Below are 144,179 nucleotides of genomic sequence, written 5' to 3'. Positions count from 1 at the left end.
ACTCCAATTACTTCATACACAGTAACTCAGAGGCATACATACAAAATGTAAATTGAACTAGAGCTGTTTGAACTGCAGTATTTAGTTATAAGGGTAATATGTAGAAATAAAAGGACTTATGTTGTTGTTTGAAGGCAGAGCTTATTGTACAACCTCTAATGGGTTGCCAGCTGTAGCATTTTTGAATCACATGTCAAATATAAAATGTGACCCTTCTCCTCCCATTTCCCACAATGCTTATGCTTATCAGGAGCTGTTCATAATCCATTTAGTATCTATGCTTGAGTCTCTTAAAGATTTCTATTAAATCTCTTTGACTTGTCACATAGGCTTCTCTCATTGGCTTTTCCTGTCTTGCTTTATCTATCTTTCTTTATTCCTGACAATTAAATGCTAATGACAGAATAAACAATGAACTTGAGAAATGGTCATGCCAATAAAACATAATAAACATGCAAAAGGAAAATACTGTATGTGTATTTAAGGGAGCCATAAAATTGGAGAAAGTCAGAGGTTGTACAGTCCTCATTTGCTATGATATTGGGATGATGTGAGACATTGTAAATATTTAATGTGGTCACTCATCCATTAGAGCGCTGATAAACAGAACCAACGCAGCTGATAGATTGACTATCCATGAAGAGAGAGAAAGAGAGAGATGGAGCAGAGACAAGAGGGGGTGGATGGGAGCATTCTAGCTGTTTGTTTTGCTCACTCTCTTTTTCTCTACAGGGGTTAAAAGTGGAATTGCATACTGAATATTTCAATATGTTTATATCTTGTAGAGGACTAACCAGGAGTAGCAAAATAGTTTGACAAGAGTTGTTGTATATGGGTATTTGTATATATAAATACATAACTCCACTGAGTAGGAGGAGTGTGTGCTTTTTGCAGGCAGCTCCGCACTGGATACGTGACTTCCGGTGTGTTGTAATTGACATTTTTTATGAGTGTCAGTGTGTGTGTGTGTGTGTGTTAGGAGCGTGGGGGATCTCTGACTCATTCCCTTGGTATAAAAAAAAAAAAAGGATCTGATCCCTCAAGAAGAATTAATGAGAGTTTTGAGGACAAAAGGTTGGAGGAGAAAAGAAGGCAAAAACATGAGCGCTGAGGAGATGCGAAAAAGAAAGCAGAAAAGCCCTGGCAGGTGAGCTGGCAGTGTGGCATGCCGTGGATCAGTGGAAATGCTCTCAGTCACGCATCGAACACACGCAGAGTCTCTTCACATACAGAGAGAGGGAGGTGTGTGGGTGTCATAATTTCTGCACAGTCATGATTGCAGTCTGTCTGCTCTGCCTCTCATCATTCCACTGAGAAAATCCTTTAGCATCAACCTTCATTTAAAGCTCTACGTGTGCTCTATCTCGACTTAATGACACTTTGTATAGGTCTTACAATCAAGTGCAATGCACATTAAAGATTAGGCAGTATATTCTTTGCTGGGGAGAAAAAAAAACAGCTTAAACAAGCCTTAGCTGGTTTGCTGGTCTTAGCTGGTTTAAGCCAGATTCCCAGCCTGGTCAAGCCAGTCTAGTTGGTCTCCGGGCATGCACAAGCTGGTGCTCAACTGGTTAAGCTGGGAAGCCAGCTAGTCTCCCATCCTGATCAGCTGAAAAGAGCCCAAAACCCCTCTAAAACCAGCCAACAGACCAGTCTGGGAGACCAGCCAAGAACAGCAAACCAGCACTTCAATACACATTACTCTGCTCAAGGATCTTGGCTGAAGAACCAATGACAGAAGAGCAGGCTGCAGCAGAACGAGGCAAGCAAACGATTAGCCTGTGCTCTTCTGAGCTCTCCATTTTTCTGTTTTTCATAGGAAACCAAAGTGGAAAGGATTGACTTATCGATACTCCAAAACTAAGATGTAATATAAATCTTGATTGTATTTCTTCTTTGTATTACTGTGGTCTGCTGTTGGTCACATGGATTTTAATTACAAAGACTTAAGGCCATACTGTGTATGAACCTTCATAGCATTAAGTCACATGACATTAGAAAGTTCTGTACCTAAGAAGACTTTCATTAAAAATGCTGCATTTACTTTCACCACAACCCTAGATTCTTTAATCCATTCCTTTATAAGTTCTTCAATTGTATTATAAAGCAAATACATGGCCTTACAATACTGTTTTAGTTGAAGAACATATGAAGAATGTATATTCTATACTGTATATTCTTACTAAAGCTCAGGTTGACTTCCTGAGCTTGCAGTTCTCATACAATCGTCATGTACAGCTGGAAAAAGGAGGTACTCCATAAAAGGCAACAATGTAACAAAGACAGCTCACATGAGACTATGAGCTCTGCTTTATCTGTCTAGGGTATTTGCCATGGTTTGATTAGCAGTGGAAAGACAACCTTTCACTGAAACACTCAAACTGAGGCATTCCTTTTTTCCCCAAAAGAACAGATTTATGCATCTTTTTGTCATCTTGACAAAAGAACTCAGGCATGCTTGTAATAATCATACTAATTAAAGAAAATGAGATGCATGGAACAGTTCCCGGTCCCACTGTCCATATGCAAATTTAATTGGCATGCAGTACGCTGTAAACTCCTTCATGCTTAAAACTCTGTGATAGAAGGGTCAAAACAAGAGCTTCCCAAATGGAGCTCTATACCAAGTACTTACACAAATTTTAATGAAGAGTAATGATAACCTAATTTTGAAAACCTGTACAAAATTACATAGTGTTTGACAACTTTTTTTCTTGTACTGTACACATCACAGTGATGTATGCAATCGCAGTAATGACTGTCCAAACCACTAATAACAGTTTGGTAGGTCTGGTGCAATTAGCATTGTTATGAAGCAACCAGGTGTTTTGTGTACACCAGGTGCTTACAGAGATGTAACTGTTCGTCTCTAGGTGTCTGAGTTGATGGTATTACATGTAGATGTACGTAATGTAGGCAAACCAAACAGTTTACAAGAACATGATCTCAGTGTTTGTTTATCCACTTAGTCCTTGATTAGTGTTTTTTACTTTTGCCTAGTCATGCTGAGATGACTACTTTATTTTCAGGGACACCAATGACTATTTTACTAGCTGTCGAAATTAATGCGTTAACGCATGCAATTAATTTAAATGGTTTAACGCATTTACCAATTTTAATTTTTAATGACATTTTATTCAGCTCTGTGTTAGTGCTTAAACACTGGTTGGAGGCCATGTCTAGAAGGTAACCTCCCATTTACTCCCAAGTCTCACGAGAGCTACATGTGTTTATTTGGAGTTCTCCAGAAACTCTACACCTACCCCTAAACCTAACCCTAACCATACCCTACCACCCCTTACAAAAATCAAGAGGTTAGATACTGATCATTTTCACATGCAAATTAGTTTTGCGGCAAACTTGCAGCAAATTGTCCATTGTTGCCAAAGGTTTGCTACAGGTTCACCACTACCTGTGAAGAGCTGCAAACTTCTGCGGCGAATCTTAAGCTCATTTGCATGTGAAAATAATGAGTGGGAAATTTGCTGCAAATTTTTGGCAAGTTTGCGGCTAGTTTCCCAGAACTCTAGATTTTTTATAAGGGACTAAATCTAACCCTAAACCTAACCTTACTAACAGGATATGTGACTCTCACGTGACTTTAATATCTGGATGGTTACCTTTTAGACACAGCCCTGGTTGGAACAGGGTTAAACCTTTACGCGGTGTCTGGGGTCATGACACTGATTTACACGCCTGAAACACACACAATGATCAATGATCAAGTGATGGAGAAAGGACCTCTTAACCGTAATATTTTGTACAAAACCCAGATGGGACTTGTGAGAAGCTGCATTCACACAACCCATTGGAGTAAAGCATCAGCATTTCCCTGACATCATGTTCCAGACTATTCGGATGAAGTATCATTACGTGGACAGTGCCAGCTCTTTTATTAAAAAAAAAAAAAAAAAAAAAAAAAAAAGGAGAAGAGATGTTCTCTGAAGATGTTCTCTGAAAAGCACTTTTAATGTCGAGTTCAAAGCGGCAAATCATGTAATTGCAGCAAAATCTGTGATCGCGATTAACTATGAAAAACTCATCCGAGTAATCGCAATTAAATATTTTATTCAAATGACAGGACTAATAATTTATCAATCCCATGATATTGTTTTAGTTGGAATCGTTCAAATTCTTCAATAGGTCCTATACACTGATGAGCCAAAACATTATGTCCAATCACAGTTGAAGCGAATAACATTGATCATCTCCTAACAAGGCCACATGTCAAGGTCTGGGTAGATTAGATGGTAAGCAGACAATCAGTTCTCGTAGTCAACTTGTTGAATGCAGAAGAGATGGGCAAGAGTAAAGACCTGAGTGACTTTGACAAGGGCCAAATTGTTATGGCCAGATGACTGGGTCAGAGCATCTCTGAAATGGCAAGGCTTGTGGGGTGCTCCTGGTCAGCAGTGGTGAGTACCTACAAACCGGCAACAGGGTGTTATTAAACCCAAGGCTCATCGATGCGCGAGTGAAACGAAGGCTATCCCATCTGGTCCGAACTGACAGAAGGTCTACTGTGGCACAAGCTAAAGAACATTTTAATGATGGTTACGGGAGGAATATGTCACAACACACAGTGCATCGCACCCTGCTGAGTATTGCGCTGTGTAGCGGCAGACCGGTCAGTGTGCCCATGATGAACCATGTCCACCATCAAAAACACCTGCAATGGCCACGTAAGCATTGGAACGGGACCTTGGAGCAGTGTAAGAAGGTCGCCTGTTCCAATGAGTTCCATTTTATTTTAAATCACGTGGATGGCCGTGTAAATGTGTGCCGTTTACCTGGGGAAGTGATGGCACCAGGATGTACTGTTGGAAGATGACAAGCCGGTGGAGGGAGTGTGATGCTCTGGGCAATGTTCTGTTGGGAAACCCTGGGTCCGGCCATTCATGTGGACGTCAATTTGACACGTGCCACCTATCTAATCATCGTTACAGACCAGGTACACCCCTTCATGACAATGGTATCCCCTGATGGCAGTGGCCTCATTCAGCAGGATAATGGGTCCTGCCACACTACACATATTGTTCAGAAATGGATTGAGGAACATGATGAAGAGTTCAAGGTGTTGCCCTGGCCTCCAAATTCCCCAGATCTCAATCTGATTGAGCATCTGTCGGATGTGCTGGACCAACAAGTCTGATCCACGGCGGCTCCAACTCGCAACTTACAGAACTTGAAGGATCTACGGATAATGTCTTGGTGCCAGATACCACAGAATACTTTCAGGGGTCTTGTAGAGTCCATGCCTTGGCAGGTCGGCGCTGTTTTGGCGGCACGCGGATGACCAACAGCATATTAGGTGGTCATAATGTTTTGGTTCAGTGTATTTTGAGCAATGTACAACTTTAAGTTCATTAGCAAATATTTTTTATTTTTATTTTTTACAAAGGTCAGTTTAATGGACAGAGAACTTTTGCAAGTTCATACTGAATTCAATGGTACCAGTGTGACAGAGATGAAAGACTGATGAAAAGGAGACTAGTGAAGCTCATAAAATAACATGAAATGAAGTCACTGACAGGTGAGCTGAAATCAGGTTCTAACCTCCACCAAGAACAGCAAATGTATGTGACAATGCTAGAGAAGAGGTATTGTCTTTATTTCAAGTATTGCTGTATTCAAACCAAGTATTTTGTGATTAATAAATCTAAATCAAGTCAAAAGATCCACCATATAACCAAAATATGTGACAAAACCCACACACACACACACACACACACACACACTTAGACCAACAGGGATCTGTTAAATATTTTAAAGCTAATTCAATTAGTAAAATTAATTGCACAGGAAGAATGACACAGACTCACTCACACCTATTAATTTACTCAATATATTCACGCATAATCTGTGTGCAAAACAATTTGTCCCATTTACAACCACAAAACTCTTATAGCTGTAAATATAAAATTCTTATTTAAGCATGTAAACACACAAAAGACAGTGCCACGGTAACTGATATGTGTTAGACAGTGGAAAAACCCTTGTGATTAGTCAATCATTTGAGTAAATGTAAAGTTGCAGTCAGGACACACACACAAACACACTCAGCTCACATTAAATTCTCCCCACAAATTCAAACGTGTCCACAATTGCTTTGGATCAGTTGCCATCCATGTTTTTTATTTTTACATCAAACACAGTTGTCTACACAACAAGTCTATAGCTGAGATATTTTTGAAAACAGCAATAATTAGTCCGATGTAAAATAACTTAAGCTTCTGAAGCACTATTTTGTTACAAGCACATTGCTACTGTATGTAAGTTATGCGCCAAACTAAACTCTAAAAGATAAAATCAAATGGACATAAAAAAAAAGAGCCAATTATAACTTTAGATCACAAGTATAGTCTAGTCTAGACTGGTTTTCTCTTCAAGTGTCTACTCACACCTAGTTCGTTTGAGCACTCAAAGCGCACTCAGAGCGGTATAACGTGTATATGTGAACAACCCAAATGGTCTCAGACCCCCCTAAAAAGACCCAGAAGCAAACCGTACTCAGACCACCTCAGGAGGGGAGTATGGTTCGTTTGTGGGTCCTTTTGTGGTTCGACTGATTTGTGCGATGTGAAAGCGAAGAGGTACCAGTCCGCTTTGCATTTTGTGACGCAAGTACCACGTGGCTTGTCATAGCTGAGTTAAATACTTCATATTCCAGTCACAATTTACTGTCCACATCAGGCCCGGCTTCTGACAGCTATGCTAGGGTGGGCTGGGGGATATCATAGGTGGGCATTTGGGATGGGCGTGGGGTTACTCAGACTACTAATTTAATGTCTTTAATTGGCATAACATGGCATAATTGTCAAGATCATAAAGACCCAATATAACTGTATTTTACACTTTTTCCCCATATTAAAAAATATATTAAAATAAATAAACTGATACCTCTAATAGTTCTAAAGATAACTAATATTGGCATTATATTCATTCATTTTCTGTTATAGCATAATTTAATGTACATCTGCTTTGAAACAACGGCTGTTGTGAAAAGCGCTATACAAATAAATTTGACTTGACTCATAAGATTGAAGTAATGGAGGTAGTATACCAAGTAAGTATTACTAAGAAACAAAATAAAGCAATACACTTTTAGATCAATTACAGCCTTAAAGCAAATTACAAAGACAAATTAGAGTCCCCACGAATGCAAGGATGGAGTGGAGAGAAATAATATCAAGGAGGAAAATAAGGATGGATTGAAAGGAAGTATATTAGATGGAGAGATCAATAATATATGATTAAGATCCTAAAATCTGACACAGATGGGAACTGCTTAAAGAAGTAATTATATAATATTAAATGATGACAATTCTTTCTGTTTGACTGAAATGTAATAAGCAATGATACTGCCCCACAAAGGCAAAATGCAAAAATGAGTTGACTGAAACAGGTCTCTTATGATTTGTACAGTGACAGATGAGTTTGTCTCATATGCTGAAATTCAGAGTAACCATTGTGAGAAAATGCAGTAACAACAAATTCCACATCAAAATAATTCGAGCCATTTTTCTCCATTTCAGTGTTAGTTAATGAGTATAACCTTTGTAGGACAGCAAAGGGTATTGATATTTTTTACCAGTGAAACTATGTGTAAAGTAATTTAGGAAACACAGGAATTTGGATGGAAAGTAATGCCATGTAAGCACCAAAGGCTATTTTCATGGCAAAAATAGAGTAGTTTAAAAAGCAATGACAATCAATAAACAAAGAACTATCACAGCACTGTAAAAAGATGTATAAGAGATGTAAGATACATGGAGACAGACAGCATCTCTCATCCACACCGAATTAACAGGGAAAACAGAAGCACACATCCCTCAACAGTGCGGTGCAGGACAAGTTTTGATTGCTGAGTGCAGGTGCGGACGGGATGATGTGTGCGTGGAAACGAGAGAAAGAAATGTCCCATGTGACTCCCGCAAAATACAAATCTATTTAAAAAATAAAACAGATTATTTCATGTATTTAAGGTACAGAGTGTTATTTGTGCTCCATGCAGCGGAAAGTTTCTTAGTGCTATGGATGTAAATGCTTTATTAAAGAAAGGTACAAACAAAACTTTGAACCCAGCCAAAGTTCAGTCAGATATTTGGCAATGTTAGAGTGATAACAAAACCTGTTTTTTGTTTTTTTTCTCTCACTCTACCTGTTTTTTTTTTTTTTTTGCTTTTGTTTTCTCAGATTGGGAATTGGAATAAAAATAGCCTATGATACCAGAGCGGGACAGAATCTTACAGGAGTGGGTCTGAAAAATCCATCCCGCGTAGACCTCTACTTTATAATTCATGTCCAGTATTTCACGAACACCTGCAGTGCGATTTTTGGGTAGCTGATGTGGAGGGAGATATCTGATAAGAGGGAATCTGTGATATATTAACAGCAGCCACATGGTCACAGCACACTGAGACAGCACCAGGCTTCTTTATGGGCATTAAAAACCTACACATTACACAAAAATATCTCTTATTACCATTCTCGATCGCGTAATGACTCGGACTCTCTGGATTGCAGCAGCCGCTTCTTGAGTGTGTCGTTGCTTTTGGCCAATGACAAAAATAGAAAAACACTTCTGGTGCTGTTTTGTGATTGGTTGGGCAGTCTACAGCCCACCCTCAATGTTTGCACCACACAGCCCACCCCCATATTGTTTTTAACCAATGCACAAATTGGAAGAAAAAAAAAAATAATAATAATAATATATATATATATATATATATATATATATATATATATATATATATATATACACACACACACATACACATACATACAGGTGCATCTCAATAAATTAGAATGTCATGGAAAAGTTCATTTATTTCAGTAATTCAACTCAAATTGTGAAACTCGTGTATTAAATCAATTCAATGCACACAGACTGAAGTAGTTTAAGTCTTTGGTTCTTTTAATTGTGATGATTTTGGCTCACATTTAACAAAAACCCACCAATTCACTATCTCAAATTAGAATATGGTGACATGCCAATCAGCTAATCAACTCAAAACACCTGCAAAGGTTTCCTGAGCCTTCAAAATGGTCTCTCAGTTTGGTTCACTAGGCTACACAATCATGGGGAAGACTGCTGATCTGACAGTTGTCCAGAAGACAATCATTGACACCCTTCACAAGGAGGGTAAGCCACAAACATTCATTGCCAAAGAAGCTGGCTGTTCACAGAGTGCTGTATCCAAGCATGTTAACAGAAAGTTGAGTGGAAGGAAAAAGTGTGGAAGAAAAAGATGCACAACCAACCGAGAGAACCGCAGCCTTATGATTGTCAAGCAAAATCGATTCAAGAATTTGGGTGAACTTCACAAGGAATGGACTGAGGCTGGGGTCAAGGCATCAAGAGCCACCACACACAGACATGTCAAGGAATTTGGCTACAGTTGTCGTATTCCTCTTGTTAAGCCACTCCTGAAACACAGACAATGTCAGAGGCATCTTACCTGGGTTAAGGAGAAGAACTGGACTGTTGCCCAGTGGTCCAAAGTCAGATGAGAGCAAGTTTTGTATTTCATTTGGAAACCAAGGTCCTAGAGTCTGGAGGAAGGGTGGAGAAGCTCATAGCCCAAGTTGCTTGAAGTCCAGTGTTAAGTTTCCTCAGTCTGTGATGATTTGGGGTGCAATGTCATCTGCTGGTGTTGGTCCATTGTGTTTTTTGAAAACCAAAGTCACTGCACCCGTTTACCAAGAAATTTTGGAGCACTTCATGCTTCCTTCTGCTGACCAGCTTTTTAAAGATGCTGATTTCGTTTTCCAGCAGGATTTGGCACCTGCCCACACTGCCAAAAGCACCAAAAGTTGGTTAAATGACCATGGTGTTGGTGTGCTTGACTGGCCAGCAAACTCACCAGACCTGAACCCCATAGAGAATCTATGGGGTATTGTCAAGAGGAAAAATGAAAAACAAGAGACCAAAAAATGCAGATGAGCTGAAGGACACTGTCAAAGAAACCTGGGCTTCCATACCACCTCAGCAGTGCCACAAACTGATCATCTCCATGCCACGCCGAACTGAGGCAGTAATTAAAGCAAAAGGAGCCCCTACCAAGCATTGAGTACATATACAGTAAATGAACATACTTTCCAGAAGGCCAACAATTCACTAAAAATGTTTTTTTTATTGGTCTTATGATGTATTCTAATTTTGAGATAGTGAATTGGTGGGTTTTTGTTAAATGTGAGCCAAAATCATCACAATTAAAAGAACCAAAGACTTAAACTACTTCAGTCTGTGTGCATTGAATTTATTTAATACACGAGTTTCACAATTTGATTTGAATTACTGAAATAAATGAACTTTTCCACAACATTCTAATTTATTGAGATGCACCTGTGTGTGTGTGTGTGTATATATATATATATATATATATTTTTTTATTTAAAACCATGTTTCCCAAATGTCTGATTGGGAGGGCTCAGCCCACCCCTGCCCATGCCTACAGCTGGCCCTGGTCCATATATGGGAATTTAAGTGAATATAGATATACCATGATGTGATTTTGTGTCTTTTATTCCGTTCTTGTATTATTTGAGCACCTAAAATGAACGGACCAGTCACATTCAGAGCAGCGCATTAAGATGAACCGCTTTAAAGATGGGCGTGCCGTCTACAGAGGTTCCTGCCAAACTCCCACGAAAATACAAGTGAGGATTTTTATAATTTCACTTTAATTTTATTTGTGCAATGGCAAATGTTCTTGGCTCATACACACAATGTAAATGACATGCAGGAGACGTATGCTTGCTCCATTACTCTTGAGATGATAAAGAAACATCCTAGCTAACCTAACAGCCCTAGCTGCAATGGGGTCCGAGTTATTAAGGAGCTGTGGTAGGGTCTGAGACCACATTAATGTGAAGAGGACCAAAAAAAAAGAAAAAAAAAAAAAGAAACTGTGTCCTCTTTTAAATCCGAACACCAAAAGCACTGAGGTCATTTGCGGCTGGTTCCGTTTCTGGTTCACTTAAACCGAACTGGGTTTGGTTAACTTAAAACATACTATATGTGAAACCACCCAAATGACAACTTAACTATGTATTTGGTATGTTTATGTTTGTGTCAATGTATGTTGTAGCAATAAGAGCATTGGGACAGACACAGTGGGTGTGGCGTCAAGCCTCGGAGAGGCATGTATGGGAAATATTAATAATAAACATTAATTGTTCATAAAAGGAGAAAATAAAGTGTCCAGGGGGTAATGGTGCCCAATGCTCCCTTCATGGGTCCGCGGTGCATGGGGCGGCGGCATTATTGGCGGCCTGTCTTCCCAGGCCCGCGGCAGGTGAGAGGGGAAAGCGGCCCGGCCTCTAGCCCGTCGGCCGTGACGCGTGCTGTTCTCCCCCGGCGACACATCTAACTCGCGCCGGGGGTCCAAGGAGCGGGTCCGGCGACGCATGTAATTCGGCCAAACCCTCCCAACTCTGGTCCTGGGCGTGCGAGGATGCCAGTGTGTGCACACATGGAGATTTGAAGCTGGTTCCCCGATAAGATGTGCACTCTGCGTTTTAAAGACAGTGGTGATGAAGCATTATTCACACCAGGTGTGCTTCGTCCACCACTGCCACTTACCCTTTGCTGCGGCTTGGAGGCCGTCCTCGTGTTTTCTTCATCCCACTCCAGGCTTTCCATCTAACCACCGAACAAGAGTAAGAGTGACGTCACGGTTGGTGCCCAACTGCGCCGTCTCTGCCCACAAAAGTGCCCGCAGATTTTAAGTTGGCTCCCCGAGAAGAGGTGCGCTCTGCGTTTTAAAGACAGCGGTGATGAAGGCATTATTCACACTAGGTGTGCGTCATCCACCACTGTCAGAACGAGGCTTATTAACCATGAACCTCTTCTCGCTCTCCTGCCCAACTCACGTCGTGTGCCTGGCTGAAGGACGACCCTAAGAGGCGGGGCGACGATGATGAGAGGGAGGGGCGGGTCGTTCCGCCACAGTATCTTTATGAAATTATTATAATGAGAAAAAAAAAAAAAAAAAAAATTGCAAGAAAATATTTGCATGTGCAGAGCATGCTTTTGTGAAAGTGTAATGCAAATCTTTTTGACTATAATTTACCTTCGTTTCACTCTATGAAATTAAATAAACTTTTGGGTTTGTCCCTGTGAATGTTTCACAGTATTTATAGATGGAACTGGAGGATGCACCTTTTGTCACTTTTGGTTTTCCATATTTTCAAATGTCTAGACTAATGATTTCTATCAATGTGTATACTTAATGAAAAATAACTAAAGATGTATATGGTATAATGTGTATGAACATTTGTGTGTGTGTTCATTATTAAATTCTTAAATAAAGACAAATTAGTGACAAAAAATGATTGCAAGTGCAGAATATGATTTAGGGGGTGTTGTAAAACTGCTCTCATATGAAAGTTCCTCTTCAAAAAGTAACTATGGAGGAGACAAAATGAGACAACTGACCTTGCTGAAATGACCAGCATACACCAGCTTGAATGTCCATGCAGGGTCAGGCTGATTTATGCTGGTTGCTGGTTTAGCTGGTGGACCAGCATAGTCATGTTGTTTACCAGCATGCTCTTTCTTGTGAAGATGGTTGACCACAGAAATTTTGCTGGTTAAGCTAGATAAAATCAGTGTCATAAGGTTGAATGATTTGTCTGCTAAAATCAGTCTGTTCTTTCCAAATTTCCAAATACCAGAGCCCGAAGTTGGAACTACAGTCATGCACACGAGAAGCAGGCTGTCCTCTCCATAAACTTCATGTTAAACATTAACCATTGTGACATCAATTACTACATGCTTCATTATATGACAGAATCCACATGAAATCAGTAAAAGAAGCTGTTCTAACTCGTTGGTGATTAATTAATTAATTAATTTTATTTATCACACATTATACATTTGCACATATACAGTGAAATTCTTTTTTTCCCACATATCCCAGCTAAGCTGGGGTCAGAGTGCAGGGTCATTAAAAGTTCTGGAGAATTTGGAAGCTAGGGCAAAACCTTGAACTCTTCATCATGTTCCTCAAATCATTCCCGAACAAAATGTGCAAGTGTGGCAGGGTGCATTATCCTGCTAAAAAAGATTCCACTGCCATCAGGGAATACCATTGTCATGAAGGGGTGTACCTGGTCTGCAACGATGTTTAGGTTGGTGGCACGTGTCAAATTGACATCCACATGAATGGCCAGACCCAGGGTTTCTCAGCAGAACATTGCCCAGAGCTTCACACTCCCTCCACCAGCTTGTCATCTTCCCGCAGTGCATCCTGGTGCCATCACTTCCCCAGGTACAGTAAATGGTGCATACATACATGGCCATTCATGTGATGTAAAAGAAAATGGGACTCATTGGACCAGGTGATCTTCTTCCATTGCTCCAAGGTCCAGTTCCGATGCTTGCATGCCTATTGTTGGCGCTTTTGATGGTGGACAGGGGTCATCATGGGCACTCTGACCGGTCTGTGGCTACACAACAGGCTGCAATGCTCTGTGTGTTGTGACAAATTCCTCTCGTTACCATCATTAAAATTTTCTGTGACTTGTGCCACAGTAGACCCTCTGTGGTTCGGACCAGATGGGTTAGCCCTCGTTGCCCTCACGCATCGATGAGCCTTAGGCACCCAACACCCTGTTGCCAGGTTGTGGTTTGACCATCCTCAGACCACTGTCCGTAGGTCCTCACCACTGCTGACCGGGAGCACACCACAAGCCTTGCCATTTCAGAGATGCTCTGACCCAGTCATCTGGCCATAACAATTTGGCCTTTGTTAAAGTTACTCAGGTCTTTACTCTTGCCCAATTCTCCTGCATTCAACACGCTGTCTACGAGAACTGATTGCTCTCTTACCATCTAATCTACCTGGACCTTGATTTGTAGCCTTGTTATATACTGTATATATAGTAGATAATGTAATTTTTATGTTTACATTCTGCATTCATAGCGTTAATGCTAATGTTAACACATTATACAGTACGTGACCAAAATATACAATGGTTACCATCTGTTATTGAATTTTATAGATGTTTGTAGACTTAATATAACAGAAGTTACATGACTTAGTCTTGGAAATTGTCTCTACGCAATTGTTCAGATCTAGTTAAGTTTGCACCAGCATGGTAACTCTGCACTCCAGTGTGTTCATCTCGACTGAGTGAAGAAATCCACCACAAATGATGTTGGTTTCAAAGAAGATGGAGCACTGATACATCCACTGATGACGTGGACCAATAACAGTAACACCCTGTCTACACCAGACCTGGGCGATGTCGTGTCACAACACGTTGAGGCTGTCTACACTGGATGCATCAAAGCAAACGTTCAAAACAGTTTATTTGTCTTGTTGGCAGGAGTAGCACCAGCGCGTACAGTGCAAATAAAACAAAAAAACAGGGCATCTGTTTACTATCGCCGCGACAAGGTAAGACACGACAGACGCATTCAGTGTAGACAGCATCATTGATTAAAATAGGAGCCATTTGCTTTTGTCGCATCACACTGCTCCATTCGCATCTGGTGTAGACAGGGTATGAGAAGGTGTTAAACAGCCGGTAAAAAGTTTCCCTGAAAGTTTGCGGTGGTAAGCTGTTTTGAACCACTGCAAAACCCCTTATTTTTGGCCAGATTTGGTTTGAAATTACATCACACTCATTCTTTCTTCGATTTCGCTAGAAGTATATTGGTACCTTAATAGTACTGAGACCAGAACTGCTTTCTTTCATGTACTTCTTTGCAAATGTAGTATCTCGCTAGTCAAAAATCAAAAGGGATGTGATGTCAAAGGCACAGCGAGGGGGATTTTCAGAAACATTTGAGCAATAATTAAACTTATATACTCCTAAATCTAAACCAAACCCTAACCATAACAAAACTGAGACAAAAATGCTTTCTTTCACTAACTTCTTTAAATGTATATGATATCACATAAAAAGCACAGTGTGTCTGATTTTGGAAACCTTTGAGTAGTAATTGCATTGATATACTCATAACCTAAAGCCTAAACCTAACCCTTAACATTACTGCAACCAAAACAGCATTCATTCACCTACTGGCTAGCCGATTCCGAACATTCACTGCATGGTAGCACTTGCCCAGAATTCGACACATCGTGTCCGAATCTGAATGGGGGAAAAAAAATGTAAACTATAACATAGATTTCCCATGTGATCATGTTGTTGAAAAGTCAGATAAGGACACCAGCATCTCATGTTGCCGACTTGCAGCCAAAAAACAAAATTTTTACTTGTAAAAGTCACTAAATGTCGTGTGAACAGGACCCATTGGAATATACCGGTAAATAAGTTATGGCAATTTCCCTGAATGAGAAGTTGTAACATTACCTGAAAAGTTTATTTTTTACGGAGGTCCTAATTTTTTTTCTTCTTCGGACTGCGGTGAAAACTGACTGACCAATGCGATAAGAGCTTTTTGTCATTTTTTACAGAGTTGCTGCAGCTGCTCAATTCAGTGTGTTTGTGGTGCTAATCAACTGGCAAATAGGCATTGACATGCAGCTGATACACACCTAGAAAATGTTGTACTTAGAAATAAATAGTTTCATGAACCCTTTGTACTGCAAACATAAACCCATTCTGTTTTTGAAAGTCTGCTTTTTTTTTTTTTTTTTTTTTTTGGTCTAGATTTGTTGCATGCAATGTTTTAGACAAACGAATTGCAGAACCACACTGCTATTTTTTTGATTGCAAGGAAAATATAATGAAGTATTGCAATAATTTAAGTAAAGAAAACACTGTGAGCAGTGTATTCTTATATCTTATTTTTAATATATGCATCCTGTTTTACTATACTGATATTCTTAATGCACATTATTCCACATGTATTTATATCACTGAACCTTGTGTAATATTATCCAGGCATTATGAAAAGAGAAATTGGGTTAAGGAGTCTTTTTGAATATTCTTGTGTAGCCAGTTGTGTAGTAGTGTCTGATGAGGTGGGCATACTGTGAATTTATGAATTTATGCATAAAACATGCACCCGGTCTTTAAAATTCATATATTTACATTTATGTACAGTACATAGGCTATGTAAAATGTGTAATATATATATATACACTACCGGTCAAAAGTTTTGAAACACTTACTCATTCTACATGAGTTTTTTTTTTCTTCACATTTTAGAATAATAGTAAACTCATCAAAACTATGGAATAACATAAATGGAACTATGGGAATTATGTTGTGACTAAACAAAATCCAAAATAATTCAAAACTGTGTTATATTTTATATTCAAAGTATTCACCCTTCGCCTAGAATTTGCAGACATGTACTCTTGACATTTTCTCAACCAACTTCATGAGGTATCACCCTGGGATGCTTTTTAAACAGTATTGAAGGAGTTCCCATCTATGTTGGGCACTTATTGGCTGCTTTTCTTTATTATTTGGTCCAAGTCATCAATTTCAAAAACATTTTTTTTTTTTTTATTAAATTTTAGTTTTGTAATGAAATACATTAATATGGTGGCACAATCATATTTTTGTCTTCAAAACTAATTTCAAACATTTAAGAATACGCCTTCAGATCAAAAGATTTTTAAGATCATGAGAAACATTTCAGTCAAGTGTTTCAAAACTTTTTCAAAACTTATATATATATATATATATATATATATATATATATATATATATATATATATATATATATATATATATATATATTCATTAATAATATTGTAATAATACCAGTAATAATAATATTGGCTGTTGTAATTACAGTCCCACATGAACATGAAAATGTATATCAGGGTAAGTTTCTTGCTGGCATGGTGTAGAGTACACTGGTAAGAACCATGGTATGGTAACTTGATGTTAAATATGTATTTAAATTAATAGGTGTCATTAATGTTCCTTTCATTAGGCTACTATGAAAATTATTAATACTTTATAATTACTCTAATTAATAAATGAATACATACTTAATAGGCAATAAACTGTTAAGCATTGTATAGCTAATATAAGTGTAGTAATGTTCATGTTAACACACTATCTAGAATTACCATATATAGCTTACATAAGAATGAATGGTTATTTGTTTTATATGTGCACTAATGTGCTTTTCTGTGTATAATGAAATTGTTTGCCTGTTTAGAAATAACTTTGAAATGATTTGATATCACACAAAAAAAGCACCTCTGACAGCAGTAAAAGGCAAAAAAAGAAAATAAAAAAAGAAATTTTATATAATTAAGGGACACAGTTGTTCAGCATAAAAACTAGCACTTGTGCAAAAGCATGCAGTATTTTCAACAAAGTTTAATTGCATAAGTTACATTTAAATGTATATTACATTTAGCAGGGAAATAAAATTACAGCGCAAATTATGGTTACTCCAGGTATGCTTTGCATCTGAAAATGTCCCACCCTTACTGAAACGGAAAATATTATTGGTCAACAAATATCCAATCGTGTCTGAAATGAACGTTCTGATTGGTGGATCAGCTTAGACGAACCGTCTGTCTTGCCAGTGCCGTCAGTTGCGCTCCCGCCTACCACAGCTCTGTGCGGGTTAAGAGAATCACTGTACACTTTTTAAAATAAAATTAAAAACACAATTCACTCACTAGTGCTGTGGCATTGCATTAGTAGATTACAAGTTAGTAGATTACCCTATTCACCTTATTTTTCAGCGAAACTTGGGCGTCACCATTATCAACCTTGAATGTGGGCCACTTCCGGTATAAGCCACTTCCAGCTATTTTAGCGATACAAAAATACTACATTATGGCATTATACGTCATCATATTATTATCATTAATTATGATTTTCATAAACGTATTAGTTTTGAACGCATATAGTTTTACCGTATATCACATTTTGCAATCGTTTTATCACACTGTTGCACAGGCAGAATGAATGAGAGATCAGGAGCTGACACAGACAGTCCTCCACGCCATCTGACACATCTCCACAAATTTTACACAATCAGCAGAGAGCAGAAAGCTGCTGGGCAAATGCTGCTTTAACTTTCTTTGCACCAAAATTGCATCTTGTTTCATCTTGGCAAATGAATAAATGCATTTTACTCTTCGTTCTTGTCAGAGAGCATTCTCTCTTTCTTAGCGGTGCACAGTAAACTGATTCACAGATCTCACATTCAGCATGGCTTATGAAACATAGCCTTTGGTAATAAACAAATAAAGTCATCATTGGAGGTTATGCAGGTACATATAAATGGAGGTTTACATGGAGACAAGAAACACTGCATCGTCACGATCTCGATAAAGTAAGAAGCAGATTTTATTACCGTCTCTTCAATACAACAACACATAGCAACAAGTGAATGATTCACTTTCTCTTTTACTATAAACGCTTAAGTTAGAAAATTATCCGACATTAGGCCATCATTCTGCTGTACATCCTGTGGTTGTGTGATAGTTTATAAACTTATATCACTAAATTCTGGTATTATTATCCTTCTATTTATTTACAATGTGGTCAGTAACTGTGGAACTTTTACACATTCGCCGGAAATGCAGCCGCTGCTTACTTCCACGTTGCAAAATAAGGTGGACAGTGTGTGATCCTCCCAGTTTTTGTATGTAACCATTTCCATAGTCGGTAAATGTATGCAGGGTTGGGGAGTAACGGAATACATGTAACGGGATTACGTATTTAAAATACAATATATAAGTAACTGTATTCCACTACAGGTACAATTTAAATCATTGGTAATTAGAATACAGTTACATTCAAAAAGTATTTTGATTACTGAAGAGATTACTTTGCATTTTATTGTCATTTGTTTCATTTAATATTTAGTTCTTTCAGATGGAAAACATTTATACATATAAATTATGCGATCCAAAGTGCATTTGAACAGTGGTGAAACACTTTGTTATGATGTGTTACCTTCATACAAGCAGACAGAGAAGTAAGTTTGGAGCACAAGAAATAGAGATAAATCCTAGGAAAGTTGTCAGCTTTACATAAAGCTAAAATGCTATTTCTAGCCATTTTACATGCAAGTTACCAGGCAAGATCATAATTTTTTATCAAGAAAATTCACGTTGGATCATAATTTCTTCATTTCTAGTAAGTCCTTTGATATTAGGGCAAAAATCTTATTCTTGATGATTATATTTTTTATTGTTTTCCTGTAAAAATATCTAAAAATCCTTAAAACAAGATCAGTTTGATTTATCTTGTTTTAGAAACAACACTGCATAAGATATTTAGGTTTTTTAGAGAATGTATTTTTAACGTGTATTTTGTCTTACTGTACTGGCAGAGTTTTTATAGTCAAAACAAGTGAAAAAATCTACTAGTGCTGAAGAAGTAATCCATAGTATTTAGAATATGTTACTGACCTTGAGTAATCTGACGGAATATGTTACAAATTACATTTTACAGCATGTATTCTGTAATCTGTAGTGGAGCATATTTCAAAAGTAGCCCTCCCAACCCTGAGTGTATGATCCCTTTTCTTTTTTAATCTGTTCAGATTTTACAAGTTGTTTAGTGTAAAAAAAATATAGACTAAATGATGTTTTTTGGAAAATGCAGAAAGTTTTATATGAGGGTTAGGTTTAGGGGTAGGGTTAGGGTAAGGGGATAGAATCTATAGTTCATACAGTATAAAAATCATTATGTCTATGGAGAGTCCTCATAAGGATACCTGCACCAACGTGTGTGTGTGTGTGTGTGTGTGTGTGTGTGTTTGGGTGTGGGTCAGGTTTTACCCTCAATGATAGTAAAACCTGAAATCAGCTTCATTGTGGGGAGCAGCCAACGTTCTCCATGAGGAATGTAGCCTAATAAGCATACTAAACAGTGTTTTAATTAATATCTAACAAATGCGAAAAGTTTTCTGTGAGGGTTAGGTTTAGGATGAGGGTATAGAAAATATCATTAGCTCAGTATAAAAACAATAGAAGTCAATGGAAAGTCCCCACCAAGATACAAAAACAAACATGTGTGTGTTTATATTTGTATATTTGCATGTGAAGTTACAGGTTCTGTCAGGAGAGGAAGATACGTCATAATGTCATAGTGACCATCTGCAGAGATGGCCCTGGCACTCCACCACGATGACAGCTTCTTCCTGTAGAGTTGCCACAACAATGCCTCACACTCCCCTTTCTGAAGCCTCTACATGGCCAACCCTCACAAATTCTCTCTCACACACTCATATAAATATCATATTCATATCATAGCATACAAATACACTCTACACAAGGGCGCCTCCATCCTCCCCCCCGGAATCTACGCCCCTGACTCTACATATGATACTGTCTTATTTTACTAAAATATCAGACTCAAGCAGGGACCATGTATGTACAGTACAGTGAGTGTAGCATGTGTGATTGATGATCCACTGTAAATAGGATATTCTCAGTCTGGGACTAGATTCACCATAAATCCAATTTTTAAAGGGATAGTTCACCCATCTGTCATCGATTACTCACCATCATGTTGTTACAAACCCATATTACTTTCTTTCTTTAGTGCAAAGCTGGTCTCAAAATAATGTAATGTGACTTTTAATACAGATATGTTTGAAGCGGTGCCAGTATAATTAAGCTAAACACATTATAAATCTAAATAGACAGTGATGTCAGATCACTCTCTCTCTAATCCTCTCTGTCCTACTTTTTTACCATCAGTAAAAATGTAGTAGGAGTCATTTGAGGAGATATCAGGCAGGTGCAATTCATTGGAGATTTTATGATGGCAGAAAATCACCAAGCTATATTTATGTTCTGAGAGATTTAGGGAACTTAAACTTATCTGACAAATAACTGACCTTTTGTGCATGTGTATGTATCATTGTGTAAGAAAACAGGCCATTTACGGATATTAAATTATTTTCTCTGAAACTTCTGTTAAACATCTTGAGGGATTTCTTGCACTACACAGAAAGGAAGTGATTTGGAGTATGTCTTCAGTGTATTAGTGGCAGATTTAGACCATTTTAACTGGGGTTGGGGGGACAGAGGAGTGTTGTGTTTGTATGGGGCATCTGCATTATGACTTAAATCTCCTCTGTACAAGTATAAAACAACATTTGCTGTTTTTTTATTAGCCCAGAAACTCTAAGCCATCTTGCCATGTTGTTCTTTTGAATAACAAATATGGTAAAAATTATTGCGTAAAATTAAATACTAATATTTGGTTAGAATTTATGTGGCATATGAAACGTGTACATGTCTTGCAAATGGTTACTGTTTCTTTTCAAATTGTCCCCATTTTTAAACATTTTAAAATTCACTAGATCAATTTAAGGTCTTGCAGTGTAACAAATGAATTTATAAACATACAAATAGTATTTAATGTAGAATCTCAATTTCTATGAGTTCATAAAAGCTGTATGCATAATATAATTATACAAAAATTTGTTGTTTAAAAGGTTTTAGAGGGAGTATTGTATGTCACACCACAGGACATGCTAACTTCTGAAAAGTATTCTGTGTCAGAAAAATTTCTAAAAATATAATATTAACATTATTCTATACACTCTTAAGAAAAATGGTTTTAAATAGTACCAAATAAGGGTTCTTTGGCTTGTAACAATAGCAGAACCCTTTTTGGTGCTAAATAGAATCCCTTTTTAAAGGTTCCATAAAGAACCTTCCTTTGATAGTGCTACAGTATATAGAACCTCAATAGCGCTATAAAGAACCTTTTTGATGCTCTAAAATTTCTGCTCCTATAAAACATTGTAGCCTCAATTATGGTTTTACATAAAATATAAACAAACAAACAAATAAATAAATAAAAGCAGGGCATGTGTGGCAATTAAAAGTTGCAGAAAAATAACAATGCTTTTACAGTAATCATTAGCTGAATTCATTAATAAATGATTGTTATTAAATAATTCCAAATGCATAAATCACTCACATTAATAAATATATCACCAAATACATAACATGAAAGAGTCAATAAATGCATATGCAAATGAAATAGCAGACCCCTACATTGCTCCACACATTAAAAAACCTGTACATTATTTTATCTTTTATATAGATAGTATTTTTCTTCCATACTGACAACAAATCATTCAAGGGAGAGCAAAGTTCCATTGAAACACAAAATAGATGTAATAAAGGCTACATTTCACTAAAATATCTGCACAATCCTCTATGATGTCTTCACCATCCATCACTGTGTATTTTGGTGTATTTGAGTGGCTGTCCCTCTCTGCAGGTAATGAGGTTGTGGAGTCCAACAGCGTCTGTTTGAGTAGAAATACACAGTTAGGTTTAGAGTCAGAGTTTCAGTATATGTAGACAATAAATGTGAGCCCTTCACAAAGTGAAAAAGAAAAAGTGAAATAAAGTGTATATGCGTGCATATGGGAATATGTGTATTTTAGGTGCTGTGACAAGTATATAAACCAGTGTAAATAGCCTGTATCTTGTGAGCACAATTTTCAAACTTAACAAAACTTTGTACACATAGACAAGAGAACACTCTGAGGTAGCATGCCGAGTTTCGTTCATTTTTTATGCCAGGGGGCGCTATAACTTAAGAAAATCCTAATTGTGCAACAGTGCTCAAAGCAGTTAAATTAACTCCAGAACCATTTAGGATAAAAAATATAGATATTTTTTTTATTTCTGTGAATCCATCAGTGCCTCCAAATCATGTGGTCACATGAATTTCCATTTCCGCAAAAAACTTTTCAACCATTTAGATTCCTTTTTTGGAAAAACCGAATTTTTCGAGCAATGAGCCCTCATTGAAATGTAATGGGGCAGAAATGAGTCTGCCCATAATGAAGTATCAAACTAAAGGTAACTTTATTATTAGTGTGTGCCAGCAGTCTTACAGATTGAATACTGTACATGGTGACCGATATTGATAAACGTGTGTAACGGCATGTCTTTTCTATTGCAAATTCAGTCAAATTGGCCATCAAACAACTTGGCCCTGACAAGCCAGACATAAAAATCAAAAGACAAGGGCAGGTGATAAGACATTGTTTTGTTTTATTCTATAAACTACTGACAACGTTCCTCCCAAATTCCAAATAAAAATATTGTCATTTAGAGCATTTATTTGCAGAAAATGACAACTGGTCAAAATATCAAAAAAGATGCTGTGTTTTCAGACCTCGAATAATGCAAAGAAAACAAGTACATATTAATTTATAAACAACACAATACTAATGTTTTAACTTAGGAAATCAGTATTTGGTGGAATAACCTTGATTTTCAATCACAGTTTTCATGCATCTTTGCACGTGAAACTAGGATGATCTGCGCATGTTCTGTACTGACGTATTAATGACGTGATGATGTTTCACGCGAACATCACAGTGGCCATATTTGTGACCAGCAGCGTAAACAAGCAACAGCGGTGAATGGAGAAACATCCATGAAACGACGTCATTAAAAGCATCCAAATGTTGCTTTTGATGCATGACAAGTGCCAGGAAAAGTATGTACAGGTCTAAAGTCAGCAGAAATGTTGCCAGATTTGACTTTCGTGGAAATGTAAATATTTTATTCACGATTAATCTCCGTATTTGAGTCTGAAGTGTGACCAGCGAGCACACACACCCAGCGGGATATATAACCGTATATATCTCTCATCCAGGAGTTTCAAATGTTTGTGCTGTTTTCTGGTCTGACTGTGTCACAATATTACAAAACGTCTGTGATGATCCCACCTGTATGAATGTAAGATCTGCTTTTAGCTCAACAAGAGAACACAGAAAGCAACCGAGGCAAACAAATTTATGCAAATATACATGGAGTTTAATTACTAGCGTGCTTTATTTATGTTGTCATGCATGTGTTGTCTCTTTTGTAGCATGTTTAATTAAAAAATATATATCCAGCCTTTATCATATAAACTTGCTGTGTAAATATTTTTACATTGTATTCTGTTGCCGTGAACAAATTCTGTGCTTCAAAATCTTATGTGTTGTTTAATGACCAGTGTTTGTATACTGTATAGCCTACACATTACATATATACCGTATAATGATGTTAATGTGCTTTTATACAATGTGTTACAATCATCACACATCTTACACAGTCGTGGTAGTATCAATTTAAGTGTTTAATCACTGCTCTCCCCTTCATCACTGGTTGACTTGGTGATTTTGTCTCTGGTAAGTAAATAGCAGTATTACTTTATTAAGCTTTATAAATAGAAATACAAGTTTTGCCAACTTTTGTCGCATCCCACAGCGTAGCACACAGAAGGTATGTGGAGTTGGTCCTATACTGTACTGTATATGGCAGCAAGGTCATTTAACCTCTTAATGGTGGGTGGGTCAAAAATGACCCACTTGCATATTTATTTACATTTAGTTTATGTTTAATGCATGTTTAAACTGTGAAATTGTAAACTAATATTGACATCCAATATATAATTTGAAAGATCTGGGTCTCAAGATTTGATATTTTAAAGAGATTTTGACGATCGCAAAGTTACAACAATAAGATTTTATTAAACGTGTCAAGAGTGAAAATCAAAACTGGAAGTTCTGACATTTACTGTCTTCCAGCCAAACACAGATGAGCACAATCCTCCAAACTTCAGTATGCTTTTCATTGCAAGAGTCCAATAAATAAAATCCATTAGATAGATTTTAGTTCAAAAATTTACAAATGTGAAGAAATATTGATCAATCTGTCTTTGTTTAGGTTTTACATATTCAACACTTTATCATTCATGGCCATATCATTCATGTCCTCTGCTAAATCTTGCACTCTGTGTAGTTTCTCAAAATATGATATTTGGGAGGGTCTTACGAACAAAATTTTCTGTGCAGTTGTGATTGGATAGTCATTCAAAATAGCCAAACAGGACAGTCGACATGAGTGACGTAAAGATTTGCATCATCCATGTTTGTCTCTGGATAAAGCCGGCCAATGAATAGCTAGATCATTTTTGACTGATGGCCGTGTAGCTAATGAAAAGATGAAAACAATGATATGAGGGTTGTATATATCCCTGATATTGATTCGCGAAGGTTAAGAGTGGAAAACCGTGGACTGTGCAGTTATAGCGTGTTACTGCCGTACTGTCGACAAAGATCTCTGCTTTTAGACCCGTGATCTGATCCACCCTCCTTGGCTTCAGTCACCATCACTGAGGGTTTAGAGAACACATGCTCCTGACTGCATTTTTTTCATCAAACCCCTGGTTCAACTGCACATCCAGGGGACTCGGACATGTCATTCAAGTCGAGATGAGCCACCCTCCCCGGCTTCGCTCACATTGAGTTAGACCCTGGAGCACACACGCTCCCAATACATAGAAGTTTTCACTAAATTTTTTCACTGCTTTTGCTTTGTCATTCACCCAGGGCCTTTAGCCTCTGCCTCAAGCCGAGAGGCGCCACCCTCTTCGGCTTCAGTCACCATCCCCAAGGGCCTGGAGGAACTGCTCCTCCTGACTGCATTTTCACTCAAAACCCCTGTTCAACTGCACATCCAGGGGGCTTAGGTATGCCATTAAACCCAAGGGGAGCCAACCTTCTCGGCTTCAGTCACCATTACTGAGGGCCTGGAGGAACAGCTCCTGCCGACTGCATTTTTTCATCAAACCCCCTGATCAACTGCAATTCCAAGGGGCTCTTGCATGTCATTCAAGCCAAGATGAGCCACGCTCCCCGGCTTCACTCACCGTGAATTAGACCCTGGAGCACACGCGCACCCAATGCACTGACTTAGTCATTTTTTTCCAGTGCTCCAGGCTTCACTGACGGTGATCGAAGCAAGGGAGAGCGAGGCTCCCCGGCATGAGGCAGTGGCTAAAGACCTTGGGTGAATGGCATTTGTATGGGGAAAAAATTCATAGAACCATCTTTATTGTATGTATACGTTTATTTCCATTGCAACATTTCAAATTGCAATGTTCTTTTCACATTGTTTATAAAATGCATAAATATATATGGAATGCATTATAATATATTCCCAAATAATATAAAAAAATTATATCTTCATGTATATTTCGGTTTGTGTGTTACAACAAAGTTACTACAAGTGGTCGCTACAAGTGAGTTACTACAAGTGGTCTACTGGCGCCTCCAAGTGGCCTTTTTTTTTGGAAGTACACTTAAATCATTACGGAACAAAGAGTTTGGTCATATCGACTTCGAAATTGTGTCAGACCTTCATCAGACATGTGGCTTTGTATCAGATGTGTTTTTGGGGCTCTGCGCAGTCTTAAAAAAAAGTATTTTATAAATAATATTTGCAGTCACTATTCAAAATATTTGAATAGCTCTAACAAATTTTTTTATACTACACTGATAAATTTTTACTCTTGAATAACAAATGTCTAAGTGTCTACTTTCAAACGAGCCCAAGTTTGTGTTTGTTGACCAAAGGGTTCAAGAACTGGAAGAGTTTTACTTTGGGTATGTCATTTTCAAGCTCATGCACAAAAAGAGGCTGGATGTTTAGAGGTTAATGATGTCACATGAAACAGGTAAATAGAACTGACCTCTTGGCAAAATTCATAGGTGGTATATTTTAAAGCTGAATATTTTTATTGTTGCTGGAAAATTAGTAGATAGTATATTTTTTTTGTTATTTGTGATGTATTGATTATTAAAACCACAATCCATCGCACGTAACATCATATCCTCATTTGTAGAGAAGTCCGAAATAATTTTGTGTGCTCATAGTCAAGTGTGAACACCCTTTCAAACGGCAAGGGAATGCTGTATAATCGTGCAGTGTACACACGTCACAATAGTAATTCCGATCTGATGCTTGATACATATAAATTCTCATGTTAATCCGAACTTTGACTATGTTCACACAGGTAGAAAAAATCGGATTTTTTGGATGCCATCACTCAAATCCGTTTAGATTTTTGTAGTCTGAACAGGACAAAAACACATTAAATCCAATGTTTACAGGCCTTATCCAAACCACATTCATAGGTGGTTTGGAATCCGATTAAAATCTGATTTTTCTCAATGCATCTCAGTCTGAACGGTCAGATCGGATTTCATGTGGGTTTTTTTCGTCATTTGCTGTGCGTGATGGCTGTTATACGTCAGGTTTTGCGATGAGAAAACATACTGCACTCCGAACGGCATAATTAATACCTTCACAGGGCACTTAGAATTTAATACAATAATGATGGCCACACAGTAGGATCGTTACAAACAGAATGTTCAATAAAAATGACTTCAAAAGTAAGTTCAGCCTGTTTTATTACACATTTCAGCCCTACAAAACTCTCACAGTGGAAAGTAAACAGGGCATAGAGATAATCACTTCTGAATGAAACACACCCATACGCCATTTATATGTTACAGGGCACACAAAGCACTGCAAACCTCTTATAACAATACAGACATTGGCTTAAATTACCCAAAGAGATGCGCTAAGGTGCAGTAATCCATACCGGTTGCAAGAAACCACAATGTGATAAAGTATTGAATGTCACCGGGACCGGGACAAAATCACGGATATTTTTCAGTTAACGATACTCCTGGACCCACCTATATCTGTCAGGAGCTGCAGTACATCAATTAATGTGTTGCTTAAAGTACAAGCAAAAACAAGACATTTCTTGTCTTGTGGCTCTCTTTGGTGGACAAACAGTAAAACAGCCTGTCTTTCTCCACATTTTTAAAAATGCAGTTGTAAAAATAGCTATTTCTTCTGTTACAGCTCTGCCAAATTTATGTAATTTTTCAAGTGACCTCAGAATGTTCCGTTTTTCCATGGTTTTTTAAAGTTTTGCTAGGTTTGACAATTGTGCTCACAAGATGCAAGGCCAATTAGTTATTATGGGCCACAGCACAAAACATATTTGATTATATCTTCAGAAGGATTTGAAATATAAAAATTATTTTGATATCTTTTTGTCTGGAGGGTCTTTATATGATATATAAAATTTTTTGTGTGAATCGAAAAACGGCCTAGGACGTGTTTGAAAAAGTAGGTTTTTCAAAAAAATATTTGTGATAAAAAAACTTTTCTTGTGGAAATGGAAATCCTTATGGCCATATCATTAGTGTAATGATGGATTTAGAGAAGCTAATTTCTTTTTATTGTAGTCTATACGGTTCCGGAGTTATGAGCAAAAATGCAAATTAGCTAATTATACTGCCACCGCGTGGCCGATTGTCACAAAATTTGATATGAGGCTTCGAGATGACACCCTGCTTGTGTATAGTCATTTCCATAACCCTCAGCCATTCCTAATATGAGTTATAAGGGGCTGAAATTTGATTGGCCATTGGCAGCCATTTTTGTTAATTAAAATAAAAAAATGTAAGAATATGTTATCATTTGAACCAAAGAAGATGCATATTTAATTTCAACTTTGTCGCTCAAACGGCTGTAAAGTTATGACAGTTTTTTAGTTGTAGCACCCCCTAGGGATGGAATTGTACGAAACTTTGCTGGCATCTTCTAAAAATCCTGTTGACTATGTGCACCGAGTTTGGTTACATTTGTAGTTTGTGATGAGTAGATATTGATTAATTACTCAAATTGCATTAAACTTAAGGAATTGTATCATTAATATCTTCAGAACAATTTCACGTATCGAAATTCTTTTGATAACATTTTTGTCAGAAGGGTCTGTAGATGATGTATACCAAATTGCATGCTGATCGGACTAACGGTCTAGGAGTTCGAAAAAGTAGGTTTTTAAAAAAATTCACAATGGCAGGAAAAAAATATAGACGGAAATTAAATCAGTGATACAGAGATATTTTGGTGTAGTTTAGCAACATTGAATTGAAAGTTTTTCAGATTAACAATTTTTATTGATTCTCATAAATGAACACAGAAAAACAAAACATATATACACAGAATCAATTTTAACCCCCACTATTACCCCTCCCAATCCCCAAACCCACCCTGGCCCCAACAATATCTCAGTGGTCACAAATTATATAGACACACAGACACAAAATACCTTTGCAGCCATCCTTAGTATCTATTCTCAGTTTGGCCGGAAATATCAGTGCAAAAGTGATCTTCCATTGATGTAAGTGTTTCTTGCATTCCTTGAATCAATCACATTTCTCTCTTGTCGAATTCGCAAAGTCTGGGAACAAGAAAATGTTGTGATTCTTCCAAGAATCTTTCCTTTGCTCCTCGCCTCATGTAACACAAGATCTTTATCGGATGATCTCAGAAATTTGGCCAGAATTGATCGGGGCCTGTCTCCCTCAGCAGATCTGCGAGCCGGGACTCTGTGAGCTTGCTCGATTTCCAGCTTATGGCCTGTTATGATGAGCAGACTAGGGAAGAGCTCGTCTAGGAATCTCACCATATCTCTGCATCTCTGCAAGTTAAAACTTTTTTTGATAATTATTAATAATGGAACTCCAGAGAATCTTTCTTCACTGGTTTGGTTCCGATCGGGTGAACGGACTAGGACTAGTTCAAATAGCTGCTAAAAGATGATTTTGTTGATGGCGGCCATGTTTTTCAAGGTATGCGACTGTCCTCATAGACCTTGATGGCACCTTAGACACAGACACCGCATGCAAAATTTCAAGGTAAATGGCACAAACATTCCAGAGTTAGATCCACTTGAACCTTTTTTACTATTATAGTGCCAACAAGAGGTGGAGATGCACAATTTGGTGACAATATCTGATTCTGTTTGAGAGTTATAGCCATTTTAGTAAAAGTGGCCATGGCCATTACGAACGTTTTGCTGTACTGTTTGACGATAAATAAAAATTTCAAAATTCCTTTGATTACTTTTCATTTTGGGACTCTAGAGAATCTTTCTGCACTGGTTTGGTTCCGATCAGGCGAACGGCCTAGGACTATTTGAAAAAGTAATCTTTTAAAAGTATTTATTGAACGTTTTGTTTCACACCAATGGTACTTAAGGCAAAGTTGTTCCGATTGAGGAGATCTACAATATGGTATGATTAACGTGTTTCTTTGTGAAACACAGCGGTATATACATTGATTTAAATGTATGTAAAACGCGATAACGCCTCCTGGTGGCCTATTTTTTTCAAATTATGCACAGACCTCTTGGGCCAAGTGACAAATAGGCCTACCAAGTTTAGTTCCGATCGGCCTTATTTAACCCTATATAAAAGCAGCTGAAAGCTGATTGGTCGATGGCGGTCTTGTTATTAAAGATATGCGACTGTCCTCAAAGACCTTGATGGCACCTTGGATGAAGACACTGCATGCAAAATTTAAAGTCGATCAGACCATAGTTATTGTTTTTCTTTATTATAGCGCCCCCAAGAGGCAGAGGCAATTTTTTTTTATGTGAGCTCAGAATGTCCCCATATATAAGTGTACCAAATCTGGTGATAATATCTCAATCCGTTCAAAATAATTATAACCGATTTAGTAAAATGGCCACTTCCAATACGTTTTGGGGTACCATTTCATGCTAAATAAAAATGTCAAAATTCCTTTGATAACTTTCATATTGGGACTGTGCTGAATCTGGTCTGGTTCCGATCAGGCGAACGGCCAAGGATGAGTTTGTTTAAAAAAAAAATCAAACAATCCAAATTAGCGGGAAAACGAAGGGGCGGAGCAAAAATCTGACAAGGGACAAAACTCTTTGGCATAGTGCAAGGAATCACTGTAAAAAAAAACCAATAGGTGCCTACGCACCTTCGGTGCGTGCGTCTCTCTCTCTCTCTCCTCCGGTGGTCTGGACTGCCCTTTTATCCCCCTCCAGCTCTCGCTGCAACACAGAACAGCTGTTAGAGATAATTTCCCACAGGTGTCAATCCTTACCGCTCTTCCTCTCCCGCCTTGCTCTCTACAGACATCGCTAAGCCGCGCCTGATCACCACAAATAGGGCCTCCGCACTTTGAGTGCTTGGGCCCTAATATTCCTCAGAAGAACAATAGGACTTCTGCACTTTCAGTGCCTGGGCCCTAATTATTCAATGTGTAGAAAACATTATTATTATTTTAAAAAATTATTTTACGCAATTAGTCACGTAAATTCTTAAAATAGTAGTGTAAGGAGGTTCGAGTGAAAGGAGAACACAGGGAAGTGGGTTTTCCAGGCTCAGGTAAGACTTTTAATCAGATACTTCAGTGCTTTACAACTTCACAAACTTATCAGCTTCACAGGCACGTAGTAACTTCAACTCATTAGCTTCACAAACATAACAGAATAAATGTAACCGCTTCAGGTGCACCGTGGCCTTCCTTGTGCCAGACTCTCTCTCTCCCTTCTGCTGGTGGCGTGGCTGCTTATATGCCACTCTCCCCATGCTCACTGGAATTAGAAACAGGTGTTAAACATAACCTAGCCCAGGTGCAAGCACCCTTACCGCTTTCTCTCTCTCCAGACGGACGCTTGACCACGCCCCCGCTGCCACAAGTAACAACTTGGGGAAAGTTTCGCCATACAGGTTACTGTATATTCGTCTTGAATTTTGATGACCTGAATGAGTTGAGAAAATGCGATTATATGCAGTTATATTCAAAAACCAAAAGGGTGGGAGTAAAGAACCTCTAATACGCAACACAAAGAACCATTTCAGTGCAAAACAGTTCTTCAGGAAGATATGGTTCTAAATAGAACTATTAAGGTCAGTAAAGAACCTTTCAAGAACCATCTTCTTTTTGAATGTATATGTTGTTTCATAAAAGAAAACCCGACAAACGTACATAAACAAAAAAATAACCTCCTTCCAATGAATGCTTGCCAACATAACTAGCTTAAGCATTCAGTCGGGCAGGAAAATGTGGGTAATTACACTCGGTCACTAAATGAGTTATTGCTGATCGGATTTCTATCTAATCATAAAAAACCAAGTGTAAATACCCTTTTGCCATCCCAGATGTGAATGACTTTTGTTCTTCTACTGAAAAAAACTTTTTTTAGAAGAATATTTCAGCTCTGTAGGTCCATGCAATGTAAGTGAATGGTGGACAGAATTTTAAACGTCCAAAAAGGACATAAAGACAACATAAAAGTCATCTATAAGACTCCAGTGGTTAAATCCATATCTTCAGAAGCGATATGATAGGTTTCTTCTTCTTTTGTTTTTGGCAATTCACATTCTTCGTGCATATCGCCACCTATTGGGCAGGGAGGAGAATTTATCATAAAAAAGGACTTAAATATTGATCTGTTTCTCACCCACACTTATCATATCGCTTCTGAAGATATAGATTAAACCACTGGAGTAATATGGATTACTTTATGCTGCCTTTATATGCTTTTTGCAGCTTAGAGCCATGTATCGAGTGTGGTTCTATTGCATTGTTTTGCAGTGCAGGCAGATTGAACCTCTGCTGGATGTCACACTTCAAAACACTGGAGCCAGGTTCACTGCCTCCACTCCCCCTGGCTTGGTGACCAAAATGTGGGCACAGGGACACCTTCACTCCCTGATCTGCCCAACAGTCTGGATGCTCTATGTTAGTATGTTATTGTTAGTATTGTGACTTGCAATTTCCATCGACAGATAGGTGGATCAGTAAGTCTTGGCAGGGAGAGAGAGAAAGAATTGCTGTTAAAAAGAAAACAGTATGCATACAACTTACTACGGGGCCCTTTCAAGGACAGGGAGGGAATTTATTTTCTAAAATAGTTTTGCATTCCCTCACAAAAATGGTTGCATTCCCTCTTATTTATTTTAGATTCCCTCGTACTAGCTTTATCCATCCCTTAAGAAGCTTACACATGGTTTTACTACAGTAATCATATTTTAATCATTGAATTTGAGGTAAAACCATAGTAAAAACCAAAACTAAAGTGTTTTTTTTAAAGGTGAAGTTTGACATTTCTGTCCCTCTAGTGACACAAAATGTTATTGCAGTGATAATGCTTGTTTCCAAACAGGATTCCAGAGTGAACACTCAACTTGTTCCATTGGTTTTGCTGGTAAAAAGCATGGCTGAGCTTGTCCAACAGCTAGACCTGCATTAAACCAGCATTAACCAGCATGCTAACCTATGCTGGTCTTTTCAGTAGAGCTGACTGCTGTTTTCAAGTAAATTAACCTAACTGAGCCGATAGATTCAAAACTGTTTTCACATTATTTCTGGCTGTTAAGGGAAAGATCCAGTTGCACCACATGCTTACTAGCACAGTTCATTACTGATCCTGCACCAGTAAAAAAAACAAAAAAACATGAATTCTCATTGCTCTACTGATTCCTAAACCCAGAGCTGATCTTGGATCTGCAGAGGGCTGATTGTTGCTGGTGCTTATGCACAGTGCAGATGGGTTGAGCCTCTTTTACAAGCATCAAGAGAGCCACTGCCAACCGTGGGCATCTGTTAACTCTGCGGTCTGAAAGGAATGGGAGAGAAAATGAGAGTGAAAAAGAGATTGCCTATATATCTCCATTAGTGTTTATGCTTCAGTCTGCTCCTCTGTCACTTTTTTGGCATTTTCTATCCGTCAAACTCTTTTTTCTTGTCAATACAGTATCACTGTATTCCTTCCATCTCTTTGATTTTTTGGAGTTCAAATCAGCTTAGGAAGACATCTCTGTCACAGTCCTGTCATTCTGTCAGTCTGGGGTTTTTTTGTGGCAGGATCGTGACATCATTGTTCTGTGTCTGTCTTGTGTTCTGTCTTCTGTCTTGTGAGCGCACAGCTTTGATTGTGGTTTTCCTGTCATGCGCTTTTCGGTCAGTCTTGTTTCATGTCTGGTTCGGTTTCGGTTTGTGTTGGGATCCGGATACTCATGCTCCATGTTCTGTCTGTTATTGGCATGAGTGCATTGGGCTTATGTCATCTTGGTGGCATGCACTCACGTCAGTTGTTTATGTCTATCTCTCGCGACCACGGATACGCTTCGCGTTGGGTGCCCGGGTCGCAATCTGTCTTCATGTTGTGCAGAGGTTCGGTCTGAGGTGTCGGGTTTATTTGTGGCCGAACTCTCGCACAGGTGTCCTGTCTCGTCTTGTCGCCTGTTGCCTGCATCGCATGGTGTTTGCCTCGGGATGTATGCTCAGGCTTTGTCTGGTGTGAGAATGCATGGCATTGCTTTGTTGGCATTGCCGTGCATTCTCTCGTCTTATCTGTCGGTTGGCATTAGTATATGTTGCTTTTTTGTCTTGGCAATATGCACTCGTGCCATTCGGGTATCTGTGTCTTGTGAGAGAACGAGGCTTTGTTTTGTTTCTGTATTGCCACGTGTCTCTCAGCCCTGCGTTATACCCCGCCACCTTGTTTGCTTATTATTAGTTCATTAGTCACACCTGCCCTGTCCATTAACCTGTTTGATTTATCTCCCTATTTCAGTCTCCTCGTGTGTGCTGTCCAGTGCTAGTTCATCTTGTTTCATGTTCATGTCGGTCTTGTCTCTGGTTCCCGTCCCTAGTCAGTCCAATTGGTCCTGCTTCCCATACGTCTGCCCCAGCCCAGCTTCAGTCAGCTTTCAGCACTGGACTTTATGTTTGTCCCCTTCGTGGTAGTTTATGTTGGTTTTTGTTTATTTCTGTATTAATAAATACTTTTGTTTTTTTACTCTGCGTTTGGCTCCTGCCTCTGCTTCAACCGGTGACAATCTCAAGCTGTATCATTCTCTGATTTCGTTCATGTTCTTTACTCATTAATACATTTGTTTTTCTGCTTTTCATCTGAAACACATCTACATCTTTGTTTGTGTGAGTTAAGATTGTGTAAGGATTTGATAAGTGCTAAGCTAGTGCATAGGTGGCCTGGGTAGCTCAGCAAGTAAAGTCACTGACTACCACACCTGGAGTCACAAGTTCGAATCCAGGGCGTGCTGAGTGACTCCAGTTAGGCTTCCTAAGCTACCAAACTGGCCCAGTTGCTAGGGTGGGTAGAGTCACGTTGGGTTAACCTCCTCATGGTCACTATAATGTGGTTCTCACTCTCAGTGGGGCACTGAATTGTGCGTGGATGCCGTGGAGAATAGCATGAAGCCTCCACACGTGCTAGGTCTCTGCGGTAACACGCTCAACAAGCCACGTGATAATATGCACGGATTGACTGTCTCAGATGTGGAGGCAACTGAGATTCATCCTACACCACCCGGATTGAGGCGAGTCACTACGCCACCACAAAGACTTAGAGTGCGTTGGGAATTGGGCATGCCAAACTGGGGAGAAAAAGGGGTGAAAAAAAAAGATGCAAAAAGTTTTTTTTTTTTTTTTTTTTTAAATAAATAAAAAGCAAGATCTTGGCAATTAAAAGAGATCCACCATTTACACATTTGCAGGAATGGTGTATTGTTCACTTGCATGAAAATAATCAAAGGTACAGTCTGAAACTGGACCACAGAAACTAGTTTTTTATTCATAAACAATGAATAAAGGGAGTCTGTGTCTATGTCCAGTCTGGGAGTGCCACTGGTGTGTATTTAAAAGTGTTTAACAGCATACTAGTTCTGCAAATAGATTACATGCTGTATTTTACATGCTGTAACTGCTAAGACCTTTCGTTAGATTTTTAGGCCTATTATTCTATATTTTATACCTAACTATTTATACCATATTTCTGATTAATTATATAGTAATTGTAGTTAATGTTTATGCTATAAAATGTATTTATTAATCAAAACATTGCTTGTTTAATAGACACTAATTTAAAAGCACTCAAAAATAGCATAATTCACAGAATTAATAGGCTGTATGTTTATTTATTTTGACAAGCATTACATCCAGGGCGGTAGCTAGTGGGGTGAAAGGTGGAAACGATTCTAGGGGCCCAAAGGTCCCGGGGCCCTACAACAAATTCGAAACTGTATTTTTTGATAGGTAAGTGGCCCAGAGCAATATACAGTCAGGGGTCCAAAATTCCTTGATATGGCCCTGATTACATGTATATTTCACTAGCACAGCAAGAGACCAACACTGATGACTTGAAAACACACTATCAATTCCTCATTTAATTTATGATGGCCTTTAACCACTAGGTGGCCCTCCGCACATACTTGTCAGATAATTTTCAAAGCCTTGTTGACAGCAGACTGACTTAACCCAGAAAATGGTGATTTCGCACAGAGGATCCTTACCAAGAAATACACATATATTAATAGATATATTTAACATTTATTTCAAACAACTTTATTTCATGCCATATACTTTCATAATACAACATTAAACAGTACAATTTATAAAAATGTTAAGCAGGACATTTAAACAGGTTTTTCTCTGTTAAATCCTTTAGATAATTCCTTAAATAGTCCTTTAATATTTTAATAAATCATATTATATATACTATATACATATATGCATATTTAATAATATAATTATCATATAACTATTAAATAATATTATATCATATTTACACTATTTATAGTCTTATTAATAATTGTATTGTATCACATATAATAATATTATAATTAGTATTATTTTTATTATTATAAATGAATATTCATTTATTATAATAATAACAATAATAATAATAATAATAATTTTGTTTTGCTTCATTCTTTGGCATTTTTACAGTGTACTGGACTGTCAATCAGAGATGCATTGTGCAGGATGGGAAATGGCCTTTTCTTCCTTTAATTGTCCTTTTAAGTCTTTTTCGGCAATACTTTACAATAAGGTTCCATTCGTTAACATTAGTTAATGCATTAGGTATCACAAACTAACAATGAACGATATATTTACAGTCTTTTTACTGTATCGAAGCATTAATACAAAATTAATTTACAATCTCATTAAAGCTTAAACTGTGTGTAGGTGTTTTTCTCTCACTAAGAGTGGCCCAGCATTAAAATGTACATATACATTGTTTTGTCATTTCAAATTCATTTCATATACAGCTTTGTTTATTTGCCTGATTAAAAAAAAAAAAAAAAAAAAAAAAAAATGCTTGTGAAACCAGAATACAAATAAATTAATAAAGATACAAATAAGATATACAGTAGATAATATGCTTAAATTCATTACATGTGAAGTGTTTACCAGAGGCGTCTGTGTTTAACCATATTAGTATCAGAAACTTGCCTGTCAACATTTTCTTATACCTTCAGCTTAAAATGAAACAGAAGAATGAAAGCATCTATAGTGACAATTAAAGCTTTCGATAGGTTCTTTTTGGTGACTAATACTCTGGTCTATTTTCACAACACTGATCAAAGTGCAAACCAATTAAGACAGTGTAGTTAAGGCACTGCCATTGGTTCTTTTTTTTGTGAGGACATCAGACACTTCCTTTAGTTAATGTGTCACACTGTAGCACAGATGAAATAAGGCAGATGGTGTGAGAAAGAAAGGTAATCTGAGAAAGAGAACAAGTGAACTTTGGATCTCTTGACAGGCGTTGCCCTAAGACTGCTCCTGCATTGTCACCCGAGTTGCCACACAGGTCTGGTTGGTATCCGTGGTGATGGTGAATAATTGAGAGAGTAAAGCCAGACAAATGCAGAGCATTACAGGAAGAGTTAGACAGAGAGAAAGAAAGAGAAATCTACCTTCATAGAGACATTAAACGAAATTGTTCAACATATTAAGCTTGTTACCACCCATACAGACACATTTACACACACTCGGTCATGGAGGGTGATGTGGATGAAGATGACGGGACTTTTATTAACATATCACTGGCTGATGATTCAGGTAAGACACCTGCACGGCTTGCACCGACCAGTTGGAACCAGTTTTATTTGTTTTCTTTCTTTTGAGGAACTAATCCAGTAAATTAATTGACATTGGGTCAGTAGTGCAGGGAATATTTGTGTGCCTGCAGCCTACCTAAAAGCGCACAGGTGCATAAAGTGCACACATTTACAATCTTAAAACAATTCTTGTCCTAATAGAGGAATGAATGGAGAAGCAAATCTAGTGTGCCATAGGGGGCTGTGAGTGCATACACTTGTGTATAGGGACTGTATAGAGCCAGATTCACACATGTGTATGTTTGAAAGTAAGTACTATAAGAGCAGTAAGCATAACAAAGGCTGCATATTTCAGATGACGCATGCCTGTGACCATGGCTAATATGTAAACACTTATATCCCAGACCATACAAGTGAAGAAAGCAAGGCTGCTCTTTTAACAGCATGAAAAATGATTTAATGTCGGTCAAGTGTGGACAGTCACCAACAGGTTTGCATGCAGCAAACCACGAATTATGCCAGTCAAAACTGACAATTAGAGTACATAGACCTTTTGGACTCTGGACTACTAATAACAGGGATGACATGCCCTGAAACAATCCACTCATTACTTAAAGGTGCAATCCGTAATTTATCCTCATTAAAAAAGTTTAATTCCTAAAGAAATAAATAGTATTTTTGAAACATATGTATAAAATCATGACCACTCATATGAAATGAAGACTCACTGTCATATCAGTAACCTTATAAAAGCTGTTTTATTCTACATGAGGGTCCCTTTATGGGGGCAGCCATTTTAGAATCGCATGGCCAGCCAAATACTACTTAATCTATGTAACTGCCCTATCAGACATTTTTACTCATACATTAAAACAATCATGGCTGACTATGAATAGTAAATTTCTACAATGGCAACTAAAAAAAAACCTTTTTTTTTTACATTTTAAATTTGAATGATGCTACATCCTTGCCCCTAGGTGACAGTGTAAGTCCAAGATGACATAAACAAAACAAAAAACTACTGAGTGCACCTTTAATTTTGTTCATTTGCAGACTGCATAGACAAATAAACTTACAAAAAGTACTCTGGAAGCATCATGATGGTATGATGTGATGGCAACAAATGGAAATACTATAGTACTGAGTGATTGCTATAGACCATTTCAAGAATGTAAACAAAAACAAAGGAATCAGAGGTCCAGAAGTTTTTCTGGATCCTTTCAACAAAGTCTCTTTTTCAAGGTAAATCAGTCCACTCGGTGGCTGTTTTTGGAACGTACTTAGGCAGTTTTGGCAGCTATTTTTCTATGTAAACCTGTGGCATGAAAGCGCAGCTACTTTCTACTTGAACTGGAAAAGACCGAAATCTCCAAAACGGTTAGTCAAGATTACGATAAAAGAACATATTTCAAATAAGCAGTAAAATCGGACAACATTGTACGGCTTCACTCGAGCGGTCAGCGCTCTTTTCCTGGACCTGTAAAGATGCCAGCAGGTAGAGACCGGTCTCCTGAGGAGAGGTGTGCTCTTTGTTTAAAATCAGCGGTGATGAGGCTCTTCATTGGGACAACGCAATCCCTATTACACGAGGCGGGATGACGGTGCCAACTATTTCTCATGGGAAGTCGCCAAAGGCTGATGAAATGTCGCTAAAAGTAGCTAAATCACGTGATGACGTCTAGGGGTGCTAGAACACTGAGAAAAATTAGACATCATTCTTGACAGAGCTGATGTTTTTTGTGTCGCCAGATGTGGAAGAATGTCGCAAAATCAGACTACAAAAGTCGCTAAAATTGTAGCTAGTCAATAGATGGCTCTTTTACTCGCTAAGGGGGTCAAAACTTTGGCAACACTGCTGACAATGATCCACAGGAAGGACATGTTGTTCTGTCACAATGGGTATAATAAATTGTTTCTTTACCTAAGATTACATTATGAAAGCAATTATACTGTCTTGAATAGCTAATGAGCATGCGTGTTCTCGTGTTGATTGACAGGCTATTTCTGCATCTAAAGGGTGATTGGCTATTTTACCTGTAAGGAGGGTTGACCACTGGCTGCCATTGGGCATTCCAATTTCTCCCATTCATTTTAATAGGAGTGGCCGTCTCTGTTTTGACAAGCAGGAAATGTTCATGGAACAATGACGTCACATGACGTTAATGATGAACATTCCTTGAAATAGTCTATATACTATAGCGTTTGCATTGTACACCAAGATATTTTAAAGAATGCCATGGAAGATGTTTAAAAACATGGTATTACCATATCTCCATGTCCAAAAAAGCATGGTACTTTTTGTAGTGTTAAACGTTCTGTCCTTCTCTTTCACATATTAAAGGGATATTTCTCCAAAAAAATTAAAATTCTCTCATCATTTACTCAACCTCATGCCATCCCAGATGTGTATGACTTTCTTTCTTCTGCAGAACACAAACAAAGATTTTTAGAAGAACATCTTAGCTCTGTTGGTTCTCACAACGCAAGTGAATGATGGCCAGACATTTGAAGCTCCAAAAATCTCATAAAGGCCACATAAAAATAATCCATTAAACTCCAGTAGTTGAATCCATATCTTCAGAAGCTATTTGATAGGTGTGAGTGATAAACGGATAACCTTCATTTGTGTTCTGCAGAAGAAGGAAAGTCAAGTGATTAAATGATGAGAAAATTTGGGGCCTGGGTAGCACAGTGGTAAGACACTGGCTACCACCTCTGGAGTTCGCTAGTTCAAATCCCAGGGTGTGCTGAGTGACTCCAGCAGGGTCTCCTAAGCAACCAAATTGGCTTGGTTGCTAGGGAGGGTAGAGTCACACAGGGTGATCACTATAATGTGGTTCACTCTCAGTGGGGCGCATGGTGAGTTGTGCATGGATGCCACAGTGGATGGTGTGAAGCCTCCACACGCGATATATCCCCGTGGTAATGTGCTCAACAAGATCAAATTTTACAAGATAAAATTGCTGTGTTATAAGAGAACATCCGGACAATTTTGCGGCAGGTATGTGTCAGTTTACAGCTCTCACAATTCATTTGTATGGTATTCGCAAATGGCGACTTACTGTCGTAACATGCTAGTTGGAGCAAAGTGAACTCAAGATGGCGGCGAGTATGGCTGCTGCGTTGCGAGCTCCGACACAACATAGTAGTGTTTTGTTTGTTTTGTTCACAATTCTTATGTTTTTTGTCTTGGATGTTGTCTGCCTTATTGTCTATGACAGACAAACACTTTTGGACATTGGTTCAGCAATTTCACACCCTAAACCGGACTTCAAATTTCTCAATGCCGACCCGCTGTTTACAAACACGCAAGCGGAGCCCTTTGTCTGGGCAGCACGGCCGTGGAAACGCAAAAGGAAAAGAGGAAACAGAGCCGGCGTTCTCATCAGAGTAAGACGCCGCGCAAATCGACCCCCGCTACCCACTATTCTACCGGCAAATGTTCAGTCTCTGGATAACAAGCTCTGCGAGCTGAAAGCACGGATCTCTTTCCAACGAGATACAAGGGACTACTGCATTATCTGCCTTACGGAAACTTGGATGTCTGCGGAGATTCCAGACTCAGCCATTGAACCCGCTGGGTTCTCCGTGCACCGAGCGGACAGAGCGAAAGACCACTCAGGTAAAAGCAGAGGAGGTGGTGTATGTTTTATGATCAACAAATCCTGGTATGATCAGAGGAACGTACATTCTATCAAGTCTATCTGCTCTTCTGATCTGGAATTTCTTATGCTTCTGTGTCGACCATTCTGGCTACCGAGGGAATTCACAGCGGTCATTATCACAGCTGTGTACATCCCGCCTCAAGCCGACACAGACTGGGCACTCAAGGAACTGTATGGGAGTATAAGTGAGCAGGAAACCGCGCACCCTGAGGCCACGTTCATTGTGACCGGGGACTTTAATAAAGCCAGTTTAAAATCAGTCGCACCAAAATACCACCAACACATTAGTTTCATCACATGAGGGGACCGGGTTTTGGACCATTGCTACTCTCCCTTCCGGGATGGCTACAAATCCCTCCCCCGCCCACCATTTGGCAAATCGGACCACTCTTCCATTCTGCTTCTGCCCGCTTACAGGCAGAAACTGAAACAGGAAACACCCACCATCAGAACGATCCAGTGCTGGTCGGACCAATCAGATTCTACGCTACAAGACTGTTTTTATCACACAACTGGGAGATGTCCACCTCTGATGACGACATCGAGCTTTACGTTGATAGCATAATGTGTTTCATCAGAACGTGCGTAGAGGACGTGGTTCCGACCAGAACAATACGGATCTATCCGAATCAGAAACCATGGATAAATAACGATGTTCGCGCGGCACTTAATGTGCGGACCTCTGCTTTTAATTCCGGGAACGCGGAGGAGCATAAACAAGCCAGTACTCAGTAATCAGAACTGCAAAACGCCAGTACAGGAACAAGATTGAAGGACAGTTTAACACCACCAACTCTAGAAGCATGTGGCAGGGAATTAACATCATCACGGACTTTAAAGGGAATAAAAACTCCGCCATGAACACTGCTGCCTCTCTCCCGGATGAGCTAAATACTTTTTATGCTCATTTCGAGGGAAATAACACCGCCCTCGCGGAGAGAGCTCTCGCGGCTGAAGCTACAGAGGTTAGTTCACTCTCCGTCTCTATAGCGGATGTAACCCGATCCTTCCGATGGGTGAATATCCGCAAAGCCGTGGGCCCAGACGGCATTCCGGGCCGTGTCATCAGAGCGTGCGTGAACCAGCTGGCTGGTGTTTTTACGGACATTTTCAACCTTTCCCTCTCTTTGTCTGTAGTCCCTACATGCTTTAAAACATCCACCATTGTGCCTGTTCCAAAACAATCAAAAATAACTTGCTTAAATGACTGGCGTCCTGTTGCTCTGACCCCCATCATCAGCAAATGCTTTGAGAGACTAATCAGAGATTACATCTGCTCTGTGCTGCCTCTCTCTCTTGACCCGCTGCAGTTTGCTTACCGCAACAACCGCTCCACTGATGATGCCATTGCATTTACAATACACACTGCTCTCTCCCACCTGGAAAAAAAGAACACTTATGTGAGAATGCTGTTTGTAGACTACAGCATTCAACACCATAGTGCCCTCCAAGCTAGATGAGAAACTCTGGGCTCTGGGCTTAAACAGCTCGCTGTGCAGCTGGATCCTGGACTTCCTGTCAAGCAGATGCCAGGTGGTTAGAATAGGCAGCAACATCTCCTCATCACTGACCCTCAACACTGGAGCCCCGCAGGGCTGTGTTCTCAGCCCACTACTGTATTCCTTGTACACACATGACTGTGTGGCAACACATAGCTCCAATGCCATCATTAAGTTTGTTGATGATACGACGGTGGTAGGTCTGATCACTGACAATGATGAAACAGCCTACAGAGAGGAGGTGCACACTCTGACACACTGGTGTCAGGAGCACAGCCTCTCCCTCAACGTCAGTAAGACAAAGGAGCTTGTGGTGGACTTCAGAAGAAAAGACAGAGAACACAGTCCCATCACCATCAATGGAGCACCGGTGGAGAGAGTCAGCAGCTTCAAGTTCCTAGGTGTCCACATCACTGAGGAACTCACATGGTCCATCCACACTGAAGTCGTTGTGAAGAACTGAAGACACACTGAAGTCTTCTTCCTGAGACGGCTGAGGAAGTTTGGAATGAACCGCCACATCCTCACACGGTTCTACACCTGCACTGTAGAGAGCATCCTGACTGGCTGCATCTCCACCTGGTACGGCAATAGCACCACCCACAACCGCAAAGCACAGCAAAGGGTGGTGCGAACTGCCAGGAAAAATATACAAGGCGGTGTGTGAAAAAAGCTCGGAGGATCATCAGAGACTCCAGCCACCCGAGCCATGGGCTGTTCTCACTGCTACCATCAGGTAGGCGGTATCGCAGCATCAGGACCCGCACCAGCCGACTCCATGATAGCTTCTTCCCCCAAGCAATCAGACTTCTGAACTCTTGTTCTCCCACGATCAAAATACATCAGCACTGCACTTTATATCTCACACCGGACTGTCATAAATTATATTATTATTATATTATATTCTCTCTTAACAACTGACTATCAACCGACAGCCTGAATGTCAATACAGTACAATACTGTACATTCTATATATACTATATATACTTTTTTATATATTTTAATTTTTATTTTTACTGAATAATGTGTATCTATATAGTGCGTATTGTATACTGTACAGTGTATGTTATTATTTGTATATTGTTGAGTGTAATTATGTGTATATCAGATGTTTAAATTGTGCTGTGTTAATTTGATGTTATTGTAAATTGGTATATGTCTCATCACTGTCACGACTGCTATGTTGATCGGAACTGCACCCAAGAATTTCACACACCATTGCACTTGTGTATATGGCTGTGTGACAATAAAGTGATTTGATTTGATTTGATTGATTTGATAGTTAACTGATCTATACAGATATAACAATAGGTTACTATTCCTAACCCCGGTTCTCTGAAGCATCGAGTGGAGAGATCCACCTATGGGAAGGGCATCCGTACCTGACCTCTGCAGAAGCGTCCAATTGCACCAAGATGAAGAGCTGATTGCTCTTCCGAAAAGTACTAGTCCTATCCATGTACATCTGAAGGGCACGCACAGGACACAGAGCATTCAGCCTCTGATCCTCTGCAGAGGAGAAAGGAGGACGGTGAAAAGCAGAAAGCTTCATTACCTCACAGGTGAATGCTGGGAAGCAATTAGGCATGAAGTCTGGGATGGGCCTAAGAAAAACCTTATCCCCACTAAGAGAGAATTTAGTGCACAAGGAATGAACAGAGAGTGCATGCAAATCACTGACACATTAGCAGATGCCAAGGCCAGGAGCAAAGCTGTCTTAAAAGACAGCAGATTTAGGGAAATGCTTCCCAGGGGCTCAAAAGACTGTTGAGATAGAGCCTCCAGCACCATGGAGAAGTCCCACTCAGGAACAGTTCTCCTAGTAACTGGGAGTGAACGGCAGATGCCCATCATAAATCTACGAAGGTAGACCTGAATAGTGGAAAAAGACTTGCCCACACAAAATATCAGAGACTGAACACCGATATGATGTGGAACGGCACCCATCACACCAACCTTCAAACACTCGCCACTTACAGTCATATAGGGACTGTGTGGAGGAGGCCCTAGCATTCTGTATAGTGGCAACCACACGTGGGGGGGAGCCCCATCGTGCTCAAGTTTGCCCTCTCATTGGCCAAGCTCAGAGAGCCACCCAGTCGCGGTGAGGGTGGTAAATCTCCCCATTCGCTTGAGACAGGAGGTCTGTACATAATGGGAGGGGCCACAGCTGGGCATGCAAAAGAGGAATTATCTTTGCCAGCTACGGAGCCTTGGGCCACCTGGGTGCTATCAAAATGAGGGACAGGCTCTGTTCGCTCACCTTGGCCATGGTGGGAGCTATCAGGCACAGGGGAGGAAATGCATAGAGCAGCACTTTGGGCCATGGATGGGCTATTGCGTCCATGCCGAGGGGTGCGTCCTCGTCCTTTAGTGAGAAGAACATAGGACAATGGGTGTTTTTGTGTGAAGCGAAGAGATCTACGGTTGCCTGACCGAATCTTTCCCACAGCATGCCCACTATCTGAGGGTGGAGGCGCCAGTCTCCACAGAGTGGGTTCCCCTTTGACAGAAGGTCCGCGCCCATGTTAAAAATGCCTGGAATATGGGTCATGTGTAACGACAGGAAGTGCCGCCTGCTCCACACTAAAAGCCTATGAGCTAGAGCGTGAAGCTTGGGAGAGCGCATGCCTCCTTGGCAATTGATATGTGCCACCGCTGTGGTGTTGTCGCAGTAGATGGGCACATGACGCCCATGCAACCTAGGAAACACTTATAGCTGCGTTTGTGCCCGGTTTGCTAATTTGTGATGCAATGGCACCATCTAGTGGACAACTTAGGGGTGACGTGGGGTTGCCGAGAGATGTTCTCTCTCAGTAATGAATTCATTTGATTCGTTTGATTTTTTGGATTTATTTCTGTTTTGGGAAACACTGGGCCCGAAGCTTTTATTGAATGAGTGAGAAAAATGTGATGGGGGCGTTGCGGTGGCAATGCTTGTATACTTTTTCTCACAATAACCCCCTCCAGCGCGGGGAGGCTTCACAACATGAGATGGATGGGGGAATTTGACATTGAAAACACAGGTGGGCACCCACTGGTGGGCGGGGGGGTGGGGGGTGGGGTGGGGGGTGCGGTTTGGACTGAACTAGGAGGGCAGAACTGGAGTCTGGAGGGCTGGACTCAAAGCCCCCTGTAGCTGTGCATCATGCCGGCCATTTCCGTTTGGAGTCAGAGGGGGTAGTGGGGGATTTCTTGGCTGCGGCCGTGGTGAAAGACGTTCTCCCCCAGGGCTTGGCAGAGGGTAGGTTACTCTGCTGAGGAGGCAGTTTGCTACAGGCTTTTGCCTTGCCTGAATGTTGGAAATGACAGCCTGTGGCAGGGGGGTTGGGTGGTCACACGGGGGGGGGGGGTTCCTGGCACAGCAGGCATAATTTGAAGGCTTCATACTCCTTTTTCTTATTGTCACAGCGCTGTTACATCAAAGCGACAGCAGGGCTAAAAAGAGCTTGACCGGTCTCTACCGGGGCACCCGCAATGTGTCGCTTCTCGCTGTCAGGGAGGCGTGACAGATTAAGCCAGATTGTACATTCTCCAACCACAAAAAGAGCCATAGAACGCCCACAGGCTTGGATGGCCTGATGGGCATTATGGAGGACGATGTCATTCACCATTACAATCTCCTTCCATAGAGAGGGCGAGGGAGACCCTTTCTCTAATTGATGCCCCATGTTGACCAGGAGTTCAGCCTGGTATGCAGAGAGGAGGGAGGAGACGTTGACGGCCCTGACTTTTACAAGAGGCCTGGTGAATGGAGGTGGAAAAACCTTCCATTTTACTGTCTGGCAATCGAGGGCTCGATGGCAGGGGGATCACCCATGCCGAGAGCCACCATATCTTTAACTTCGAGGCCTCATGTGCTTTGCACATGCAGGAAGGAGAGGGAGGAGTTGTTTCCTCAAGCCGGGAGGGGGTCCCAGGAGTTTCCCATTGTATAAGTCCCTCTCTTGGTCAGTGGCATTTTGTAAGGCCGGCCATTCGATATTAAGGCGAGCGGCCGCTCGCTCACAAAATTTTATGAGGATGGACTGGGGTAAAGCCGCGGGGGTGCTAGCCTGGGGAGTCAGGGAAGACAGGATGGCCTCCTCATCCTTCAAACCCTCGAGAAGGCCCACATCATCCTGGTCACCTGAACTGGCTGGCTCATTGGCGAATGAGAGATTGCCTGTAAAAATGACCTCGGGGAACGCAGGGTAGCTTTGTTCAGCCCAGCTGAGAGAGGCTGTGCCCAGGGAAGCCCCCGGGAACACGTCGTCATCACCATTTCCCCCATCAGAGTCAGAAAGTTTGAGGTCGGTGCACTAGGTAGCGGCCACCTTGAGCCTCTGGCACCAGAGTTTTTTGGGGAGTGCCAGGCAGTGGATAAAATTTTTGGGAAATTCTAGAGCCTCCTCCACGTATTTGAGTCCCATGCAAATGACACAGAAAGGATGAGGGTCTCTGGCGGTGATGAGGGTGCTGCATGCGGCCGGGCAGGCATGCGACTTGTTGTCCCCGGGGGTAGCCGTGGGTTTAGAAATTGGCATAGTTGAGAAAAACTCAATAAAATCTGTGGCGGGCTGCCATGGAGCAGGGAAAAAAGGTGAGGGAGAAAGACGGGCAACCTGAGTAGTAGAAAGCGAACATGGGTGGCTTGCAGCAAATAAAACACAGCTAACCTGGCTGAAGCAAGACAGTCATGTCTGGCAGAGGTTGATCTTAACAATGTGTCCTCCTGTAGACAAAAAGTAAAAGTCTAATAATCCAACCGAGCTGAGAGTGAAAAACAGAGGTCGTGAGCCATGTGACACCATGCGAAGGTACTTGCGGACTTTGAGGATCTCGCTGTAATACGGCAATCGATTACGGTGATGGAAAAAAATGATCTGAGTTAGTCACGAGAGTGACAGATGTTTAGAAACAAATCGATTATTTGGAGTCATTGGAGAGGGAATTAGCCGCTAATCTGCCCATGACCAAAGTTGATTTGGAACGTGTTCTTGAAAAGCTTGAAGTTCTTGAGAATAGAAGCCGCATGAATAACATTAGAATTGTTGGAATTCCTGAGCATGAGGAGGGCAGAGATATGGTGAAATTCCTTTACGAGCTTTTCCCGAATCTGCTCGACATAACAGGCCACAAGCTGGAAATTGAGCGAGCTCACATTGTCCCAGCTCACAGATCTGCTGAGGGAGAAAGGCCCAGATCGATTCTGGCCAAATTTTTTAGATCTCGTGTTGCGCCAGGCGAGGAGCAAAGGAAAGCTTTCTTGGAAGAATTACAATATTTTCTTGTTCCCGGACTTTGCGAACTCGACAAGAGAGAAACGCTTTCGGTTTAAGGAATGCAAGAAGCTCTTACATCAGCGGAAGATCACTTTTGCTCTGATGTTTCCAGCCAGACTGAGAATAAACACCAAGGACGGCAGCGAAGTATTTACATGTCCCAATCAAGCAATGTCTTTTATTGAAACAATGGGTGAAAACCATTGGGTGTTTTTCTTGTGAGTGGATTGACTCACTGTACATACTCTGGCTTTCGGAGGAAGCTGGGCATCATTTTTGTTTCTTTTTGCGTTGGCTCCACCGAGCGGCTGGAGTTTGTTTTGTGGATTAACACTTTTCCTTAAAGAAACTTTTGCATTGATGGAAGATCACTTTTTCCTGGGAAGTTCCTGGGCAGATTGAGAATAGAGACTACGGATGACCGCAAAATATCTACATGCCCACACAAAGGATGTCTTTTATAAAGTTGGCGGACTGTGTAAATCATGAGATATACTTTTATGCGGCCTCCAAGTGAATTGACTCTTGACCATCCGAGGACCTGGGATGCGTGTTTCGTTTCCTTTTTTGCTGGTTCTGCCTAGCGGTTGGAGCTTGTTTTGTTAAATAACACTACTTCGGACAGTTATGGATGAATCTGTCAGTTCCTTGTGCTTATGCATCCTGTTGGCTGGAGTATGATTTGTGGAGTATTTTCGTGAGACATTGGAATGAATACGTCATCTGCTGCACTCATCAGCTGGCTCACTGAAGATTCGTTTGTCTGTCTGAGGAAAATGAACGGCTTTATATCGGCTGGAATTTGTTTTGTGAAGGAACACACCTTCGAGACAGTTCTGTGAATGAGTCTACATGGTCTTTGTGTTTATTCTGCCTATTGGCTGGGGTTTGTTTTACAAAATATTTGATGTTATGTAATTTTGTCAAAACTTTTGGCAAACCAATTAAGTAAGGTTATGACATCTCTTATACATATAGATCAGGTGGGGTTTATTTTGGGCCACAGCTCTTCTGATAACATCAGGTGTCTCATCAATATCATGTGGTCAGTAGCGAATGATCAGTCTCCGGTCGCTGCCATCTCACTTGACGCCGAAAAGTTTGATATGGTAGAATGGGATTATCTTTTTAAGATTTTGGAAATGTATGGGTTCGGGAGTTCATTTATTGGTTGGATTAAGTTACTTTATAGACACCCTGTAGCAGCGGTACAAACAAATGGATTAATTTCAGATTATTTTACTCTGGATAGGGGCACTCGACAGGGTTGCCCTCTTTCCTCTTGCCCTGGAACCATTAGCAGCCGCGATAAGAAAGGAGGATGATTTTCCAGGGGTGGTGGCGGGAGGTGTGGCGCATAAGCTTCTGCTTTACGCAGAGGATATTTTATTATTTGTCTCTGAACCTACTAGATCTATGGCTTGCCTCCACAGAATTATTAATTCCTTTCCCAAGTTCTCAGGATACAAAGTCAATCGGTCTAAATCTGAAGCTTTGGCTCTGACAGCGTACTGTACAGTAACGGCTTTCCAGCCAGCGCCTTCCACAGGCCCAAACAGGGCATTGAGTATTTGGGGATTTTATTCCCAGCAAATTTGTCTGATTTAGTTAGTGTTAATTTTGACCCTTTAATAAAAAGGTTTTCGAGCGATGTGGGCATGTGAGCTTCATTATATTTATCGATGATTGGGAAGGTTAATGTTAATAAAATGAATTGTATTCCAAAATTTAACTACCTGCTACAGTCTCTCCCTGTAGATGTCCCCCTCTCTTATTTCAAGCAATTTGATAGCATAGAGAAGTCCTTCATTTGGAATGGTAAACATCCCATATTGCATTTTAATAAGTTACATAGGCCGATAGACAAAGGTGGGCTAGGCCTACCCAAGATTAAGTTTTATTACTATGCATTCAGTCTCAGACATTTGGCTCATTGGTCACTTTCACCTGAGAGAGCCCCTCCCTGGTTTGTTATTGAACAGGCAGTTCTTGCCCCTATTTCGCCATTACAAAGCATCTCTATCAAACTAATCGGAAAAGTTAAGTTACACCCCGTTATTTCGCATTTATACTCGGTATGGACTAAAGTGTCCAGATTGTTTAAATTGTACACTTATTTAAATGTTGCCTCGAGCATATGGCAGAACACAAGACTGTGTATTGGCAAGTCCCCTTTTTGCTGGCCAGAGTGGATTGTGAGAGGGGTTGGTACACTCGGTAACCTATATGAAAGTGGAGTGTTGAGATCTTTTGAAAACTTGGTCCAACATTTTGGGATCACCAGACCTAAGTTTTATAGGTATTTACAACTGCGCCACCTGCTTTGTACTGTTTTTGGGAGTAGCACACACCCCCCTAAGGAGGCAGATGCTTTGGGAGAGGTGATTGCGGCTTTTGGAAAAGGTCATGAGGCATCAGTGTACTACTCCCTGTTAATTCAGAGTCTGGGGGATGGAGCCTTAAATTCTCTCAAGAGAGTATGGAAGAAAGATTTCAACTTGGCATTGGAGGAAGGAGTGTGGGCTAAGATTCTTAAAAACTTTAAGTCTGCATCTAGAGATGCAAGGGTGCATCTTATACAGTTCAAAATTTTGCATAGATTTTATTGGACCCCCTCTAGACTGTATAGGCTTGGTCTTAAAGACACACCCATATGCTGGAGATGCCAATCGGAGGATGGAGACATGGCCCATGTTTTTTAGTGGTGTATCGAGATCCAGAAATTCTGGTCGAAGGTTCAGAATTTTGTGTGCGACGTGGTGGGCACTCATTTTGCCCCAGAATCTGTGTTCTGGGCGATGGGGCGGTCATCGATGTGGGGGATGGCCATATGGAGAACTGGGTTCTGACCTGTGTGATGATCGCCAGGCAGGTTATTTTGAGGGGCTGGAGGTCAGCTGGTACGCCCCCATATCTGGAGTGTTGCACGGAGATGGGGAGGGTAGCGGCTTATGAGGAGGTGTCATTGGGAAGACGGGGTGATTTAGATTTGTTTGTCTGGAAATGGGGCAGGTATTTGGAATTTTTGGGGGGCTCTCGGGTGGGGTGTGTATAGTGTATATATATATATATATATATATATATATATATATATATATATATATATATATATATATATATGTGTGTGTGTGTGTGTGTTTCTTGTTATTATAAGATTTAATAAAAAAAATTAATTAAAATGTTTTAAAAAAGAGGTCGCGAGAAGCGAATGTCAACCGAGGAACAGCAGAGCATGCAGGTCCTTATATGTACCCAGGTAAGTGGCATACCTTACCTGTCATAGGACACGTGCTACTGTCTGTCTAGCCAGACTTGGTGCAATTGGATGCTTCTGCAGAGGTCAGGTACGGATGCCCTTCCCATAGGTGGATCTCGAACATGAGATGATGAAAGAGAACCATATATCTATGCAAGGATGTAACCACATTTTCAGGATTGGGGGGACCAAATGTAATAATTTAATAATCAACCATGAAAAACTCCATATCAGTAGACCACTATTATGAATATAGTGGTTACAGCCCTGTATTTATGGATATAACAACTTTCGCGTTAAGCCGTTGTAGAGAGCGTAACGTCAAATAGTGTGTTACGGTATTTGCGGATACCATACAAATGAATGGGGAGAGCCATAAACTGACACCTACCTGTAGCAAAATTGTCAGTGTCTTCTCTTATAAAACAGCAATTGTATCATTGGAAACTCCACACTTAGTTAATTCCAAAAGGATTTTTTGTGTAAAGCATGTTGAAGATTAGTGGGCATATGGATATAAGTAGGAATGGATGTATTGAATATTGCACATGGTTGTCAGTTTTAACTGTTCATGTGGTGGATGACCTGAGGGAAAAAACTGTTCTTGTGCCTGACTGTTCTGGTGCTCAGTGCTCTGTAGCACTGGCCAGATGGCAACAGTTTGAAAAGGAAGTGGGTGAATGGGGTCCAGAGTGATTTTACCAGTCCTTTTCATCACTCTGGATGTTTACAGTTATAGCAGGGTGGGTAGGGGTGTGCCAATAATCCTCTCAGCAGTCAGAACTATCCTTTGAAGTCTTCTGATGTCTGACTTGGTAGCTGAACCAAACCAGACAGTTATAGAAGTGCAAAGTACAGACTCAATGACTGCTGAGTAGAACTGTATCAGCAGCGCCTGTGGCAGGTTGAACTTCCTCAGCTGGCGAAGGAAGTACAACCTCTACAGGGCCTCTCTCCGTGTAAACAAAAAGGCTCTCTCCAGGTATTTTATAGCTCCATGGCTTTGTCTCCCTCTATCGGCGTTAGTGGGAGTGAGTGAGTGAGTGTTTGTTTATGTGTGTGTGTGTTTGAGAGAGGGAAAGAGAAGTGATGAGGTAGCGGGCAATCTGTATCATTACCTGGAGAACTGCATTCATCGTTTGATCATCTTTAATAACAGCGAGAGGTTTATCATATATCAGGTAAGGCAGTTTGACCGTATCAGAATGTTGGTGTTTAGTTAATCTCTCCACTATTGGATTCGATTATGTTTAAAGCGTTTCGGGGTGTGTGTATGCGCTAATGGCCTTTATCCTAGTATTTTGGGGTACTTAATTGACACACATAAACCTAAATGTACTTTCAAGTATAATTTAAACCTGCTTTTCTCATGTATTAACATCACACAGGCTGCTGCGGCCTGTCATGCATGAAAACGAATGGAGACCTAGTTTGGACCTTCTTAAAACCAGATAGATAATGTGAGCGAAGTTCCGAGTCCAAATAGCTATCAAATTAAGTTTTAGGCATTTAATGTAATTAATAGTGATATTGTATAGTAAATTTATGTCAGGCTGTGTTTTTTTGTGTTAGCCAGTGGCTAGCTTAGCCAACAGTTAATTTCAACAGTTAAATATATGTATTTGGGAAAACTTTTCAAAACAAGAGTTAATCTCGCTGGTTTTGCATTTCTTTTTGTCTTTAAATCTTTTTAAATGTTGTGCCCAAAGTCTCTCTTTCACTTTTACTTGAAAGAGCCATGGATGAGATTAGTTATGTATCTTCACCACCCTCTGATATGCTGTTGCTCTTACAAAAAAGTACTATATTGATATCAGATGGTAATAAAATGGTATTGAATGATTACCATATTAATTATGTAATGGTATTTACATGGTAGTCCTAGGTACTGAATATACCAATTAAATTTCAATGGTACATGCCCAGAAACCATGGTAATAACAACCCCACATATTCGATGAAGTACTGTACAGTATATCCTTAATCATGTCGTTTCAATCTAGTAACGTTTGAAAACACCTCTTACAGCTGAAGGGGAACGGACAGCCCTGCGCTCCAGACCAGAGGACCAGTACAGCACCATGAACTGTAACATTGATGGTAAATATAACACAATTTGGTTGGACAAAGGGATATTTTAGTCTATGGACTGCTTTGGAGCTGTTTCAGTTATGTTTTTGTTGACTTTTCAGGAGATATGGAGAATCAAGTTGAACAAGAGGAGAGGACAAGACTCATAAACCAAGTGCTGGAGCTTCAGCACACACTTGAGGGTATAATTCGAGTCTTTCTCATTATAAAAGCTATGCATTCTTATAAAACTCTATAATCATGTTTACACTTACATCTTTTCTGTGTCTTGCCCCACTGGTTTCTTGATTCTGTTTTGTTTTACCCTGTAATTGCACTGCAACACCCATCATGTTGCTGTTACTCATGTTTCTTCTGTGATCCACTCAAGCTCTTAATGGCTGCCTGGAAAAGCTATGTAATGCACTCTAATGCATTCTGCCTCTCTCTCTCTCTCTCTCTTTCCATTAGATCTTTCTGCACGTGTGGATGCGGTGAAGGAAGAGAACCTCAAGCTCAAATCGGAGAACCAGGTTCTTGGGCAATACATCGAGAACCTCATGTCCGCCTCCAGTGTCTTCCAGACCACCGACACCAAAAGCAAACGAAAATAAGTGACCATGTGGATCATGGCTGCATAGTCTGTCATCTCTTCCCAACATTCAAACTAATATCCAGTACATCTAAGCTGCTGTTTGTTTTGTCTGTTTATTTTTTTATTTTGTTTTACAGTATACTGATGCATCTATCAGCATGGTATGGGTAATACTTGAATGGACTTGAATGGAACTGTGTTATGAGGTGTGTAGGGATGCATGATGCGTTTTGTGATCAGAAGTAGAGTACTACCACAAGGTGTGATGTATTACTGGTATTTTAGCAAGTACATACATTAGCAACTTAACTGACTTATAATATTCAACCTTTTCAAATACGACAGAGACAGAGTCTGGTTTTGAGAAGTATTATAAAGGATTAATACGCTGATATATTTTTTTCAGCTGTGCTTTTTGCTGTTCATTACAAAAAGCAAGACACTAAAGCACAGACTCATGCAATTTGCATTATGTTGTACACCAATATGTTCCCAGATATGACAACATGTGATATCCCATGATTTTTTTATTTTTTTTTTAAAGACAAGTGCATGACTCTGAGCTATGTCAATAAGAAGGATGGTTCTCTAAATGACAGTGCCAATAATCTAAACTAGTGTCTAACATGGCCCATTCATCATTTAACTTGTTTTAAATCATACTGCCTCAGAAAATTGTTACATTTTAAAGGAATATCCAGGTTCAGTACAATATGCTCTATCCATGCTTTTGATCACCACAGAAAATAATTTGATACAAAAATGTGTTGACAGTTATGGACTTACAGTGGAAGTCTATGAGGCAACTGATGTACACTTGCCCCATAGCCGTCCATTAGAAGTGAAAAACTTGTGTTTAATGGAAGGTTCAATACAAGTTAAGCTCAACTGACAGCATTTGTGGCATAATGTTGATTACCACAAAAAATAATTTGAACTCATCCCACGTTTATTTTAAAAACCTCTAAAATCGAGGTTATAAGTTACATTGGAAGTGAATGGGGCTAGTCGATAAACATTAAAATACACCGTTTCAAAAGTATAAATGCAAAACAAAAATAATATGTTATAAAAACATTTTGTAACGTGTTAAAATTGCTTTTACCATATTTTTGTAAAATCATGACTCATTTTACAATTTAGTTGTCATGACAACGAAACCCTATAATCCCAGGATTGGATAAAACTTTACACAGAAGAGGTAAGTGGATTTATCACACTAAAATCATGTTAACATGTATAATGTTTACATATTGTGGCTATACTTTTAAAATGTTGTGTATTTTTACATTTATGGACCAGCTCCATTGACTTCCATTATAAGTGCCTTACTGTAACTGCGATTTTGTTTTGTTTTTTCTTTAAGAAATGAAGGGTTAGTCGATTTTTTTTTTTTTTTTTTTGGTAATCAACATTATACCACAAATGCTGTCAATTAAGCTTAACTTGTACTGAACCCTGAACATTCCTTTAACCCAGAACTTTCCTTTTAAAAGTCTGCAGAATCTGCATTCTTGGATGTTCTAAGATTTTCTGACTAGTGCACAAATCTGACTGGCATCTTTTGATTTGGATCAATAGATTGAAATCGCACACAGTGTAAACTGCTGTGTTGTTTTCGAGTTTACTCTTCATGGTTTAATCCTTTGGATGGAGGGACTTAAAATGGACAAAGAAATGGACCATCCGGCTTCTATGTTTTTAAAAAAGAAGGAAAGTGAGTTGGGACTGCTGAGTGTAATTGATCTGTGCTCTGAAGTGATCTGGAAGCCTTCTGCTGGTTGAGTGACATTTATGAGTACAAATGCTCTGCTTTTTGCTTGGATTTTGCTGATGTCAGTCTTCACTCCGTATGAATAATATAACACAGGGTTAATGGAAAACCTGAAAATATCAGTGAGTTTTCAAAATTGTGATTTCCAGGCCTGGAAAAGTCATGGAAATTAGTAAAATCATAAGGGATGTTCCGGGATACAAGTTAAGCTCAATTGACAGCATTTGTTGCATAATGTTGATTGCCACAAAAAATAATTTTGACTCTTTTCTGATTCGAAAAAAAGAAAAAGAAACTGGTTACAGAAAGGCGTTTACAATGGAAGATAATGAGGCCAGTCCATAAACATTAAAATGCACATTGTTTCAAATTGTTAACATTTTACGTTGACATGATTTTTGTGTGATTAAAACTGTTAACTAACCTTATCTGTGTTAGTTATATCCAATATTGCTTTATTGCCATTACAATGCAATGCCGATAAACCCTGTAAGCAATTTTAAGACACTAAAATCGTGTAGAACAGAATTTTTTTTCACTAAAATCATGTTTACACATAATGTTCACGTCTTGTGGCAATACCTTTGAAACAATGTGACTGGCCCATTCACTTCCATTGTATGTGCTAAGTATTAAGCATTGTAATCAAGACATGTTTTTATTGATTCTAGTTTTTATTAGCTAAATATTGGTCCTTGTGAGTGCTTGTATAGAGTAAAACTTGCTCACGTTGATAACATGAGTCATGTCAATTGTTGCTCTTATTGGAGGCATTTGTACCACTAAAAAGTATAATCATTGGTACCTGACATACAAATGTAAATCTGCCCAGCAATCTCTGTAAAATGATTTTCATTATCCAATTATCATGAACAGTTGGAAAGGTCATGGAAAAGTCATGCAAATTCATTGGTCAAAAAGTATGGGAACTGCACTGATGGCTGCAACATCACTACATATTAATTAGTCTAAAATAATAGTATTAAATAAAGACATTTTTCATTCATGTAGGTCATTTATGTCTGCAAGCACCCAATGTAAGATACTGCCTGTTGTAAAAGTGTACATTTTATTTTGTTACAATTATGCCTTTAATAAAAATTATTTGCCTTTGCATAAGCGAGTAAACTCTGCTCCTGGTGAAATCATGGCAACAGTGCACGCAGACATTTATAGTAAATATTTATTTCCAAGAGCAATGAACAGTTTGCAAACATGTAAACAAAAAGGCTGTCCTCCTAAGGCTGAACACATGACCGAAAAAAGCAGAAAAACAAAACTGTTCATCACTTTAAAAAAAAAAAAAAAAAAAAAATCTGCTTTTTAAAGCTCAATGGTTTCATGTCAGTCAGTCTGATGTCAAATAGGGATAAATGGGAGTGTTTTCAGTGTGCTTACAACTGGGCTTTTGGCTACAGTGTTAATGATGATGCTGAGCTTAGATCAGCTTGGACTGTGTGTAATGACTTGCTTCAATGCCAAAAAAGCAATACTGATCCATATAATGCACTCCTCTGATCTATATGTTTTGTGAAGACAGCCCCTGGTCTGACAAGCACAGCTTTTTCTCCACAGGCAGCTAACTGTGGTAATGACTCAGTAGAAAGCAATATTAAAAGGTCCTATGTCTAAATAAAATTGTAGCATTTTTCAAACAAGTTAGAAACAATAAATACGATCAGCAGAATTTGATCAATTTAAAAAGCTCATAACTTTTACTCAGAACTCACAACTTAATAACTTAAAGAGCTGAAACATACTGTAGAGGTGATCATAAACTAGCTCATCTTTCTAAAATATTCATTGTACATTTCCCTTCAGAGTACTTGGAATTGCATCACTTACTAGTAGGGAAATACTGGAGAAATACTAATTGAATCCTTATCTAAAAAGAAAAATAGGAAAATAACTTGGGAGATAAAATTCAGCAGGGCAAACTTTTGTATCTAAATCTGAACAGTAACCAATAAGAATCAAGCGGAAGACTAAAATGTGGAGGCGAGGTTCAATCTGATGGAGAATAACCTCTTCAGTAGAGCGACTAGGTTTGCCGATTTTTGCATGCTAAAGGGCATAAAGCCAAAATCATGCAGCTAAAAGAGGCAGAGGAATAAGGGGGAAGAGAGAATGAGGGGAAAAACTAGGTGTGTTTGTTTAGTCCTTCCGTACTCTCCTCTTTCTCACAGCTTTACGTTCATTTCCTGTGCCCTGGGTTTCTTCATCAGCATCCTTCATCTGCAAAGGTTTAACAAAAAGATCAGTATGTTTGGCACTGTATTTACAAGGCATGTTATTTGACTTAAATTCAATGTCAAATGAAATGTCTGAATTATTTTATGAACCAAAAAGTTAAGTTTTAATGAAGAAAGAGTCATATCTGTATTTACACGTTATTATTAACAGTAATGCATTAATGGTAAATTAAATTAACCCTTTAAGCTCTGAAGGTGTTTTAAAAGATTTCCAGTTTCAGTGGCATGCCCCACATTAAATGCTTGTAACTCTACAAAACAAAAAACAAAACAAAAAAACCCAGAGGGTCAATTGTTTGGTATCATTTTAAAGAAAACTTTTCAATTTTTTTTTTTATTTTTATTTTTTTTTATGATAAATTATGAGACTCTCAGCATAATTTGTTTTTCTTATTAGTCTGACATTATGTACCTCAGGGTGTAAATAAGGTAGCTACAAAAAAAACAAAAAAAAAACTGCTTTTGTTTTGTTCCCAATCATGTCACCTGTAACTGAGTAAACATTTGTGTTGATATGACAAAGCAATCAAAAGTTATAACATTACAAAAATAATTTATCCTAGTGTCCAAAAACATCTCCAAGTGTACAAAAGCCTTATTATAAAACATAATAATTGTACATAAGACCTAATTACGCATGCAAATACAACAATGACTAAATGTATGCTCTTTCTCCAAAGCATACAGACATTAGAATCAAGATCTCATTCAGTTCCATTCTGTGTCATTTGTAGGGGCGTAATGATCCATCGATCTGGATCAATGCATCGATCCAATAACCAACGATCCAATGTTATCGATACAATGTGTAAATATCGATACAGGCATTTTTTTATTTTTATGATGCACCTTTATTTTAATACTCTCATGTCAGCCACGTCCGTACGCATTTCCGTCAGGCGATGAAGCAAACTTATTACATTAATTTCACTTTATGAGTGCTAAATATGCTTTTCATGTGGGACAAGGATGTGCGCAGGGTCTGTGAAGCCAAATTGTGCTCTGCTATCCGTGTGCGTGCGTCAACCGGGCTTCCCGCGAAACGCGAGCTCCAGACCAGTGACAGGATCAGTGCATGCGCGTTAACCGGGCGCTCCTTAAAATGCGAGCTCTCGTAACAAACGCAGAACGGCTCACATGCGTGATTAATTCGGGCTTCCATCGATATTGTTGCCCATGTGACCCATTTTAAATTTGCATGAGAATTTGCTATTTAAAAGTACCATGGAGCAGTTCAACCATCATGTGAAACGTCTTGACAACGCAGACACTCTGAACAACACTATTGAGAGAAAGAGAAACACCTGCTCAGCTCCAGCATCAGTTATAAGACTTTACACATCTGTTTAACCAAACTGTTTTGTTTAGGATTCACAGTTTGGTACCCCCTTCAACCGAACAATTCCAGTCGTGTCATTTATAAAATGTGATATTTAAAAGACTGGTTTTCCACCGTTGAAAGTTTCCACTGAACCTGCATAGCTGAATACAGTATAACACCACTGCTGCTGTTTATCTCTTGACTCGGCAGTATTAATATAGTCAGTATTTGACTGATACTAAACAGTAATACTGTTGTTTATTTAGCTATTTATTTTATTTTTATTTATTCTTTATTTTAATGGTCAGCATTTGACTGAAACTAAACGATAATACTGATGTTTATTTAGCTATTTATTTTATTTTTATTTATTCTTTATTTTAATGGTCAGCATTTGACTGATACTAAACATACAATACTGATGTTTATTTAGCTACTTATTTTATTTTTATTTATTCTTTATTTTAATGGTCAGCATTTCAGAATCAGAATCAAAGTGAGTATTATTGCCAAGTATGCTTACACATACAAGGAATTTGTCTTGGTGATAGGAGCTTCCAGTACACAACAATACAAAAAAAGCAACAAGACTTTTAAAAAATAATTAAAATTGAATAAAAAAAAAAGATAAATATTGAAAAGAAAAAAATATATATAGAATACACAATAGACAATATATATACACTACCAGTCAAAAGTTTTGAAACACTTGACTGAAATGTTTCTCATGATCTTAAAAATCTTTTGATCTGAAGGCGTATGCTTAAATGTTTGAAATTAGTTTTGTAGACAAAAATATAATTGTGCCACCATATTAATTTATTTCATTATAAAACTAAAATGTAATAAAAAAAAAAACAGTTTTTGAAATTGATGACTTGGACCAAATAATAAAGAAAAGCAGCCAATAAGTGCCCAACATAGATGGGAACTCCTTCGATACTGTTTAAAAAGCATCCCAGGGTGATACCTCATGAAGTTGGTTGAGAAAATGTCAGGAGTACATGTCTGCAAATTTTAGGCAAAGGGTGACTACTCTGAAGATGCTAAAATATAACACAGTTTTGATTTATTTAGGATTTTGTTTAGTCACAACATAATTCCCATAGTTCCATTTATGTTATTCCATAGTTTTGATGACTTTACTATTATTCAAAAATGTGAAAAAAAATTGTAATAAAAAATGAGTAAGTGTTTCAAAACTTTTGACCGGTAGTGTATATATACATACATACATACATACATACACACACACACACATACATATACATATATATACACATACATACATATATACATATATATATATATATATATATATGAATATATATATATATGAATATATATATATATATATATATATATATATATATATATATATATATATATATATATATACACATAAACACATGCATCTATATACATACATATACACACACACATACAAACACACATACATATATATACATACATATATATATATATATATATATATATATATATATATATATATATATATATATATATATATACATACACATATATGAATATATATACATACACATACATACATACATACATACATACATACACACACACACACACATACACATATGTATTGCAAATCTAAATACAAATCGGTTATGTACAGTGCAAGGGAATGTAATTGCAGAAGAGGTAGGATGTGTTGGATAATATAAAAAGACTAAGCTGTGTATTGCACATTAATTATGCCTCAAAGGGGCATTTGACTGATACTAAACAGTACTGATGTTTATTTAGCTATTTATTTTATTTTTATTTATTCTTTATTTTAATGGTCAGCATTTGACTGATACTAAACAGTACTGATGTTTATTTAACTATTTGTTTTATTTTTATTTTTATTTTATATTTTAATGGTTAGCATTTGACTGATACTAAACATACAGTACTGATGTTTATTTAGCTATTTATTGTATTTTTATTTATTCTTTATTTTAATGGTCAGCATTTGACTGATACTAAACAGTCCTAATGTTTATTAAGCTATTTTTTGTATTTTATTTATTCTTTATTTTCTCAGTGTTCATTTCTAGAATTTGTTGACAATGTATAATAATAGTCAAATATTCTTTGATAAAAATATTTAAGAAAGCAGCCTTCTGAGTACCTTTGCATAGTCATATCGGTGCAGAATCGGTGAACAATCTACATAGAAAAGGTCTGTTTTCATTCCACCTCAAAAATTAAATATATTGGCCACCATATCGGTAATCGGTGAATTTTCCCTCTCTAAAATCGGTATCAGTCTCAAAAATCCCATATCAGTCGGGCTCTACTTTGAATTGGATTAAATAAGCTGTAATCAAACGAGTGATGATCACTTGTGTGTGATGTTATTTTTATATTATTATCTGTATATTTTTTTTCAACATCTGAAGTCCCTTATTTTGTTGTGGATGTCCCAATGTGGACTCTAAATTTGCACTTTTAAGAGAGCATTTGTGGACACAAAAAGTGTAATTGATTGTGTAAAATAGGCACATAATATCAGAATATCAATCGCAGGGCCCTGAATCGAATCAAATCGAAATCGTATCATGGCAGACTTTGAAGTATCGGCAAATATCGCATCGCAGGCCAAGAGAATCGATATAAGATTGTATCATGATTTACACCCCTAGTCATTTGAGCCATCATTGAGTCTGTGTCGTACTTGGCACCATCTCCTGGTGGCCATACGTAATTAGAGTGAACGATCCTCTCTGCCCATATTTGGATGACTTCCACCTCTGGTTGCAGCGATCTGAATCCTAATACGATTGGTTTAGTGTTCCATGATGCTGGAAAACATACTACATCATTTCTGATGATGTCATCTGATCCAGGAAAGCTAACGTGTTTTTAGCCAGATTTCACATTATGTGCTGTGTGCACATTGTGCTTCGTGTGGATTATCTAATGATCTCTGCATCCGATTACGTTGTGTGTGGGCTCTTTTTAATGAGAATTCCCTCCTCCAAGTAACGGTATGTGATATTATATGTTCTGTTATTTGTGAAGTTAAAAGCGAAAACGCAGCACATAAGCAACACCTGTTTACATGTAACGTTACTCGTTATATTTTTGTCTGTGAGTAAAACAAATTAGCTGGTTGTATTCTTCTCTATGAGAGCTTACCAACGACATATGAAACATGGCTATTTGATCAGTTTGATGTTTTTACCGATTACAATAATATGTACAGTGCAAAATTATTAATAAATTATCAAGACAGAACACTTCTGATTTGTCTGCAAAATTCAAAGCACTTGTTCAGTTTTGGTCATAATGCCAACAGCATTGTAAAGTACAGCTTCTAAGATTTAAAACAATATCTATTTTGTGTTGGTCAAGACTGTTGTTATTAGTATTTTGATAATGCTTTTTGCCTGATCTTAAATTCATACAAAACATAGCCTAAATATATAAAAATAAAATGGACTGAAAATGTATTAAGAGGAAAACGGATCTATCAATACACACATTTTTTACGTATATTTATTTAAATGACACTTAAATTACAAAGTATGACATTTTTTTTTTTTTTAGAAAATGTTTGAAGAAAATGCATATTATAATTTTTCATCAGAATAAATTTCTCTAATACACAATATAAATGCTAAAATAATAAGAATTTCTCATATAGCTCTCTCTATAAGAAAGGATCACAAACAAATGTACCTTCAAAAATAGTTGGCTACATTCACTCTAATCAGGTGCAGGACAAGCAATATAACTGAACAGAAAATGTCCTGAAAAATATGATGGGTTGCAATCGAAACTCCTCTATATTATGTAACAGCTGTACTTGTTTCTTTCCCTAACCCAGAGACATATTTTTGCAGAGAATTTTTTTTAAATAAATATGTATTAAAAAAAAAAAAGTATTTACATTGAATTAACATTAATTTGTATAACAAGTGATAAACCTGTACTGTCTCTTGAAGAAGCGTTCGCAATATTTCGAAATTTTATATACTGTCCCATCCCTAATCAAAGATGCAAACTCATGAGAGGGTGAGAAAGTCATAGCAGGTGTTTCAGGGTTATATTTTCAGTTGTTTTTTGTTGTATTTAAATCTTTTTTAAGTGTTTAAGCTTAGGCCACGTCTCGTTCGAAAACGCAATAATTTCGAATATTTAATAGACATATTTATTGAAAACAATTGAATGAATAGTACAGGATTAATGGAACAACCCTAAAAGCCTGTTCTAAATGGAAATCACCAAGTAAAAGTTACTTAACATATTAAAACAGTCAGGACATTGTTGAAAATAATTAACAGATAGACTAAGCCAAATCTATGAGAGAGAAAAAAATGCGCTGAAAAGTCACGCGTATTTCACGACGTGCAGTTGTGTATTAGCCATTGATCTAATATGACAGCTGTTCGGTAAAGAACGTTAACCAATAACAGTTACGATGTAAAAAAAAAAAAAAGTAGCTATAGGATAGAAAAAATAGGCCTGTGATGTAGCCTGCAATAAACCTAATATATTCTAAACATGACGTGCACACAGAATAAAAGAGAGTTTAACCTGTTAAGCAGTCGGCACCTCGTTGAAAATAGCCTTCTTAATCAGCAGATTAAAAAAATTGCTAAAACTGTTATTTTCTAGGCTACTTACTCAAAAGCATAAATTTATTGATGAGTAAAATTAACCCGTCGACATGGTCTGGTGAAAGACGGGACTTGACTCACCTGAGGCATCTATGCTGCGCTTGAAAAAGCCCGCTCAGCAGAAAAATAACATACAAGCACGCACAGATGTAAAGAAGACTCAAATGTGAAAACATCCATAAGGACTTTAAACCATTTCGAAAGCCGATTCCCACACCACCAAAGTGATTTCATAATTACTTTGCTGAGTTTGCTTGTCTAGCGAGAGGACATTCTCCTGCGTGCGCCGCGAGTGAGAGAGGGAAGAAGCACGTGCAGCCCGAGGTGAAATTAAACTCTGTATCTGCTCCAGAAATCCTCTTTTTTAAATAATATTTGTATTATTAATTCTATTTAAAATATGTAACATTAATATGACAGTAATTTAAGTGCAGCCTCTGTAAAAATATAAAGCCAAACATAAATGTGTAAAAATTATTATCAGTTTAATGGGGGGAAATATTAACCGACTAGTAATTCCAGTGTCGACTAGCAGCATCAGAACTGTTTAGTCGACTAGTCTCGCACAACCCTATTTCAGACCGTACATGGAAATGACGCAGGGCCGTGCTTCTTAAGTTTTTTTCGCGTGCGCAATAAGGGGATTTAAGGTTTATGAACATTTCAGTGTGGACGAGCAACTTATGGAAAACGTTTGAAAATGGCAGTGTGGACGGAAAGCGTTTTGAAAATGAAAACAATTTTCAAATTAAAGTGATTATAATAAGTCAAATGTAGATCATTTTACCAAACAATTTGGGCAAATTAGTTAAAAAAAAAGGTGACTAACCAAAAGGTGAGTACTTTGCATCCCTGCTTTTGCAATCGTTTCTGAAAATTCCTGAAAATTCCTAGTCCAAACTAATATGCAAATTTAATGGCAGTTTTCTTACACTTACTTCATCCTCTGAAGGTGTGTCATTTGGTTTACTGGCCTCCTCTTCCTCCTCCTCCTCCTCTTCTTCTTCCTCTGTATCTCCTCCAGCTTCTCCATCCTCCTTCACCATCTCATCATCATTCTCCTCCCCTGAGAAAGAGAGAAACAAAGAGACAGTCACAAAAAAAGGAAAATTATAGATAACCAAGAATTCTAAATGTCAAAAGCACTACAAAGGAAATGGAAAACAATGAAAAATGTGTGGAAGGCAAATAATTTTACAAACCAGTAGCTTCAGTAGCTGCTTCTGCTCCTTCTTCATCCTTTCCTTTCTCCTCCTCTTCCTCCTCTTGTTCTTCTTCTACCTCCTCTTGTTCTGCTTTGGGTTTGTCAGTTTTCTTGTATACATAGTCATCATCTGACTTCTGCAACACACACACATAAAACACACATTTCATATCTGATGATTCACCTGTAGAACCTTACAGGGTAAGTCACTGACTGTCTGTTGTTGCTATGCTACCAATAATAAATACTCTTTAAGAGGATTTTGTGTCTGCAAGCTAATCCTAAACTATAAAACAATTGAGCTATCATGATAAACCAGATTGATCAACTGTATTGAACTCAAAACAAGGCTATCTTTAATGAGGTTTATGTGGATCTAACCATGCAGTGTATGCAAAACAAACACCTCTAGAAACACTGGTGGAGTGGTGCTTGCCCAAGCAAAACTTGCTGCAATAATTCAGATGTGATGTGGGTGCTTTGCTATTGCTATGCTGTTGCTAGGACGATGCTAAGTGGCTTTTTACAGGACCACCCACAAGTCTCTATGATAGCCTGGTTCCAAGATATGGCTTCATTCAATATAAGTCTATGAGTTTTTTTGCCAATTTATCATCCGTCAGGCGTAAGTCATAAGTCTGACTGCTTAAAACCAGGGTTTTCAAAGTCTTCAACAGTAAGCACCCCCTCTGACAAAATTCACAAGGAACACCGGTTTCCCCACTCCCTTTATTTATTTATTTATTTAAAATGTTTTGCATATTCATATTAATACCATCATTTTGTATATAGGCCTATACAAGTGGCAAGTAAATAATAAACAAGCTAGCCAATGCTAAATGTCAAAAAATATCTTTCTTCCACTAAAAACAGCAATACATTCTGGCTGCTTAACATATTTAAAGTGTGTCGATACATTCAAATATTCACATATTGCAATACTTTTTCTAATAATACTGTATCAATACTTAAAAATCATGCATCAATATTTATATTTAACTATTTGTGTATTCATATCATGTCCAGTATTTCAATAAAGAAGAAACAGGCCATCTAAATAAGTACCAACTCTGAAACCGGTGTTCCTCAGTTCAGTCAGACACGCTTCTATGAGGCGCGACAGAGACTAAAAATGTGCCCATTTCTCTCGCGGACACCCTGGGTCTTTCTCATGCAATTGGATTTAGGGAAGGGCAAAAATATCGATTTTCTGCCTAATCGCGATCTTTATTTGAACGACCAGGATGTCGATTTTTAAAATCCCAAGATTCCTCTTACTCAATGCACAAACCTCTACAATGCAAGTAAATAACTCACATATGTGATTAAAAATGTCTGTGATTAGCCACTGGTTGTTAATTTTTTTTTTAATTTGCATCCCCTTTTCTCCCAATTTGGAATGCCCAATTCCCACTACTTAGTAGGTCCTCGTGGTGGTGCGGTTACTCAGCTCAATCCGGGTGGCGGAGGACAAGTCTCAGTCGCCTCCACTTCCGAGACAGTCAATCCGCGCATCTTATCACAAGGCTCGTTGTGTATGACACCACGAGAACCACTAATCATGACCACGAGGATGTTACCCCATGTGACTCTACCCTCCCAAGCAACCAGGCCAATTTGGTTGCTTAGGAGACCTGGCTGGAGTCACTCAGCAAGCCCTGGATTCGAACTCACGATTCCAAGGGTAGTAGTCAGCGTCAACTGGTTGGTCACTTTTGAGATTTCGATTACCAGTGTTTGAGATATTTTCACTCTGTGCTGAGAGTAGCCTAAACTTTAGTGTGACTCCATGTACATATTCAATATAATATATGCAATTTCAAGACACCATATTTACTGATGAATGCATGGAATTTGTATAGTTTTAAAAAGCTAAAATGTGACTAAAATGATGAAAAACTAATGATAAAAATGTGTCAAAATTAATATTTCCGTAATTTACCAAGTTAGAAGTCCTCTGTAAAATTAATAACAGCATTAGCTGAGAGAGAATTTCTTTCATATTGTTTCTACACAAAATGGACATTATAACTTGGAATTGAACACTTGTGAATCAGAATTGAATCATGTTATCGTGATGGATTGTGATATATTGAATCGTGACTTGTATCGCAATATCATATTGTGAGGTGGCTGCCAATACCCAGCCCTAATTTAAAGTATATCACATATTGTCCTCTGGTGTTATATTACCAAAATTCCTCATATTTCAGGCATTGGAGCAATTCATCAATGATGATAAATAACCTTAAATTCAGTCTGTCAGATTCACTCGGCAATATGTCATACACTGGTGCGTGATTAACCGCTATAAATATTTCTATTAATAATATGAAACCATATTTTGAATCATTTTTATTAAATATGTTTGTCATAACAATGGGATTACTTAACTGTTTTTTGGCATATATTTGTGATAAACTTGCATCACATGAGCCAATCACCATCTCTATGTGAAACTGCACCTTTCACAAACACATGAAGACACGCTGACCCGATATCATGTTGAAATCTTAATGGGCACGTCGTGATTTTGTTCCACATATTTTCAGATTTTCTACGTATGTGATGCCACATGACTTCTAGAAGATCCTTTATGTGTCCTAGATAAACTTGTGAAGGTAAGTTTTCTACTGAGGTAAAAGACATCAGAAGAGGTGAGTCGCAACGGATGTTCTTAGTTGACGGTTTAAATGTCATTTGATTTGCTCGCTTCTCTTACATAGTCAGCGAGCATCAGAATATCATTCATACAATACAAATTTATCCTTGTAGATTTTCGAGTGCACAGGACATTTGCGTGCGCACACACTTTCTGCAAAAGAAGGGAGATTTCATAAGAGAACAGTGTATATTTGAGAGTGAGCATCCAGTTTTGTGCGAGAGTGAAGTAAATCTGCACACGAGCAGAGAGATTCGCGCTCGCCAAACCAGTACATGGATGTGCTTTCGCATGACATGCATGTGCTCTCGACATTTAATAGTTTTATAATGCCATAAAGCTAAAATTTAAAGTTGTTTGAATAAAAGTGTCCGCTAAATGAATACATGTGAAAATACAATGTAAATGTTTACAGGTGATTCTTCTCGTTATCGGTTTCACTTACGACAGTAAATGAGATCTTTCTATTGTAATGAAAATGGATTATGAAATAGAATAAATATAATGTACACAAAGATCCATTTGATTCAAATAAAAATACAGCAAAAGGGTGTTTTTTTCCCCATGCAATATTTAACGTCTGTCATGACAGCTGTATTCAGTGTATCATTTAATTCCAGAGCATTCAGACTTGCTATGTCAAGTGTTTCCATTTGCATTAAGTGGGGTCAGGCATTACCTTTGGCCAGCAGAAAAGCACAGCCAGTCCGACAGGCAGACCAACAGTAAGGATGTAAACCACCCACAGCCAGGGCCTCTCCTCTGCAGCCAGTGCCAACTGACTCAACACTCCAGGCTGAGATAAAAAGAGACTGTCTGAGTAAATGAACCAAACCAAAGCCTAGTGAACTACAATAGCCAGAGCAAAAATGCAATACAACTCTGTGTGAGACAGAGACAAACCTCATTGGCACTAGCCACCAGTTTTTTGAGTCCCCAGCTGTCTGCAGCCCAGCGGTCTGCCACCTCCTTCTCTTCAGTAATAATGAAATTGTCAAAGTAAATGTCCGAGGTCATAGACCACAGCTCCAGACCAATAGCTCTAAATGACGCCATCCTAAACGGATGCAGATCCTCAAAGTAGTCAGGGTTTGGGATCTTCCGCGGACTCCACACACCCTGTGAACAAATAGAAACAAAGCCACTGAGTTTAAATGAAATGTTTTAGTGCAAGCTTAACCCCGTGGGACCCCGCGAACACATGTGTAGGGTTTGTATTTTTGGCTTCGCTATACACAACGTATAATTTAATTTCATTTAAACTGACTGATCTCAGTTCAGGAGACTCTGGGCTGTGAAGTAAAGGGTTAAAATTTCAACAGACGGAGTCATGTGACAAAACAACATGGCACCGACCACAGTGGCATTTGTCTTTGGGAGAAACGCCAACAAAACTACATCTGGTAAGAAATCTAATTAAGTTTTTACATTGAAACCTGTTTGAGTCAAACGATTAGAGTCCTAGTTTCATTAGATATGCCCTTTTTAAAATGTGAGTGATTTGTCACGAAACGCTACGCTGTTAAACACAATGTACACTAATGTGTACTTTAGTGCATTTTTTCCTTGGAAACTCTATATTTACTGTACATTATCACATTGAGAATCAATGGGTTCATCCAAAAGTTGAAATATTTTGCTTTCAGAGGCTTTATATGGAGTTAGGATGAAAATAAGGTACATTTCTAACTGTTCTGAGACCAGTGCAGATAGACAGTACACAGAAGGTTAAGTCATTCACTAAATAGGGAGCAAGTGGAGTGGTGGTGGCATAGTGGGCTAAAGCACAGAACTGGTAAGCAGAAGGTTGCTTGTTCAGTCCCCACAGCCACTACCATCGTGTCCTTGAGCAAGGCACTTAACTCCAGGTTGCTACGGGGGGATTGTCCCTGTAATAAATACACGTTAAGTCATTTTGGATAAAAGCACCTGCCAAATGAATAAAATAAATAAAAAAAGCGCATTCACTCCTAACATCCGACCAATATTTCCGTTTCAGGCTACAGATGATGTTTGGACCATTCAACATGTTTGGCAGACATGGGACAATGGTAATCAGTACATAGATTCAGAATTTATAATGTAAACTTGGTTGGCAGTGATTGGATGATGCTGGCCAGCCATTAATTTGAATCAGAAGTAATTATGCTTATTTCTTATGTAACTGGGACTGATATTTCATTGATATATTTTACCATATCCTACCTCTTTTTCAATACATTACATCACCTGCACATAACTGTATATTTATATATAAAATATCTGAACAACATTATTGGTCTTTTGTATATTTCTTACTTTTATGCCACTATATGTATATATGATTAAATCTATATATATATGTATGTATGTATGTATGTATGAATATATGGTTGCATTCTCTTTGCACTGGAAGCTTCTATCACCATGACAAATTCCTTGTGTGTGTAAGCATACTTGGCAATAAAGCTCATTCTGATTCTGATGTCTGTAACGTCTCAAAAACATGAATAACCAACACAAAAATCAAATCAACAATTTGATTTTTTTTTTTTTTTTAAATGATACATTTCTAAAGGGGTGGAGAAAACATTTCCCATTTCTTTTGTTGTTGATGTCAAAGGCTGTGCATCCAATCACAGTCACTTAGGTAGGAGCTAGCCAAATAAGGTTGATGCCAACATGGACAGCTTGAGTTTCATACTCTCATCCTTGAAAACCATGAACAAATCTCACTAACTAATCTATGGTAAAATAAAATAAAACCCAGACTACATTAAATACAGGTTCAGGTTTGGTACGGTGTTGGATCGCCACTAAATGTCCAATGTGAAATCTGGGTCCTGAATCAAAACTAGTTGAAAACCACTGACGTAAATGACCATGAAGACAAAAGAAAGGTTGTAAGGTGTAAACTGAAAATGAGGTTAAAATAGTTTCAGACTATTATAGCACAGATACAGAAAGAATGTGACATTTGCATGAACTGAATAAAATATGTGTCTCAACAACATTTTAAGACTCCAGATGTCAGTACCTGGTAGTTGGGGTTGTCTATGAGAGGAGCTTTCCATTTGCCCTTATACTGAGGATTATTGACCATGGGTTGCTTCCATTCACCACAGCCAGGAGCAGTTGTACATGCTGGGTTTGGCACCTGAGGAGCCTCCCATTCTCCATCCATTTCCTCATCCCTAACAGAGAGAAATTGAGAGAGAACATTAATGTCAGGGTGTTATAAAAGTTATAAATAAATCCATTTAAATTACATCGTAGTGTATTACATAGTTATAAAACTACGAGTATAACAGATGATTTTCTGCCACTTGTATCGATAGTGGTCTGTCTCTCAGAAAAAATGCAGACAAAGGGACGCTAGGAGGCACACTTTCTCAATAGAGGCGTCACAAATTGCCTTTTCATTGTAAGATATGCTGTAAACAAACTAAATTAAAGAAAACACTTCTGTTCTCACCAGTCATCAGGCTTTTCTGCAGTGAGATCAGACACAAACTCTGGCTCATCGTCTAGCCACCCCTCAGGCTTCATTGCATCAAGATCAGGCACCTTAGCTGGGGCATCCTCATCCCTGAATAGAGAGACAGAGATGTAGAGAAAAAAATAGGGGCTCCCCCTCCCACTGCCATAGTGACAGCACCCAAATGTACATCTCATTCTCCATGTCTGTGACTGTCACTAAGATGACTCGGCAGATAGGCAGGATTCTTTCTATGTACTTGCTAGCAATTCTAGGAAATTGAATGCAAACCACAGAGATAGTTGTCACAACAATGAACTGTTTTCTGTGTATAATGTACTGTATCTACATCCCAAATACGTTCTTTGCATTTTGACCTTCCACAATGTTCTTAGGCCTTACCAGTCTTCAGGTTTGACTGCTTCTGGGTCAGGGATTTTGGCTCTCTCGTCCCATTCCTCTGGCTTGGAGTCTTTTGGATCATCTATCTCTTTAGGAGGGTTCACAGGTGGAATGACGTCTGTCAACAGACTTCCCCTGCTCACACTGGACTGGTCTACAAAGATCTCATAGCTATTGTCTGGATTTAACACTGAGAAAGGGAAGAACATGTACAAATCATCACTAATGAAGCATTTACCATTTATTCATTCAATACAAATCATTACATGTGGGCAAAATATCTTTCAACTTTACAATTGAAACATCAGGCTTTAAATTGATGTGTCACTTTGAATGTAATAATATACAAACCATGCATTAAGGTAAACAAATACCTGCAATTATTTTCACTTTTCACCAAATTAATATAAATTAATTAAGGAATAGTTCATCCAAAAATTTTAATTCTCTCATCATTTACTCACCCTCATCCCATCCCACGTGTATGACTTTCTTTCTTCTTTAGAACACAAATGAAGATTTTTAGAAGAATATTTCAGCTCTGTAAGTCCATACAATGCAAGTAAATGGTGGATAGAACTTTGAAGGTCAAAGTTTGAATCCATAAGACTTCAGTGGTTAAATCCACATCTTCAGAAGTGATATGATTTAATTTTGGGTGAGAAACAGCTCAATATTTAAGTCCCACTTACTATAAATCTCCACTTTCACTTTCTTCCTCTTTTGTGTTTAGAGATTTGCATTCTTCATGCATACTGCCACCTACTGGCAGGGAGGAGAATTATGGTAAAAAGGACTTGAATATTGATCTGTTTTTCACCCACACCTATCATATCTCTTCTGAAGATATGGATTTAACCACTGGAGTCTTATGGATTACTTATATGCTGCATTTATATACTTTTTGGAGCTTCAAAGTTCTGGTCACCATTCACTTGCATTGTGAGGACCTACAGAGCTGAAATATTCTTCTAAACATCTTTGTTTGTGTTCAGCAGAAAAAAGAAAGTCATACACATATGGGATGGAATGAGGGTCAGTAAATGATGAGAGAATTTTAATTTTTGGGTAAACTATCCCTTCAAATTATATCTGGGACATCTGTTCTCATGTGTGACGTAGGAAAATTTTGACTCATTTCATAGCACCCACCAAGTGTGTAAAGGTGAGTCTTCTTATCGGTGTAGATCTTCTTCAGATCGACGTCAGGTCGCTTGGCATGTTTTTCTTCCGTATCTCCATTATGGGGGCTTTTATGTCTGAAGATGAAGTGCAGTTTGTAGTCCTCTCCACATTTGTCCGGCCCAAACATGATGCTGTATGGTGTCCGGTCATGAAACTGCTTCTGTGAGTCAAAAGACGCATGCATCACCACTGAAATACGCAGTATACATATAACATGTTTTTCTTTACAAGAGCATTTTACTGATCTTAAATCATCTTATTCTTTAAATCAGCATCTTACTACTTCAGCTTATGTAAAAGCAGTATTTTTATGCAGTTTGTCCTTTACAGGACAGAGATATATTTAAAGGGATAGTTCACCCAAAAATAAAAATTCTCTTATCATTTACATACTTTCATGACATCCCAGATATCCGCTCCATCAAGTTCGGTAATCAACTCATATGTCTGTTACCAAGCAACCAAGGACGCAAACGGCTGTGGTGAAGTAAACATTTGATAGATGTAAACGGAGAAACAAAATCAAAGCGCTTATAATTTCAAGGCTGCAGAAATAAAAGTTTGATAACTACATTATCATATTTCATGAGAGTCTGTAATTATTTATTAGTGTTTTGTTGTCAAAGCACAGCACATCATCTGAGTCTTCCAAAAGTGTTTCCACCTTCAAACATCGCTGCTCTTCATTTTGTATCACTAATAAATGTAACGCCATTCTCGGACAGTGCTATAGTTATGATACACAGTATTGTAATGTGACTGTTACCGTTGGTTTTCAAACAAGTTTTCAGTTAGGACGCCAGTGGGGTTGTCCTAAAATTAGGTTAAGATTTTTTGCAAGTTAGGATGCTTCTGTAATAATCTATTCCTATCTGTAGTTAAGATAATGCACTTAGGAAATGTTATTATGTAATACATTTTGTCCTAAATGAGATCCTAACTGAAATTGCCATGGTTACCAAACAGATAAGATTCTAAAGTTAGGATCTTTCTATAATAAGCCCCCAGTCAATATTTGAGTCCTTTTTTACTATAAATCTCCACTTTCACTTGAATGTGAAAGTGGAGATTTATAATACAAAAGGATTAAAATATTGATCTGTTTCTCAGTCACACCTATCATAGGTGTGACTGAGGACATTCTGAAGACATGGATTTAACCACTGGAGTCTTATAGATTATTTTTTATGCTGCTTTTATGTGATTTTTGGACCTTCAAAGTTCTGATCATCATTCAATTGTATTATATGGACTTACAGAGCTGAAATATTCTTCTAAAAATCTTGAGATGGTATGAGGGTGAGTAAATGACAGGAGAATTGTCATTTTTGGGTGAACTATCCATTTAAGAGATGTTCTTCAGTGGGCGCTGCCATACGTCTCAGTCAAGCAGTCAATAAACATACCAGGTCCAAGTCCTCTGAATCCGAAAGTAGCTTGATGTAAGCTCCTCCACAGTCAATTCCATCTTGAAAATTTACCTCATACCTGCAAAGATCATGTTTTGATAGAATTTAAAGGCTTTATTTTTCAAGTGGCAAGTCATCATAGTAATCCATGTTGCTGTGTCGGTTGCCAAGGTATCTGTAACTAAAGAAACCACTCACTGGACAATGAGGGGCTTGTCCTTAAAGACAAAGGGTCGGTTAAGCAGAACCGCTATGGCATGGTGCTTAGCACGAGATTTAAGCACCAAGCCCAGATCACCAGGCACCTTGTTTTCCTTCAGGGGCTCAACTTCCCATTTACCTACCGACATGAGATAAATTCTAATTAAAAAAGGTTATACGTTATTGAAATATATTATTGATTCAATTACAAATGGGCACAAACAAACATAAAGCTACGCTAAATATTGAAAACTCTCTCAGAATGAAAGCCATGCTGGAAAACTAACCATCGTATTTTGCAATATCTTCATCAGCATCCTCCTTAATTGTTTTAGACACCTGCCAGCTGCACAAAATAATAAGAAAGCATGAAAAATCAAACCAACAAAGAAAAAACAAGCATTGCATCATGGCTTTAACTTGACTGACAAATATTGAATAAACACAATCCTTGACAAATGCATGACATCCATTATAGTGGACAAATCTCTAAAACCCATTTTTAACCATTAAGGGTGTGATATTGTGTTTTAAATTATATCTCGACCCTTTGATGCATGAATTTAAAAAAAATCACAAAAGATAAAGATATTCACAACCTTTTCCCCAAAATGATTGAGATGAGAGCAACACATCTGTCCAAGCAACAGAAGATTGCTGTACATTTTCCAGAGGTACTTGGACTAATTAGGAATACCTTTTTTCTTTGTGAATTATTAATTCACGCATCAAAGGTTTGAGAGACAATTTATACTATAACAGTTCACTAACCTGCTCAAAGAACCATCATCAAATGTCTCAGTGAAGTAGACCTCTCCTGTTGGAACTGGGGTCTTGTATGTTACCTGTCCATTTTGAATATAACAGATATTTACAGTTAACATGAATGTTGTGCAAAACTGCAGGGTACAAGCCATTTTGTGTAAATATTTATCAGTGTCTAGTAGGGCTGTCAACTGGGCAGAGAAACTAAGTTCGAATTTTTACCTTAAATATTTTCAAAATTCAAATAAAATTCGAATTTTAAAAACTTTTTAAATTGACGTTGTTTCCTTAGTCCACAAGAGGGCGCATTAAATACATAAACCATACAGCAACATTATATTACTGCAAATAACATTCCTGGCTGTTAATAAAATAGCATTCCATTTTCAACTAATGTGCATAAAATAAATAAATACAAAGTTTTATCCGGCCCATATTTTCAAATGTTATGTCAAAAGAAAAATGAGGGGGGGGGGGGCTTCAATAGACAGTTCACATGGTGTTGCACTTGAACTGATGCCACAGTATACTACCTCAGACTCCAGCTTCATAATAACAGCATAATAGCACATTGTTATTTTATCCACTACAGTGTATGTAGAGTAGCAATATTCCCAGATAGCAGTGGTATCCGGCTGAACTCGGTGGTGAAGCGGCTCAGACTATGAGCCCAGGCCAGGGGCTGTTCAATCAGATGGAACACAACAGACTGGAACCGAACATGAGAATCACGAGACAAATATTTCCAAGTTGAACATCTTTCCTGACAAAGCGTTTAAAAAACTCATTGCTTAATCTGAGAAACGCTTATGAGAGAGTAAGACGCAACGGCCAAGTACCTCACACTGAACGCTTTTGCAATCATCCATTTGTTTTTCTATGTAAACGTGCACTAGACGAACGTCTTTGTTTCACTTTGTTTTGTTTATTCAGCGTCTCGTCCAGGAGTGCTGTTTTTTAGATTCTGTGTCTAATTAAAAATAAATTTAAAAAGCATCTTGAGACACCTGCTTTCTGTTAAACTGTATTTGTGCATTTTTTTTAAATTCGATGAATATTCGAAATTCGAATTTAATTTGACAGCCCTAGTGTCTAGTTACACATAATTTAATATTCAGTCTTTCTTGTTCACTTTAACTTATCTTTGCAATTAGAGGTGTCTGACCTGAAAAGACACATTGGCATCTGCTTCAGTGTTCTCGCTGCTGTCCGTCTCCATGTCCACATCTCCATCCTCCACTTGAGCCTCTTCTTCACCCTCCAGCTCTTCCTCCTGGGCCCATGTTACCATGGAGATGGACAGTAACAAGAGACACGTCCAGCCCCACCGCAACTTCATCTACAAATATTCAGTAAATAAAACACTGTCATTAAAACGTCTCAATGAAAAATCTTTGTCACTCTTTATTCGGGATTCGGGAGGAGCTTCTGATCCCAACCGTGGTAAAGATAGTTTGCAGTTTGAAATTCAGACTGCGATTGGCTATAAATCCGCTATGCTCTGTCGTAGACATGTAAATGATGTTGCATGTGATTCTTCATGAGTTGTGAATTCGGATGACATCATCCTCCGCTCCGCAATCAGTCAATTACATTTTTAGACTTATCATTTTCTTATCCAAATAGCTTCAAAAGTTGAACACCTAGAAGTCTGAAACCACTCTCATCTTGACCAGTCTGATTTGTGAATTTTTTCACAGCAGTTTGTTTTCCTGTCAACCCTTTTTAAGTCCATGAGTCGAGAAGGTGAAAATAAGCGCTCTTCACTTTTAATGGCTATTTCCAGTAAACATGCAATCTGGGTTCATGCAAATTCACTTGTATTAGATAGAGTCTGATTTGTGAAACCTTTCACAATAACATTTGGTCGCGTTTGATTGCATCTTACTGCTCTACCCCCATTGCCTTGTGTAATAATTACAAAATAGGCTGTGTCAGTGGATAAAGCCATCAGAGAAATCAGCTTATAATTCTAAAACTGACAACCTAGATGGGTCAATAGTAGGCTCAAAAAGACCTTCACGATTTGTGAATTTTTTCACAGATCAGTTTTTGTCATTTAAACCTTTTTTGAGTTCTTGAGTCAACAGTTTACCTGAGAAATCAGTGTTATAGGCTTTTAGAGGTCACATTCTGCAAACACATGATAATTATGATAGAAAAACACTAGTTTCGCACAAAACTGGATTTGTGAAAACTTTCACAGATCTATTTGACTCATTGTCATGGCTTCATGCATTCTGAAATATGAATGTGTTTGAATTCTACAAAATGACCATCTAGATGGGTCACACTAGGCTTATAATTTAAAAAACGGACAATCTGGATGGGTCCTAGTTGGCTCAGAATAACCTTTATGATTTGTGAACTGTTTCACAGTTCAGTTAATATCAGTTAACTATTTGTTTAAGTTTTTGAGTCAACAATTCATCAGAAAAATCATTATTTAGGCCTTGGGAGGCCATTTTATAAAGCACACTGCTTATAATCAGGGAAAAACATTTGTTTCAGACAAAACTGGATTTGTGAAAACTTTCACAGATCTATTTGACTCATTTTGATGGCTTTATGCACAATTGCATTGTGAAGTATGAATAAAATAAGCCATAAAACCAATAAACTTCTTATATAATTCTCCAAAATGACCATCTAGATGGGTCACACTAGGCTTAATTAGACCATCCTGATTTGTGAATTATTTCACAGTACAGTTTTTGTCTCTTAACCCTTGGTTGAGTTCTTGAGTCAACATTTTACCAGAAAAATCAGTGTTATAAGCATTGAGAGGTCACATTCTTGAAACACATGATAATTATAATGGAAAAACATCATAAAATGGTCTAAACTCTAAAAACTGAGCACCTAGACGGGTCATAGTAGGCTCAAATAGACCTTCATGATTTGTGAATTTTTTCACAGATCAGCTTTTGTCATTTCTGGTTTTTGAGTTCTTGAGTCAACAGTTTACCTGAGAAATCAGTATTATAGGCTTTGAGAGGTCACATGCTGGAAACACATGATTATTATAATGGAAAAACACTAGTTTCACACAAAACTGGATTTGTGAAAACATTCACAGATTATTTTACTCATTTTCATGGCTTCATGCATATTGGCATTGTGAAAAATTAAGGATATATGCCAAAAAAGTAATAAAAGGCCTAAAACTCTAAAAAATTAGCACATAGACGGCTCATATAGGCTCAAATAGACCTTCATGATTGGTGATTTTTTTCACAGATCAGGTTTTGTCATTTAACCAATTTTTTGAGTTCTGGATTCAACGGTTTTCCTGAAAAACCAGTGTTAAAGGCTTTGAGAAGTCACATTCTTGAAACACATGATAATTATGATGGGAAAACACTAGTTTTACACAAACCTGGATTTGTGAAAATTTCAGAGATTGATTTGACAGTTTGATGGCTTTGGTTTGTTGTTGACAAATAACATTTTGATATGGATGATAAATCAACTAGCTAGTCATTTTTTTTTAACCCTTGTGCGGTGTTTGGGTCATTTTTTACCCATTTTGTTTTGGTTTCTTTAATAAAATGGTTTCATTCAGCTCAGTGGGCCAAGGCTTGGTTACTTTTCTTTCATTTGCCATCTGAACTCACAAAAAACATTGGACTGGATTTGATGAGTTTAGCCACCGTGACAAAAACGTAACACTCGTGGTGTTCCGGGTCATTTTTGACCCGACATAGGAAATTAATGGGAAAGACTAAAACACGGGGCAATTATAACACTAAGCCTATGACACTGATTTCTCAGGTAAACTGTTGACTCAAGAACTCAAAAAAGGTTTAAATGACAAAAACTGATCTGTGAAAAAATTCAAAAATCATGAAGGTATTTTTGAGCCTACAACTGACCCGTCTAGTTTGTCAGTTTTAGAATTATAGGTGTTCAACTTTTGAAGCTATTTGGATAAGAAAATGAAGAGTCGAAAAATTTAAATGATCGATTGCGGAGCGGAGGGTGATGTCATCCGAATTCACAACTCATGAAGAATCACATGCAACATTATTTACATGTCTACGACAGAGCATAGCGGATTTATAGCCAATCGCAGTCTGAATTTCAAACCGCAAACTATCTTTACCACCTTCTGATCCCATGACAGCTCTGACCCCGATATTAATAGACACATATGCGATCAGAAGAGGAACTTTTTAACGCTTTAAGATCATATATTGTAAAACTTTAAGTGCTTTTAACAATCTTTTTTCGTTGGATGGACACATTTAGTAAATAGCAACATTAACCACCCGTAAAGCCAATAAAAATAGAAATAAGTTGCAGGAAATCTCTTTAAAATATTGCAATGTATTTTCTTTTCAATTTAATCATTATTACTTCTCAGTGTATTGCTTTCTTAAAACAGTCGGAGACTTTGCTGATTTATCATTATTGTTATTGTGTTATAACAATATAATAACGTCCTCTGGCTAGCTGCAGTACCGTTAGCTGGATGATGATGAAGATGATGATGAAGATGTGTCCGTCTGCGTAATTAACAGTTATAGTGTTAGACAGAAAAAGGCTTGCTTTCTTCACTCCTCTCCTGTAGTTGAAGAAATATTTGCAATGTGTCGGTTAACTGTAGCTTAAACAAATTGGTTTGTCAGCCAGTGTTTCGGCGCGAAGAGATCACTATGAATGAGAGCGATAGCGACTGTTATCAGGATCGCAGGATGCCGCTGACAACCGCCCCTCTATGATAAAAAACCACTTCCGCATCACGCGTCAAAATAAAAGTCCCATTCATTATCCAGCAGCTCTTTATCATAGATACCGATGGCCCTTTAAATGCCACTGACATCTGCCCGTGTAATAAAACGAATTTCTTAATTTCCATATTTATCTATCGTGTTGAATAATATAATTATAATATAACATTAAAGTTATTGTTATCCGAATATTATCCGAATAATATATATATATATATATATATATATATATATATATATATATATATATATATGTGTGTATATATATATATATATATATATATATATATATATATATATATATATATATATATATATATATATATATATATATATATATATATATATATATATATATATATATATATACACACAGGTGCATCTCAATAAATTAGAATGTCGTGGAAAAGTTCATTTATTTCAGTAATTCAACTCAAATTGTGAAACTCGTGTATTAAATAAATTCAATGCACACAGACTGAAGTAGTTTAAGTCTTTGGTTCTTTTAATTGTGATGATTTTGGCTCACATTTAACAAAAACCCACCAATTCACTATCTCAAAAAATTTGAATATGGTGACATGCCAATCAGCTAATCAACTCAAAACACCTGCAAAGGTTTCCTGAGCCTTCAAAATGGTCTCTCAGTTTGGTTCACTAGGCTACACAATCATGGGGAAGACTGCTGATCTGACAGTTGAGTGGAAGGAAAAAGTGTTGAAGAAAAAGATGCACAACCAACCGAGAGAACCGCAGCCTTATGAGGATTGTCAAGCAAAATCGATTCAAGAATTTGGGTGAACTTCACAAGGAATGGACTGAGGCTGGGGTCAAGGCATCAAGAGCCACCACACACAGACGTGTCAAGGAATTTGGCTACAGTTGTCGTATTCCTCTTGTTAAGCCACTCCTGAACCACAGACAATGTCAGATGTGTCTTACCTGGGCTAAGGAGAAGAAGAACTGGACTGTTGCCCAGTGGTCCAAAGTCCTCTTTTCAGATGAGAGCAAGTTTTGTATTTCATTTGGAAACCAAGGTCCTAGAGTCTGGAGGAAGGGTGGAGAAGCTCATAGCCCAAGTTGCTTGAAGTCCAGTGTTAAGTTTCCACAGTCTGTGATGATTTGGGGTGCAATGTCATCTGCTGGTGTTGGTCCATTGTGTTTTTTGAAAACCAAACTCACTGCACCCGTTTACCAAGAAATTTTGGAGCACTTCATGCTTCCTTCTGCTGACCAGCTTTTTAAAGATGCTGATTTCATTTTCCAGCAGGATTTGGCACCTGCCCACACTGCCAAAAGCACCAAAAGTTGGTTAAATGACCATGGTGTTGGTGTGCTTGACTGGCCAGCAAACTCACCAAACCTGAACCCCATAGAGAATCTATGGGGTATTGTCAAGAGGAAAATGAGAAACAAGAGACCAAAAAATGCAGATGAGCTGAAGGCCACTGTCAAAGAAACCTGGGCTTCCATACCACCTCAGCAGTGCCACAAACTGATCACCTCCATGCCACGCCGAATTCAGGCAGTAATTAAAGCAAAAGGAGCCCCTACCAAGTATTGAGTACATATACAGTCAATGAACATACTTTCCAGAAGGCCAACAATTCACTAAAAGTGTTTTTTTTATTGGTCTTATGATGTATTCTAATTTTTTGAGATAGTGAATTGGTGGGTTTTTGTTAAATGTGAGCCAAAATCATCACAATTAAAAGAACCAAAGACTTAAACTACTTCAGTCTGTGTGCATTGAATTTATTTAATACACGAGTTTCACAATTTGAGTTGAATTACTGAAATAAACATCCGCGTGGTCGCGATTAGTGGTTCTCACTCTCAATGGGGCGTGTTGTAAGTTGTGCGTGGATCGAGGAGAGTAGCATGAGCCTCCACATGCTGGGATTCTCCGCGGTGTCATGCACAATGAGCCACGTGATAAGATGCGCGGATTGACTGTCTCAGAAGTGGAGGCAGCTGAGACTTGTCCTCCGCCACCCGGATTGAGGTGAGTAACCGCGCGGACCTACTAAGTAGTGGGAACTGGGCATTCCAAATTGGGGAGAAAAGGGGATAAAAAATTTTAATAAATAAATAATAATAAATAATTAAATGTACGACAAGATAAACAATAAATAAATAAATGCACCAATTTCTACAAAATAATAGTAATAATAATAATAATAATAATAATAATAATAATAATAATAGAATATAAAACGGTTGGGGAAATGCAAAAATGTTAAAGGAAATGCAAAAATTTTTGTTTTTAATTCTATATTGATTTAATCATTTATTTATTTATGTATGTAGTTCCGTATTTATTTTTCCTTCGATTGCTTTTTTTCCTTCAATTAACCATCAGTAGGCGGAATGTATGACACCACTGGCTGATCATTAATAAAAGTGCTTTGCTTGACTATGACATTAATAATGACATTACCAAATTTTCACAATCAATGATTTAATAAAAGTTTAGCAAAGGATCTCGCTTTTACAGTTCTCCAGTCCAAACTATTCGCTGCCTCGCAGAGCAACTCTGCTACTGACCTTCTCTTCGCCAAACTCCTGCCAAACCATTGCACTTGGTATCTACCTGATAGTCACTGGTAAGTTTGACTGTGATGCTTGAACAGCTGTTGTCATCCACTCATTAGCATGTTGAGTGATGTAAAAATAAGGAATTGATACTAAATAAATGAATGATTAAGAAACAGAAATGTAGAATTGAAAATCAACTAGAAATACTGAAATGTAGAATTGAAAATCAACTTTCCTTTAACATTTTTGCATTTCCCCCAACCATTTATTTGTTTTATATTGTATTATTTTTGCATTGATTGGTGGATTTATTTAATTAATTATTTGTATATTTCCTCGCACATGCAATTATTTATATAATTATTATGCATGAATATGGGGATTTATTTCTTTATTTTTGTATTTATTTCTTTACTATTTTTCACAGGTTTTGTCCTCCATAACTCTGTACCCCTCTGTAATAAAACCCACTTCGTATATTTTTAATTGTAAAATGTTAAAATGTTATTATTTTCAGAATAATAAACTGAGAGTAATATTTCAATTTTATTTCACAAAATACAATAAAATCTAAATAAAAGTCCTACTCATCCCTCCACCTCTGTAGAAAACAAAACAAAAACACTTCCGTATCATCTGTCAAAATAAAAGTCCCCATTGATTTATGTATTTCTCTTAAAAGCCGCTGACATCTTCCCCTCTGACTCTAATGTCAAAATTAAAGTCCCAATTTATTAATCTAGTCCACATTATAAGCAATAAGTATAATATTGATTACTAAGATCCAAGATATTCTTGAACAATTAAAGATGTCATATGAGAAGAGCTAAAAACAGTTTTAAAATTATCCGTTATAAACATGTTATTAGGAGACTTAAAGCACATATCTCTGCCACATCAATACAAGGCAGTTAATACACAATTTGCATTCATGTAATGTAACAGATTACAATTAATTAAAAAAACATCTAATTTAATTAACAAATGTATAAGCCTCTACTGTATTGCCTAAAGCAATAAAGATTGCATCTGACCAAGTAATGTTAAATATATTTTATCATCAAAGTTAGTCTTTCTTTTTTTTTTTTTTTACTTTACTATTGTCTGTATTGTCAACAATGAAATGCATAACACATTGTTTGGCACATAAATAAAGCGCCTCCTGATGTCCGTATGGCGACGAGCATCGGAGCAGTTTGACCCGGAGGAAAAGCGCCAAATCGGCCATTTTGGGCTCAAGGGGGGCTTTTCTGTCACCACGTGAGGGCTGGGTTAGTAGGTCCGAGTTGGGCACCAAATCAAGCCGAGCGAGGACTCAGAGAACAAGCAAATAGAAACCAGTGTAGAGGCTGCCACTCACACCCGCACTCATTTCACATGTGCTGATAAAGAGAGCGGAAAGGATGCCGACAGTCACTCTGCCACCCAAAGAAAACGCTCTCTTTAAGAGGATCCTGGTGAGTGCTGATGCTTCACTGCAACATTTATCAACCAAAGAAGGCCTGCTTGCTACCTTCATGAGTGTGTTTGAGAACTGAAGTTTAATGCTCGGACCGAACCAGCCTTGTTAGTGCATGCAAAACTGAACCACCAACAGTGTCTTCTGTCAAATGGAGGTTAGCTTTTAGCTGGTTAGCTGCTAGCTGTCAGTGTGCTAATGTAGCTTAACATCTAGAAATAGTGCTGAATGTTAGAGGCTGTCATTGGATGGAGAAAAGCGTACAGTGTTTGTAGTATTTGCTTATTTTATTTGAATGGTAATAGACGTAGTGCTACGTTTACATGGTGAAACCGCTCAGATGTGATTCTGCATGTAGCATGTCAGGGACTGAAGTCAGTCTCATGGCCTGTGATCCATCACACCACTTTTAAAGATCCACAAGGTATTTTCCGCCACTTTACCGGTTAAAGCGAGTGTCTTTGTTGTTTATAGAATTGTTAGTTTACATGGGAGGAGTTTGTCTGGTGTTTGCTGTATGTTTCTGATGTTTTCAATTGAAAGAAACCCTGGAAGTTGTGTGATGCTCAATTTAAAACCTGCAAACACTTGCCATGTTTATTCCTGTGCAACCAAATTGTTGTAAAACCGTAGTCTGGTCACCAAACTGGTAAATGATGAATTGCTAATTTTAGGTCATATGATATTTAGATAGTTAGACCTTTTGGCAAATAACTGATTCTATAAGCAGTTCATGAACTTAAGTCAGTTTCATAACACTCAATTAAGCATCTTTACATGCTTATTTCTCAAAGCAAAGTTTAATTAAGTTTGATCAGTGCTATCCCTTATTCTGGCTAGTTGGCTATTGCATGAGAGTTGATACTGACAGCATGATGGGCCTACACAGACATGAACAGCCAGGCAGTGCTCTACAACTGTCATTCCACTCTTTTTAAAAATCAAACATTTTTGTATTATTCACTGGATGCATATACAGCTCTGGAAAAATTAAGAGACCACTGCAAAATTATCAGTTTTAAAACAATATATATTTATCGGCTGATAATTTCTAAAATGTTTTTATTAGATGTTAAAGGAGCAATATTTAATATATTTACTGTACTAAAGCATAAAATTATCATAATATGTTATCAGAGATTTAGGAAACATGCTAAGTTGAAATACTGGCTTTTCTGAAAACAATGCTACAGTCAGTATATTCTACTTTGAAATGCCTGTTCTGGGCCAGAATTTCTGTTTGTGTTTTGGCCTGTGTGATCCCGCCCACTGCCCATTTCCCAATAGTATTTCGACACCCCGGGTTGCCAGATTTGAAACAAGTTAACGGGCAAACTTAACGCTGTGAAGCCATGGAAGCCAGCAATACATCTAGCTAACACTTAGGCCTGTCACGATAACTACTTTTGTTGGATGATATATTGTCCCAGAAATAATTGCAATAAACAATATTATTGTCATTTTAAGACCATTTTATGCCACTGATATAATGATAATACAATAGCATAATAATGCAAGTACACCCTTTCAAAGAGCAATTGACTTTTAATTCTTAAGAATATTCAGACATTGGAATCGGAATGTCAAACAAATTAAAGTCGGGAAGGCCCCCTCCATCTCCAAGTATGTTTTTTTTTTTGTTTTTTTTTTTTGTTTGTTTTGTTCCAAGCTTGGAAAACAGTGCAGATAGACGGTAAATCATTACTCACCCTCAAGCCTGTATGAATTTCTCTCTTCTGAGGAACACAAAATTAGACTTTTGGCAGAATGTTAGTCACAGTCACTTTTCACTGTCACTGCATCTTTTTTCCATTAAATACAAGTGGATTGAGACTGAAACTAACATTCTCCCTAACATCTCAAAAGTCAGACTGGTTTGGAACAACATGAAAGTGAGTAATGATGACAGAATTTTTGGGAACACTTTACAATAACATTAAACAATTAACATTAAATCATGTATTAGCTATCATAAACTAACAATGAGCAATATTTTACAGAATTTATCAGTCATAGTTAATGTTAGTTACTAAAAAAAAATACAATTGTTCATTGTTAGTTCATAGTGCATGAACTAATGTTAACATATACAATTTTTAATGTATGAAAATGTATTAATATACTGTATGTTGGAATTAACATGAACCAAGATGAATAAAATATATAAAAGTGGTGTTTATTGTTAGTTCATGTTAACTGATGTAGTTAACTAACATTAACAAATGTAACCTTTTTGTAAAGTGTTACCAAATTTTCATTTTTGTGTAAATCATCTTTTTGAGAGTACAAGTCAATTCTTACCAGTTGCATTAAAAACGGCTGTTTGATATTGACAAAATGCATTGAAAATGTTAACAGGAACACTAATTTCTCTCAATAAGCTGCTTTCTGGTGTCCATGTAAACATAGTCACTGAGCACATTTACATGCACATTACTCCCAAAAATCCATTTATTTAAAAAATCTGACAAAGCAAGAAAACCACGTTTACATGAGATTTGAAATAATCGTGTTGTTCTCTGCTTTTGACGTCAAACCGTGAAGAGACATGCGCTCAACACCTGCGCACATTGGATAAGCCAGTAAGGACACCGGTAAAGGTGTTTACATGCCACGCCAAATCGGCGTAATAGGCAAAGCCCTAACGTCACTCACTGTGATTATGTGCACGTATGTGTGTGTGGTCTCTTTCGCAGTGTACAAAGCGCACAGCTGACAGAGGCTGGCAAGCGTTATGTTGCGTCAAGAATATTAAATGAACCATGTGAAATCCCAAGAGTGGCACTCATAAATCAGCAGCGGCGCTGCATAATACATATAGGAAAAACAACTATTGGCGCTGATATATGGGTTATACCGATATATCTATCGACCTCTATTTGTTACATCAATGTTTCAGGGGGGAAAAAAATATCTGGCTTGTATTCTCATGAGCATCTACCCAGATTTATTCCTGGGCAGCTACTTTTTGAAAAGTTGTTGAAGTTCTTTGGTTTTGAGTAGGGCTGAATAGTATAGTATGAATTGTATAGGCGTAGCTTTGTTCTCTAAATTTTTTATGCTGTAAAAATTTACAAAGAGGTACAAATGCTTTTTACAGTTCTAGCAATAATTTCCATTGAGCATGGATTGGGTCTGTTGATCACAGGCCAAAACTTAGAGAGCCACAATGAAGATAAACAGAATTTAAAAGATAAAAAAAATAAAAGAAATAACTGATAACATGATGATTTTTTTTTTTTTTTTGTACTTCTGCTGACTGAAGCCCTGACTGAAGTGCAGAATGTAGACTATTTTAAAAAGCAGCCTTTTAAGGTTTAGTAATCGTACAAGGCCATATTACGATTTCAATCTTAATTCAATTAATCATCCAGCATCAGGGTTCCTGTGGATCCTTAAAGTCTTAAAATGTCTTAAATTCAGTTTTCCAAAATGTAAGGTCATAAAGTCTTAAATATCTTAAATGATACAACAAAAGACTTAATTTTTATTTAAAGAGGTCATAAATTTGGGGGCGGAAAAAATCATGAAATCATGATATGACCTAACATGATTATAAAACTTCAAAAGAATACAATTTAATTAAATAAATGCGCGCGCTGCGTCCTTCAAAGTGCCGCGTTTTCACTTATGTATTTTCTCCAAACATGCGGGGACTTGAGTGTTTCCAGTTGTTGCAGAGCAGTTCACAATCATTAAGCCATATCTGAAATTTATGACAAGCGATCACTAATGATCAACTGTTGTTGACGACAATATTTACTTTTAATTGTTTATATTGTTAAACGTTGTCGATGATTGTAGGAGTGCAAATTTTATATCCCTTATTTGTTTGAATGAGCAGCTGGAAGCAGTGAAGCGCATACATTTCAAAATAAGAGTCCCCGGTGTATTTCAAAGTGCCTTTAAAGTTAAAAGTTCCATGCTAGTTCCATGCTATGAATCAAATCTGCTCCATATAGTGCATCTAGAATTTAATTAAATTTGGACTCTTGCAGCCTCTGCCTGGCCCTCCCCATCACAGGAAGAAAAGACTAAGAACATTTAATATAGGCTACTTATTTAAAAAAAAAAAAAAAAATACTGTTGGCAGATTAATTGCAACACTTTCAACACATTATCAAATCAGTACAATCCAATATCGGTTGACTTCTAATATGTATTTATTTATATAATGGTACATAAACCAATTTTAATGTGATATACACTACCGGTCAAAAGTTTAGGGTCACTTACTCATTCTTTATTATTATTTTTCACATTTAAGGATAATACTAAAGTCATCAAAACTATGGAAGAACAGAAATGGAACTATAGGAATTATGTTGTGACTAAAAAAATTCCAAAATTAATAAAAACTGTTATATTTTAGCCTCTTCAAAGTAGCCACCCTTTGCATAGAATTTGCAGAAACATACTCTTGACATTTTCTCAACCAACTTCTTGAGGTATCACCCTGGGATGCTTTTTAAACAGTATTGAAGGAGTTCCCATCTATACTGGGCACTTGTTAGCTGCTTTTCTTTATTATTCAGTCCAAGTCATCCGTTTCAAAAAAACGTGTTTTATTTTTTTATTTTAGTTTTGTAATGAAATTAATATGTTGGCACAATTATATTTTACAAAACTAATTTCGAACATTTAAGCATACGCCGTCAAATCAAAAGGTTTTTAAAATCGGAGGTGTATTTTACCAGAATTTGAATAAGAAGCGAATTAAACTACTGTGAACTTGCCTACAAACAGACAGATACCGGACTTCCTGGGGAGTTTAGAATGTCAAAATAAAAGCGTGAGGGTTTAAAAAGTCGTCTCATCCGGGTGGCGGAGGACAAGTCTCAGTTGCCTCCGCTTCTGAGACAGTCAGTCCGCGCATCTTATCACGTGGCTCATTGCGCATGACACCGCGGAGACTCACAGCATGTGGAGGCTCATGCTATATTCCGCAATCCACGCACAACTTACCACGCGCCCTATTGAGAGCAAGAACCACTCATTGCGACCACGAGGAGGTTACCCCATGTGACTCTACCCTCCCTAGCAATTGGGCCAATTTGGTTGCTTAGGAGACCTGGCTGGATTCACTCAGCACGCCCTGGATTCGAACTCGTGACTCCAGGGGTGGTAGTCATTTGCATTTATAAAACAAATACCGGCACAAGTCTCAAAATGCAAATTAGTCTGCAGTTTGTGTTTGTGACAGAGCTGTTAGAAAATCGGCGGAATGAAATGGAATTTATATATAGAAAAGCCAAACAAAAACCAGCACTAACACCTAAACAGAAGAAAACAAAGCTACAGTGGACTAAAGGGAAGCAATCATGGAGTGTGGATGATTGGATGAAAGTGATATTCAGTGATGAATCACGAATCTGCATTGGCCAATGCGAAGATGCTGTAACTTTTGTCTGGTGCCGTTCTAATGAAACATATAAAGATGACTGCCTGAAGAAAACAGTCAAATTTCCCCAGTCATTTATGATATGGGGTTGCATGTCAGGTAAAGGTCTAGGGGAGATGGCAATCATTACCTCAATAGTCAATGCACAGGTGTACATTGAAATTTTGGACACTTTTCTCATTCCATTGATAGAAAATAGGTTTGGTGATGATGAAGTAATTTTTCAGGCTGATAATGCATCTTGCCACAGAGTGTTAGAGCTTTTCTTCAGGAAAGGCATATCAACTCAATGACATGACCAGCAAACAGTCCGGATCTCAATCTGATTGAAAATTTATAGTGGAAATTGAAAAAATTGGTCCATGACAAGGCTCCAGCCTGCAAAGCTGATCTGTCAACCGCTATTCGAGAAAGTTGGAACCAGCTTGATGGAGAATATTGTTTTTCATTAGTGAAATCCATGCCTCAAAGAATTCAGGCTGTCATTAAAGCCAGATGAGGAGCAACAAAGTACTAATTGTGATGTTTTTTTATGATTATTTCATAATTGTTTCCTCTCTTTGATCTGGAAAAAAACATGCCATTAATTAAAATAATGTAATTTGTTTGAGGGATGTTTCACGAAGCTAGGATGTTCAGCTATTAAACAAAAATTGTTTTGTGTCATATCTGTGAATTTGTTTATTTGCTACGAAGTAAAAAAAGCTGGGTGAACATCCTCTAAGTGTGGTGATTCCATAATTTTTGCCAGGGGTTGTAATTTTGATGTTAACACACATGCAACAAGATCCAGTCTGTGCTAGATCTCTGTGGAAAAAAATCTGAATTGTTTGATGGGTAAATGTGGTCATAGGATTTGCATTTTCTTGTTGCCAACTAGTTCCGATTAGAAGATCTGGCAAACGTCATATTATCTCAGATGATAAACGGCGTACGAAGAACAGGCCCTATTTAATATAAAAGCTTATGTGTTTAAAAGTGTACTTGAATTAATAAGATAAACTGAATGATTTGCAGTGTCGTGAGAAACCGTAATAGGCTAATATTAAATTTGTTTGAATTTTAATATCCTTTTATATGCAGCCACCAGCAAGAAAGTTTTTGCAGGGTACAAAGTATGGTAATAGGTCCTTTCACAGTTTCATAAACCTCTATTTTTGAGTTAGAAAGGTGGTGCATTGAACTGATCTGTAATCACTGTTATGGTAGTGCTGTATAGATTGAATGCGAAAAGTTGATTCCAGATTTGTTGACAGAATGGGGTGATCTCGGTGTTCTCACCACCTGCTAGTTGAACAGAGAGATGTGTAATAAAGAGGAAAACAGTAGCTCAACACTGCTCCAAATAGAACTACTCAGAGTAAATTACCATCATTTACAGTGTTTGCAGGAGGTAGTATGTGTGCATGTTGAGCATACCCTCACACAAGGTTGGCATGCCATGGATTGTCCCTGAAAGCACCAACAATTAAAACAGGAAGATCTCACTAGGACAGTGAAAGCATTTAATGGTAAAGCTGAGAAATAGGCCTACATGTTACACTTGTTTTAGAATGCATGTGTTCATTAATTGAGCTTTTTTTAACTTCTTATGTCCTCAGAGATGTTATGAACACAAGCAGTACAGAAATGGGCTGAAATTCTGCAAACAGATTCTCTCCAATACCAAATTCTCAGAGCATGGAGGTAAGACACCCACCATAAATTGTTCAATAGATAGATAGATAGATTTGAAGTCAGAAGTTTACATACACTTAGGTTGAAGTCATTAAAACTAATTTTTTAACCACTCCATAAATTTCATATTAGCAAACTATAGTTTTGGCAAGTCTTTTAGGACATCTTTGTGCACGACACGAGTAATTTTTCCAACAATTGTTTACAGACAGATTGTTTCACTTTTAATTGACTATATCACAATTCCAGTGGGTCAGAAGTGTACCTACACGAAGTTAACTGTGCCTTTAACCAGCTTGGAAAATTCCAGAAAATGATATCAAGCCTGTAGGCAATTAGCTTCTGATAGGCTAATTGGAGTCAATTGGAGGTGTACCTGTGGATGTAAACTCAGCAAAAAAAAAAAAGAAACGTCTTCTCACTTTCAGCTGCTTTTATTTTCAGCAAACTTAACATGTGTAAATATTTGTATGAACATAAAAAGATTCAACAACTAAGACATAAACTGAATAAGTTTCACAGACATGTGACTAACAGAAATGGAATAACGTGTCCCTGAACAAAGGGGCGGTCAAAATCAAAAGTAACAGTCAGTATCTGGTGTGGTCACCAGCTGCATTAAGTACTGCAGTGCATCTCCTCCTCATGGACTGCACCAGATTTGCCAGTTCTTGTTGTGAGATGTTACCCCACTCTTCCGCCAAGGCACTTGCAAGTTCCCGGACATTTCTGGGGAATGGCCCTAGCCCTCACCCTCCGATCCAACAGGTCCCAGACGTGCTCAATGGGATTGAGATCCGGGCTCTTCGCTGGCCATGGCAGAACACTGACATTCCTGTCGTGCAGGAAATCATGCACAGAACGAGCAGTATGGCTGGTGGCATTGTCATGCTGGAGGGTCATGTCAGGATGAGCCTGCAGGAAGGGTACCACATGAGGGAGGAGGATGTCTTCCCTGTAACGCACAGCGTTGAGAGAGCTTGTTGTCATTGCAGGCACAGTCCAATGATGCTGTGACACACCGCCCTAGACCATGACGGACCCTCCACCTCCAAATCGATTCCGCTCCAGAGTGCAGACCTCGGTGTAATGCTCATTCCTTCGACGATAAACGCGAGTCCGACCATCACCCCTGGTGAGACAAAACCGCGACTCGTTAGTGAAGAGCACTTTTGCCAATCCTGTCTGGTCCAGCGAAGGTGGGTTTGTGCCCATAGGCGATATTGTTGCCGGTGATGTCTGGTAAGGACCTGCTTTACAACAGGCCTACAAGCCCTCATTCCAGCATCTCTCAGCCTATTGCGGACAGTCTGAGCACTGATGGAGTGATTGTGCATTCCTGGTGTATCTCGGGCAGTTGTTGTTGCCATCCTGTACCTGTCCCACAGGTGTGATATTCGGATGTACCGATCCTGTGCATGTGTTGTTACACATGGTCTGCCACTGCAAGGATGATCAGCTGTCCTTCCTGTCTCTCTGTAGCGCTGTTTTAGGCGTCTCACAGTATGGACACTGCAGTTTATTGCCCTGGTCACATCTGCAGTCCTGATGCCTCCATGCAGCATGCCTAAGGCACGTTCATGCAGATGAGCAGGGACCCTGGGCATCTTTCTTTTGGTGTTTTTCAGAGTCAGTAGAAGGCAGTTCAGTTTTTATAACTGTGACCTTAATTGCCTACCGTCTGTAAGCTGTTAGTGTCTTAATGACCGTTCCATAGGTGTATGTTCATTAATTGGTTATGGTTCATTGAACAAGCAAGGAAAACATTGTTTAAACCCTTTACAATAAAGATATGTAAAGTTATTTGGATTTTTACAAAATTCTTTAAAATACAGTGTCCTGAAAAAGGGACATTCCTTTTTTTGCTGAGTTTATTTTAAGGCCTACCTTCAAACTCTGAAGGTACCACGTTCATCTGTACAAACAATAGTTCGCAAGTATAAACACCATGGGAACACCATGAGACACATTCTGTCTCCTAGAGATGAACATAGATGGTGAGAAGTGCAAATCAGTCCCAGAACAACAGCAAAGGATCTTGTGAAGATGCTGGAGGAAACGAGTAGACAAGTACAGTTGAAGTCAGAAGTTTACATATACCTTAGCCAAATACATTTAAACTCAGTTTTTCACAATTCCTGACATTTAATCGTAGAAAACATTCCCTGTCTTAGGTCAGTTAGGATCACTATTTTAAGAATGTGAAATGTCAGAATAATAGTAGAGAGAATTATTTATTTCAGCTTGTATTTCTTTCATTACATTCCCAGTGAGTCAGAAGTTTACATACACTTTGTTAGTATTTGGTAGCATTGCTTTTAAATTGTTTAACTTTGGTCAAACTTTTTGTGTAGCCTTCCACAAGCTTCTCACAATAAGTTTCTTGAATTCTGGCCCATTCCTCCAGACAGAACTGGTGTAACTTAGTCAGGTTTGTAGGCCTCCTTGCTCACACATGCTTTTTCAGTTCTACCCACAAATTTTCTATCGGACTGAGGTCAGGGCTTTGTGATGGCCACTCTAATACCTTGTCTTTGTTGTCCTTAAGCCATTTTGCCACAACTTTCGAGGTATGCTTGAGGTCATTGTCCATTTGGAAGACCCATTTGCGACCAAGCTTTCACTTCCTGGCTGATGTCTTGAGATGTTGCTTCAATATATCCACATAATTTTCCTTCCTCATGTTGCCATCTATTTTGTGCAGTGCACCAGTCCCTCCTGTATCAAAGCACCCCCACAACGTGATGCTGCCACCCCCATGTTTCATGGTTGGAATGGTGTTCTTCAGCTTGCAAGCCTCACCCTTTTTCCTCCAAAAATAGCGATGGTCATTATGGCCAAACAGTTAAAAAAAATGTATGGCGGTTTTGGAGCAGTGTCTTCTTTCTTGCTGAGCAGCCTTTCAGGTTATGTCGATATATAGTTTTACTGTGGATATAGATACTTGTCTACCTGTTTCCACCAGCATCTTCACAAGGTCCTTTGCTGTTGTTCTGGGATTGAATTGCACTTTCGCACCAAACAGCGTTCATCTCTAGGAGACAGAATGAGTCTCCTTTCTGAGCGGTATGACGGCTGCGTGGTCCCCTGGTGTTTATACTATACGTACTGTTGTTTGTACAGATGAACATGGTATCTTCAGGCATTTGGAAATTGCTCCCAAGGATGAACCTGTGGAGGGCCACCATTTTTTTTTTCTGTGGTCTTGGTTGATTTCTTTTGGTTTTCCCATGTTGTCAAGCAAAGAGGCACTGAGTTTGAAGGTAGGCCTTAAAATATATCCACAGGTACACCTCCAATTGACTCCAATTAGCCTATCAGAAGCTAATTGCCTAAAGGCTTGACATCATTTTCTGGAATTTTCCAAGCTACTTAAAGGCAGAGTTAACTTAGTGTATGTAAACTTCTGACCCACTGGAATTGTGATATAGTCAATTAAAAAGTAAAACAATCTGTCTGTAAACAATTGTTGGAAAAATGACTTGTCATGCACAAAGTAGATGTGCTAAACGACTTGCCAAAACTGTAGTATGCCAAAATGAAATCTGTGGAGAGGTTAAAAAATGTGTTTTAATGACTTAAACATTAGTGTATGTAAACTTCTGACTTCAACTGTATCTATATCCACAGTAAAACGAGACCTGTCAACATAACCTGAAAGGCTGCTCAGCAAGGAAGAAGCCACTGCTTCAAAACCACCATAAAAAGCCAAACTACAGTTTGCATGGGGACAAAGATCTTACTTTTTGGAGAAATGTCCTCTGGTCTGATGAAATAAAAGTTTAACTGTTTGGCCATAATGACCATTGTTATGTTTGGAGGACAAAGGGTGAGGCTTGCAAGCCGAAGAACACCATTCCATCCGGGAAGCATGGGGTTGGCAGCATCATGTTGTGGGGGTGCTTTGTTGCAGGAGGGACTGGTGCACTTCACAAAATAGATGGCATCATGAGGAAGGAAAATTATGTGGAAATATTGAAGCAACATCTCAAGACATCAGCCAGAAAGTTAAAGCTTGGTCGCAAATGGGTCTTCCAAATGGACACTGACCTCAAGCATACCTCCAAAGTTGTGGCAAAATGGCTTAAGGACAACAGAGTCAAGGTATTGGAGTGGCTATCACAAAGCCCTGACCTCAGTCCGATAGAAAATTTGTGGGTAGAACTGAAAAAGCGTGTGTGAGCAAGGAGGCCTACAAACCTGACTCAGTTACACCAGTTCTTTCTGGAGGAATGGGCCAAAATTCCAGTAACTTACTGTGAGAAGCTTGTGGAAGGCTACCCAAAACGTTTGACCCAAGTTAAACAATTTAAAGGCAATGCTACCAAATACTAACAAAGTGTATATAAACTTCTGACCCACTGGGAATGTGATGAAAGAAATACAAGCTGAAATAAATAATTCTCTCTACTATTATTCTGATATTTCACATTCTTAAAATAAATTAGTGATCCTAACTGACCTAAGACAGGGAATGTTTTCTAAGATTAAATGTCAGTAATTGTGAAAAATGCACTAAGGAAGCTCTGCTTTCCAACAAAAACATTACTGCATGCCTGAAGTTTGCCAAAGACCACCTTGACACTCCACAACGCTACTACAAAATTGTTTTGTGGACTGTTGAAACTAAGGTTGAATTGTTTGGGAAGAACACACAGTAATATGTATGGCGTAAAAAGGTCACCACATACCAACATGAAAACATCATCCCAATGGTGAAGTACGGTGGAGGGAGCCTCATGATTTGGGTCTGCTTTGCTGCCTCTGGGCCTGGAATGCTTGCCTTCATCGAGGGGAAAAATGAATTCCCAAGTTTGTCAAGATATCCTTTAGGATAATGTCAGGGTGGCTGTGCACCAGCTGAAGCTCAGTACAAGTTGGGTGATGCAGCAGGAAAATGACTTAAAACGTTTAAGGAAATCCACAACAGAATGGCTTCAAAAAAAGAAAATCCATCTTTTAGAATGGCCCAATCAGAGCCCAGACCTTAACACAATAGAGATGCTGTGGAATGACCTCAAGAGAGCCATTCACACCAGACATCCTAAGAATATGGCTGAGCTGAAACAGTTCTGTAAGGAAGAATGGTCAAAAATTCCTTCTGAACTTTGTGCAGGCCTAATCCGCAGCTACTGGAAATGCTTGGTTGAGGTTATTGCTGCCAAATGAGGATTGACCAGTTATTAAATCCAAGGGTTCACTTACTTTTTCCACAGCACTGTGAATTTTTAATGGGATATGTTCAATAAAGACATGAAAGATAATTGTTTTTGTGTTGTTAGCTTAAGCACATTGTGCTTTCTCTATACTTGTGACTTTGATGAAGATGAGGTCACATTTTGTGACCAATTAATGCAGAAAACTGCTAATTCCACATACTTTTTCTTGCATCTGTAGATAGATACAATATAATTATACTATGATGCAATACAATGACGGTAATCTCAAAATGAGATTAATTGTCAGTCAAATATTTGACTATCATCAATATTTCATGCAACCAGACTTGCCTTATAGAATTGCATCTTTTCACTGCAGTTTTAGCATAAGGGATTACCAACTGAGCACTGGTATTGACTGATTGCATTAATTAGACTTACGATTGCACATTCCTGAGAGAAAGGCAAAGGGGTTTGTTTACTTGCGCCATGATAGTTTATGTGGGGTTAATTGGTGGAAGGTTAAAGGTTGTGATCTTTGCAGAGACGCTGGCGATGAAAGGGCTGACACTGAACTGCCTGGGAAAGAAAGAGGAAGCCTATGAACTTGTCCGAAGAGGCCTCAGAAATGACCTGAAGAGCCATGTCTGTATCCTTAAAGTTTGTGACAAACACAAACAATTGATAGCTTTCAGACTGACATTTTATATGCACAGCTAAGCTTGTCCAGTATTCAAAGCAGAGAAGAATATGATAAAGGTCTGTATGTTTAACAGCTAAAATGAGTTTGTGTACTTGTGTTCACAGCAGCAGAGTTAACGCTTCAGTTTTGTTCTCAGTATGAAGCCTGTCACTGTCGATGGGGGTTGTGGACCCTCGCCAAGATTCCTACCCTGTCTGACTGTGATATGTAGCAGAGCATGTGAGCGGAGCGATCAGAATTTCACCGGAGCGAGGAGTGCGTTTCACGAGACTGCGCTCAGCCCCGCTCCGGCCACTCACAAGGCGCTCACTTTCCGCTTCAAACAGAATGCGCAACATTTTGTGTGTGGCCACATTAATTTGTATCTGCTTCTGCACTGGCAAATATCTGGTATTGGTGGCTATATTAGGTCCAAGATTTTAAACGGAGTGGATTATCAGAGATGAGGCAGCGTTTTATGTGTGATTATCAAGCTGATGGTGACAGGTGCCAATTCCAACAACGGTCTACAGTGATGTGAGAGCACAGAGGCAGTTCAAAACACAGTTTAGTTTCCCGGACATACGTGTGTATGTTTTCAGGGTATCCATGATCTTTTAAAACATGGGGATGTCAGGAAATTTCAAACTCTTTAAAGTCATGGAAAAGTTATGGACATTTAAATGATTAATATACATTTCTCTCTCTCTCTCTCTCTCTCTCTCTCTCATAATATAATTTTTTTTTTTTTTTTTTTTTTAAATCCATCACAAATGATGTAAAGTCATGAGTTTGGGAACCCTGTGTTTTGTTTAATAATTCAAGAGATGTTCATAACTTAAGACTGTTACTCCTTTTTTTTTCTGTTACTGAGTTTTTGCTGAAGCTGATGTAATCAACTTTTCTCTCTCCAATGGGTTTTGCTTTCCTTAACATGACGTTTTCAGGTTGGCACGTGTATGGCCTGCTCCAGAGGTCTGACAAAAGGTATGACGAGGCTATTAAGTGCTACAGGAATGCACTGAAATGGGACAAAGACAACTTGCAGATTCTTCGAGATCTCTCACTGCTCCAGATCCAGATGAGAGATCTGGAGGGTTACAGGGTGAGTGTGTGCTCACAGTCATTTGGCTTAATTTAGTTGAAAGTGCTTTGCTTTGCGTGTAGTGTTTCAGAGAAATCGATGCAGCCTCTTCATGTTCTCTAGGTGCCGGTTGGCTCTCTTTGTCTTTTTGGTCGGGAACCGAGAAACGTTCCGTTTTATTTATTTATTACAAGAGCCGATTAAATTTTTTTGACTTTCGGTTCCATTAACAGTTCTTAAGCATCATATATCCAATTTCTCCTCTGCAATAAGCGAGAACATATAAAGTTTAAAATTTAATACCAGTGCAAAACTGACTTTGTGTAATCTTGTCCACTCTTATAGGAGACACGATATCAGCTGCTACAATTGCGGCCAGCCCAGCGAGCATCATGGATTGGTTATGCCATCGCGTATCACCTCTTAGAGGACTATGAGATGGCAGCCAAAATCATTGAGGAGTTTAGAAAAACACAACAGGTAAATACCGACATGACGGGCATAAATAACGAGATATATTTTCATTTAGCTTGGAATTAAAATGTTGAAAGAGTTGCCTAACCTCTGTGGTGTTCCAGAGCTTATAAAACAAGAGTTGCCTGTACTGTATGTTGAAGGGGAGTTTGTGGTGTAAAAGATGTATATTTAAGTGTTTTTGGAGTGATGGATAAAGAAAGAACTGGGGCAGAGGTAACAGGAGTGGTAAATGAGGTATTCATTTGTGAGGACTTCAACCTGTTGTGGCAGGTCAACAGGCAACACAATGGCACACAGTTCTTGCGGCGTTCACGATAAGACTCTTACTTCCTGTCATTGGTTTCTAGCACAACAGGAAGCTACGTGTTGGCATGGTGAATAAGCTTAATGCTTAAATGGTTCCTAACTGATTTGTGTAATGTTTTTAATTCAGATAACGGACATTAAATCTTGTTGTGCATGTGCTTCAGTTCTATTTATGTGTATCTCTATCTGCAGGTGTTTTTAAATATATTGGTGTTTGTGTGTTTTCAGACGTCCCCTGATAAGGTGGATTATGAGTACAGTGAGCTGCTGTTGTATCAGAATCAGGTCCTGAGGGAAGCGGGGCTGTGGAAAGAAGCGCTAGAGCATCTCGCCACCTACGAGAAACTGATCTGTGATAAACTGGCCGTGGAGGAGACCAAAGGTACAAACATTCTGCATACACCACAGTACACATTTGCCTAAATATGAATAAACAGCAAATCTCCTCTCTGCTGTCTTTTTTTTTTGTTTGTTTCTTTTGGTCTAATTTCTCTCTTTCTCACCTGTTTGATTTCTCTCCCTTTTTTTTTCTTTTTGTTTTTGGTACTTTTTGCTATTAAATTGTACTAGAGATGGATCACCATGGTCCAACAACTGAGTAGTCAGGCAACCCACCATCTAGTTGATTTTGAAAATAGGTAGTTTTGCATATTCCTACATTTTACCCTTAATGCAGTTTCGCTCCTATTGTCATTTTGTTTGACTTCCACATTGACTTCCTGTTTGTGATTCTCTTAGCGTTAATTCTATGGAACAATGCAGTTTCATTGATGCAGTGTTTTTATGTTCTCTCTCTTGTGTTGTGGATGAGTAGGAGAGCTGCTGTTGAGTCTGGAACGGTTTGAGGATGCAGCAGATGTGTACAGACGACTACAGGAGAGAAATCCTGAGAATTGGTCTTATTACCATGGCCTGGAGAAAGCCCTCAAACCTGGTACACAACCCAACCTACAAAGCATAGCTTTCCTCTCTCATGTTATTACAGTATGCACATTAGTAGCATAATTTAACACATCTTAGCAATTGTAAACTGCTTGTGTCTGTGTGTTTTTCAGTGAGCACAGAAGAGAAACTGAAGATCTATGAGGAGGCCTGGGAGAAATACCCTAAAGGCCTTGTACCTCGCAGACTACCACTCAGCTTCCTGTCTGGTATGCAACATTTTCTCTAGTGTAACAGCATATCAGCTTCAAAGCTTAAAGGGATAGTTCACCCAGAAATGAAAATTCTCTAATTCTCTAATTTACTCAACCTTTTGTCGTCCCAGATGTGTATGACTTTCTTTCTTCTGCTGAACACAAGCAAATATTTTTAGAAGAATATCTCAGCACTGTAGGTCCATAATGGTGACCAGAACTTTCAAGCTCCAAAAATCACTTAAAGGCCACATAAAGGTAATCCATACGACTTCAGTGGTATAATCTATATCTTCAGAAAAACGATATAAGTGTGGGTGAGAAGCAGATCAATATTTAAGTCCTTTTTAATATAAATCTCCACTTTCACATTCAGTCACATTTTGAATGTGAAAGTGGAGGTCTATGGTAAAAAAGGACTTAAATATTGATCTGTTTCTCACCCACACCTATCATATCACTTCTGAAGATATGGATTTAATCACTGGAGTCATATGGATTACTTTTGTGCTGCCTTTATGTGCTTTTTGGAGTTACAAATGTCTGGTCACCATTCACTTACATGGTTAGGACCAACAGAGCTGACTTATGCTTCTAAAAATCTTAGTGTTTGTGTTCTGCAGAAGACAAAGTAATACACATCTGGGAATGCATGAGGGTGAGTAAATGAGAGAATTTTCATTTTTGGGTGAACCATCCCTTCAATGTGCGTAAATGTTGAAGGATTTGTTTTTTGTTGTATTTTTCAGGAGATAAGTTTCGGGAATGTCTTGATAGATATTTAAGAATGAACTTTAGTAAGGGCTGTCCACCGGTCTTTACCACACTAAGATCTCTCTATCAGGACAAAGAGAAGGTGATGACATACTCTACCAATACAGAACATACAAACTAGGGTTTATGTCTAAATTTGTATGTTTGACATTTTGTTTTATTTGCAGATGTCAATAATTGAAGAATTAGTTGTTGGGTTTGAAACATCTTTACGTAGCTGCCAAATGTTCAGTCCAGATGGTATGTTGCCTTTGTTTTCTTTATTCCATGTATTTAAGTTCACCGTTTAAAGTCATTTGCTTTGATTTCATTTGCACTATTCTATCTTTGAAACTTTACTCTTTGAATGAATGGTGTAGTTAGCCTCTGATTTGTTTTGGATGGGGATTAGTAGCATATTAATGTTTTTTTATTTTTTTTATTTATTGTTTGTTGTAGATGATGGCAAAGAGGAGCCGCCCACTACATTACTGTGGGTGCAGTATTTTCTGGCTCAGCACTATGATCAGATTGGCCAGCACACCATGGCTCTCGAATACATAAATGCTGGCATTGAGAGCACACCTACACTCATTGAGCTCTTCCTTGTTAAAGCCAAGATATACAAGGTAATGTAACATGCACACCTATTTGCATGATGGTTTTTATCTAATTTGCAGGACACTAATTACAGTGACGATCTGTAACAACTTATAACTCATCCTAACCAGACACGACGCGATAAGATTCCAGCAACAAGCTATCTGTCTGTCCACACCAGACACGACACTGCAATATTCATACACTAAAATTTGGATTATTGACAATAAAATGTAGAAATCAGAGCAATCACAGACGGAACAGTGTGTGTTTATTGAACGCAACTCATTTTCTCACTGAAGCTGCATATGGGGATACACTTTCTATGGCAAACCCTGAGGGAATAAATACACAACCACACACATGCACAGAGCAAAGTTAAGTTATAAATCGTTTCCAAATTCAGTCTGTTACCATGGTTTGTTTACACATTACCGTACGTTTCCATTGGTGTGTTGTGAGCTAAGCTGAGCGAGCATTTTTAATTCATTATTATGTAAGCCGAGCGCCATGCTCGCGAGGTGGATTGTGGGATTGACTGCGATGCGGAGCAAGCTGTTCCCTAGTGGTGTGAGCGGCAATGAGTGGATTTCTATCACGCCAGTGGAAACGCAGCATAACTTCTGTTGTTATTTCGCCGATCTCCAAGTGACGGAAGCGGAGAGAAAGTCAGAATGAGCCAGTATGTCTCCCCTCTGCCATTCTGAACCGCTGTGTGTGTGTGACAGAGCCCTGACCAAAGAGAAGACCTCAAGCACAACATTCATTAGGTGTGTGACACCCTCAGCCAAAATCAAGTTGTTCTGAACCGGCTAGTGAGATGCCGGCTTAAATATATTTACAGATTAATTTTAGACCCATTTGTTGACTTTCTGCCCAGCGCAACCTCGCAAAAATGGGAACCATTTCAATAGAATGCCCTATCGGTGTCATGTGTCGCGGGTGGTTAGGACGAAAACTCTGTTCAACATGGAAAAGATACGCGAAGCTGCGATAAAAGGTCACATCTTGTAAGGATACATTGTTAGGAAAAGTATCTTAAAGGGATAGTTCACCCAAAAATGAAAATTCTCTCATTTACTCACCCTCATGCCATCCCAGATATGAATGATTTTCTTTCTACAGCAGAACACAAATGAAGATTTTAGAAGAATTTCTCAGCTTTGTTGGTCCATACAATGCAAATGGATGGTGACCAAAACTTTAAAGCTCCAGTGGTTAAATCCATATCTTCAGGAGTGATATGATTAGTGTGGGAGAGAAACAGATCAATATTGAAGTCATTTTTTACTATCAATCTCCACTTTCACATTCTTCTTTTGTTTTTGGCAATTCGATTTCGCATTCTTCATGCATATTGGCAAAGAGGGGAATTTATAGCATACGGCAGAGAGAGGACTTTATAGTAAAAAAGGACTTTAATAAAAAAAAGAATGATCTGTTTCTCACCCACATTTATCGCTTCTGAAGATATAGATTTAACCACTGGAGTCATATGGATTACTTTTATGCTGCCATTATGTGCAAAATTTTGGTACCCATTCGCTTGCATTGTGATGACCAACAGACCTGAAATATTCTTCAAAAAAATCTTTGTGTTCAGCCGTAGAAAGAAAGTCATACAATTCTGGGATGGCATAAGGGTAAATAAATGAGAGTATTGTCATTTTTGGGTGAACCATTCTTTAAAAGTGTGAAAGATTGTGAGTAATTGGGTGAAAATGTGAATAATTAGGTGGGTTCCCAGTATCTCCAATTTCTATGCAAATTCTTTTACCAAACATGTATTAATTTATTATACATCCTTTATTAAACTTTCTTATACAAATTGGCAATGTGAAGCCAAATGACACCTTTTCTCATAACAAAACACTTTATAATATTGCTGAAATTGTATAACTGCATGTTAACAGACACATGCAAGTTAAGCATTCAGTTGGATTACTTGTCAAAATACAAGGACTATTTATGCAGATGCTTTGATCTACATACAGTATGCAATACGCAATTTCCAGGATAGCGTGATTTGATGATCAGAGACCCTGCACAATTCAAATACCATCCCAGCTCTATTGTCTGACCTTTAACCTTTTATTTTGTTCCCTCCTTTTCTCCCTCAGCATGCTGGGAATATTCGGGAAGCAGCTCGCTGGATGGATGAAGCTCAGGCTCTGGATACAGCCGACCGTTTCATAAACTCTAAATGTGCCAAGTACCTGCTTAAAGCAGGCTTGATCAAAGAGGCTGAAGAAATGTGTGCCAAGTTCACAAGGGTAAGGGTTTGTTTGTGTGCGAATTTCATCCTTCACACACTGAAGTAAATAAACATGTGTACTGTATTTGTGAAGTGTATTTTACTTTGTACCTCTGTCAGGAAAGAGCATCTGCAGTAGAGAATCTAAATGAGATGCAGTGTATGTGGTTCCAGACTGAATGTGCTCTGGCCTATAAATCCATGAAAAAATGTGGAGAAGCACTAAAAAAATGCCATGAGATTGAGAGGGTGAGTCTTTCTCTGCTTTTTCTTTATCTCATAGCCTGTGTTAACCATTAGTATCAGACACTATATTTGATGTTTATAGTGTTTCATTACAAACACATTTTGTGCTTTCCATCCATAAGATTTTTATCTTCCCTCTGGCTCTCTTGTCACATTCTTACAGCACTTTGTAGAGATAACAGATGACCAGTTTGACTTCCATACGTACTGCATGCGGAAGATGACGTTGCGCTCTTACGTGGACCTACTAAAACTAGAGGACGTGTTACGAATGCACCCGTTCTACTTCAAAGCCTCATACACCGCCATCCAAATCTACCTCAACCTGCACGATAACCCACTAACCGATGATAGCAAGGAACTACAGGCTGATACTGGTAACCACAGATCTTGCACATGCAGTTGACTGTTTCTGATTTTCATGTTTTATGTTTTAACAAATAAGCATTGATAAAAGTTTCCGTATTAAAGTATGTGTTGTCTCAAAAAGAGAACCTGACTGACAAAGAGCTGAAAAAGTTAAGGAATAAGCAGCGGCGAGCTCAGAAGAAAGCACAGCTGGAAGAAGAAAAAAAGAATGCAGAGAAAGAGAAACAGTTAAAGAACCAGAAGAAGAAAAAAGAGGATGATGATGAGGAGATTGGAGGACCTAAAGAGGAACTCATACCAGAGAAACTGGCCAGGGTGTGTGTTTGTTTGTTTGAAAGAGTGTTTTGGGAAAGTGGGGAAATCTAAGGGGCCCTAAGATCTGGAAGACTTAAAACTTTTGCATGTCTTTGAGTAGGAACCTCTGGGGGAAGTTGGAACCAAGAGACACCGACTATTTTTGTGTTTGCACAAACAGAAATCTCCCTCACTTTCATTTTTCAGGTGGAGAACCCATTAGATGAAGCTGTAAAGTTTCTGACACCCTTAAAAAACCTGGTGAAGAATAAAATAGACACACACCTTCTGGCCTTTGAGATCTATTTTAGGAAAGGTACTGAAACCTGTATTTTAAGGAAATCTTAGTTGTGCAATCTAATGATTAGTTTTCTGAAGATATGAAGCTTTTTTGTCATAATTGTGTTTATTGTACAACATGTTGAAATTTGTTCAGTTGTTGTAATTGAATGTATTTGAAAATGACTCATGCAGCAGTCTCGTACTGTATTTTAGATATAGGATAGGAAATATTTATAGTTGCATAATTGAAATGTCCCTTGTCTTACAGAAAAGTTCTTATTAATGTTGCAATCTGTTAAGAGGGCCTATGCCATAGACCCAGACCATCCCTGGCTTCACCAGTGTCTAGTGCGCTTCTTTAAAGAAGGTGAGCTCACCCTTGGAGCCTCTTATTTGGTCATCTTTCCTCTTTACTGTTCCTTTACTACTTCCCTTACAGGTCAAAATTAGAGGTAGACCGATGTACAGTGGCAAGAAAAAGTATGTGAATTAGCTGGTTTTCTGCATTAATTGATCATAAAATGTGATCTCATCTTCATCAAAGTCAGAAGTATAGACAAACACACAAACTATTAAGTTAACAACACAAACAGTTATAATCTTTTTTTATATCTTTATTGAACACATCCCATTAAACTTTCACAGTGCTGTGGAAACAGCACTTGGATTTAATAACTGGTCGATCCTCCTTTGGCAGCAATATCCTCATCCAAGTGTTTCCGGTTCAGGAGGAATTTTGGACCATTCTTCCTTGCACAACTGCTTCAGCTCAGCCATATTCTTAGGATGTCTGGTGTGAACTGCTTTCCTTGAGGTCATTCCACAGCATCTCTATTATGTTAAGGTCTGGGCTCTGACTGGGCCACTCCAAAGGTAGCGTTGTGGAGTGTCAAGGTGGTCTTTCGCAAACTTCAAGCACGCGGCAATGTTTTTTTTGGAAAGCAGCGCTTCATTCGTGGTGTCCTGCCATGGACACCATGCCTGTTTAATGTTTTCTGTATAGTAGACTCATGAACAGAGATGTTAAACAATTCCAAAGATTCTTTTAAGTTTTTAGCTGTCACTCTAGGGTTCTTTTTTTTACCTCATTGAGCATTCTGCAGTGTGCCCTTTGAGTCATCTTGGCTGGATGGCCACTTTTAGGGAGGGTAGCCACAGGACTAAATTGTCTCCATTTATAAACAATTTGTCTAACTGTGGATAGATGAATATCTAAAATCTTCGAGATAACTTTGTAAACCTTTCCAGCTTAATGCAAAGCAACAATTGTTAATCGTAGGTCTTCTGAGATCTGTTTTTTGCGAGGCATGGTCCACGTCAGATGCTTCTTGTGAATAGCAAACCCAAAATGTTTGAGTGCTTTGCAAAGTAGCTCTAACCCACACCTCCAATCTCATTTCAGGATTTTTGATGTCATTAGCCTAGGTGTTCACATACTTTTTCCAACCTACACTGTGAATGTTTGAATGATGTGTTCAGTATGTACAAGAACAATACAATAAGGTATGTGTTATTAGTTAAAACAGATTGTTTGTTCATTATTGTAACACATATGAATTTCAAACCATATTTTAAGACACATTTATACACTGCCTGACCAAAAAAAAAAAAAAGTTTTATATTTCGTTGGACTGCCTTTAGCTTTGATTACGGCGTGCATTCGTCGTGACATTGTTTCGACAACCTTATGCAATGTCACATTTATTTCCGTCCAGAGTTGCATTAATCTTTGGCTGAGATCTTGTATTGATGACTGGAGAGTTGAACCACTCCATAAAGTCTTCTCCAGCATATCCCAAAACTTTCAATGGGGTTAAGGTCAGGACTCTGTAGTGGGCAATTCATGTGTGAAAATTAATCCTCACACTCCCTGAACCACTCTTTCACTATTTTAGCCTGATGAATCTTGGCATTGTCGTCCTGGAATATGCTTGTGCCTTCAGGGAAGAAAAAAATCCATTGATGGGATAACCTGGTCATTCAGTACATTCAGGTAGTAAACTGACATCATTTTATTGCTGCATAACGTTTCTGAGACTAGACCTGACCAGCTGAAGCACCCAGATCATAACACTGCCTCCAGAGTCTTGTACATTGGCACTATGCATGACGGGTGCATCACTTCATGTGCTTCCTTTCTTACCCTGACGCGTCCATCGCTTTGGAATTGGGTAAATCTGGACTTATCAGACCATATCACTTTTTTCCATTGCTCCACAGTCCAATCTTTATGCTCCCTAGCAAATTGAAGTCGTTTTTTTCCAATTAGCCTCACTAACAAGTGGCTTTCTTGAGGCCACACAGCTGTTTAGTCCCAATCCTGGAAGTTCTCGTCACGTTGTGCATGTGGAAATGCTCTTACTTTCACTATTAAACATAGCCGTGAGTTCTACTGTTTTTTTTTTTTTTTTTTAATATGATGTGACGTCAAGTGTTTTAGTGATCTCTTATAACAATCATTCAAGATTTTTTTCTGACCATATTTATTTTGCGAAGGTAACGGTTCACCACTATCCTTCCGGGTTTTAATAATGTGTTGGACAGTTCTTAACCAAATTCCAGTGATTTTAGCAATCTCCTTAGTTCTTTTCTTTGCTTGATGCAGGCCAATAATTTGCCCCTTCTGAAACAAAGTAACATCTTTTCCACGACCACGGGATACATGTCCAGACATGGTTGTTTAAGAAATGAGAAGCTACACACTGCATCAGCTGGCAACAATTCTTTTAACCCTAACTGAAACGTATTAATCACTGCAATAATGATCTAATCATAGGCTCTTAAGTGTCTGCTTATTTAAATCCAAATGGTGACTCTTTTTTTTTGGGCTAGGCAGTGTACATAAATGCAGGTATTCCCAAGAGTTCACATTCTTTTTCTTGCCAATGTATCGGTTTACCAATAAATCATTGCTGATAGTTGCTTTTTGGAACGATCGGTTTTCGGCAAAAGTCTCTTATCATTGACAGTATTCCTTTAACATTGACAATATTCATTAATATTTTTATCCTAACTTAATTGCATATTTTATTTTATTATATAAATGTTCTAAATTGAAGCAAGGTCATGCAAAGAAAAATGTGTCAGGACTTCAAAATAAGAGTCCCCAGTGTGTTTTGAGCTTGTTTATAGTTTAAAGTAACGCATTATGCACCATCTGGGAATTTTTATCAATTTTGGACTCTTGTAGCCTCTATGTCTGTGCCCGTTAGATTCAGAAAATGCTTTTTGTTTTTCAATAGCCAATTAATCATTTATCTGCCTTTTCCACCACCTTAGTTATCATATCTGCAAAATCCACGATCAATTGACTTCTAGTCAAAATGTCTTACCTGTTGTTTATAACTCATGTTTGCCTTCTGTGTGGTGTGATTGCATCAACAAGTGCCTCTCTGATGATTGGCTGTTCTAATGTGTCCCTGTGTATTGATTGGGTGACAGTGTCTGAAAGCAAAGACCTAGTAGAATCAGTGAGCATGGTGCTGAGACAGGAAATCTCTAGGCTGTTTGGAGACAGTAATGCCAAGACCTTCAACCAGACCTTCCTCACTAAGCACTCCAGTTCCATCCCACACAGAGTAGCAGGTATAAACACACTTTAAAGTATGTTTTCACACTCATCAATTTTCCATATTGCACTCTCACCTCTCTTTTCCCTTATTTTAAAAGCTGCCAAAATGATGTTCTACTTAGACCCTTCAACACAGAAGAAAGCAGTAGAACTGGCTACAGCACTTGATGAATCACTGAACAACAGAAGTGTTCAGGTATACACGAGAGTGCATGACATTTAGGGGATTTTACTAGCTGGTTAATGTATAAAGAATGGAAATATTGTAAAAGCACTTTTTTATGAGGAAAACGTTTGAGAACAGGAGTCATTTGTTGTCACTTTGTCTGCAGTGACACGTGTGTAATTTGATGCAGCGTAGTATTTCAATGCTTTTTCACAATATTGAATTGACAACATGAGCAGTATTCATTTTTAGTTTATTTTAGTCATAGTTTTAGTCATATTTTGTCATGTCATGTAATCATTCATTTTACTAAATGGGAAAATTATTTTAGTCAGTAAAAATAATGTATTTTAGTTGACGATAATGTACAAAATGACAGTACATTTGTGTGTACTGTAACCAATTAAACTTTAACCAAATATTCAAACATTTATAAAATGTCCAAACATTTATACTGCAAACATGCAGTATAAAACAATTGAGGAAATCCCCAATATACACCGATCAGCCACAACATTAAAACCACCTGCCTAATATCGTGTAAGTCCCCCTCGTGCCGCCAAAACAGCTCTGACCCGTCGAGGCGTGGACTCCACAAGACCTCTGGAGGTGTTCTGTGGTATCTGGCACCAAGACATTAGCAGCAGATCCTTTAAGTCCTGTCAGTTGCGAGGTGGGGCCTCCATGGATCGGACTTATTGGTCCAGCACATCCCATAGATGCTCAATCAGATTGAGATCTGGGGAATTTGGAGGCCAAGTCAACACCTTGAACTCTTTGTCATGTTCCTCAAACCATTCCTGAACAATTTTTGCAGTGTGGCAGGGGACATTATCCTGATGAAAGAGGCCACTGCGATGAGGGAATACTGTTGCCATGAAGGGGTGTATGTGGTCGGCAACAATCTTTAGGTAGGTGGTACATGTCAAAGTAGCATCCACATTAATGCCAGGACCCAAGGTTTCCCAGCAGAACATTGCCCAGAGCATCACACTGCCTCCGCTAGACTGCCTTCTTCCCATAGTGCATCCTGCTGCCATTTCTTCCCCAGGTAAACGACGCACACGCACCCTGTCGCCGGTACACCGGTTGTCCATCCTTGGACCACTTTTGGTAGGTACTAAGCACTGCATACTGGGAACACCCCAAAAGACCTGCCGTTTTGGAGATGCTCTGACCCAGCCATCACAATTTGGCCCTTGTCAAAGTTGCTCTGATCCTTACGCTTGCCCATTTTTCCTGCTTCAACACATGAAATTCAAGAACTGACTGTTCACTTGCTGCCTAATATATCCCACCTCTTGACAGGTGCCACTGTAATGAGATAATAAATGTTTTTCACTTCACCTGTCAGTGATTTTAATGTTGTGGCTGATCAGTGTATTATGACTGAATTATTTTAATCAGTTCTTTCTTGATTTATCTTCTTCTAAAAACATTGTGCTTTTTTTTATTTTCATCAACAGTATTTAATTGAAATAGTTTAAAGATTGTCATGATGCATCTTTTTTGTCTCGTTCTTTGTTAGCATTGAAGAAATCAAAATTCCCTTTGTGACAAAATTGTCAGACTGTAACAGACTTGACTTCAACCAAATATTCAAAGATATAAAAAATTAGGGGAATCCCCAATATATTATGACTGGATTATTTGAATAAATTCTTTCTAGATTTTTCTTCTCCTAAAAACATTGTGCATAGCAATATTTTGCCATTTTAATTTTTCTCATCATTTTTGTTAATAGTATGTTTTAATTAAAATAGTTAAATTATTGCCATGATGTGTCTTTCTCGTCTCATCTTTAGCGTTGACAAAATCTAAAGGTCACGTCCACACATTTTCGTTTGAAAACTCATATTTTTCTCTACGTTTTGGCCTGCCTTCCACACTGAGATAGCGTTTTTTGATAGCGAAAACTGAGCTTTTCGAAAACGCTCTCCCAAGTGAATACATTTGAAAATGACATCTTTGCATTGTAGTGTGGAGATATTTGAAAAACAATGACATATTTGTTGTCATTTGACACAGTCATGTGATCCATTCAAACCAAAACAATCAGGATGGTGACCCAAGTTGTAGCGGCCCATGGTTTGCCTGATGTTCACTTTGATAGCATTGTTAAAGATAAATGTTACTTTGTACAACCTTCACATTGCACTCCTTCGAAGACAATGGAAAGTTTACTCAGAATTGCTGTCTGGTGATGGAACACGAGGACAATTGCATTTCAGACCGTACATGGAACAGCGCTATTTTTTTTATTTTTTTTATTTATTGCATGCGCAGTAAGGGAATTTAAGAGTTTTCATACGTTTCAGTGTGGACAAGAACCTTTTGGAAAATGCCAGTGTGGACAGACACCATTTCCAAAATGAAAACACAGTTTTCAAATGTATCCAGATTTATGTGGACATAGCCTAAAATGCTTAGTCAGCGAACATTTTTGGCAGTAATTTGGCACGGACCATCTTAACACTGCCCATGAGTACTTGGTTTCTCATAAATTATTTTTCGTAAGGCTCACTGGCGGATTTTATGGGACAAGGTGAGGAAGACATACAGCTGCATACAGCTTGTCAATACTGTTATTATGAAAGCAGGTGTATTCAGCATATTAAACATGCAAGCCCTAAAAAAGCACCTGTTCTGTGGCTTGGTATATTGAACACCATACTTATCTTTTCTTGCAGATCTGCACAGAGGCTTTAGAAAGCCTCCATGACGGTAGCTTTGGAGATGCCAAGGAGACTGCAGAGTTATACCGGGTGCAGTGTCATAAGATCTACCCCTATACGCTGACCTTCATGCCCCCAGGATATGAGGAAAACATGAAGATTGCGGTCAATGGTGATGTCTCCACAGAAACTGAGGAGCTGGCCAATGACATATGAACATCTGAAGGGGGTTGATGGACTGAGAGAGGTGGAATGGGGAAGCGGTGCAGCACCGCCATTGTCGATCACCCGAGACGGTTGCCATTGACTATTGCAATTCTGTGAGGAACTTCCTGTGATCTTCTACACCCCCTGAGATTGCAGATTGGACAGAGACAATGACTGTTTGGAGTGGAGGATGAAGAGGAGGGGGGTGGGGTGGGGGAGACAAGAACAAAATGCCCATTTTACTTTTTTAACCTTGCTGATGACTACTCTAACTGAAAACTAGTCAAAAATGCATCCCATCTTGAACTACAGTATGTCTGAATGCAATGGTGAGATCAAATCCCATAGTCAACAAACCAAGCAAGACAAATGCACTCAAACTAATTTTTCCTCTGTTTTAAAAGAGTAATTTATATGAAAAATAAAAGCTTAAAAAGTACACATGGCTTTTTTGTTCTTTCTTTTTTTTTCTTTTTTTTGGCAGAAGATCTGATTTGAACGGGTGTGAGCGTCTGAGTCATCTAAAGTTGATCATGATTGTGTTACATTAGGCTGTGGGTGGAGAGGAAGTGATGTTGTGATGGGGAAGAGCATGTGTAGAGGTTCCTCATTGCATTTCTTCACAGAGGGGGAAAAGTGGTGGAAGAGGTTGTGCCCTACAACAAGAGTAAATAGTGATCAAGAGCCTGTGAAATTGACATGACAATTTTTGTTAGCACCAATCCATACACATTAGTACTGACTCTCATTAACATCAGCTGAGACTTCAAGACTGGCAACTTGCAAGGACTTTAACAGTTTTAAAAGCTTCATTTATCCTCCAAAGCACATATACTGCAATGGAAACCATTTACACCTGAAAGGTTACGAAAATGGAAATGAAACAAAATGTGGGTTGTTTTTGGTTTTTGTCAGCTGTATGTCAGACTTTCCTTTTTTTGCTAATGTTTTCCTTATAGGCTATGCGAAATTAATTGAATGTATAAAGAATAACCATACCATAAGTGTCTTACTAAGGTTAAAAGTTAGCATGAACTACATGCTGTTTGTGATTTGATGACGGTGGGCACCCAATTCACTTGTCACAGAAAAATTTTCCAGGTTTCCCTTTCATAATAGCGGAAGTTATTGTAATCAGTTATCATCAGTCATGGGCATGTGAGGAGTGCTCACTGAATTACCCCGAGCTATCAACTTTACACTTTAACTTCCATTTCGCCTTAATTTTCATCTTTTAGCCACTGGAACTGCTGTGTCAGTGATGGAGTCGTCGCTGGAGAGCTCCACCTCTTCGCAGGGTAAGCCGGTGCGCTGCAGTCGCACCTGTAAGATCATCGTGATCGGAGACGCCGGTGTCGGTAAGACCTGTCTGACCCACCGCTTCTGCACCGGACAGTTTCCCAGCAGAACGGAGGCGACGATCGGGGTCGATTTTCGGGAGAAACTTCTTGATATAGAAGGCGAAAAAATCCGAGTAAGAACTCAGCACCTACATATTATTTAAGTGCTGTTTTAAGTAGCCTACATTTTCAGTTTTATCGTGTTTTTTTTTGTTTGTTTTTTTTGTTGTTGTTTTTTTCAATTCATTTCCATTTTGAAGCTGGTTTATGTAAGTATTTTAGACTGGAAAAACTCATTTTGTGAATGAAAGTAACCTAGAAGCATAATGCTAGTTCATCCTATAAAATCCGTGCAGTGCAAACCCTGCTGGTTTCTCTTTGTGAGGTACAGTTTGTGAAGCTGTACATTTTTCTACATCCATTACTCAATTTAGACGTAAATCCTTGACTTTAAAGTTAAATAGTATCCTAGTGAAATACAGTTTTTGAGAATCCCATCTCATAAACCATTAAAATACACACAGTTTCAAAAGTGTAGCCACACGATGGAAAATTATACATGTTAACGTGATTTTAGTGTGGTAAAATCAGGGATTCGCCGGCGTAATTTTTGTGGTAATATTCAATATAACTTTACACAGATAAAGTTGGTATGCAATTGTATCAGGCTAAAATCATGTTAACACATATACTATTCACATCTTGTGGCTATACTTTTGAAACTTTGTGTATTTTAATGTTTTTAGACTGGCCACATTCACCTCCATTGTAGGTGCACCACTGTAACCTCGATTTTTGCTTCTTTTTTTATTTCTTTTTTTAAAGTAAAATTAAGGACTGCATATTTTATTTTATTTATTGTTTTGTTTTTTGTGATGGTCAAACAAATCAATTGAGCTTAACTTGTATTTAACTCGCAATATTCCTTTGAACTACAAACTACAACTAACCTTTTCACATAAAAATATTGTAAAATTACTGTAAACTTTGCATTAGTCCATACTATCTATAGGCTTCTCCAGACCTTTTTGTTCTAAGTTTTCTACATTTGCCTGAGGTGACTTTGTCTAAGAAAGTATCAGTTCAGCCTGTGATTTGACTGTGATGTTGATCATGCGTAAAGATCATGCAGATTTTAAAAAGATGTTGTCTTGACCAGTACATTGCCATTTTTCTGCCTCTGCAATGTCAATGCAGCACTGTATTTTTGGTCATGGGTCCATTTCAGCAGTATGGATGTGACAGTCTTGTGCCAAAAAGTAATTTACATACAGTTTAATACCCTCAGGCCAAAGTATATAGGCTAGAGTCCTACGTAGAGTTGCTCTCAAATCTTTCCCTCCATCTCCAGGTGCAGTTGTGGGACACAGCTGGTCAGGAACGTTTTCGCAAAAGCATGGTGCAGCACTACTATCGCAATGTGCACGGCATTGTCTTCGTCTTTGATGTCACTAACCCTACTAGTTTCCGCAATCTACCATTGTGGATGGATGAGTGCCGTCAGCACTCTCTTGGTCCAGATGTACCACGTGCTCTTGTTTGCAACAAGGTCGACCTGATAACTTCATCGACGACTACTCTGTTAATCGAGCAGTCTCGTCACTTGGCCGATGTCCATGGAATGACTTTTTACCTTACTTCAGCCAAAGGCCCCAAAGGGGACCAGGTGGACACCATCTTTATGACATTGGCGCAAAGATTGAAGAGCCAGAGGGGGCAGTATATGAACGAATGTGTGTTACAGTCCAGCAGAGCAGCAGCTGGGAGCTTCAAAATTCCAGCGAGATGCATAACTGAGAAAGAGATGAAGAAGTGTGCCTGCTCCTGCTAATGGATGGATGAAAGCATATTGTCTATATTTCAGTGTTCACTCAAGGCGGCACAGTAAAGAGCAAACATGTCCCATGAGATCACAGGTCAATGGTTATGTCTAAGCAAAGGATGAAGGATATTTTCTAGCTTTCCATATCAATATGTAGAGACTGAAACAAATCTCACGCTGCCATTTAGGATCTCAAGTCAAACTCTGAACCCCCACAAGGTCTAATGCCTATTCAAGTAACACATTGTTGGTTTAGAGAGATATTAATAGAAATAAACATCAAGACAGCAGTGGCATAAAAAGTACTCTGAAATTATACTTAAGTAAATGTATGGCTAGTGAGGGAAAATTTTACTTAAAAGTATCTAGCCAAAAACATACTTGATTGAAAGTAAAAAAGTATTCAGATTAATTTGTACTTACTTTTTACTTTTTTAATAATTAACTTTTTTCCTAGCTAGCATTAAATCAAGAGAGGAGATTGTCTAAGAGAGGATGTTGTTAAATTCAGTTGGTTTCAGTTGCCTGGTCATAAAATTGTTACAATAACAAAATTTTTGCTAAATTATTTTTATGTGTCCGGTTGTACGTAACATGGCAGTTTCCTGGTGGAATGAACACTAGAGGCGCTAAAACAACATTGACTCTTAACCCCTTTTCACTCAAATCACGAGTAAAACGGCAGATTATCAGTTCATAAACACACATTTTTCATTCTGTTCCTCACACAATGCTTGTTTGAGTGCGATCAAATTGCACGGAAGCTCTACTGATAGAGTGTTGCATATGCAATACAAAGGACTGGGGTATGAGTCCTGAAGAGCACACGCGTCGACACGTGAGTGAAAGTGTCATAGAAGCACCAAATATGAAGTGGTTGCTTCAAAAATTGTTTTTCATGTCACATTTGCTTTTTCTGACACTATCGGTTTGGTTTAGGTTTAGGGTTGAGAGATCAGTTTTGTTGAATAAAACCTCTATAGAATATTAATCTTAACCTCATCTGTTCGGGAGAACGTTTTGCTCTCTTTTAGCACCACACAGTGGACATTTCACTTCAGAACTGCCCTGAGACGTGTAATGAACCGCATAATTTTACTTAGCAAAATCATTGCCACAGTCACGCAATGTTCGTTGCATGAGAGAAGGCACTCATGAATTGCGATGTCAGAACACCCAGCCCCTTGAGACACAGAGAAAGATGAAAAAAATTCAAAATAAGCTTTGAAGAAAGTTTGTAATGTTGTTGGTTTTGTGAATTGTTTTCTGAGCTTTGCTACATAACCCTGCTGTTGAGCAGATGGATGAATACAATAAAATACATAATTATTTACTCAGATTTCCACATTTTTTAAAATCATCATTATCATTGCTGGTTTTATAGTTATTATTATAATTTATAATTGCCTAACAACAACAACAATAGTAATTCAGCATATAGGGGGTAAAAATTCATTTATGATTTAAATATGAATGCAAGTGTAGAAATAAATGACATGTACACATTTAATTACAAAAGCCTTTTGTTTTTATTTACAGTATATATTTGCAGCGTGAATGATCATTTCATAAATGTCCAATCTGTACAAGTAGCAGGCGTTTAGAATAAAGTTTAAGACAAAACCCGTCAGTGTTTCTCACTTTGTGCTCATATTTTTGATTGAATGCATCACATTCAGTTGGGCAGTCACATATGGTCTAGTCGCACAAATATTTTAACGTATCCAAAGCTCAAATCAGATCCGAAATTTCGCCTCTGCAGATGATCGGAATTCCACACAGCCGCTGTGCGACACTCTGCTGTTTGTCAGTCTGTCGTTTGTCGGATGCACTGAAAAGTCTGCTTCAGTCCAATAAGACGAAAGAAAACGATCTGCAAAAATGTAAGGAGTACTTTTCCAGTTTAAATAAAATTGTAAGGAGTAAAAAATACAATTTTTTTTCTTTGGAAATATAATTAAGTAAAAGTACAAGTATTATGTTTAAATTGCACTCGAGTAAAGTACAAATCCCCAAAAATAATACTTAAGTATTTTTACTCAATTACTTTACACCCCTGCAAGACGTGCAAAAAGTGAGATTTGCTTTGCTGTTCCGTCTGTCTTCGTTTCCTTTGGGGTTTTAAAAACTGCTGCTGCAGGAGTTTGGTCTGAAGACTTTTTGCAGACAGAGTAAAATGTTGTCAAGCATTATGTTGGCCATCACATTAAGGTCAATAGTTATTAGTTCTTTCAGCATGACTTCAAATATGGGGGCTACTGGAGAAAGCTGTACCACTGTTTTCCCTTTTCAAAAACTGCTTGATGGAGTTGCATGGCAGAGGTGTGGCTCTCTACAGGTTAAAAAGAAGGCCAGTTTTTGGCCATATAATCTTCATTTTGTACTTGATGTGGTTTGCGCCGTCATGTATATTATTGTATGTGTGTTTAATGGCTAACCATCTATAACACAATTTTACTGTGTTTGTATGATTTAATAAACAAGAAAAGAAAAAATTTATATTTTCAGCATTCTTCTCTCTTTTGGACAATTGGGAATTGACAATCCTGTAGCATAAATTTCAGCATGATTACACTTGTTAGTGCTTTTCCATTTCACAGCAATATTATCCAGCTGCGGCTCTGAGGCACCTGCAGTTTAAGGGCAGAAGCACCAAGGCTGCATTCTCTGTGTGGAAGTTGAGGCGGAGCTGAAGTATTACATCACTGCAGTAAGTTTCTGACCAGCAGCATTCAAGGACAAATGTTTACGTGGCAGAAGTTTTCTGTTTTTTTTTTTTTTGGTAAAGTTGTTTACTTTCTAATTGCTTGGATATCTTTTCTGTTAATGTTGTGGATGCTTATATTTGTTGTCATGCTTTTAATAAGTCGAACAGTCCCTGGAAATATTGTGTTTACCATTCGGATTGACAGAGTTTAGTGCAGACGTTTGCCGGTGGCATGCTGATTTCTGACTCCCTAGTATGGTTAGGAATCGGTGTAGGGGTGGGCTTTAGGGATAGGGACCAATGACTCCCAAAAATGGTTCGGGGTGGGCTTTAGGGATAAGGACCAATCAGGTTGTGGGAGTTAAAATGTGGTGGGGAGTCAGATTTCAGCACAATATGGTAAAACAGTAAAAAGTTTACAAATATTCATGAGTTCTGAATATATATATATATATATATATAAACCTATAATTATTCAGAACTACCCTTCATTACACCAGTCACAGAAATGCAAGTTTTTGCTCAGATAGTGGGTTTTAATGATGGTTCTCCAAGAATGTGCTCATTTCAAGCTGTTTGTAAGTACCGATTGATATTCGTAGCACAGTATTTTACTAATATACTGATTTACTCGTTTAGACTGCTATTTAAATGTAGATGGAGCTGTTGGCATTTTGTCCATTATGCCTTTACTGCCAAACAAACTACATTTTTGAGAATAAATTACTTTGAATATTGTTGTTGCTGTTATCACTGCATATTATTTAGTGTTTAATAAAGTAGGCTATATTGCATCCCCATCATTATTGAATCCTGATTCTTTGTGTTTTTACTTTACAATTTTATTGTAGCCTGCTATTCTACCAGTGTTTCCTTTCATTGTCCGATGAGGCTGAAAAATGTAATACTGAAATATTTAAGGTCTTCCATTAAACTCATCAGCAAGTGTAGCCCAATATTTGGCCATTTTGCGTTATCGGCATCGGCCAGTAACCGTGTCCGCCTGACCGATTAACAGAAGTTATCAATGGATAGTCAGTACGTAAATATTGCATTAAATAAGTGTTTGTTTCACTTCAGAAATTTTGTGTACATCTGATTTGCTGTTGTTAATTTGTATTATGTTTATTAGCATTTATATCAGTACTTTACATAACTTTTTTACATTAATATGTAATGGATAAATCCAATAAAAAGCATGTCATAGCTGCGCCCTCTCTCTCTCTCTCTCTCTCACGCCCTGAGATTGCTGCCCTGGAACTTCTGCCCTGAAACTGCTGGTGCTGTGAGGCTGCAGCTGGATATATCTCATTCACAGAGGCACTGCAACTAAACATAAATTCAGTCTTGAATCTTATTCAGTGGTTTCATTTCATTTTGATATTGAAAATCCTTTTCCCCTAAGTTAAAGAACTAAACATTTCACACCTGAATATAATAAGACCCTGATTAAACTAAAACATTACATGATTACCTCCCCCACCTCCAGTTTTTGTCTTAAGTACTGGTGTCTAAAAGTACTGAAACTGATGGTGGTCACTCTATAGACTCAAGCCATTTGAGGATCAGTAGTTACTATGGCTACTTGTGGGGGAACTGAAACTCACTGCATGTCACTAGTTTTACTCTACAGGCCTTTAATGTCAATCTTCATTTATCTTGTTTCTTTGTCTGGATGTTGATGTATTTTTTCAGGCAATTTTTTATTTTTATTTTCATTTTTTTTAATTTATTATTATTATATTTATTTTATTGTTTATGTTTTTCTTCATTCCTTTTTTATTTTTTTTATTTAGGGGAGACCAAGACTTCTGGTCACACAGGAAGTTGTCACAAGGGCTACATCTCAGAAGTAACTGTAAGGTTTAGAGTGAAAAGTCCAATAAAGTAATTTTCTCTAGTTAAAACCTTAAATTAAAATATATATATTTTTTAATTACAATACCATCATATTGTTTCTGCTCTGTAAACAAACAATAAACAGTAAAACCACCAAGGCTTACATTCAGTCAAGGTTGAACTGTGTTTTCAGGTTGGGGCAAGGTGTAAAATGTATTAACTACAATATTTGTTGGCCTAAAATGGATTGATATTTTTGACATTATCTTTTACATTTAGCTGTTTTTATTAATTTTATTATTTAATAATTGTTTTACTGCTTTAATTTTGCTGAAAAGCCTAAAAAAAAGTTTAAAGGCTGGTTTCTTTGTGACAGCTTATCCCATATAGTGTGCTGTTGGGGCATGTTGTCACAAACGGCCAATATTTATTCAACAAATTGGTTCATGAGTGCACGTGTTCATGCGAGAACGTGTTCATTTTAGCGATAAACAACACAGGTTCTATGGAAGTATACTAATGACAAATGTCTTTGAAACAAAAAAGATCACTGAATTTCACTAATTGAAAAATAAACGCCTTGAATTAACAGTGCTTACATTTTTGGTGGATGCAATTTCATATGGTTGTAAATTTAAGCTGTGAATATTTCAACTGAAAACATTTAACATAAAATTTCATCACTTAGTGGTGAAGTCTAGTAGCAGCAAGTGAAGATTGTGCATAGGCACTCTACTGCTTTTCCTGCAATGCCCTAATGTATGTTGAATTTCCAACCAAATTTTAACCACTGGAATTTTAGAGGCGAATTTGCATAGCAAAATATAATGGATGAATATTACCTATTGAATAATGTTTTTTGAAAAAATTAATATTTTGGAAGTGAACTTTGGAAGGTGAATATTTATTGTTGAATTTTTAATGATGAAATTTATTGTGAAATATTTTCAATTGAAATATTCATAGGTAATATACAACCACATGAAATTGCATCCCCCAAAAATGCAAGTACTGTTAATGCAATATGTTTATTTTTCAGTTAATGAAATTCAGTGTGCTTTTTTGTTTCAAAGACATTATGTCATTATTATACTTCCATTATATTCTTGCATGAACACATGAGCCACCGTGAACGAGCCTCACGTGTAACGGACATACGTTTTTTTCTCTTAACCCTCCTGTTGTGTGTAAATTTGGGCGACCCCAAACATTTTAAAATAAGATTAATTGCTCAAATTCAAAATGCTATTTGCTTTTATGTCTGACTGTGTCCCTTCATTTACCAGTAAATACAATTGAAAACCTCTCCCTTTCCGATCAACATGATTATACGGGAAGTCAACATGTTGCTCCCAAATATTCCAGCACCCTGATAGTGACCCCAATCTGCTGAGTTACTGGCAAGCACTCATTTCAGTTCGTCTGAGCAAAAACAGTATTTTTTTCGTTCTGGTTCAGAAGTTCTGCAGCCTCCTTTCCAAAAGGTTACCGGTTAGAACAAAATAAAAGAATGTTAATAACATTCTTTTTAAAATGACAGTACTCTGCGCTAAGCGGTGGGTGAAATACCAATTGCAGTTTTGCCAAGCAAGCAACATGGTCTGGAAAAACAAGCCTTCAACTTAACTCACTAAAATAAGTGAAAATAAACAATATTTCTTTTTTCCGGTGTGGTGTATTTATCAGCATAGAAACCATAACACGCAGTTAATTAACAGTTAAGTATAATTTTAATTACAGATCTACTTCTGAGTCAAAACCCAGTAGCATCAAATCTGTACTAATGCATCATATCTAAAAATAATTCCGTGAAGACTCGGAAACAACTGAGAAATATAATTTTTTACCTCTAATAATGTTTTCCTTGTATCTGGATTAACCATGCATGTACATGTAGTACTTAGTACAGTTAGTTCTAATGGTCTTCATTCAGAGAATGCGACATCCACAACGGGCAATAAGGCAAAGAAATGTGTGATGCAGCGGTTTCCTTCAGGATCAAAGCACATGTTTCATTTATTTCGGGAAACATGAAGTGGTATAATTTAAGAAATGTACTGTGATAAACCCTTTGGCCTTTTGTTTCAATAAATTATCTGAACAAAATTAACTGGTTACCAGCATTTAAAAATAAAGTTTTCACTCTGGAACAATTGAAAATCACTTTGTTCCAATTTTTGGTTACATTCTGCTAAAAATTTTGTTCGTTTTCATTCATTGAACCGTTTTTAGTTCCTGCAATCGCCATCCCCTATCAGACGTCTTTGCATCAATTAAAATGTGTATACCTTTTTCTGTGGCACTATTGATATTGTGTTGCATGCAGAATAGTCCCTTGCACAATGTTTACAATGTACAAACCATTTGTAAATGTTTATTGCATCTGAAAGTGATGCCTTTTGATTCATGGTAATAAGAAAAAGAGTAATGTGTTTATAAACACATTATTATGTTGTTTTAACAAATACTTGTTTTCTGCCTTTTTTTTTTTTTAGGAAAAGCTGTTGATATCAAGTATTCACAACTAGTCAAAAAGTGGTTTTCAGAGGCGTGAAACATTGTAAGGGGACCAAAAGCTCTCTAATAGAGAGAAACTCAAGTAAGGGCATAAAGGTAAGGGATACTTTTGTAATAAGTTGACAATATAATGGGAGAGAGTCAGCAAGAAAAGGTAAAATAGTAGAGAAAAATAAAGCTCTACATTTTTCTGGTTTGCCTACCATAAAATTGGCTGGGGTTCACTGATGTGGTCAAAATGTGTACAGGGATTTTGAAAACTCTGAAACATGTAAAGTACATATTTGTTTTCTTCTAATAAATGTAGGAAAAGTCAAAGATTCAAGTTTTTCTAAAAAGTTTAGCATATTTTTAAGAGATGGCAAAGTTGCAGTGGGGTCAATTTGACCCCAAACAAAACAGGAGGGTTAAAAATGGGTGCTTCTCAATTGGAAGGCTGCAGCCTAGTCAGGCTGGATATCTCAGCTGCCACATCATCAAGCACCACCGTAGGCCATCTCAATTATGAGGACCCTTGGAAGGCAGTCTTGTTTCGCAGCCTTCGTTCGCCATATTTTGAAGGATGCATCAAGTGCATCCTTCGTGGCTTTCAGTTACTCACAATCCCTTGCACATGCGCACTTATTAGACCATCTCATTCTAGCGCTGAATGCTGAGAAGGAGCCTAGCCAACAGCCTCAGAAGGACTGGTTTTAGGAAGGACACAGCCTAACTAGGCTGCAGCCTTCCGATTGAGAAGCACCCAATGACTTAGATTTCATGTTGTTTTTCACCAAAACCTCAGAAGACTTGGCATATGACGCATAAACTGCAAGGACTACTTTTATAATACTATAGGTCCTTCTTAAGCTTTAAAGTGAGTCACTATCAACTGCAATTGTACTGAAACGTCAGCCCGAAATATTCTATAAAATTCCTTTATTCCTTTTGTGGTCCACATAGTAAGAAAGAAAGTCATACAGTTTTGGAACGAAATGAGGGAGAGTAAATTATTACAGAATTTCCATTTTGGTTGAACTATTTCTTTAGTTTTATTTCTTTATTTGTTTATTTTATGTGTGAATGCCACATGGTGGCAGCAGAACCCATATATATGAGGGTAAATGAATGGCAGCAGTAGAGTAGGAATAAGTTTACAGAACTGGGCCTCATTTCCCAAAAGCATCGTAAGTCTAAGTAGATCGTAGAATCCATCTTACGATTCATCTTAGTTTTGCGGCCCATTTCCCAAAAGCATCGTAACTCAAGTAGTACTTGAAAATGCTTGTAGATTAACGAGTGTTCTGGAGTAATCGTACAGCGCTAAGAACATCATAAGCACATAGATTTATGCAATAAGTACACCTGATACAATTTAAACACCTGTAGCTACGTTTTATGTTCATTTAATATCAGTATACATATGTTTTATTTTATTTATTTTAAACCGAAAAGGCTAATAATAATAATAATAATAATGAATGCAGAAAATGGTTAGTCATAATATTGGATGATCAGATCAATTAATAAGTAAACAAATTTATTTAAAAAAAGTTATTTGCGACTAGTTGGTAACAACAAAGTGGTGGCATGATTGTTGCAGAGAACTGTAAAAATTACAACCAGACAGAGATGGAAAAATGTCAATAACTTGCTGCCGTGCATGAAAATCGTCCATACAGTAAAATAGCTCCTCATCTCCTCTTCCTCTCTGACACCTAAGGGCGCTCTCGCCTGCACCACGCGTTGTATAGTACCACACATGTTGTGTAGCATTGCTGTTACCGTTATCACTTTTGGAAGTAAAGAACAGATCTCCCTTTGATTGGTGAATATCCCTAAAGCTCAGCTTCCACGCGTCTCCTTATTTTGCGCTGTGAGATAACACTGTGAACCTCGTTATATTCAATTACTGCTTGTTGTCATTAGCAGGACCATACACAGGGTCTCCGCTGTCTTCACTGATCCTGGAAGCTTTAATCTCAACCCACAGAGCAATTTTTTAAAACGAAATATTAAAATGCACATCTGATGAACGAAGCAGTGATTGTGTAATAGAAATATATCGTTCTGCACAAAACGATTGCAAAACAAAATGCAATTATGTGGTGAATTATTTGTACGTTTAAGAAAATATTTTTAATATATCCAACGAGTTAAATTACAAATGTTTTTAAAGTTACACACAAATATAAAGAAGTTACAATGACGAGCAGCACTATACAGTTACATTTCAGTTCTTCACGTTTATGGACAGCATCTCTCTTAAGTAGCACTTAAATCGCGTCCTCGCACATTCATGTTAAGTGCAGTTTTGGGAAACACACTTAAAAAATAACGATAGTTAGTAAAATCCCTCATAGAAAACGCTCTTAACTGCTAAGATCGATCGTTATTGGGAAACGCAGCCCTGGGCCTCTTTTCCCAAAAGCATGGTAAACCTAAGTAGATGGTACAATCCATCTTACGATTCACCTTAGTTTTGCGGCCCATTTCCCAAAAGCATCGTAACTTTAGTACTTGAAAATGCTTGTAGATTAACGAGTGTTCTGGAGTAATCGTACAGCGCTAAGAACATCGTTATCAAATAGACTTATGTAGACACCTGCAGGACAATCCTGAAATTACACTTCGTACAATTTAAATACCAATAGCTACACTTTATGCTGAGACTTTAATATCAGAATATATGTGTTTTATTTATTTTAATTTTAACAAACAAGTTTAATAATAATAATAAATCTAAATGGATGAAAAGATTCATTAGTAAATAAATATAGTTATTTTTGTGGACTAGTTGCACTAGTTGGTAACAACAAAGTGGTGGCATGACTGATGCAGACAACCTGTATAAATTAATATTTGAGAGAAAAGAAAAAAGTCATTAACTTGCTGCTGTGCATGAAAATCGTACGTATATATATTTGCTCATCCTACATTTACATTTATTCATATGGCAGACGCTTTGATCCTTGTCTCCTCTTCCTCTCTGACACCAACTACACTATTACACTCGCCAGCACTACAAGTTGTGTAGCACCGCACCTGCAGCATTGCTGTCACCATTATCACTTTTGGGAGTAAAGAGCAGACCTCCACTTTATTTGTGAATGTCCCTAAAGCGCATTTTCCAAATGTCTCCTTATTTTGCGCTCCACGATAACACGGAATAATATTCGATGAATGCTTGTAATTAGCAGGATCATACACAGGGCCTCCACTGTCTTCACTAATCCTGGAAGCTTTACATCGAGAGGAATATGTGAAAATGAAACATTACAAATGCACACCTGATTATGGAAGTAGATTGTGTAAAAGAAAAAATATCGTTCTGCACAAAATTATTGTAGAAACAGCAATATGCAGATAATTAGGTCAAATATTTAAGAAAATATTTTAAAACTAATTTTAGTGAGGTAAAATAATTGTAAAGTTACGCACAAATATAATGAAGCTACAATGACGAACAGCACTATATGGTCACATTTCAGCACTGTCACATGGACAGCGACTCTCTTAAGTAGCACTTACAGCACTTAAATGGGGTGTTTCCCAATCATGCCACAATCATAAAATTGTTGTTACCAACTAGTCGCAAATAATTTTTTTTAAATAAATTTGTTTACTTATTAATTGATCTGTTCATCCAATATAGACTAACCATTTTCTGCATTTATTATTGTTATTATTATTATTAGCCTTAGTCGGTTAAAATAATAATAAAATAAAACATATGCTTAAAGATATTTTAAATTATCATAAAGTGTAGCTATTGGTATTAAAATTGTATTAGGTGTAATTTCACGATTGTCCTGCAGGTGTCTACATAAGTCTATTTGATAAAGATGTTCTTAGCGCTGTACGATTACTCCAGAACAATCATTAATCTACAAGCATTTTCAAGTACTAAAGTTACGATGCTTTTGGGAAACGGGCCGCAAAACTAAGATGAATCATAAGATGGATTCTATGGTTTACTTAGACTTATGATGCTTTTGGGAAACGCCCTGTGTAGTAAAGAGTTGTTATTGAAGTTTGGTTGAAGCATCTTTGTGGGATGGATGGATGGATAGATAGATGTGAAATTTCAGTCTGCTGATATTTTAACATAGACTAATGTCAAAAATTCGATCAACTGCATTGTTGTGTAATGACTGATGGTCTGCCTCTCTCATTCCTCACACTGTGCTCAAAAGGAGTGGAGGGGGTGTAGCACGCATGTGACTGTTGAGTGTGAAAAATTAGGGAGATACTTTTCCACTGCTTTATTTTTAAATGGCATAGCACAAGGAGCATAAAGAAGAACACGATCTGAGACTGAACTTTTAACCTAAGAAGCAGTAAGTTATATCTACGCGTTTTTGTTTAGTTTTCACGGTTGATGTCGATTATCAGCCGAGTGATGCTCTCTATGGCAAATCACCGGAGCGCATTCCAAGCGGAGTTGCTGCTATGTTTTGGACTATAGCTCACGCAACAAACTAAATACCTGAACTGCAGTTTTCACAAAGTGAACCTGAAATCAGACAGAATGCAGGCAATACTGTTTGCAGCAGCAGTGCTATTTGCGCTCGACCTGGCCGTGGCCAAGCCGAAAGTGAAATGTCCATCCAGGTGTGATGTAAGTAAATGTCTGAGCCCGAGCTGTCCGAGCGGGTATGTGCCCGACCACTGCAACTGTTGCCTAGTGTGCGGCCTGGGCGAGGGCGCATCGTGCGGTCGGAATGATGACATTCCATGTGGCGACGGGCTTGTATGTAAATTTCCAGCCGGCAAACGACTTCCCAAGGGTGTTTGCCAGTGTAAGATGGTGCGCAGAGTGTGTGGCAGCGACGGCAAGACCTACGGCAATGTGTGCAAGATGAGGGCAGCCGCGCGTAAAGCTCAACAACAAGGGCTCCCCGAAATAACCCAAACACACAAAGGTCCATGTGCACCATCAACCGCAGGTCAGTCACTGTCTGATCAATTCTGTTTAATTTCTGTTAAATTACACTATCAGTGTTGGTGTGGCATGTGGTTAAATATCTGAAGTGCTAACTGAAATGTTGTGTGTTCAAACCCCACCATCAGCTATCACCATTGTACCCTACAAGGCATTTGTCCATTTAGATGAAAGAGCCCCCACCCACATACTACCATCTGAGTCCACAAGATGTGGGAGATGTATTAGATGTGACACATCTGGTCATAGATGAGCTGTGATCCAAATTAGTGAAATACAAATCTTGTATCTGCTCTATGTTTGGCAGCGTTACATGTACCTACCTACAATATAAAAAAATAATAATAATCTGTAAATTTATGGTAAAATACCAGCAGCGGTGGTTACCAGAAATTCACTTTAAAAAATACTGTGACCGTGTTTCAGGCATTACGGGATGTCATTTTGGTGCCTGTAGCCTATATTTTACAGATCACTGCAGGCAGGGTTGAGAGGGTTACTTTTAAGATGTATTCCAGTACAGATTACAGAATACATGCTGTAAAATGTAATTTGTAACGTATTCCATCAGTAACGTAATCTAAATACTTTGGATTACTTATTCAGCACTGGTAGATTTTTCACTGGTTTTGACTATAAAAAATCTGCCAGTACAGTAATACTATAAATGTTAAAATATATTCTCTGACAAATGCCTAAATATCTTATGCAGTGTTGCTTCTGAAACAAGATAAAGCAAATTGATCTTGTTTTAAGGATTTTTAGATATTTTTAGAAAAACAATACAAAAATTTTCATCAAGAATAAGATTTTTGCCCTAATATCAAAGGTCTTACTAGAGAGAGAGAGAGAGAGAAAGATCTAAGGTGGATTTTCTTGATAAAAAAAAAAAGAAATATGATTGTGCCTGGCATGTAAAATGGCTAGAAGAAGCATTTTAGCTTAGCACAAAGCTAAATGCTCACATGACAAATTACACAAGGTTTATTTCTATTTCTGCTGCTCCAAACTTACTTCAAACTTACTTCTCTGTCTGCTCGTATGAATGTAACACATCTTCAGAGTTTCACCACTGTTCAAACGCTCTTTGGGTAAATGTTTTCCAATTGAATATACTAGCCTAAATATTAAATGGAACAAATGACAAAAAAATGCAAAGTAATCTCTTCAGTAATCAAAATACTTTTTGAATGTAACTGTATTCTGATTAACATCTAATTAAACTGTTACTGTAGACGAAGTCAGTTAATAATATTTTTTATTTTAAATACATAATCCCGTTACATGTATTCTGTTACTCCCCAAACTTGACTGTGGGCTATATTATTAAAATGATGTAAATTTAATGTACCAACCTTCTGGAACTATACAAATTTGCTTTTCACTAATAATGTTCAACACCGTAGTGACATAAAGTTCATCAAGAGTTGCCCTTCCTGGAGCCATGACAATACACATATAGAGACAATGCACTTACACAAACACAAACACCATCAGTGTAACACATGACACTAAAATAATGCAATAACACAGAGACTTCTGGGAATGCCCAGTTATTGTTTTACACCGCAATTTTAACAATAGTTTACTATAAAAGTACATGTATTTTCATGTTAAACAATATATATATATATTATATATTATAATATATCTTACCATTAATTATATGGTAAAATCATACTTTTTACATCTAAAAATCTTATATATTTTATTACACTATTTTACTGTAAAATTACATGTGTTATTAAATATATTAGCCTATAATTTTTTAAAAATGATTTTTTTTAAACATATACCTAAAAGAACATAATTTTGATAGGTTTTGCCAATACACTCCAGGAGACTTCTATAAAATATAAAAGTACAATATAGAGTGAAGTTATAGCTGGTAGAATGTAGGGTTACATGTGTATATGCTTGATAGAAAGTGACATTACCTGCAAAATTGTGTTGTAAAGGTGTTATACTCATTGACATGAGCAAAACTTCCTGTTTGTATAGATCCTGCACATCTGAACAGCCCAAGATACAAGTTTAACTTCATTGCTGATGTGGTGGAGAAGATCGCCCCTGCTGTGGTCCACATCGAGCTCTTCCTCAAGTAACTACAGTTTCAGTCTTCTGTTTACTTACTTTTGGTAATGTTTAGTGACCATAGCTATTTATTAGAGCTTGGTTGCCAAAAGTATTTGTCATGTTTACACACAAATTAGGACAGGAGTTCTTGTTTAATCTAATAATGTTGTTATCAACTAATTTCACCTCACAGATAGCCCACTGTGTATGGAGATAAGAGAAAAGAAATATGTAACATCTTGTGTAACATTACAATTAGTCACTCTTTCATTATTTGTCTAGCCATCCGCTGTTTGGCCGTCATGTACCATTGTCAAGCGGCTCTGGGTTCATAATGACGCAGTCCGGTCTGATTGTGACCAATGCTCATGTGGTAACAAGCAGTGCGACAGTAACCGGCCGCCAGCATCTACGAGTGCAGTTGCACGATGGCCAGATATACGAGGCCTCCATCAGAGACATTGACAAGAAGTCTGACATCGCCACTATCAAAATTAACCCAAAGGTGAGAATCGCCATCATTTTTCTGGTAGCACTTTACATCTGTTCCCTTTGTTAAGGGGTTTATAAAGGGGTTTGTTAATTATTAAGTCATTTCAAATCCATTATAAATAATTGATATACAGGCATAAATAAAAGGGCAACTTTCATGCAATACTTGCCAAATAGTGATCATTTTATCTTACGTGTTATAAATGCTTGATTAATTCATTTATTCATACTTACAGTATATTAAGCAAAGACATATAATGCCCTGTTTCATGATTTGTCTCACAATGCAGCAAAGAGAGATTATAATAGTGAAATTAAAAGGAGGGATTATGTATTTTTGCTACCGTCGGCATCTGCTTTGTGTTTATAATAAATACTGAGTAACACTACAATAAGGTTTCATTTATTAGCATTAGTTAACTACATTTGTTAACATAAATAACAATAAACAATACCTTTACAGAATTTAATTTGGTTAGTGTAACTTTCAACATTTACTCATAAATGTTTAAAATTAGAAGTTGTATATGTTAATATTAGTTAATTCAATATGAACTAACATGAACTAACAATGAACAAATGTGTTTTTATCAATTAACCAAGATTAATAAAGGCTGTTTTTAAATATTGCTCATTGTTAGTTCATGATACCAAATGCATTAATTAATGTTAACAAATGGAACCTTATTGTAAAGTGTTACCAGTTACTGTAATGTCTTGACTTCATGCTCATTCACAACATATATTATATAATAAAGCCTGATGACCATTAAACCATACAGGAGGTGTTGTACATAGGTTGCTAATGTTGGCCAATTTAGCTTATTCATGTTGAATAATTGTTATAACGCATTTATAACATATGAGATAAAATGGCTCACTATTTGGCAAGCATTAAATTCACCCTTTTTATGAATGTTGTTATATCTGCATATCAATGATTTATTATGCATTTGTTAATGATTTATTAGTCACTCTTCAACTCTGGGGCTTTTTTGGATTGCCGCCTGCAATTTGTCAATCTCAAATTCAAAAGCTCACCATTTACACATACTGTGGACTAATTGCCAAAACTGTATCAATGACACCTGTGGCCGTTAAGTGAACTGCAGCCAGCTACCTGTTGCTCGTGCTCGCTCTGGTGCACACACTCCATAGGTACTTGAGCGAGCGAGCATCGACCAAAACAATGATGTAACGTATAAAGAGACTGAACGTGATTCACCAGCATCATGCTGACAGATGAGGTAGCATAATTAAAATTACACAGTTATGATTGTTTTACTACAAACTTTGAGACTAAACTAAAACTACTTATCAGCAAACATAGCATACTGATACACACATACAGCTACATACTACCGAACTATACCAGACAGTTTACTGTTGCACTGCACTGTTACGTTGCACTATTGTATGTTTTGTATGTCATATGTTGTACTGTGATCAAGAAACCAGCATATTTGCTTAAATTTATCCTGTATACCTGACTTTTAGTATAAAGAGAAGATCATTGAAATTATTTGAAAGTTATGATGCAAGGTAGCTTGCAATTCGTTAGCGTTAGCAGGCAAGATCAATCGTTATGGCACTATATTTCACATGCTTTGCAGTTATGTAAGCTTACCTGTCCAATAAGAAGAACGCCAATTCAGGGTCGGTTTTGATCCCAAAACCGGTTTTGATCCCCAAAACAGAACGAAGGTCCCTCCAGGAATCAAATGCCCTGCCGATGTTCACTCTAGTTTTCGCTCGACCACGATCATGTTCCCGCTTAGCCAGACGGGATTCAGTAGATAAATTTATTTATTTATTTATTTATTTATTTATTTTTTGGCTTATTCTGAGTTAGTATAGGAGTCGGAGTTATGCTGGGAGCCGGACGTTTGCTGGAGTCCATCTCTAAGATAACATTACCTAGTGTTGCAGTTTGTTGTCGCTGTTGAATAGTGGAAGAGACGCTATTGTCTGAGGCACGGCTCTCGGGAGCGCGCATTAAAGTCACATACTTTGGATTTTCCCGGCAAAACTGACCCGCTCCCTTCGCATGAAAATTAGTCTACAGGCTTTAATAGGCAACCTAGGAAGTCCGGGAAGGGCTCATTTTTTAATTTGCGTTAAAAGCCGTTCACACATTGGCAAAAAATAAAAGGTGAATATTACATGAAAACTGTTACATACTGCACCTATAACAAAGGGAACATTAATGTAAAGTGTTACCATTTTTCTTTACAGTGGAGTTTCCTGACACAGAGACAATTAATTAAAAGTTCCAAATTTCATGAAGTTTCACGAAGATCTTTTAATAACAAAAAAACTTTGCACAGACCACCAAAAATTTAATTTATTTTATTCCAAAAACTTAAATAACTTTGACTCTTAAATCTCATGTTAATATGTCCAGAGGCAGAATGTAATTATGCTGGAAATCATCCCTTATGTTTAGTGAGATGGTTTATCTCACACTCTACCTTGTCTAGACACTTGGACATGTTAATGGTTGTCTACTGCACATACTGACCTACTTTTGTGTGTGGGAATTCACGAGGTGTCGGATTATAAGAGGTGTTATGTTTCCTGATGCATTTGGTTCTGATTATGGAGATGCATAAACTGTCTAGTGCAACTAGCTCTTGTGTGTCAATTTTTTTTTATGTTGACTATTAAAGAGAAACTATTCACCCCTTTTTGAGATGGGCGACTGCTTTGGAAATATGTTTTAGAATGTTCCCACGTCAGAGAGTTTGGAGTGCTTACACCACACTTTGTTTCTCTTTATACACTGTAAATACTAATAGTAGTTTCAAATTATTAAAAAAAATAGTTTACTCAACTTAAGTTTTTACTATTATTACTAGTGTTAATTAAGATACTGTTACTCTCTAAATCCTAAAATTGTCATTAATAAAAACATTTAAGTGATCCTAATTAAACATTACTTGAAATGTGACATTTTGGAATCATAACTCGAATACATAAGTTCTTTAAACTTTGGCTTTGAGTACTACTAATTTAAAATTACCAAATACAAAAATTGCTGTGTGGAATACCCATAAACCCTTGCGCTTGAATAAATTATGTTTGTTTGGTCAAAACAAGGGAACTTATGTAGTAAAATAATATATTTGTATTTAAAAACATATTTAGTTTTAATTCTTATGACTATTGATTTTGTTTTGTTGTAGCTGGTTGATAATTGTGAATTTTGTGAAGTCACTATGAGGGTGATTAGTGTTACCTCTGGTGAACTTGGAGCCTGTTAATTTTAAGTCATTCTTCTTTACTCAGTTGTACTTTACAAAAGTGCAGATTTATGTGCACTAAGAAATACTGAGTAGAGTCCAGTGTGTCATATGGCTAACCTAGAGTCTATTCATAATTTCCCTTATACTGTATAAGTAAAAAATTATACTTTGGGGGGCCTGGGTAGCTCAGTGATAAAATACGCTGGCTACCACCCCTGGAGTTCACTAGTTTGCTAGTTCAAATCCCAGGGTGTTCCGAGTGACTCCAGCCAGGTCCCCTAAGCAACCAAATTGGCCCGGTTGCTAGGGAGGTTAGAGTCACATGGGGTAACTTCCTTGTGGTCGCTATAATGTGGTTCGTTCTTGGTGGGGCGCGTGGTGAGTTGAGCATGGATGCCGTGGTGGATGGCGTGAAGCCTCCACGCGCGTTATGTCTCCGTGGCAACGCACTCAACAAGCCACGTGATAAGATGCGTGGGTTGATGGTCTCAGAAGCGGAGGCAACTGAGATTCATCCTCCGCCTCCCGGACTGAGGCGAATCACTACGCCACCACGAGGACTTAGAGCGCACTGGGAATTGGGCATTCCAAATTGGGTGAAAAAGGGGAAAAATCCTTTCTTTTTCAAAGAGTTATATATTTCTTAATTATACAGGAATACTTATTTTTTTCTTCATTGCTTATTTGTATTCTCCACAAATTTCTGCTATTAATCCGCCCTAACCACTTAACGTACAGTCTCCATTCAAATTTTAGAAAAATTTTAGAAAACAAGACAGACTCTAATTGTCATGACAATACAAAGATTAAAGGTATAGTTCCAAACCTGTATGATTTTCTTTATTCCATGGAAACACTAAAGGAGATTCAAAATGTCAGCCTCAATCCCTATTCACTTTCATTAAATGGAAAAAAGATTCAATGTAAGTAAATGGTGATTGAGAATAACATACTTCATAGCACCTCATTTTGTGTTCCTTTTAAGATAGAAAGTCACACAGGTTTGGAACAATATCAGGGTGGATAAATGATGACAGAATTAAAATTTTTTGGGTGAACTATCCCTCTACGGCTCTGATGTGGCATTTAATTTACATGGAACTACAGCCTAAAACCTAAGCTTACCTATAATTTTAACTTTATTCTTTTGCTACCTTTCAACCACTTTTTTTCTTCAGGAACTGCAAATCTATTGTTCTGTTGCTCTCTCCTGCAGAGAAAATTACCAGTGTTATCGCTGGGCCACTCTGCTGACCTGAGGCCTGGTGAGTTTGTGGTTGCCATTGGCAGCCCATTTGCTCTTCAGAACACAGTCACAACAGGCATCATCAGCACAACACAGAGAGATGGAAAAGAGCTAGGCATCTGTGACTCTGACATGGACTACATCCAGACCGATGCTATCATCAATGTGAGACAAAAGACAATGCAATTTTCACATGACTATATTATATAATCTTTCCCTAGAGAAGGTACAGCATTTGTTTGATGCAAGGGCGTAGATTTGGCTTGAACTTTGAGGGGATTGCAACGTGAAACATTTACATGTTTCCATTGATCATGGTATAAATATTGGGGGGGGGGGGTGGTTGTACTTGCTTGTTTTGATTATTGGCGGAGGGGTCTACCTGGTTTGATGCATTGTTTTGGTTGAAGTTGGTTGTGTTTCTTTCTTTTCTTTCTCTTTCATCATCAATGGGAAGTATGGAAACTCAGGAGGCCCACTTGTCAATCTGGTGAGTGTGAATGGGTTGGTAAATACATTTTTCCACCTATTCAATGTTAACTTTTTCCCCCTATAAATCTTTTTCACATCAGGATGGTGAGGTGATTGGGATAAACACACTAAAAGTAACTGCAGGGATCTCTTTTGCTATTCCGTCGGACAGAATCAATAAATTCCTTGATGAATCTACTGTTAAACAGAAGAAAGGTAAGGAACTTGCTCAAATGCACAAGTCGCAAGTGTTACATCTCAGAAAATTTTTGTTTTTCATTCAATTTTATGGATTAATCTGAGATTAGGAACTGGGTCCCACTAATTAGGTTGTGTTCAGTCAATTGAAGACAAAATGGTCGTGGATACAAAATATGTATACACTACCATGTCCTCTCAGTTACATTTGTCCATTACATCTTTGGTGTCCTTTACTTTGATTTCAATCAAACAAAAGGTAGTCAAAACTCACAACATGCAATCTCAGCCTGTTAAATGCCTGACTGCCTCAGGTGAGGCGCCTTAATTGCTATTTGAACTGAATTAACTGTTTAAAGGGATAGATCACCCAAAAAATTCTCTCATCATTTACCCACCCTAATGCCATCTAAGATGTGTATTAATTTCAAAGATATTTAGAAGAATATCTCAGCTATGTAGGTCCATACAGTCCAAGTGAATGGTGACCAGAACTTTGAAGCTCCAAAAAGGAGATGAAGTCAGCATAAAAGTAATCTAAAAGGGTAGGGTTGCACCAGCTGTGCGTAAGGTCTCAATTAAGTTAAGACGTAAAGTTTACACTAAGGGCTTAGTGACTACTAGTTAGATTGTAACTAAGTCAGTGTTTAATTTGGTTACACCACCTGTTCTTAAGGCAAGACTTAACTAATAGGTCGTAAACTCTCCGTAAAGTGATACATAGTCACATAATACGACGTTTACTTATATTGATCCAATAAGCAGCCTTGAAATTTGTACACAGAATTGTTAAAAAGCCGTGAATTTCAGTTTGATCTTGTTATGGTTGATGTTCAAACCTTGCTTGCTCACGTAACTGCCAGCTGTAATAAATTATATCCTCAATGAAATACGACATGTAATAAAACAAGATTTCATGTGAATAACAATATTCAATAACTGTAACTAAAATGAATAAGGGGCAATAAATAAATAAATACTAATAAAACAGGCTGGAAAAACAGACATTTATTCATTTTAATATCTATTTCGTATGTTGTACCTTGACATTGGGCGGCATACACCGGAAAGTGCACCGTTAGATCGGTTTCATGCTGAAGAGGTAAGTTTTTTTTTTTTTTTTTTTTTAACATAATGTTTTCTCTCGTAAATGTAAACGAGTGCCAACATCATCATATATGTCGAAAGGACTGAAGCCTGTCAACCAAAACATGAGCTCATTGATGCCATTAAATGAGTCTGCTTTTTTATTCCATCCGTTCCTTCTGGTCGGAGGCTTCCGTAAATATTTAGTTTATATGTAAGGTTATGTCCTACCTAAATTTAATGGTGCTACACTAAAATGTTTAGTAGAATGTAAACTGTGACTTAGTGCCCATTTACGCCACAACTAGGCTAAGTTGTAACTTACATATAGCTGGTGAAACTGGCCCCAGTAGTTTAGTTAATGTATTCTGAAGCGATTCAGTTTGTTTTGGGTGAGAACAGACCAAATTGTAACTCCTTTTTCACTGTACATCTTGCCATTGCAGTCTCTAGGCACGATCATGATTTCAAGCTCTATTACACTTCCTAGTGTTTGATTCATGTGCAGAGTGCTAGGTGACGCTAAAGGAAATGTAATCGAGCTTGAAATCATGATCGCCATGGAGACTGCTGTCAGTGTGAATGTGAAAGTTAAAGTGCAGATTTATAGTAAATAATGACCTTATATAATCTGTTTCTCTTGTGATATGATAGGTGTGGGTGAGAAATAGATAAATATTTAAGTCCTTTTGAACTATAAATCTGCACTTTCACTATTTCTAACACACACCTATCATATCGCTTCTGAAAACCAGAAGGATTTAACCACCAGAGTTTTATGGATTACTTTTATGCTGACTTTATGTGATTTTTGGACCTTCATAGTTCTGGCCACCATTAACTTGCATTGTATGGACCTTCAGAGCTGAGATATTCTTCTAAAAATCTTTGTTTGTGTTCAGTAGAAGAAAACAAGTAATACACATCTGTGATGCATGAGGGTGAGTAAATGATGAGAGAATTTTCATTTTTGGATGAACTATCACTTTAACATGCTATAGCATTTGTAGGTTTAAGTAAATGCTATAGCTCATCTCAAAAAACAAGATTAGGTTTAGATTTGTTCGTTTTGTGGACAGTTTCTAGCTAATTTTACTTTACAAGCTAGCTGGTAGACATGCTGGCCAGATTATGTGAAATTTGTACTAATCATGCAAGCTACAAGCTAGCAACAGTATTTGATTTTGTGTGGTTAGTCATACCTTGTGAGAGGAACTACTTTGGAGCTACTATTGAAGTTATATTCACCATATTTGTTGGGTCCAAAAATGGTGAATTGGGTTGTTAACCTTTTATCAGACAAACTGTAAAATAGCTTTTTGCATGACTTTGTTTCAATAACTTGCTCCTAGCTAACTGCACAAGTTCAAGTAAATCACTCCCTGCTTCAGCAAAGTCACTTATACTTTTGTTTACTGTCACATTGCAGAGCATTGTTTTTGCTAAACTCAAGTTTGTGAGAAACACTCATATGGAGTACTACTGTTATCTGCATTTGTACAATTTATTTTAACACTGCTGCTAATTTCTTCCCAGGTATAAATGACTCCACGAAAAGGTTTATTGGAATCAAAATGGTCACTTTAACAGAGAAGTAAGTTATCTCTATTAATTCATCCATCAAACTTCAATTGCCTTTGGAGAAACCCTAATGCTTTTTTCCAATATGATCTGTCCAGTGTTACATTAAGTTTACACAATCAAGCTGAAAAAAGGTGATATCATTGCTTTAAATGTATAGGTACTACAGAGGCAATCAATAGGCTTTGAGAGTCCTCTCTTTTTGTATCTCTCCTTTGCTCAGACCTCTTTATTTTCTGTTTCTTTTCTTTTCCTCAGCCTGGTCCAAGGGTTAAAATGGCATAATCCAGACTTTCCAGGTATTGGTAGTGGAATTCTTGTCCACGAAGTTGTCCCAGATTCCCCAGCTCAGAAGTACGTATGTCTCAGCCTAATAATAGCTATTTCGTTCCACCCTAGATTCTTTTCAAATAATTTTTATTGTGTGAGGTTTTAAATATGCCATTACAACTACCAAATCTAATCATTTGAGATCCTCCTTTCATTGACTGGTGTTCACAGGGGTGGGATTGAAACAGGTGATGTTATAGTGAAGTTAAATGACCGTCCATTGGTCAGCACTGGTGAATTACAGGAGGCGATTCAGGAAGACATTTCCCTTCTTCTGGAAGTTCGTCGCGGTAATGATGATCTACTATTCAACATTGAACCTCAAATCTTTATGCAGCGACAATGACAGAGATCTACAGTAATGGACAAGCACAATTGGAAAGTATACAGTGGCTGAGACCTATATGTGCTACAGCTGGATGGATCTGTGTGGATAGAAGAGTTAAGATATGATAAAATACAGTTAAGATATGCCATCAACTTTGGACTTCAGAGGACAATTTGACGAGCAATTGACTACTTTACCCACTGAACAGTTTCATAATTTGTAATAAATTGTCAATGTTAATAATGTAATGTTACTTTACAGTAATCACAGGTATTGCAGTGCCTTCCTGTCAGGCCTGACTTCACAATAAAGATGCTTAGGATTAAATGAGAATCATTTCACTCTGCATTTATATCACACACTGTATCCTGGTCTTGGAACAATAGAGGCAAGGATGCTTTCCATGATAGTTTTGTCAGACTGAACCAGGATGGAAGAGGAGAACTTCAGCTTTTTGAATTCTCTCTTTTGGATTTTTTTGATTATTGCACTGATGTTATTCTACCCTTCTTCTTCTGTCCTCAACTCCTGACTGTGTATTGTGGATTTAGCATCAGATTATTGGCAGAACACCATGCTGTCATTTGGACCACAACCTTTCTACAGATGGACTCATTGTTGATCGTTTATGGTGATGATGAGATTTAGTATAGTGGTGTAATGGTCAAATAGGAAGGAGTGTCAGTGAAACGGATGTTGGATGGGGCAAAGCAGGCCTAGAAGAGGGGATAAGGAGAAGACAGAGGTTTTTTATGGGTGCCTCAAAGTGACATTATAACTAGTTTAGTTGGTCTGCTAAAGTTGAGGGCACTGAGTTTGTAAGGGGCCAGTTATGTTTTTTGTTTTATCTTGTTTTGTAAACTTTCTTCCCAGGTTACCATGTCAGTATATTAGCAAATTGGCAACTGGAATTAAGAAAATGAACAAGAAATATACACAAACACGGACAGAAATACTGAGCGTGCCACAACCTCAGCTGATCACTGGATGAGTCAAGCATCAGTGAGACTAGACTGCTTAATAGAAAAAACTTTTACTGTTTCACATTGTTTCTTGAGTTTACAGACTTCTAACAGTTCATTTCATTGGTATTTTGGTATTGTTTGTATTGGGTACTAGTCAGTTGTACTGGACTCTGTTGCACCAGTGATATGCATTTAACAAACTCCAACCTAACACAAAAGGTCTGATATAATTCTTATAATAAGCTGTAAGTGTAAACTCTCAGTGTTTAATTACACTGAAAAAAAAAACTTTGGCTGAACTTGATTCACTCGTGGACAGTGGTTGGAAGAGTTAGCCACAAAAGACCTCCTCTCTCGAACTGTGCACTAGTGGGTGGGGCCAAGGGTGCTGTGACGTATGTTGTGGGATGTATAAATACAAATGAGCAATGTTTCATGATGTCAAGAACAAACAGATTTAAAAACGAGACTTTACAGCAGGGTGGCAATTACAAATGCTCTTTTTAGACTGGGGAGGAAGTTTTGAGTTCTGAAACTTACAGTATGATTTTATAGAACAGTTACCTATTATATATCTAAATATCAAGGAAAATGTGATTCTCCATTTCATGACCCATTTAAAATTACTATGTAATCTCAACACAAACACTTTGTGTAGAAATAACCTAGAACCAAAACTCCAACATAACAGAAACTCCTCTAAATCTCAACATAACAAAACATTAAACACTAAATCCCTTTACTGTATATTCAACCTGCACAAAAACACATAGAGTAAAACCTAATTTTAACATTTACTTTCCCTATCACATAATTATGCTGGGAAATACAAATTCTCTGCTCAGTTTCATTAATGCTACATTAACACCACAAAAAGCAATTATGTAGTAATTAAAATTGATGAAGTAAACTTACATTTTACAAATTTAAATGGATGGAATGCAATGAAATCAAGTTGTGACAAAATGTTCTAAAATTGTATTTGTTTGGTTCATTTTAATTAAGTAAATTATTTTCAGTGTAGCTCCATGTATTTATTTCATGATGAGCTTATGCGAAAGTTTTTAATGTTTTCCCTTTTCACTAAATAAGCATTAAAATGTGCATTCAGAGATAAATGCTGAAGTGTTCATGTTCATGGTTAGACAAATAAATAAATAAAAATAATAATGATAATTAAAAAACATATGACTTTAAAAACTTGTTTCTTGACTGAAGTAAGTATTATCTTATCTATATTATCTAAACAAATATATTGAAAGTAATACTCTCTTATCTCTGAAGTGGAACTGGTATGAGGATGGTAAGAAACCTCTACTTCCTAGAATTAATTTCTCTCTCTTCATTATCCCAATGTCAAACAGACAATGTCATGAAATAGCTGCAATCCAGAACTTTTTTTTTTCAAAAAAATCACAGTTTATAATTACTAAAAATCAAATTGGAGGAATGTTGCTGGATTAGATGTCCTCAACAAACATTGTAACCTACTTTCCTTTTAAAGTGATCTTAGGCAGTCGAGAGCAGTTCTGCACTGTTATATAATCCAGACACACTCCACAAAAAAACAACAAAAAAAAAAAAAAAACTAGCACAGCCTGCAGTGTCTCCACTGCTATCCTGAAGACAGGTAGGTGTGAATAGAACGTTGGTGGAATGTGACACTACTCTGTAAACACACACACACACACAAATATATGCACAAACATAACACACTTGACACTTGGTTTCCTCTAAGACATATTAGCAGTGAATGTACAAAACTTGCACAATAATGTTAGTTGCATATTCATTCTAGACATTATTTCACACACTAAGCAAAATCTGAAAAATGAAATCATTTTAATTAACACTCAATAGTTGACTGATCATTTTTCAGAGAAATGAAAGTGTTTGTCATTAGAGTTTGTTTGGCAGGATGCAGAACTTCAGATGTTAGCATTTTTCTCATTCCCTGTCTTGACTTGTAGATGACTCATGTAAGTTCAAATCCACAGACGGCCTTTTTCTGGAAGTAGGTCACTTCTGAACAAATGTGTGCACACTCTGACTCACACACCAGTTCCTCACTATTCTGTTTTGAGGCAGAAGTGCTTGTGTATTTTGGGCAATTGGACGTTCATTACACAGAGAAGTACAGACAAATATTTTACAACAAAACAGTTCATTTAGAACCTTTCTAGTTATGTTTATAGAGTTGATTTGAGACAAGTTTGCACATTTGTGACACTGGGAAGTACATTTAATCAAGCTTTGTGCGATGTTTGTGTATCTGATCGTTCAATCACACCTATATGCACTCGCATTCAATTACTGAGAAACATGATGTTGCAAATGGCTCATTAATTGAGTAGATGAGAAGGAACATGAATATTATTTCAGGGGGTGGCAAGGCTTAATATTTAAACATCAAAAACATTCTAACATTGCTCACATGAGTACACCACACTGGTCTGCAAGTGCACACAACTGCACCTGACGACCTGTTACAAGTTTTTCCTGTTACATGTGTGTCTTAATGTTAGTGAGAAAGACAGATGGCGTTAGAGTTAGATGGATGATGCGGTATTCTTCTTGACTACCAACATACACTCCTTTGTCCTAGTTTATTTTGGAGAAAGTAAAACCAAAGTTGTAACAAAACAGCCTGAAACAATTCTGGTTATGAGCTTGCTCCTAGATTTTATTATTCTTTCTAATAAGAATATTTCAGCACTGTAGGTCAATACAATGCAAGTGAATGGTGACCAGAACTTTGAAGGTCCAAAAAGCACATAAAGGCAGCATAAAAGTAATCCACACGACAGTGATTACAGTGGTTAATACTATATCTTCAGAAACGATATGATAGGTGTGGGACAGAAACGGATCAATATTTAAGTCCTTTTTTTATATAAATTCTCCTCCCTGTTCAGTAGGTGGCGATGTTCATGAAGAATCCGAGTCGCCAAAGACAAAAGAAGAAGGATGTGAAAGTGAAAGTGGAGATTTATTGCACAAAATGACTTAAATGTTGTTCTGTTTCACAATCACATCAATCACTTCGCTTCTGAAGACATGAATTTAACCACTGGAGTTACTTTAACACTGCCTGTATATGCTTTTTGGACCTTCAAAGTTCTGGCCACCATTCACTTGCATTGTATGTAGGGTGACCAGGTGTCCCCGTTTTCTGGTGACAGTCTTGGTATTTGACGGTCTGTCCCCGACTGAAGCTGTCCCCGGAAATGTCCCAGTTTTTACTGCACATTCAAAACAGTCTGCTAAGTGAAAATACATGGCAAGAAAGTCCCTATTGAAGCCTACCGGCAACAACGTTAATCATGTGCTGTTTATTTTGACCAACAGAGGGGGCTGCTCGCTATAGCAGCTTTAAGTCATTTGTCTTTCTTTACTGATTACTTGTTCACGGCAGTTTTGCTATTAAGAACAGGACTAGGAAGTAAACATTTGCAGGGTAAACTTCGACAGCGGTGAAAGGGAGCGAATGGGAGATCACAGCACATATTATTTTCATTTACCCATTTGCTCCAAGACCAAAAGAAAAAATACTATATTACATTTAAATGACTTTCCAGAAGAGTTAACAAATAGAGAGCGGTGGATTAAGACAGTCAGATGGGAGAAGATGCCAAATTTACGGTCACTCTCTCAGTAGCTGCAATAGAAACCCCCTTGCAGCTGTGGTAATTCGTTTTTTAAAACTATTTCCAGGGTAATATAACACAAAGCATAGTTATAAATTTACACTCAACATTTTAAAAATGTGTAATATAAAAAAAATCGAGAGATTTATGCTGATAAATAAGGCAGAAACGCATCATCGCAGTCTGTGGAAAAGGTCTATTGAAAAGAAACATCATCATCATTATCAGCTTCGAGGCGAGGCACATACTAGTTATTTTATAAAGAAGTTATATTGTTATGTATTATATAAAATTAATGCATTTTAAATAAGAATACAACATTAATAACATGGAAAAATAAATGAAATGTATAATAAAGTATCTGCAAAGAACAACAATATATGTAAGTCAGCACATTACAGCGTAGATTACATTGCGCCATGCTGGGAAACAAGTGACTGAAAAGAAGCATCATAATGCATAAGAGTTTATCAAAATAAAAGGTATAATTAAACAGGTCCATATGAGATAACTGATAGAAACAGTTAGGTGAAATAGTGTAATAATAATAATCATTATTATTATACAATATTGAATATCTTTGTATCATGAATACAAAGTGGAAAAAATCCCCAACAATGAGGCATCTAAGTGGGGCAATCCCCCCTTCAGAAATGAATTTCAGGCCCTGATATTGTCCATAGTGTAAGTGTTTCATATGATTTCAGTTGTAATGCTGAGGGAAATGGTAGTCAAATGAGTTCATTTCTTTTGAAATTCCTCTGCCAGTTTGCCAGCAAGCAAATTAGTAGCCTTACTGTCTTATTTTTAGGAAAGTGCCAGGTAAAGTTGAAGGAAAAGAGGAAAAAGAGTGATGTAAAGAGTTTCCAAAGGCAGGTGTCCCTGTGCTGTGGAGTCAACTGCAACAGTTCCAGTATTCAATCGTTATTTATATATGTTTGTTTAGTTCACTATAATGCCACAGTGTCATCTACTGTATACAGTGTAGAAAAGAATGAATTCATGTAACGGAAGACAATTCAAAATGATAAATTTTACCTGCGTATCGGAATTTAATTGAGACATATACAACAGAGTATGATATACCATAGTTCACATTACTACATTCACCATGGTCAAAATACATAACATCCGAATTGTCCCCCTTTTGTAAATCATATATAAGTAACATGTGAAATTTCAATGACATATTTACCACTAAACTAGATATGTCCCCGTTTTTCATTTCAGAAATCTGGTCACCTTAATTGTATGGACCTCAAGAGCTGAGATATTCTTCTAAAAATCTTTGTTTGTGTTCAGCAGAAGAAAGAAAGTCATACACATCTTGGATGGCATGAGGGTAAGTAAATGATGAGAGAATTTTCAAGGGATAGTTCACCCAAAAATTAAAATACTTTCACCATTAACCCTTAAACTCATACCTCGGGCCATTAAAGACCAGGGACCTCATTCCACTCTCTGTAAATCATGAATTTTTTGGAGTTGTGCCCAAACCTCTTTTGTATTCCTCAATCTATCTCTTATAAATATTGTAACACACACACAAAATGTCAAAATCACAAATAATAATAATAATAATTAAAAAAAAATATTATGATGTACCAAAACTGTATAGGATCTTTAGAGACCTGAGGTATGTTTTTTTGTTGGGTTTTTTTTTTTGCACTTCCATAAATTATATTTTTTTTCTGATTATTTCATGTCTATTTAAGTTTACTATCACAGGATATCTATGTCTTTGTTTATAACTCCACTCCAATACTATATTCTTACAAATAAACACTATGTCATGTTGATTTTCTGTGCAACAATTTATTATCAACAATGGTGAATTATCAGTATATATGCGTGTATGCATACATATTATACTTCTTTTTTTACTCAAGGTGGCGCTGATTGATTTGATTTACATTTGACATTGCTAGCTGACATAGAAACAACACTGAAGTAAACTATAGCAAGTGTAACACATGAACAGCATGATAATACTATTGTCATTTGGGTGCACTTCTGAAATAATGTAAGTTGTGCATCAATTTAGACTCAAAAAGTCCCTGAGAAAATACATTTGTGTAATGTATTTATAACTTAATTGTAGCTGATGTGTATCTTATATGTAGATTAAGTGTTATGTGTAGCTCAATATGTGTCTGACAGCCAGTTGCATCTCATGAAAGTTCAGTGCGAAAAAAATTAATCCTGTTCTAAATTTGTCCTGATTTGTTGCA

At 37.8% G+C, this 144,179-nt stretch overlaps 5 protein-coding genes across 10 annotated transcripts; 4 read left to right on the top strand and 1 right to left on the bottom strand.

Annotated features, from left to right (window-relative positions):
• The first annotated feature begins 37,243 nt into the window (after positions 1-37,243).
• scoca (short coiled-coil protein a) lies at positions 37,244-55,644 on the top strand. 3 transcript variants are annotated; one of them, XM_051703038.1, is made up of 5 exons: positions 52,154-52,303; positions 52,511-52,582; positions 53,151-53,222; positions 53,315-53,395; positions 53,664-55,644. In XM_051703038.1, exons 3-5 carry the CDS (start codon positions 53,204-53,206, stop codon positions 53,804-53,806), a joined length of 243 nt encoding a protein of 80 aa, XP_051558998.1. In that variant the 5' UTR covers positions 52,154-52,303; positions 52,511-52,582; positions 53,151-53,203; the 3' UTR covers positions 53,807-55,644. The 3 variants fall into 3 exon arrangements, with proteins under 3 accessions (XP_051558996.1, XP_051558998.1, XP_051558997.1); XM_051703036.1 differs by lacking the exons at positions 52,154-52,303; positions 52,511-52,582 and adding an exon at positions 37,244-37,439; XM_051703037.1 differs by lacking the exon at positions 52,511-52,582.
• Positions 55,645-55,779: 135 nt separating this feature from the next.
• Positions 55,780-79,770, bottom strand: LOC127443898 (calnexin-like). Its single transcript, XM_051702937.1, has 15 exons — positions 79,530-79,770; positions 76,231-76,404; positions 75,072-75,145; positions 74,588-74,646; positions 74,298-74,439; positions 74,097-74,178; positions 72,658-72,850; positions 71,506-71,695; positions 71,101-71,214; positions 70,663-70,819; positions 68,550-68,765; positions 68,326-68,442; positions 64,983-65,121; positions 64,719-64,846; positions 55,780-57,796 (listed from the first exon to the last, which is right to left on the bottom strand). Exons 2-15 carry the CDS (start codon positions 76,402-76,404, stop codon positions 57,716-57,718), a joined length of 1,866 nt encoding a protein of 621 aa, XP_051558897.1. The 5' UTR covers positions 79,530-79,770; the 3' UTR covers positions 55,780-57,715.
• Positions 79,771-83,585: 3,815 nt separating this feature from the next.
• Positions 83,586-111,546, top strand: LOC127443883 (N-alpha-acetyltransferase 15, NatA auxiliary subunit-like). Of its 4 annotated transcripts, none has more exons than XM_051702894.1 (21): positions 83,731-83,793; positions 90,798-90,882; positions 94,504-94,977; positions 96,577-96,681; positions 97,662-97,819; positions 98,144-98,278; positions 98,810-98,963; positions 99,396-99,515; positions 99,637-99,732; positions 100,467-100,573; positions 100,659-100,731; positions 100,930-101,099; positions 103,191-103,343; positions 103,445-103,573; positions 103,734-103,947; positions 104,061-104,254; positions 104,441-104,549; positions 104,784-104,882; positions 107,957-108,100; positions 108,185-108,282; positions 110,943-111,546. In XM_051702894.1, exons 4-21 carry the CDS (start codon positions 96,588-96,590, stop codon positions 111,141-111,143), a joined length of 2,448 nt encoding a protein of 815 aa, XP_051558854.1. In that variant the 5' UTR covers positions 83,731-83,793; positions 90,798-90,882; positions 94,504-94,977; positions 96,577-96,587; the 3' UTR covers positions 111,144-111,546. The 4 variants fall into 4 exon arrangements, with proteins under 4 accessions (XP_051558851.1, XP_051558854.1, XP_051558853.1 ...); XM_051702893.1 differs by having other exon boundaries at positions 94,504-95,947; XM_051702891.1 differs by lacking the exon at positions 94,504-94,977 and having other exon boundaries at positions 83,586-83,793.
• Positions 111,547-112,271: 725 nt separating this feature from the next.
• Positions 112,272-115,919, top strand: LOC127443942 (ras-related protein Rab-33B). Its single transcript, XM_051703024.1, has 2 exons — positions 112,272-112,608; positions 113,826-115,919. Exons 1-2 carry the CDS (start codon positions 112,396-112,398, stop codon positions 114,303-114,305), a joined length of 693 nt encoding a protein of 230 aa, XP_051558984.1. The 5' UTR covers positions 112,272-112,395; the 3' UTR covers positions 114,306-115,919.
• Positions 115,920-118,688: 2,769 nt separating this feature from the next.
• Positions 118,689-137,749, top strand: LOC127443907 (serine protease HTRA3-like). The gene is made up of 11 exons (XM_051702951.1): positions 118,689-118,890; positions 121,338-121,455; positions 125,708-126,287; positions 128,285-128,384; positions 128,642-128,864; positions 133,313-133,507; positions 133,800-133,832; positions 133,915-134,029; positions 136,634-136,691; positions 136,937-137,032; positions 137,180-137,749. Exons 3-11 carry the CDS (start codon positions 125,870-125,872, stop codon positions 137,352-137,354), a joined length of 1,413 nt encoding a protein of 470 aa, XP_051558911.1. The 5' UTR covers positions 118,689-118,890; positions 121,338-121,455; positions 125,708-125,869; the 3' UTR covers positions 137,355-137,749.
• The last annotated feature ends 6,430 nt before the right edge of the window (positions 137,750-144,179 follow it).

This window comes from Myxocyprinus asiaticus, chromosome 7 (genome assembly GCF_019703515.2).
Source record: "Myxocyprinus asiaticus isolate MX2 ecotype Aquarium Trade chromosome 7, UBuf_Myxa_2, whole genome shotgun sequence".
NCBI classification, from domain to species: Eukaryota; Metazoa; Chordata; class Actinopteri; order Cypriniformes; family Catostomidae; genus Myxocyprinus; species Myxocyprinus asiaticus.
The sequence above is the reverse complement of the archived record's forward strand: the minus strand, read 5'-3'. Positions and strand labels throughout refer to the sequence as shown.

Bases quoted from the DNA above. Each gene is read 5' to 3' on its own strand.
- scoca (XM_051703036.1), top strand. From the start codon at position 37,376: ATGGAGGGTGATGTGGATGAAGATGACGGGACTTTTATTAACATATCA. The intron at 37,440-53,150 runs GTAAGACACCTG...CACCTCTTACAG, and splicing joins ATCACTGGCTGATGATTCAG to CTGAAGGGGAACGGACAGCC. The intron at 53,396-53,663 runs GTATAATTCGAG...TCTTTCCATTAG, and splicing joins GCTTCAGCACACACTTGAGG to ATCTTTCTGCACGTGTGGAT.
- LOC127443898 (XM_051702937.1), bottom strand. From the start codon at position 76,404: ATGAAGTTGCGGTGGGGCTGGACGTGTCTCTTGTTACTGTCCATCTCC. The intron at 71,696-72,657 runs GTGGGTGCTATG...TCCCTTTCTCAG, and splicing joins GACTCACCTTTACACACTTG to TGTTAAATCCAGACAATAGC. The intron at 68,766-70,662 runs GTACTGACATCT...ATTTGTTCACAG, and splicing joins TAGACAACCCCAACTACCAG to GGTGTGTGGAGTCCGCGGAA.
- LOC127443883 (XM_051702891.1), top strand. From the start codon at position 83,740: ATGCCGACAGTCACTCTGCCACCCAAAGAAAACGCTCTCTTTAAGAGG. The intron at 103,948-104,060 runs GTAACCACAGAT...TGTCTCAAAAAG, and splicing joins GGAACTACAGGCTGATACTG to AGAACCTGACTGACAAAGAG. The intron at 104,255-104,440 runs GTGTGTGTTTGT...TTCATTTTTCAG, and splicing joins TACCAGAGAAACTGGCCAGG to GTGGAGAACCCATTAGATGA.
- LOC127443942 (XM_051703024.1), top strand. From the start codon at position 112,396: ATGGAGTCGTCGCTGGAGAGCTCCACCTCTTCGCAGGGTAAGCCGGTG. The intron at 112,609-113,825 runs GTAAGAACTCAG...CTCCATCTCCAG, and splicing joins TAGAAGGCGAAAAAATCCGA to GTGCAGTTGTGGGACACAGC.
- LOC127443907 (XM_051702951.1), top strand. From the start codon at position 125,870: ATGCAGGCAATACTGTTTGCAGCAGCAGTGCTATTTGCGCTCGACCTG. The intron at 128,865-133,312 runs GTGAGAATCGCC...TCTCTCCTGCAG, and splicing joins CTATCAAAATTAACCCAAAG to AGAAAATTACCAGTGTTATC. The intron at 136,692-136,936 runs GTAAGTTATCTC...TCTTTTCCTCAG, and splicing joins ATGGTCACTTTAACAGAGAA to CCTGGTCCAAGGGTTAAAAT.